General features: G+C 42.6%; 9 protein-coding genes and 1 long non-coding RNA gene across 15 annotated transcripts in view; 6 read left to right on the top strand and 4 right to left on the bottom strand.

Annotated features, from left to right (window-relative positions):
• nos1apa (nitric oxide synthase 1 (neuronal) adaptor protein a) overlaps positions 1-28,840 on the bottom strand; it is a 48,088-nt gene extending 19,248 nt beyond the window's left edge. Inside the window, exons 1-7 of one of the 2 annotated variants that reach the window (XM_088426405.1) lie at positions 28,289-28,840; positions 28,057-28,128; positions 8,607-8,699; positions 6,783-6,841; positions 4,289-4,397; positions 2,958-3,084; positions 1,737-1,942 (exon numbers count right to left, since the gene is read on the bottom strand). In XM_088426405.1, coding sequence (XP_088282531.1) covers positions 1,737-1,942; positions 2,958-3,084; positions 4,289-4,397; positions 6,783-6,841; positions 8,607-8,699; positions 28,057-28,128; positions 28,289-28,393 — 771 coding nt within the window. In that variant the 5' untranslated portion in view covers positions 28,394-28,840. The remainder of the gene's footprint in view (positions 1-1,736; positions 1,943-2,957; positions 3,085-4,288; positions 4,398-6,782; positions 6,842-8,606; positions 8,700-28,056; positions 28,129-28,288) is intronic. The other variant, XM_088426406.1, reaches the window with a different exon arrangement.
• Positions 28,841-31,984: 3,144 nt separating this feature from the next.
• On the top strand, positions 31,985-37,443 carry LOC148416738 (uncharacterized). Its single transcript, XM_088425827.1, has 4 exons — positions 31,985-32,265; positions 33,328-34,157; positions 35,475-35,721; positions 35,950-37,443. Exons 1-4 carry the CDS (start codon positions 32,073-32,075, stop codon positions 36,864-36,866), a joined length of 2,187 nt encoding a protein of 728 aa, XP_088281953.1. The 5' UTR covers positions 31,985-32,072; the 3' UTR covers positions 36,867-37,443.
• A 409-nt stretch (positions 37,444-37,852) lies between these two features.
• LOC148416737 (uncharacterized) lies at positions 37,853-41,412 on the top strand. The gene is made up of 2 exons (XM_088425989.1): positions 37,853-38,089; positions 38,799-41,412. The coding sequence occupies exons 1-2, from the start codon at positions 37,897-37,899 to the stop codon at positions 40,664-40,666; spliced, it is 2,061 nt and encodes a 686-aa protein (XP_088282115.1). The 5' UTR covers positions 37,853-37,896; the 3' UTR covers positions 40,667-41,412.
• Positions 41,413-42,015: 603 nt separating this feature from the next.
• LOC148416736 (uncharacterized) lies at positions 42,016-44,595 on the top strand. Its single transcript, XM_088425366.1, has 2 exons — positions 42,016-42,261; positions 43,091-44,595. The coding sequence occupies exons 1-2, from the start codon at positions 42,057-42,059 to the stop codon at positions 44,221-44,223; spliced, it is 1,338 nt and encodes a 445-aa protein (XP_088281492.1). The 5' UTR covers positions 42,016-42,056; the 3' UTR covers positions 44,224-44,595.
• Positions 44,596-48,901: 4,306 nt separating this feature from the next.
• Positions 48,902-82,515, top strand: palld (palladin, cytoskeletal associated protein). The gene is given in 21 exon segments (XM_088425370.1): positions 48,902-49,567; positions 63,095-63,270; positions 63,360-63,426; positions 63,503-63,620; positions 63,690-63,752; positions 64,200-64,341; positions 64,499-64,522; positions 65,453-65,572; positions 65,938-66,203; positions 66,205-66,335; positions 74,991-75,653; positions 76,001-76,145; positions 76,287-76,388; positions 77,846-78,070; positions 78,145-78,294; positions 79,404-79,492; positions 79,773-79,905; positions 80,465-80,672; positions 80,840-81,005; positions 81,547-81,680; positions 81,879-82,515. Coding segments are annotated over 21 exon segments (3,951 nt in total). The 5' UTR covers position 48,902; the 3' UTR covers positions 82,043-82,515.
• A 316-nt stretch (positions 82,516-82,831) lies between these two features.
• On the bottom strand, positions 82,832-86,910 carry LOC148416734 (uncharacterized). Its single transcript, XM_088425367.1, has 7 exons — positions 86,659-86,910; positions 86,395-86,546; positions 86,168-86,267; positions 85,669-85,753; positions 85,335-85,598; positions 85,110-85,248; positions 82,832-84,366 (listed from the first exon to the last, which is right to left on the bottom strand). The coding sequence occupies exons 1-7, from the start codon at positions 86,769-86,771 to the stop codon at positions 84,116-84,118; spliced, it is 1,104 nt and encodes a 367-aa protein (XP_088281493.1). The 5' UTR covers positions 86,772-86,910; the 3' UTR covers positions 82,832-84,115.
• A 1,991-nt stretch (positions 86,911-88,901) lies between these two features.
• Positions 88,902-121,267, bottom strand: sh3rf1 (SH3 domain containing ring finger 1). The gene is made up of 12 exons (XM_088425365.1): positions 120,981-121,267; positions 117,812-118,282; positions 100,992-101,267; positions 100,060-100,155; positions 98,380-98,679; positions 95,564-95,674; positions 92,892-93,019; positions 92,247-92,417; positions 91,137-91,417; positions 90,396-90,673; positions 90,004-90,332; positions 88,902-89,720 (listed from the first exon to the last, which is right to left on the bottom strand). The coding sequence occupies exons 2-12, from the start codon at positions 118,184-118,186 to the stop codon at positions 89,552-89,554; spliced, it is 2,514 nt and encodes an 837-aa protein (XP_088281491.1). The 5' UTR covers positions 118,187-118,282; positions 120,981-121,267; the 3' UTR covers positions 88,902-89,551.
• On the top strand, positions 89,445-91,725 carry LOC148416733 (uncharacterized). The gene is made up of 3 exons (XR_015866953.1): positions 89,445-89,716; positions 90,978-91,022; positions 91,109-91,725. It is a non-coding gene; the product is annotated as an uncharacterized LOC148416733 (long non-coding RNA).
• Positions 121,268-125,440: 4,173 nt separating the features above from the next.
• On the bottom strand, positions 125,441-129,384 carry LOC148416731 (large ribosomal subunit protein uL18-like). Its single transcript, XM_088425371.1, is given in 8 exon segments — positions 125,441-125,599; positions 125,849-125,937; positions 126,016-126,193; positions 127,582-127,784; positions 128,346-128,480; positions 128,551-128,666; positions 128,740-128,814; positions 129,229-129,384. Coding segments are annotated over 8 exon segments (1,014 nt in total). The 5' UTR covers positions 129,347-129,384; the 3' UTR covers positions 125,441-125,499.
• A 1,025-nt stretch (positions 129,385-130,409) lies between these two features.
• Positions 130,410-142,998, top strand: part of evi5b (ecotropic viral integration site 5b) — a 24,255-nt gene continuing 11,666 nt past the window's right edge. For 3 of the 5 annotated variants that reach the window (XM_088425362.1, XM_088425360.1, XM_088425359.1), the window contains exons 1-6: positions 130,410-130,617; positions 137,597-137,811; positions 140,222-140,411; positions 142,426-142,650; positions 142,733-142,807; positions 142,901-142,998. The exon at positions 142,901-142,998 is cut by the window's right edge and continues 28 nt beyond it. In XM_088425362.1, coding sequence (XP_088281488.1) covers positions 130,600-130,617; positions 137,597-137,811; positions 140,222-140,411; positions 142,426-142,650; positions 142,733-142,807; positions 142,901-142,998 — 821 coding nt within the window. In that variant the 5' untranslated portion in view covers positions 130,410-130,599. Of the gene's footprint in view, positions 130,618-132,622; positions 132,866-137,596; positions 137,812-138,457; positions 138,574-140,221; positions 140,412-142,425; positions 142,651-142,732; positions 142,808-142,900 lie in introns of those variants that run through there. The other 2 variants (XM_088425361.1, XM_088425363.1) reach the window with 2 other exon arrangements.

Here is a 142,998-nt window from a genome sequence, read left to right as displayed (position 1 = left end):
GCCACTACTGCAGCTTCTATTCTATGCACCTAATAGTGCGGTGCACCTTATATAAGAAAATACTTGTAAAATAGGCTGCTGATCGAAGGTGCGCCTTATAAAATACAGTAGCGATACTGAATTTGATGTTTTGGCGTCCACACAGCGAATTCCCCTGTGAACACTATTAATGATGTCAGACGAGTTTAAAATTCTATTTGAAGGCAGCCTGCGAGTGATAACATTCTGATGAGAGATTTCTTATCAAAAAAAAAAAATGCAAAGACGATTTCCACCGAGAAAATAGGTCAGTGCGGCAGACACTCGTCGCCGCACGAAATCAAAACGAGTCTTATGCAAAGTCGCCGAAGATTGCTCACGGCTGCAGTAAACATCTGACAAGGCCGGCGCAAAAAATGTAGACAATAGTAAATTGCGAGTGTATGTTGTTTTGCAGCAGCAGCTTTGTTGATGCCAGGTCGTCTTGAGCCCAAAGTGGGAGCGACGCCCATTGGCAAGCTTTTTGCTAATAATTTGACGACAGGGCGCCTCGGGGCCCTTTAACGGCAGCTGACAAGTCAACACATCTCGCACGCTTTCATTTCCGTGCGCTAAAGCCGCCGCTTCGACACTCAAAGCTCGGCCGGGTTGGAACGACGCCCGCGGGGACGCGAACTTCTCATCGGCTCCTACGTCGTCTAACCAGCGGTTCCCATTCTCCCCTTTCAGAAATACGTTTACGGAGCCCATCCGAGGAAATGAAGATAGGGGTCATTAAATAAGCATCCTTGTTGACATGATTTCACGCTTGAAACACTTCATAAAACTTCCCGTTATGAAGAGCTCCGTATTCATCTCCACGTCTGTTTTTTTCTTTTTTAGAAAGGCTGTCTGCCCAGCAGATCATTTTTTTCCTATTTTTTAAAATCTATAACCAAATGCTTAAATTGTCATCATTAACATAAACATGCTTCATGAACAGGAAAGCCATTCATCTGATGATGATGTCAAATTAGGGAAGTTCCATACCAGTTTTTTTCGAGTACTTTTGAGAGACAAATTTTCCACAAAAAAACTATTACAGATCGCTGTATATACACTTGGTATCAATACTACTTTTTTTCCAAAACTATGAACAAATTAATCGGAACCTGAAGCAATTTATTGTTTCATTGTGAAACAAGAGAAACAAATTTACACAGATTTTCATTGTCAATTAGACGAGCTTTAGACCAGTTATCAATAAAGCTGATTATCCGCACCAAATATTTGTCATTTTGACAAATCTCTGAATCCGCCTTTTAACATTTTGCAAATATGAAAAGTGAGCTGTTCAATAAAAATATAGACTTTTCAGAGCTGGAGTTTATACAATACAAACGCACAGCCACATTTTTTAATATACACACTGAATTTAGTTTTCTTATTTTTATGTCAATATTATTCTTTTACTGTAAATGAAAATCAGCTCTAAATATCAGTTATGGGTCTCCTTGACATCTAATAAATTGACATGGATCTATTGCTACTTGAGCTACAAATACAAATATATGTCCAAAGTTGAATAAATTTTCATCCAAAAATGCTGGTTAAGTGGTTGAAAAACATATATATTTATGTATCATTGAAAAACATTTGCAAGGCACTGTGTAAAAGCAATGAAAAAAAATTCCAATTCCCAACTTTATCACCAATATGATCATATTTACCGTATATGTAAACACCAGAGGAAAAAAAAGCAAATTTTTTTTTGTCACCTTGCTGTCGGCGCAGATGAGGTCGGCCGTCTTGGCGGTGGCGTCCAGGTCGGTCACGCCTCTGTTGACGTTGAGCTCCTCGCCCGGCGGCGGTTGGTTGCTCTCGTCGGCGTCGATGTCCGTCTCCTGGGCGACCGCCGCCGTCTTGGATTCTTCGCCCGAGCCCGCTAAAAGACACGTACACACAGACGGGTGAGCACGCACCCCTGCACGCACACATGGAGGGCATGGGCATGGCCACAGGCGCACATGGATGCACATGAAAAACTCCGTTAGAATGCAACATAATTACTAGAATGATTTCATTGTTATCTTATTACTTTTTTCAAACTGTACAAGCGCAACATCACTATTAATCACAAAACATTAACATTACTATCGATCATTAAACAATTCATGTACAGTGGTACTCCTACTTACGAAATTAATTTGTTCCGGAACTAACTTCATAACGCGTGTAAAGAATTAAAAAAAAAAAAACGCACTTAAACCCTTTAAGATATTCATATGAATTGTAGCAGTTGACAATATGAATGCAGTTCCCTTGTTTGCCTTGAGGTGGTGCTGGTGGCGAGTGCAGAGAGACACCTTTGCAAGACACTTAATTTGTACATTTTTCTTTAACAGTTCCAGTGAACAAAAGGCAGTTTAAAAGTTTTAAATCAAAACGACACACTTTGATGTTGACACCCTGATACGATTGCGGTTGCTACCGATCACTTTTGAACACACCAGGCTGAGTTAATTGTGTTTTCTGCGGGTCTGATATCATTTTGTCTCGTCGGAAAAAAAAAAATTGAGGCAGAAATCGGAAGTCGGAAATCTGAACTATTTATACTGGACCTTTTATTTTTCAATCTTACATATTGACAATATTCGTTTTCATGTTCTGTTCGTTTTATTCAAGTTCTTTCAGAGATCGCCCGTCATGCAACTGTCACTAATGAGATTAATTTTGCTGTGCTTTTTGATTCTTTTTGAACCAGTGACAACATTTCTTATCAACACGCTGCAAAACCTACGACTCAGAGCCAAACATATGTTACTCTACTGTGTGACCCAATTTCCTGTTATTTTCACAACCGCTTTGGACGAGAATTCTCGTCCGTGGCACCGAAAGTCAAGTTAAGAAGTCGGAATGAGGGCGTAAGCAACTTTCCACCGGTTAGGAACGTTAAAGAACCCGTACTTTTGAAATGTATAGATTATATTTGTGCTTACCAGAAATGGAGCCGTTGGCGTTCTTTTCAGCGTGTCCGTCTGCGTTGTGCTGCAGGTTCTTCAGACTGAGTTTGTGACACACCTCAAAGGCCTGACCCACCGTGCGCACGATGCGCATGGCCTGACTCTGTTGACGAAACGCTGAGTCACTGGCAAATCAAATCGGAATTTTCGTGCATGTGTATGTGGGTACCTGAATTTTTTTTAACGTGAAAAGTATTTATAGTTTACATACTTAAGAGAAATATTACTGCAGTACACATATATACATAAATCTTAAATTATTCAACCTTATACAGTCACTGTACTCTTCCCATCCCTTTGGCTATCGTCTCACGGAGAGCCGCGGTTATATTAGGAAGTCCAATTCGAATCAAGCCTCTAACTGACCAAACATGATAAAAATCCGAGTTTACACTTGAAATTCAAATTTATTACAAAAGAAATCTAGGTAGGAGATTGAAAACGCTCCGGTGCAGGGCTGGTCTTTCCTGGTCTCTCCTCGTGTCTACCTAACATTGTCAGTGATCATTGATCAATGAGGGCAGGAGTTGTAATCTATTCCTGCTTGAGAGTTGTATCTACTCCAGGCTAGGTAACATATCACTTTGGACTCTCACGTTGTTGGGATGTCATTAGCACTTTAGCAATGACATCACACAGGAAGCACTTTGCATGACCCCAAACTAAACTTAAGTAAACTTACATGCTCAAGATGATAAAATATATATATATTATTGCTCCTGTGGACTCGTAAATGATTCCTGGATGACTAGAAATGTAAAAAAATAACATAAATTAAACATCCTGGTGTCTCTCTCTGTCTTTGTGCTCATCAAGAACAGACCAGCACTAGCTCAAGGCAAAAAAGTGAACTGCATTCATATTGTCAGAACCTCTCGGTTTTAGTCATATTCCTGTGTTTGAACAAGGACCGACTCGGTCGTTGGTTCAGTCTACTCGCTTCTTTGATTGATAATAATGCCGTAACAACCTAAGCCAACACAACTCGCTGTTAGCTGTAACAGGCACTGGCCCCTAATAGCCAACTGACATCCGTCCTCTTGCTCGTTCCGTTATGGTAATTATTTTCACGCCTTTATTTTTTGGGGGAAAAAACACGCGTCTCATATTTGGGGCATTACGGTAGATTGTGTTTGATAATAGCTGTAATTTTAATACTATGATATATTTGCTCAAGGTTATCACATTGTGAGATTTGAATACTGGCCCATGCCTGTAGAGGAAAAATCTCAAGTATATACAATAAAAAATTGTCTAGTTTAGATAGAGTTCCAATCGTACAGTAAATTTGATAAGAAGTTTCTCACCTTCTTTTTGGACTTGAAAACGTTACAGCGGAACACATTGCTCTGGCCGTCTCGCGCAATGTAACTGAAGATTTTCAAATCCTGCGAGTCATGAGACACATAGAAGATTCTGAAAGACACGGAAAGGACCGCCATTAAAACACACAAGTAGCAAAACCACCACCAGTCATTTTGACTTTGCTGCGCCTATTCATTTGAAATTCTACATCGATTCTGAAAGTGAAGGAATCCAATTTTTTTTGCACTCATTTTGAGCTGTTCTTGAACTGTTTGAATTTCCGAACCTTGTCCAAAAGACAAATAATGAATCAGCTGCCTTAAAATGTGTTTTTTGTTTTTTTTCCAAACAAATATAGCTAGAAAGTATGCACTCAAAAAAAAGGGGTTTAATGTGAAAAAAGAACTAAAATCCAAGGATGAAGAGCAGACAGCGAGGAATTGGCAAAAATACAAAAACCTGGACAGTAAAACTTGGAAGGCAACAGTTGGGAAAAAGACAATAACCCGACAACAACTGAAAGCAAACAGGGAACTAAATATACTCAACACTAATGAGTTTTTTTTTTCCAAATCAAATATTTCAGTTACCATTTATAGGACGCACTCATACTAGTCATGCTATTGGAAACTTATAGAGAATAAACAAACCTTGAAGCAGAATACTTAATTATCTCTGCTGTCATTTCTCATAATAATCCTCATGACTGAAAGCGCAAACAAAACAAAGTTGTTCAAGGATAAAGGCCCGCAACGTGAATATTATTTGAAAATGAATGTGAATGCATGTTTTTTTTTCATCACCGAGCAGGTCAAGCCAGCCAGCCGTCATTACTTTTCCGTCAAAAGGACTCGGCGGAGTTATTTAAAGCTGACATTAAAATCTCAGACACTTCAATAATGCGAAATATTTCAGCACGACTGAATGCCCTTGCCACTTTTATTACATACAAAGTAAAAACAACGGAGAACTTTGTCGTTGTGTTTGGAAACTGACGAGCCATCACACAAATCGGATTGAGTAGCAGAGTTATCGTGTTATCGTAGAGAAGAAGTGTTTGTGCTTTTTTTTTTAGACCTTCCTTGAGCTAAACACTTACAAACTTTTGAAAGAAATGTAAATATCTTATTTTGCGGACTATGAGCCGGACCGGAGTATAAGATGAACAAAACTGTTAACAGAAAATCCAATTTTGTCACGTATAAGACGCATCGAGCTATAGGCTGCAGGCTGTCACATCAGATATTTAAGCAGAAAGATGGTACATGGACAATTTTTTCCATTTTTGTTTTTATTTAAAACTTTCCTTTCAACACAGACTGAACATGCCTGCATGTTTACAAATGAGAAACATCAGACACACTCAGACTGTTAGAATACTGCACCAACACAAAAGTAACATCCCTGTTTGCATTTACTCGTGCAGAGTGCCCACCAGTGACGAGTAAAATAGCAGTTTAAACTCAAAACTACTGTCATTTCTCAAAGAAAGGACGCGCCATTATTAGGGGGTCAAATTCTGGTATTTTCTATCTTTCCGTTACCCTGGATAGCACTGTATAGTTTGCAAAAAATATGCAAAACAGAATTAATATCATCTTTTGTAAACACTTTATATTTTCTTGTGTTCATAAACGTATATTCGTTGCGTGTTGAATGTGTTTCAGATTTCCCACATTGTGAGAAGTCAGTGAACGCCTCGACAGTGTAATGTTGAATGCCCTGCAAACAATTGTTTTTCCTCGCGATTAGAGTATTACAGTAAGACTCCGTAAGCGTCTTCTTCTGTCTCCCTTTGTTTGCCGGAAAATTGCTCTTTGGCGGCTAGTAAACAAAACAGCATTTGACTATCAGCCACAGGGTTCAAAACATGAGAAAAAAGTAGTGTCTTATAATTCGAAATTTACGGTAAACACCTTGGATTAAACGCCCCTGGACTCTTAAAGAAAAATATTGATAAAAATATGTGGTCGGGATGGAAGGAGTTAATATGGTTTGCCCCACTTAATGTTTCCTCAAGCAGCAGGCACCAATTAGGGTGAATTTTTGGAGCGATCAAGTGGCGGGGAGCAGTAGAACATAAGCATTGATCAATGCCGCAAATAAAAGTTTCAGTGAGACTTTCAGCGGAGCAATAAATGTACCTCTGCGCCCGATACACAATTACAGGCCCCGGCTCATAATAACGTGAGCCAAATGTTTATGTCTTGCTTCACAGCTGCTGTGTAAATAAGAAAGCTTCTCGCTGGGACTACAAAATAAAAAAAAAAAAAAGATCAAAGACGACCACAAACATAACAAACTGATTTCAAAACAGTGCCGGCCACCCGGCCGGCTTGAATTATGAGTGGATACCAGCCCACTTTCCGTTTGACACTTTCCATCTCAGGGATTTTCATGGACGTCGCCTGAACTTAATCCCGGGCGTGGAATCGCTCGGAAAGGTCAAATAGTCCGAAAAAGGTTCAAACGGAAAAGATCGTTTTGCCAGCTTACCTGTAAATGGGATCCTGCATCACCATCATTTTATTTTCATCCCACATCCATTCCTTCTTCTGTAATAAAAATAGAGAAAGCGTCGGAAAGGCAACATCGCAATTCACGCGCATACAAACATCTCAAACAGACGCAAATTATTATAATTATTACGGTAAAATTTGCATATCCTTCGTCATTTGTGATGATATTTTCCGGTTGGCGGGCAAGAAAAAAAATGATCGCTCTTCTGCAGTTTCAGAACAAAATATGCTCAGAGATACAAATGTAGTTAGAATTAACTCATCGGATGCCAAAGACGTATTTTTACATTTTTGTTTTGTTCTGTTTAGTTTTTCTAAATCCTTAGATTCAATCCCAGGTATTTATTTACTTTTTTGAAGTGTTTTGCTAAAAAATGTCTGGTACTAACTGAATTAAGAACAAAAGTAATGAAAATTTCAACAGGGTGTTATAAAATTTCAATCGTTAGCATAATGCGGTAAAAAAATTGAAGTATTTACATGATCATTGAGTTATTTGATTTTATCGGCCCCCAAAAATGAAAACTGGCGGTTTTATAAGGCGCAGCGTCAGCTTCGGGGGAAATTCGCGGCTTTCGGGAATTTGGAGACGCCGATTCAACATGCATGCATGACGCTGGGTCCAGTGACATTCAGCGCCGCGTTGCTATTAAAACGAAATCCTCCCAAATATTGACATAGCGCGGGTGTGTGAGCCGCGCGGCGCGGCGCACTCATCTTTTCTCTTTTGTCAGCCTGCCCCCGCAGGACTTTAATGTCACAATAAAATGTCAAGCGCGGAATTATTTCTATTGATTCCTATCTACTTGAAGCTTTGTTGACTCCATATTTCCACGGACGCTATCTTTAGTCCGTCATTGTACTCGGACTTGGAGATGAGTTTGGGGCTGCCGCCTGACATTTTAGAGGGCGGGCGGACACGGGTCGCATTTCGGGCGCATAATTACTCTGATACTGAGATTTGGAAAACAATCGAGTACTTTGACCCGGCTCAGGTTATATTCAACGGATCTTCTGGATCAGTGAGGCGAAAATTAGATACAAGAGTGGTTCTCAATGTTTTTATCAATGAAAACCAGTGCAAAACACTTGATGTGCTCCAATCGTTCCAATCAGCTGTATACAAGTAAAATTGGTATCGATGTTTAATACACGTAAATCCGAACCATAGTCGCCAATCCCCCGAATATAAGACGCAGCTGTCTATAAGACTTAATTTTAGGAGGTCAAATACTGCTATTTTCTATGTTACCGTCTATAAGACGCACCAACATTTTGCGACAATGTAAAAACGAAATCAAAACAAAACAATTAATTTGCTCTTAATTTGAAAAGAAAAATATCGTGTTCTGTCCGAAACTTGAACTCATTCAATCCCAAAGACATATTTACGTGTCTTTAAAGAGTCTCGACATTCAATCCCAGGCACTAATTTACAGATTTTTCTTTTTTAAATATTAGCGTAAAAGAGGGTTTAAAAATAACTGGAGTTTCTTCATTCAACGCCAGCCATTTTCAAACCGATGATATAAGTAGCAAAGTGCTTTGAATTGAATGTCTGAGTCTCTTGTAAAATCCGTTAAAATACCTCTTTGGGATTGAATGGGTTAAGAAGCAATACATTTGATTTGCTGACACCCCTAAGTGCCTCCGCGTATCCCCAAACAGAATTGATTATTAATGCATATAGAAAAATTGAACAAACAGCGAAGGCGGAGAAGAGTTGAGACTGAACACACGGCAGCTGTGTAAAAGGAATCCACGCCGCGTTTACAAAAAGATAATGAAAAATGTCACTCACTTTTTTCTTCTTTCGTAAGGAGACCTTCACACCGTCCACAGACACCATGATGCTGACCTTTTTCTTTTTGATGTTTTTCACCTTGAACTCATACTGCAAAGAGAACATACACCCGGATTGATTCTCACGGCATCTTCAACAAAGAAGGCAATCTTCGCATCAATTTGGGCATATTATTGTAAATGACAACATTCTTACAAAGAAAGTGACCCCCCCCCCACCCCTTCAGTTCGTCGATTTCTATGTACGCCCTAATATAGCCGCAGTAACCATAAACAATCCTTTTTTTGTATTTTTTGCGTATTTTATTTCCTTTCTCCTATTATTTAACATTACATTATCCTTATTAACATTATTGTATATTCATTAAATAACTAATAGACTGGTTATCTGCACCAAGACTCCGGTGAAAGAGTACGCAAGTCATCACGTTGAACTTCACATTTATTTTGGCTCATGTGTGTTGTAGCATGTAGTATCTGTTGAATAATAAATCAACAACAATGTTAAAGTCGGTCAACTAACATATAAACACTTAATCTATGAATTTACTGTATTTTTAGCCGACATTAGCGGGTTAGCAACAACTAACAACAACTACTAACTATAAAGTGCAACCTCTACACAAACGAACACATATACAGAATAAACTTACTAAACATAGGGCAGTAGCGTGCGTTATCAACATAAATGATAATAAAGTATAAATATGAGCTTATGTTGTCATTCACTACGTCACCGTAACGAGCCGAATGACGCACTGAGAACGTAAAACAGGAAATGGAAATGCAATGTGACCCAACAAACTAAAAGCATGCATTTCAAAATCAGATAAAAAAACGTCACGAACTCTAACGCTTGAAGAATTCTTAACATAGTTATTATCTAATATTACTTAGTTATTTGATGAATACAGTAATGTATAATGTACTTTTCTGCTTTTTTCAATTTTTTTCCATTTTTGCACATTTTTTAAATTATTTTTTATTTTGAAATATTTTTAATTTTTCCTGGAAAAACCCACGAAGTACCGAGACCGCGATATCTGAGATTGCGAAGTAGGAGGGATCGCTGTACATCTGACAGGGCCACATTTCAAGTGTAGCCACACCGCCCTTCCTCACTACAAAATGTAATACCAACAGCGGCCAGAGGCGGCGCCAAAAACAAAGAAAGAGGTGCAATGACATGGGGGGGCTGTTTTTAGCACTTTTGAAACTACTTATTGAAACACATTTTAACATCAGGGCGGATATAATCCTGCCAGTCAATATTGTTTCCTCCCCATTGGCAGTTCCACACTTGAATAGGTCGCATAAATGTCGCGAAAAAGTTGAAATCATCCATCACGAACTCCCTTTTTTACACCGTAGAAGCCAAGCATCGGAAAAGGGCTGTGTAGAGCTTTTCTACGCAAGGTAAACAGTTGGAGCGAGCGGCCCGTCTGCACAGCTCACTGTCAGCCGTTTCCACTCCAAAGAGCAAAAATCACGGCACGCTGAACGCAGGGGGGCGGAACCGCACACGCTAACAAAGAAAAATGGAAGCGAAAAAGGAATTTCACTCAAGAGCGGGGCGGCAAGAAAAGGGATCGCTGACAAGGGAGCCCGAATCTGCCGTCCGACTGTCATCGCGCATTTTTAGCCTTGCCGTGAAAAATCAGAGCGGATATATCGACAGTGGCACCGCTAATGCAGTTTTTGGGAGCCTTTGGTTGACTGTGTGTATAAAAGGCTTCAAAGACTTCGAGTCCCCTCAGATGTGTGCGGCCAGATTTATAGCGGAGTTTGAAAAGGAAAAATAAAAACAAGATGGAAAGGAATATTTATGGGACATACGTAACCGCACTGTTGCAAGGCAAAATTCCGCCAATGGCGAGCGCGTATAAGCAACTAACCAATAAGAAGAGAGCTCTTTTCTATGTACGTTTATCATCCCCAATTAAAGCCTCCTCTAATTTTACTTTTTCTTTTTTTTTTTTGACTTGGCTTATTAGTCCGGTAAAAATGATGGCTCACTTATAAACCTTTTTGAATGAAAGAACTGCCAAACTTTCACTTTTGCTATTTGCTTATATTTGAAACAAAATGCATTACTATGGTTCAACTATAAATCTTTTTTTTTTTTTTTTTTTTTGGCAGGGCAGTTTTGTGGGGCATTGTCAGTAATTTTCCCATTTTATGGAGCAATGTTTTTTTTTGTTTTTGTTTGGGCAGGATTATCCTAGGGCCCCGAAGCAACGAGTTTTATTTGACAATAATAAGACATTATTAACAATTATTATTATTATTATTGATAAGATTATTATTATTATTACCGTTAGGAATGTGTAACGCATCAATGGCCTTTTATTCTGTATCATTTTGAATTTCCAACGGCATTTGAATGCACCATACAGCTGGTCCCAAATATATATATATATATATATATATATATATATATATATATATATATATATATATATACAGTCTCTGCAAACAAGCCATTTTACTTCCTGGTTAGGAATAGCGGTGCCATAAAACTCATACTTAATAAGAAATTAAATCGGCAATGTGCCAAATGTATCTTATATGCACATACCCTACAGAAAGTATTGAAATCTCATGTTACGGCCCCTTTAATGAAACCGAGAGCATGTGTTTACATGAGCCACAAAGTCTAAAATTGACATTGTACACAGCGATGCGAAAGCTTAGTTCCAGCCTTGCTGTACAAGACTCTATTGCAAAGAAATACAAGCATGAAACCGCTTATGAGATAAAAGAAAGGAAAATTCTGGAATCATCAGTATTTTTTTTTTTCCTGGCAAAGACAAAGTCATTATCATCCATTAGAGTTGTGCTCAATGACACTGGCAATGATTTAGCCTGTTGTGTAATGGACTATCATAATTTTTCAGCATTATGCTTTGCAAGCTCCCGGTGGGCAGTTGTTAAATGTGAAGATCAAAACAACTCTAATATACCTGTATAACCAAATGTAATTCAATTTATGCTCATGTGGACCACTTTAAAGTGAAATGTACGGTGGCCCTGAAGTGCAAATCACACAAATAAAAAAATTAAACAATTAAAAAAAAACGTACATGATCGCCAAACAAAAAAAACACCCTACAAGAGTAAAGAAGCAAACAAAAATAATGACGCAAACAAGAAATACGACACACGCGAGAAAAAAGAAGCAAACAAGTAAAAGACCACACGTAAGAAAAAAGAAGCAAACAAGAAAAACAACACACGCAAGAAAAAAGAAGCAAACAAGAAAAACGACACATGCAAGAAAAAAGAAGCAAACAAGTAAAAGAACACACGTAAGAAAAAAGCAAATAACAGAAAGGACACACACTAGAAAAAAGAAGCAAACAAGTAAAAGAACACATATAAGAAAAGAAGCAAACAAGTAAAAGAACACGCATAAGAAAAAAGAAGCAAACAAGAGAGAGGACACACACAAGAAAAAAGAAGCAAACAAGTAAAAGAACACACACAAGAAAAAAGAAGCAAACAAGTAAAAGAACACACAAGAAAAAAGAAGCAAACAAGAGAAAGGATACACGCAAGAAAAGAGAAGTAAACAAATGAACAAACAAACGAAGGGAAAAAAAATTAACAGACAAAAAAAATGTGCCGCTGTGGGACGCCGTGTTCCTAAGGCAAAAACTTGAAGATGTCTGCTGCCCCGTCAACAATACTTCTACAGTAGAGCGTGTGTGTCCTTTTCCTTGTTTGCGTCGTTTTTCTCATTTGCGTCTATTTTTCTTGCCTGCGTTCTTTTTCTTCTTTGCTTCTTTTTTCCTGTGTGCTTCTACCTTGTAAGGTTTTTTTTTTTTTGCAATTACCTTTTTTGTTTGCGTGATTTGCACTTTGGGTCACCATAGAAACTAGATATACTGTATAAAGCAAATCATGTCGAAAATACGGTACTTATTCTTTTTTTTTTCTCCCATTAGCAAAAGCCCATTCTCTCACTTTATTTCTTACATTTCTGAGCATGATCATTATCTGGGAATGGCATTCCGAGTAGCTCTCCATTACCCCTAAGAGGATAGTCTGTCAAACTAATGCAGAGTTTAGCAGTATGGATGATGTATGAAGTGAGGTAATACTTTAACCTCTTACCAATAGCTCATTATGAAAAGTAAGTCTCTTGTTGCTCCTTCAGACTGTAGATGAGATCAGACAAAAGGTAATTGACAAAAAGAAATCGCTTGTTCATATGCACTTCATTCATTCTGGGTCACTTCAGTTTGGATGGAGAATATTAGAAATGTTGGTGAGCGCATCCATCTGGTGAATTTCTTTTTTTGAAATGTAAGAACCTTGTGAAGGAGACCAAGTAATAGATTAACTTGGATGTAGTTTGGAAGTGGGTCAGAGTAATTTGAGTATTGAGCTTTGAAAAGAAAAAAATGCTTTAGCCAGCTAAAGTGACTGTTGTGGCTTTCACCTTATATCATTTTATGAAAAAAAAAAAAACGGGAAATTTCTGTAAAATTTTCCTAGTTTCTACAGAGAAAATAGTCTACTCCTAGCCTGCTATACTGTTGAAATTACCAAAATTTTCAGACTATAAACCGGAACTTTTTTCTCATGCTGTGAGCCTTGCGGCCCCAATCCAGTGTTTTTTTTGTTTGTTTGTTTATTTTTTTATTTTTGCTCACCAACAGGAGACAATCTACTGACAAAGCAAAAGTGTTCATCTGTTCAGGGTGTCAAATTATGGAAATGAATTGAAAAGATGGGAATCGATGGTGGTTCTTATAAAGGGTTTTAAAAATGTAGTATTAAAAACATAAATATATATGTCCACTAAAATAATCAATCAATAAAACAAAGGGAGACAGAAGAAGACGCTATGGAAATATCGATATTGATTTTTAACTCTGAAGTATTCTATCAGTATTATGTTGAAAATATCCATCCATCCATCCTGTCTAAATACATTGCTGTAAGCAGGCAATAAAAATAAAAAGTCAAGTTAAAATGGGAAAAAAAATGCCTGTCTACAATCTTTTTGCATAATTATCTGAAATGACGACCTGTCCGCGACAATGTAATTGCTCATATACCAGTGCGGTATCTCATCCGAAAAATACGGTTGCCAAAAAAAATGTCATTATTGACTGAAAATGTTTTATTGTCTTCTGTGTTCAAAATTATTCCTTAACCAAGCAAGCATATGGAAACACCAAAACATTCCCAATAGCCGTAGCTCTACTTGTATTCCACGCTGTTTGTTTTAGTTCCAAGTTCAGCTATTTAAGCGCTGGCGAGGGTCTCGCTGGTGGTACCGTTGCCTCAAACTGTCAAATTTCTCCGATCGTTTCTCCCTGTATTTCTAAATAGAAAACAATATGACGTAACTTTGCACAAAAAGCCTTTCCAATTGAGAATTGCAATGTGTCAAGTGCTGACGAGAAATTTCACAACACGGCGCCTTGAGACCAGTCCAGCACAGTTCATTGATTCACAAGTGACTACTTGGATTAGCTGATTGGTCTGTTGCGCAACGTGAAAAGAAGGTCTTGCCCGCTGGCACAAACATGTTTATTTAGGAGCAAGTCAAGAGCTCGCTCGGTGGAGAAAAACCAAGACGGCATACACTGTATAGTATAGTTGTGATATTTAGGTATGAAATAAGTACTTCAGTACTTTGGAGGGAAAAAAAAGGCATGTTGTCTGAATAAATGCGTTTTCTAATTGTGAAGCTCAAAGTATTCAAGACAGGCAAAGGGGTGGATGAGCCAAAAAAAGGTTAAATTAATGTAGCGCAAATCAGTGAAATTAACGTAGCTTGTTAACACAACGTTAGCCTTGCTAACGACGGCCTAGCTTCGTTAATCATGACTACCATCCCATTTGTGGCTCGTTTAGTACGATAGTGATAACTATGCCTATGTTTTAAATCTTTTCGATTCTATTTAACCTCTGGGAGGATTTTTCACTAAACTGGCCTTATTATCAGCAGCTTGGGCTGACTTTGAAAGGGTCATAACATCGTCAAATAGAAATATATTTTTACTTTCTTCCCCTCAAAATGTTTAGTGGCATCAGCCCTATCCACACATATGTATATTTACATATACGTCTTCCAAGGCAGTTTCATTTCGAATCATTTTAATTTTCTGAGAAAGATAAACATTATCAGCTATTCAATGCTGCAGATTTCACAGACAGGAATATGAAATAAAAGCTTTGCTTCAACATTCAGTTCATGGATCCAAGCCTTTTGTCAACCACAAATCCCACAACGCACAGCAAGAACTTTGCATTAGTGGAGTCAGGCTAAACCCCTCAATGAAGTCATTGAAAGGCTTGCAAATGTCATAAATTGTCCGCTAGCGCCCCTCTGTGGTTTTGGGGTCTCAACACAATTTTTTTCACTGCACCCTGTTTGTGAGTTGCCATTGAAAGAATTCACGCAAGGATCGGGGGAAATTCAATATGTCCAATGTTAATTTTGAATGGCAGTAAATGAACCTGACATGGGCTAAATTTGACAATTTTGGCTAAAATTGTCTTTCATTGCCAACCCAGCAAAAATGGATCCTTGACGTCTTTAGCCGTCATTGGCAGTGAATGAGTTGTTAAATATTAGCTCTAAACCATTACCCAGTTACTAAAATGAGTGATTAATTTGATCATAAATGACTTTTTGATTCTTTTTGACAGCTCAAAAATAAATCAATCGAAATAGAAATTCCTGTAGCAGTTCGACGCAGGTCCCCCGACACATTTTCGGGAGTCGGTTGTTAACAAAATTTACTTGGTTATGCAATTTCACACTTGATGGGTGGGCAGGCTCTCTGGAGACCCAACTACCACCATGCAGAAATTATAATTTAATAGTCTCCTTTTAAGCTTTGCGAGTTCAGATATGACAAACGTCACTGTTCAAATTCTTTATCAGAGGGACAAAAAAAAAAAAACCATTCAAGTTTCCCCATTGTGCTAGCATATATCAAAGCTTCCTGATTTTACTGGAGCTTTTATAAATATTTCAGCATCGCGTTACAATGTGAAACACTTACGGCCTTCCATCAAATTCTGAAGGCATAAAAGCAATAGGAGGTCTTCATGAATTGACTGCAACTGTATTAACCGAGACACTTAGGAGTAAGCGTTGCAATAAATATGACTTAAGGAACAATAAAAACAATAGCGAGAGATTAAAAGTAAAGATGTTGAAAGTAAATGTGTGTCACTTCCTCAGCCAATTGCGGAGAGAGAAATGAAGAGAGGTTACCCAAAGTCAATACTTCAACGATCTGACTTACAGTAGCTACGAAAATGAATGTTTCCAATATTAAAGGCGGCGAAATCTCATATGCTTGCATCTGCCGCAGCGTCCCTATCACTTAGAACGCAATTCCGGTAACCGAGGATTGTTAGAATACTGCACAAACACAACAGTAAAATGCCTCTTTGCACAGCTACCAGAAGTTAAAAATCGAGCGGAGATTGCCCCTTGGTGGCAACTAAAAAAATGGATTGGATCATAATTATATTCTTTTAAACTCTTGATTGGTCTTGGCATTGATCTAAACATTATTTTAATGTAATCAAGATGTTTTTTTCACCCATTTTGCAGATATGCTTTCCACAAATCATCTGTATTCTTAATTTCTGATTGTCTATCAATCTGATTGTTTTGTTGAGATTCTCATTAGCTCCATCTAGTGGATGCCTAATGCAAGCCCAACCACGACTGTAGCTTCTATTCTATGCACCTTATAATACTGTGCATCCTATATATGAAAACAGCTTAAAAATAGGCCATTCATTGAAGCTGCGCTTTATAGAGTAATCCGGAGCGCATCGTAGTGCAGAAAATACAGTAAAAGGTAAAGTTGTTTATATTCATGCGATTCGATTTGTAATCTTGAACAAATAACGAATGCGTAAAGCCGAAGAAGAAGGTAGAAGCTTGAGTAGTGGATGTGCATAATGCGGGGTCACACGGGCCAGCCGTTTTGTCCGACCGGTCTGAAATGGGCAGTGGCCGGAAGCTAATCCCTCATTGGGACAAATTATCTTGAGTCCCTGCTGAGATGGCGGATTAGCAGCTCATAGGGGCGCAGCCACCAGAACGTACCGCAGTCTTACTTCTGTGACAGTCCTGGACCACGGGACGTACTGTATGGATTTTGAAGAAACACTTTTGGCCACAGGCAAACCAAATATCACTTTTGTCAGTCAGCAAGCTTACGATTTTAACTGGATTTCACGATATAGTTGATTTAAAGCTTATTTTCCACAAATTGATTAATTTTGACATCTGTAAAGTGAAACATGAAGAATTAGTAGAACGCTGTCGTGTATGACGTCAACGCGCTCTTGAGTCACAGGTCAAATCAGCGGCAGATGTATTGTTCTTCCATTTCCCCCCCATGAAGTTCCCCTTCCTGAAATAACACAAACACTGGCGCACACACACACACACGCACACACACACACAGAACGGAAAGTGCCCTTGGTTTTAAAATAAGGAAGAAGCTCGCATGCTAATGTTGACGGCATACAAATTCTGTATAAAACACAAACATCAGCTACACTATGTCTCTTCACCCAAAACAGAATATTCCATAGTATACAAATAAAGCACCAAGTTGGAAGGATGGCTTATCTACATGTCCTATAAGCAAAGTATTTAAATGTGCCACAAATAGCCACATTTTTAGATTACTGTAAATTTCTGACTATAAAACCGCAACTTATTAAGCACCAAAGTAAAAAAAAAAAAAAAAAAAAAAAAAAAAATTCTTTGTTGTCATGTATAGGCTGCACCGGACTATAAGCCGCAGGTTGTAACATCAGATATTTATGCACAAAGGTGTTTTTTACATTTTTGTTTTCATGCAAAACTTTTTTTTTTCCATCAAAATGCCCGACTACAACATCATTGAACATACCTGCATGGTTAGACCTGAACAACAGATTTTAGTCAAAACACAGACACACTCAGACGGTTAGAATACTGCATCAACACAACAGTAAAATGCATAAACCAAAGCCTACCAGAAATAATTGGTGGAGATTGCTCCCAGGCGGCTGGTTTAAAAAAAAAAAAAAACTGCAGAAAGAAATCAGCAATATAACAGCTCACTCCACAAAGTTTTGCAATGTATAGCGAGTACAGCCAAGTGTGGCCTGGGTCTGAAGGCGCCCCTGGGGTGTTTTTCAAATGCAGAGCGAGAGAGTGGTCCTGATGCAATTTCATCTTGCAGCTGTGCAAGGCCACTTTGCATGACGAGCCTTAGCAGGACGAGCCAGAGCAAGCAGAAAAATCTTCCACTTTGACCTTGTTCTGTTTGAACAGCAACAGTATTTTGTCGGCCAAACGTCACAAACTACAACTCTCGCTGTGCCTTCGCGACACAAACCGGTATCCAATTTAAATTCAAATGCGAATTGACAAGATGTACACTGGGGATGAAATGAGCCGTTGCGGCGTAATTTCAGTACTTCGATTGAAATAAATTGATCAAGGCATCTTTTTTTGTGCCTCGGGTACCCGTTTATTTAGCGCGGAAGTCAAGCTCGCAACGAGTATTAATCCTCACGCCACCGACTTCAAAGTAAACCTTAGACCTTCCCAAATAACACATGATTAAGTGTGACGTATATATAACATACATGTATACAATCAGAAAACATCATAAATAAAAAATATAGAAAGGATTTATTTTCCTTTGATAGGCGCTAGTTATGCTCATATTCCCGAGTAAAGGTAGCCTAGTAGTGACGCATTGCACAGATGCACTAACGGCAACAGAAAATAAGTGCAATTACCTAAAAACACCTGCAGACGGAGACAAAACAACACAAATACAGCCAAGCCCCTGGGGTCATGACAGTTGTTTTTGTCGCAAAACCGGGAAAATACCATCAAGAGGGGATGAAAAAACTCAGTATTCCACGCCGCAACATGAAAATAACGTAATGACGCGTAGCACGGAGGCATTGACGGCAACAGATAATAAGTGCACTTACCTAAAAACGCCTGCAGATGGAGACAAAACAACACAAATACAGCCAAGCCCCTGGGGTCATGACAGTTGTTTTTGTCGCAAAACCGGGAAAATACCATCAAGAGGGGATAAAAAAACTCAGTATTCCACGTCGCAGCATGAAAATAATGTAAGCCAGAGACGCTGTAACCAGGGGCTCCACTGTACTGTTTTTTTTAAACTCCTACCAAGAACACACACACACACACACACACACACACACACACACACACACACAGCTACACAGCTGTAGTAGCAATCCCGGTTTAATGGAAGTGTCCACGAAGAGGAAAAGGCTCTACTCAAAGCATAACGGAAGGCAACGTAATTCCATCCCGGCAAAACACGCAAACACACACAGAGGACTGTATCGCTATCGCCCTATCGTGCAATTTCTTGAACTCTCTTTCATCCGCCCTGATCTAAAAGCCCGGGGAATAATTGGAGCGCTACTAGCAGTGCTATTGTGATAGTCGCCCGGGGAAGTGCATTTATTATGTATCTAAAAAGAATCTGACAGCCAGTGTGATTGCTGTGCGACTGAGAGAGAGAGTCACAGTTAGAATATGTAAATATAATGATGATGTCAGTCGTTTTACATTGTGCTATAGATGCTGCAAAACAAATTTACAGTACAGGAAGTCACATGATGGCCTCTTATTAACATCATCAGGAGGTACGCTACCTCGCATGATTTCCTTAATCCCGACCATCTCGAGCTGTTAATTACACTCATCCGAGGCAACTTCAAGCTACGTGAAAAAAAAATAAATCAGAGCAGGGATTCTCAAATGGCGCCATGCGTAGCCCTTGGGGTACATGAAGGCATTTCAGAGGCTACATGAGATTTTGAAAGGGTCTCTCGTGATATGAGCAAATATAATTTCATGCATTTTAATGCAGTGACCGGAACAGCGTAGTTGTTTCTTTCCAAAACAAGAGCAAATTAATTGGAACATGGAGAAAATTACTGTCTTCTTCCCAAAAATGTACCTTTATTTTGTTGTGTTTTAAACAGATCATGTCATTAGTGACACAAAACAGATGATGTTACACGATGGGTCTGAATAAAACATGCAAATAGCACTACAAATGTCGTTTTGAAGTGACAATATGTAAGATTCAGACTGTTTTTCATTAAAAATGAATAAATGGGATCATACATTTCAAAAACTTGAAAATAAATGTGTTCTTAACAGTATGTTTTAAATATAACCATAGGTCTAGTTATCAATAAATTAAATTACATGGGGGGGTGGCACTCCTCCGGCGGTCGCCATGTCTGTTATAGCTACGGACAGCCGGAGGAGGGCGTGTATTGCTGCCTTTACCGTAATGAACCAAAAGCTCCCATGGGCGCATGTAAAAAATTACAAATACTCTCTTGAAAAACCTTTTTCAATGGATTGAAAATAACAGTACATATATATTTTTTTTTACTTCTGCCTAATATGGCACAATGTGTCCTTTTTTTGCACTGAGCCTCTAGTGCAACCTGTTGAGCCTGGAAGGGGGCTCCTCCGACCTGCAGTCCGTTCTGAAGCTGTCTTATTTTCCCCAGAGGGGCTTTTTGATTTTTTTCCTTCCCTTTCAGAGAGCTTTTTTCAGGGGATGCTGTTGCGTATTTATGATGTTCTGTATGACTTCTTTTTCATCTGTGAAGTCCTGTGAGACTGTTTTGATTCAGGGCTATACAAAGAAGCTTGACCTGACTTTTCAAATTGAGAGCAAATAAATTGTAACATGAAGCACCATATTGCTAAATTGTGTTATAATGTCCTTTGGAAAACAGATGCCTTTGTCAAACATAAAGACACACCTCTACAAATTTAGTGCCAAAGTTGAATAAGTCCAACATGGATGACACAGGACTCTGTTGCAAGTCTTTTTGTTTTCACCTAAAAAAATGCCTAAAAATCACCTAAAAATATGGATACCTTGGGGGGCATTTTTGGAAAAATGTTGAGGATCACTAAGTTTGAAGATATCATTTATTTTTTTAACATATTTATGTTAAAAGTGACAGTGCGGTCCTCCATTTGTTCAGGAGCAAGACCTTAATCCCAAACCGTCCAATAGTCAAGCAAAGTCCTTGCAAAGTAAGCCAGTCACTGTCCAGGAAGTGGAGGCATTCTTTTTGAAAGCGCCTGCCAGATAAGAAACCTCTGTCACAGTTGGGCATTTTCCGCCATTTTTGAGCTCCAAGGTGACTTTAGCCGCCAGTCGATCCCGAGCGGGGCTTAACGTGGAAAGTGCGGAAATGCAAATCGGCACCGTCCAATAAGGCTCGGCCGAAGCTGCGCTCCGACGCTTCGTTTCATGAAAAACAAGATGGGAACATTACGTACAATACACAAGGCCCATTGTGAGATGCATTGACTGCGGGAATGAGATGGCTCCGCCGAAAGGAGTTAGGGGGTGCAGATTGTTGCAAAGGCGAGATAACGCGCACAGGACCGCGGCTGATTGATGGGGGTAGCTCCAAGGCCAAACTATGCAGGTCTGGATAGCTGCAAACTTGAAAATTTGAATTTTCTTTGTTTTTTTTACTTAGACGTGAAATACATAAAAAAAAATTAAAAATTGTCTTGATGGGAAATCTGGGAGGATGGCAAATTTTTCAGACCATCGCATTAGGTGAAAAACGCTTGTTTTAACGTTTTATATTTGAAATAGTCAAACTATGACAAAAAATAATCCTGTGGAAAAAATATTGGCATGGTGTGAAACTCAAGGCCGGGGGGTCAGATCCGGCCCGCGAAATGCTGATTTGACTTCAAGTTTCTGGCTAAAATGTTAAATTTGCAAGCTCATTCATTTGTGCTTTGTTTTGACTTGATTGTTTTTTTTGGCGCCCCTTCTGGCCACTGTTGATATCACATTTTGTAGTGAGGAAGGACGGCGCGGCTTCACTTGCGAGCGCTCACCGCCTGTGACCAAAAAAATCCCAAACCAGTCTGCGCTGATAAAAAGGTCGGGGACCCCTGCTAAACACAATAACATAGAAAATAGCAGAATTCGACCCCCAAATTAAGGGTGCGCCTTATAATTGGGGAAATACGGTAGATTTCAAAATAGACAGCTTTATTGTCCATATTTACAAGACGTTTTATGCTTTTTGTAGAGTCATTTTAATGCTCTTACCGCCGGTAAAGGGATCAACACAAGCCCTGGTGTGGGCGAGAAATTCTCCGAGGTGACAGCTCAGCAATAGTAAGCAAGCTAAATACAGAGGAGGACGCATGCATGCGACTGGGAAAACAATTGAATTTGGGCTTCCTGAGGTCGCGATGCGTAGACGGGAAGGGAAAAGGATACGAACGGGGCGGGGGAAAAAAAGATCCAAAGTAGGTAGAAGAACAAGAAGCAATCCCAGATGAAAAGGAAGAGGGGGAAGGGCCAAGGAAGCAGACGGCCGAGAGGAGGGGTGCAAAGACGGATTAGGGTGACACGACGGGGGGATAAAAACTAAATGATGAGAACGAGGCCGTTGCGGAGGACGTGAGTCACAAGTAAGCTGCCGACAAATCTCATTCGTTCCAATTATTTGTCATTTTCAACATCAAAGATATGAAAATTAGCTCAATTGTGAAATTGAGATTTTGCTAAATCACCACAGGTCCCCAACCGCCAGTCCACGTTCCGGTACTGTTCCGTGGATCAACTGGTACCGGGCCGCACGGACCGCTACCGAAATACTGATGTTTTGGAACTGATTTGCTTTATCCTTTAATAGTTCATTCATTTGTGCTTTGTTTGGCTTGATCTTGTTTTTTGGCGCCACCTCTGGCCGCTGTTGATATTACATTTCGTAGTGAGGAAAGACAGTGACACGTTGTTCTGTCTCTCTGTAAAATGTGGCCCACCAGTGTCTGTAAATTGTACTTTCTTTTTTAAGAATGTTGTCATTTATGATATAAGTTTGCATGTTGATCCAACAACTTGTGACTGTGGTTAGCATTTTCGTTTGTGCCAGGTATTTCCCTTGGGTTTTGCATGAAGTACTCATTTGCATCTAATTAACGTTTTGTACTGAAATTAATAGCATTTGTAATTCGATGATATGATTTAATCATCATTTGCATACATTTGGTTATAAAATGTTGTTTAGCTAGTTGGTTTTGAAGGAAAAACAATATGCAACCATGGGCTTTAGCGTGATTAAGAAATTAAAAAAGGCCTTTTGATTTTTCGACTATATGTGGCCTTCGGACGCCTCTGGTATATAACAATGAAATGTTCCAAATAGCAAATGTCAGTGCTTTATTGAAGCAGGAAATTGGAGAAGAAAAAAGAATCCTTTGGGATGTTGCAGAAAAAGAAGCAAAAAGGAAGAGATGTGAAGATGACGCGAGGTAAAGCTAGCCGTGCACTTATTTGTGCTGACAGCTGGCTTTGGCGCTCGGCTACTTGAAGGTTGCCAAACTCGGATGATCTCTGCGCTCGGAGGGTTATCCTTGAATTGTTTTTGTGGGATTAAACTCGATTTCCATTGACGAAAGTAACTTTAAGGGGGAGGAATCAAACGATGTCCACGTCTCCATAAATCGGCGCAGGCCGACAAGGCATCCCATTGTTTCTCAGGGGGGAGGCCGGCGAATCCGTCAAAGTTTAATTCAGCCGCTGATGAAAAGCGGGAGAATTGGACAGCTTTAATGGATTGTTTGCGGCAAAAGGTACAGCAAAGGGCACCAAATGAAAGGGTGAGTAAAGACGAGGCAATGAAGCCCCCCCCCCGAAATGAAAAGTGATTTGCAGTAGGAGTCGTAAGGCCACTTCATTTGATGAATTTGGAATTCCAAAAATCAAACATATGAAAAATTTGCTTCATGGTGAAATTGAAATGGGAGCGTTAATTAGATGCAAATGAGTTCATATCAATGCAAAACCTTTGCATATGCTAACAAGCTATACGCATACAAGGCAGCACATGCTAACAATAGCTAGCATGTTTTCCACAGTCTCAAGTTGTTGGATCAACAAACAAACTAATTTGGGGCACATTATCATAAATGACAACATTCTTACAAAGCACTCGCTGGCCAAAGACAGAACAACGTGCATCGCCATCCTTCCTCACTACAAAATGTAATATCAACAGTGACCAGAGGTGGCGCCAAAAAACAAAGATCAAGCCAAACAAAGCACAAATGAATGAAGTTATAGGAGAAACTAAATCAGTTCCAAAACATCATTATGTCAGGTGCGGCCCATGCGACCCGGTACCAGATGATCCATGGACCGGTACCGAGCCGCAGTTGGGGACCTCTGCTTTACAAGACATGTTTACAATACGCTAGATTAAAACCACTTAACAGTGGCATTTAAAGGGACAGTCCACTTATTTAGCTTATTTTATGCACCAAAATGTTCAGATTTTGTGTTTAAATAACTCTTTTCGTAACAGCAATTTGTAGACACTCCTTTAGTCTTGCACTTGGAAATATTTGGCAAAAAATACAAATAAACACCTGGGATTGTATGTCTGGACACTGAAAAATGTAAAACGACATCATTGAAATTAAATGAGTCAATTTGACGACTATACTGAATCCATATTCAAGAACTTTAAAAAAATATATACATATAATTTATCCCCAACAGCAACCAACGAACACATCAAGCGAACAATGAAGCTAGTTAAGCATTAACTGCTTTTTAACAACACGTATACATAATTTACGGCCTTCCTCATCAGCACTTCCCTCACAGTCAGTTTACGTTCAAGAGCCGAGCGAAAACATAAAAGGACCATCTCCATAAACAATCACCATTTTCAATCAGGGACTGAGGAGAAGCGGTAATTAACGGCAGGGTGGCAGGTTAATGAGCCATGCGTGTCATTGTTGGCTCACTTTCTCACCTTTCAACTTTGACCTTTGGGCCTTGAATAATGAAGTACTACAGAATGTTGTATAATGAGGACCGAATGGGGGAAAAAAAAAAAGAAAAAACTTGTTTCGCACCTAGGAATATTGCAGAGCTCTAATATACATATATAAGCACTAATCATCTGCTGGAAATTTCAGCTCCCTAGTGTTTTTGTTGCTACGGCTTGGGCTTTGCTATCAGCGAGCGGCTGACAGGTGACTCATGCATGCGGGGAACAATGACAGCACACAGGCAAAGGTTGCCAGGTTACCACTGGGGTTTTGACTGACGCCGCACAAATATGGCTCTGATAAAAATCTTGCGGAGGTCAAACAATCTCGCCCAAGAATTTCGATGTTAAGCACATTTTAATGGGAGTGGAGCAATTTTGCGGAAATTACACAGCGGAGGACAGACGGGCATAAAGGTTCTGTGGGGAGAAATCCAATCAGGTGGCTCGGCGGCACAAGTGTTGTTGCTTGACTTGAGCGAGGGCTCCCGTGGGGATCGGCGGCATTGCTGTTGTGCAACACATCCCGCACCTGTTTTACATGAAGGGATGCAAGCCCGCCGCTCTCCAAACTATGGCTCGAGGGCCATTTGCGGCCCGCCGAACATTTTTAAAGGGGCCAGCGGCATATGCTAAAAACGACAGCGAAATGGGATACTTCCAATGCTATTGGCGACAAAGGAAAAACCATAGCAAAACAGAATCAATCTCACCTTAATATACTTCATATTTTCTTGTGTTCATATCCGTAAGTTAGAAAGCTAAGTGTGTTTCAGATTTCCCACAATGTCAGCGCTTCAAAACTTAACGTGCATGCAACAAATATATAATTTAACAGATATGAACAAAGGAAAATATGAAGGTTGTTGTTTCGGTCGTTTCATTTCTATGTTTTTATTTGACATTTCCAGTGATCTAGGCATCATTTACAAGTACAAGGGAGCAATAAGATTTATTTTGAGCATATAAGGTGACTTAAGTTTAGTTTAAGGTCATTCCACTGGAAGTGTAATTAGCGCAATGAGCTACATTTAGAATAGCAAATCCATATTTCCAGGAATGTAACGAAGAGTAATGTAAAAGTAATGCAATATTAGTGTAATGCCTTACATTTCAAATACAGTAATATAATAATGTAATTAATTATTTTGGAATGACAGTAATAAATAATAAATAATGCATTTCAGTTTTGAAGTAACTGACCCAAAACCGGTCACTGAAAATACCAGAAATTGACCCCAAAATTAAGTGTTTTATATGCAGGCGTGTCTTTAAATTTGGAGAATTACTGCAGGGAATTTAGAGGACGCAACGCTAGTGATAAACAAGTAAACACTGTCATTATGAAAGTAATCAATAGATGGACGGATGGTTAAAATAATTGTTGCGGCTCCAATGTCAGCAATGATTTATGATATCGAGGTAATAGCTTGCATTTCCTGACGGCTCGTTTCCAAACTTTCCAAACTTTTCACTGCAACTGTATATAGTAAAGGCAATAGACAAGAGTTCTTTTTTTTGTCAGTGTATCTTCCTTCCAAAGTGAGATTCCTGCGGTTTCCCTCCATTGTGCTGCAAGAGCATTTTCAATGTGGATGAGCCAAAGCAAAGCTCCTGGCTTTTCCTGGCGACAACAGCTGCCGCGGCAGCACACTGGGAGGTCCGCTTCAGAGGTGCCGGGCACCATCCGTGAAAAAAAAAGGTGAAAAGAACACTTTCGGCCTTTTCTGCCCTATTGAGCGTGATTGCACGTGTTACGGAATGCGCTTGGGCAGACGACAGCATGACCGCGCACACATCTGGACAATGACGAGGCCCCAAGCTACAACCGCAAGACGCACCCTTAATTTTGGGGTCAAATACTTGAATTTCTATTAAAGTGACAATATGTACGAACTAGACCATTTTGTCAGAGGTCTAGTTATCATGAAATGATACTACCCTGGGGGAGGGGTCGCCATATCTGTTATAGCTATGGACAGCCAAGGAGGAACGTGTTTTGCTGCGATTACCGTAATGCCCCATAAAGCTCCCACGGGTGTATGCGAAAAAATACAAATACTCCCTTTAAGGCGCATTTTGGCAACAATGTCAATACTAAAGCAAAACAGAATAAAGCTCAGCTTTTTGCAAACTCTTCGTATTTTCTTGGGTTCGTATCCGCAAGTTATGGATTTGTTGCTCCGTAAATTAAGCATGTTTCAGATTTCCCACAGTGAGCGGTCAGTGAACGCCTCGCCAGTGTAACATTGAGTGCGTTCCAAGCAGTTGTTTGCAGCTTGAGTTCATTTTACCATCACATACCCAAAGTTTTGCACCATCTGTGTTTCACAAGTTTATATATATATATATATATATATATATATATATATATATATATATATATATATATATATATATCAACAAACCTATAGCATGTCTTAGAATAAAGAGTCCAAACAATATGTGAGCATGAGTTTCAGTGTTTGTTTTATGTTTTGCTCCAATCACAGCAAAATCTCATCAGGATGAGTGTCAAACATCCCCGCGCAGCACAGGCGAGCAATCCAATTATACGATGCAAAGTCAAATGTTGCCAAGTTGGCAGGCATGCACTCATTAAGTGTAGTTTTGGAAAAAGCCGTAAATCTTGCGTTTGCGCAGCTGGGGGTTAGCGCAGATCGCACTTCAGTGCGCCGCTTCAAAGCAACGCTCTAAACAGTGATGAAGTGCATGAGAAAGCACATCCAGCAGCCACCGTGGGGTCCACTAGACCAATCATTCTGCACATTTGCACTTACAAGTACAGCACCGATGACAACGCCCACGGCTTCCTGGTTACTTTATCAACCTTGTTATTTAAAAGTCATTGAATAGAGCAAACTCATCAGTGAGTTCACAAAATGCCTCAGCTGTGAACTGAGAAGTAAACACACACACACACACACATATATACATATATATATATATATATATATATATATATATATATATATATATATATATATATATATATAAAGAGTGTACCGGTTAGAGAACACAGAAACGTATTAAAGTTGCATATACGCATAAATTTAACGAAACACGCCACTTCGGGTATTTATGTCAAAATCTACTTGAGTTGGTGAGCAGTAAAGGGAAAACAACTGCATGAAGCATATTCAAGTTAAACTGGTGCTGCGTTCACTGACTGCTCACAATGTGGGAAATCTGAAATACAACTAACAACAAATATAAAATTTATAGATATAAACACGGGAAAACATGAAGAATTTAGGAAAATGATATTTAATCTTTTTTGCTATCATTTTTACACTGTCGCAAAACTCTTGTTGCGGCTTATACATATCTATACATAGCTTATAACAGAAAATTCCAAATTTGACCCTAAAATGAAAGATGTATCCTATACGCAGGTGCGTCCTATATTTGGGGACTTACGGTATTCAATCAGTCATGGATAGCACAGTACTCTGAAAATACTTTACAGAGTGTTACTCGGCTACTTCATTGCACAAGTTTAAAAAAGGCTCCAGATCCAGATGGTGTGGTGCCAGAATGCCAAGAGGGAAGAAGCTTACCCTTATTCTTCTCATGGCAGCCACGATCTCCACACGACTGCTCGGTCGTGTCACATCCAGACTGCCGATGTACTGGTTGTCAAAAAAAAAATCAAACGGAACAGATTACTCATCGTATCCCCATTTTGAGACGTATCCAACACTTTATACTTGTACTTGTATTTGTAATCGCCACGGCAAAGAAAATAGCACAACTAAAGTGACTTTTTTAGGGGGGGGGGGGGTGACGTACCTTCGCCTCAAAGTTGATCCCATGTTGGAAGGCTTCCTCGTTGTGGAGCGGGATCCGCAAATCGTGGCCGTCATCGACCAGGTTGTATTTGCTTTTCACGGGCATTTTCAAACTCCGCAGTCGTTGGGGTGGAAGGTGCCAAACGGAACCAAGGGATCACGAACAGGAACTTGAAATCCGCTCAGTGCATGCTCCTCCTCGCCGCGATCGCGGACGCGGTCGCCCGTCCCGGCATTGCAGCGGCGACGCGCCGATCTCGACGGTGAGCGATAATCCGCACAAAAAAGAAGAAGAAAAAACAACACCCGACTAAAAGAGCCGGATCGTCCTGAAAAAGGCGGGCTTCGGATGTGTTGGGCCGAGTTTTACTTGGAGTGTGCAAGTACGCCGAGTAGCGAGTGGTGCCTCCAGTCTGACTGGGGCTGCTGGCCTCCCCCACCCGCGGTGGCGGTGGCGGTGGGAGGCGTCCGGCCATTCCAGCGGTTTTCCATTCGAGCAATCCCACCGCGGATCTGCGGAGGAGGGGCCCCGCCTTGTGATACCTGCCCCCTTCCGACTAACCGGATTTGTCTCTCTTGCAACGGAAGGCGTGGCCTCTGGAGATCCGAGGCCAACCTTGCTTCATCTGTGGCCAAAGGTGATCCCAAATATGTCCCCCATCTTGTTATTTTAAACTTTCCGCAGTTACGCCTACTCATGTATATGGTTATATATTACGTTGGGCGCAATGGTTATTCAGATTATTTTCAAAATGTGAGTTATTTAAGAGGCTATACTGCATTTCTAACCCGGAAGTTGGACACCTGGCACGCTTGAGTGGCTGCCACGCCCCTATCGAGACCTCACGGAAGCCCAAAAGTGTCAAAACTAATAAAAACAATAATAATATGGGTATAAACACTTATTTAGATTTAGCACTAATAGTGCAAGATAAATAAGCTATATATGAACAGAACAAGAGCCAGTAACTTGTGTGTGCCGTCATCCATAGCTCTTCATAAATGCATTAAAATAAAATCCATAATAGTAACAAAGAAAACATCTGTAAAAACACAACAGAGCACATAACTGTGATATTTCCACATAATAATAAATATCCCTTGGACGTCTCATTTAATGAAGCATTGATTTATTTAACATTAATTTATTGAATTTGGGCATTTTCAGTCCTCCAAGGTGTCTGTAACATGCTTTTCTTGACTTGTGTGACAAAAATATGAGAAGATGTTTGAAATATGGCGATGGATAAGGTTTACCTAAATGTGCTGACTGCACAGGAATAATGATATTTGACGAACAAATGCGCGCATACAGTATCGGGTTGCTAGCACTTGACACATGGTCGCCAAACTTGCACTTGGGGTCAAAGGTTACATACTGCCTGAGCACCTGTCTGACTTCTCGCACCCTACTTAACCTCGTACCAGATGACCCCTGTTTTTTTTTACATTCCCAGCAAATTTATCGTAACACCAATTAAAACAGTAACAGGGACAACAGCGCTAATAATGGACACCATTAAGTTTCGTAAGCCTCATGACTTTATAATAAAGAACACTTTGGGACATGACAGTATTGTAGACATTGTCCAATCAGGAGAAAGTCAAAAACTATATAAAAGTTTTTGTGCGTAAGAATACAGAAATGTTCTCATTTCCCACCGCTAGATAAGCAGATAAAGAAGCCGGAAGATTCCGTGAAAGAGAATCTAAGCGACCTGACCATGTGAAGCCTTCAGCATGCCATTAACTGCGGTGCTTAAACAATTTCTGAAGCTGTGGTGTGAAAATGAATTACTGCTGCTCCACTTTCTTTTCCTTCATGCCCGGGACCACCTTGAGGGGAGTTGTGCGTCTTGACTCCCAGCGTGACACAGATGGGCTCGGCCTTATTCAAGCACATAACTGCATTATCAAACCATTACAGCTCACATATGCCGAAACCAGCAGAGAGGATCTGCGCTACTATTTTTTTTTTTTTAAATCTTCATAAAAAGGCTGCCGCATGCTTCCGAAATCCAAATAAGCTCTGCCACTTAAGCATTGAGTTATGTTCATTTGGAAATTGGAATAGAAATATTTGACATTTGTATTCAGACATTTTGGCACTCTTTAACCCCTTTTTCACTCGCCTGGCCTTGTCAAAAAACTGACAATATTTCTAATTTTATCACACATCAAAAATATCAAAAAGCCAGGCAATAGCCTTTCCTAAATCTAACTTACTTTTGGCAGACTCTATTACATTTTTTATGCTGTGTATGCAATTTTCCCTTGTTTATCGTTAGGGTTGCAAAAATGCCTGCTACGAGTTCAATATGTAAAGCAAAAAATAAGAAAATCGTTATTTCACCTTTTTTTTCTTTTATTCAACGTATTTTTTGTACAAAAAAAAAAAAAAATATATATATATATATATATATATATATATATATATATATATATATATATATATATATATATATATATATATATATATATATATATATATATATATATATATATATATATATTCCTTCTGTTTTTCCTTTATTTACATCTTGCCACATTCTCCCAAACAGTGTTTTTTAAAAACCCATTCAAACCGCTCCATTATTAAATTGTTCAGTTGGTACACCAAAGCAGCGAGGTTCACGTTCAGACATACCGATGCAAACCTGCAAAGCAAGACTGTGGATTTACTGTATTTTGGGGCCCATTTTGTTCCGTATGAAAACTATCCCCTATTTGATAACAGGGTCGTTATCAAAAGCGATGTGACGTAAATTCCATTCGGGTCGTCGCAACCCCAATGAAGAATAATAGCCTGGCCTTGGAAACAATCACAGACAAGAACTCTAATGTTTTAAGTTGGAGCAGCCTGAAATTCATTGAACATTGCATGACATACATTGATAGACCAAATAAAATGTGTTATACATTTTATTGAACCTTAGTTTTAGATCGTTTGTATGTCTGATTATATTTTGTCAGACTCCCCACTGATAATAAATGGTTGATTCGAGCTAATTCTACCTTCAAACTGCATGCATTAAAATAGTGTTGAGTTTCACTGAACAATGCAAAAACATGATACTGTACACGCCAATACTAGTACTACTTATTTATCAAGGTGCGTTAGCACACTCTAGCGGATGGAAATTGAACTTTTAGCTTTTAGCAAATCCTAAACACCAGGAAATACTATAGCGCAGTACTGTGAAAATGATTAAACAATCAAATATTTAATACGATGCGAACTTCATTTGCTTCTTAGCCAGGTTCCAAAGAACCATTCACGGTTTCTTAACAGTTTTCGCTGTTCACAGTATCACAGTCAAGTGTGTGAACCAAGTCCTAAATATAGAAAACAACAAATAAATAAAAAATACATACACACTTGAATAATAATTCGTCCTTGTTTTTTTATTTATGTTCAATATAATTCATTTGTAAATGTCCAAATATGAAAAAAGTTTGTTCATAATATTAGTTATAATACCATTGTTAATAATTAATTATTAATAATGAAATATTATATTAATAATAAGAGCAGTTTTGGATTTATTAATATCCATAAGTCTCTTGATTATTACATACGCAAACCTATAATGTGTTTTATCCTCAACGGCTTACCGTAGAAGCGTCAGGGATGGCGAATGGATATGCGCATGCGCTGTATGTATTTCCTTTTGGGCGGAACTATTTACGTAGGCGTTTTGGGTTACCACAAACCAGGAATATACACATTCCCCCCCGGAAAAAGAAAAAAAGCAACATTTCACTGCCCATACGAGTGTGCCAAAATGTGTAAAGTAAAAATGTTGAGAGGGCTGGTAGAGCAGCGACTGAACGTGGCCGTCGAAGAGATCTTCGGACTGTTCGAAAGAACCATCGCGGAGTACGAGGAGGAACTTTGTCGAACAAAAGCGGAAAACGAGCGACAGCGTCAACTTCTCGACAATGTTTTCAACCATCAAATCGGACTGCGCGCAGCGGGTATGTTTACTAAAGCGCCCCACGTCGTCATATTTGGCTCGCGTTGTTTACTTCAAATTCGACAAGCTGCACTGAAGCCAGCTCAGTATTTCCACTTGCGCTTTTATCACCTGCATTACGACAAACTCTACACTATTGTCCCAAATTTTCAGCTGTCAAAATTTGGTATTCGCTTGCTGTCATCTGAAAACGACATCACAGTTGCTCAGAGGTAAGAACAGAAAATAAATGACTGAAGTCACTATTTTTAATGTTGCGTATCAATATTTTGACCTGCCACAATAACACTATCAATCTAAAGTTGAAGATAACACTGTGAGTATTATCCTCAGAAACCTTTAAGTGAGACTAAAGAGTGAATAATTCGATCAGATAATTAACTTTTTTTTAATCTCTTGACAGCATTACTTTCTGTATAATTATTTTTTAAACCATGAAATGACTGCAATGGAATATCTAGATACAATTGAATCCGTTCCAGAGTGTCCTGAGTCATTCTTATAATGTATTACATTTTACATGTAAATTGCCTAATTTGTTACAAACTTGGAAGAAAAAAAAATGCTACCTTAAATTGTACAATATTTTATCTTTCGAGTGATGCGATATTCATGAGATGTCAGGCAAACTGTTAAAATATCAACTAAATCAGTTCCAAAACTGCCAAATGATTTCACGGATCCCCTGCAGTCAGGGGGTCCATGCACCCCACTTTGAGAACCACTGCTGCAAAGCACAGCCAATAGGAGAGCAGGATAATGACTGTAGAGGATTGTGACCGATGGGGAAGCAGGATACTGTTGCAGTGGTATGAAGCGTTTGCTGCGTATGGGAGTTTCAAGTTGTCAACCAGGATCTCTTGGAGCATATGAGTTGTTGCTCGTATATTGAATATGTTTCCTCATTAATCGGTGAAAATTTTGCCACATTTTAAAATAAAGTGAATATTTCTTGTACAGAAGCGTTCATGTCTAGAGGTTCCATTGTAATGTTCTTTATTCATTAACCATAAAAATAAAGGAATAAATGTGTACACTGCTGTGCTTTGCTTGTGTGTTGCAGACGTACAGAACGTGTTGGTGAAGAGTCAAGATGAGGACGCCGTTCCTCCTGAGAAGGCGCCAGCAGAGCCCCTGCGCATTAAGAAGGAAGAGGAGGACGTGTGGAAGGAAGAGGACGTCCCCACGCTTACGCTGTCCGCCGTTCACGTGAAGACCGAGGACGAAGGAGCTCAGTCCTCGCCGCCGCGTCAAAGCGGGGCCAATGGAGGCGCCAACCAAGCCGACATAGAACGCTGCATGGCGCCGCTATCCGATACGGAGGACGTGACGTCCCGCTCGTCCGACACAGACGCCCCCAAAGAACCTTCGGACTCCAAGGGGAAAAAAAAACTCTTGATATGCCACGAATGCGGCAAAACGTTTGTCAACAGAAGCGTTTTGAGGAATCACATGGTCACGCACACCGGAGAGAAACCTTTTACATGCTCAGTTTGCGAGAAGAAATTCTCCTTGAAGCATCACGTGAACAGACACATGCGCATACACACGGGCGAGCATCCTTACTCCTGCTCGGTGTGCGGGAAAGGATTCCGGGATAAGTTCGGCTTGAGAAGTCACATGAGCAAACACACGGGCCAGAAACCGTACTCGTGTCCCATTTGCTCAAAAGGTTTGTCTTGTAACTCGTCGCTGCGGATTCACATGAGGTTGCACACCGAGGAGAAACCCTTCACCTGTCCCGTTTGCGGGAAAGGCTTCTCCGGCAGTTCCTCTTTCAGCGTCCACCTGAGACAACACACCGGGGAGAAACCATTTGTCTGCCCCATCTGTAACAAATGTTTCTCCCGTCAGGAAACGCTCACCGTACACATTAAACGACACAATGACGGACAACAATAACAACGGAACGATGATAATTGTTTTATTTAATACTTTAAAGTGTAAAGATATTACTTGGACCAAACTCATCTCATAAAATTACCTTATACTGTAAATAAAAAATATAAAGTTATTTGGTCTTTTCATTTGGATGAGACTCGCTATACCGCCCAGGCTAAATTTTGGCCTTTCCCAAAAAACAAAGATCGTCTTTTCGGCTGAGATGAATCACTTCAACATTCTTTGTTGGTGCTTTTGTTATTTAGGCAGGCGCTTTGGGGCTCATCTTGTGGCATTTAAGAGTGCTAGGGAAAAAGCACAAATACCACAATGTGGTAAGCAGAAAATAATAATACTACAAGCTGGTTGACCATTATAATGTTTGACTTTGTGCCAAAAGATTCCTGGATACAAATCAACTTGTTTTATTATGTCTATCTGAAACTTGAAATGGTCTATTAATATTCCTTATAATATAACTTGTAACAAAAGATGCATCCATTGTTGATTTATAATTTTTAAAAAACCTGTATGAACTTTTACTTTGTTTTTATTGTTTTCTTCATTTATTGTGCCTAAATTACTATACAATATTTCACCAATAATTACAAATATACAATCAACTACATTGTCAGTGATTATACCAACCACACTACTGGAAATTGTCCAGTTGTGGCACTGAAAACTCCCATTTCCTACACATTCATGTCCAGCACTTATTAAATTTCGTGTTACAATGTCATGAAAGAACAATTCTGTATTCCTAAGTCATTCAAACGCGAGATGATGTAAATATCAGTTGTCAGTATGATCAAAGGTGAGAATAGTCCACAGGTTGGAGTACTGTTACTCTAGAATAATTCGAATCATTTAACAGCAAAAACTAGTCACAGTACAGCAAATATTCCGTGAAATAAATACGTTTCTAACTAACTATTGATGAACTCTTTTTAAATGTGTGTAAAATCATAGGAACACGATACTTCAGATATTTCCCAGCCGTATTGTTCTTAAAAAACGATGATAAATTAAAAATATATATTAAAAACTTTCGATCAATGCAAATGCATTCAAAAGAAATGGTCTCACGTTCACTTAAACGCACAGTATAAATGTATGTTTTCCAGTTAATAAACTACAAATTAATATCAGCCATTTAAAAACATGACTTCAATGTTTTTGAGTTATATCGCAAATATATCCAATCTCGATGTTCTAAATAAAAATTTGCCTTGGGTAATGTACTGTAGTTTTTTATGGCGGCGCTTGCGTGTGACGTCATATTTCCGCGCCTTGGTAGCCACTGTTAGCGAGACTGTCAGACGTTAGCAACGCATTTTTAACAACACACAGCTAACTCGGGCTTGTGATTTGTTTACGAAAATGTGTAAAGTCGGAATCCTGAGAACGTTGGTGGAGCAACGACTTAACGTGGCAGTCGAAGAGATTTTCATACTGATCGAGAGGACCGTAGCGGAGTACGAGGAGGAACTTTGTCGAACCAAAGAGGAGAACGAACGACAAGGCGAACTCTTGGACGCTCTTCTCAAGCCTCGCGTTCGACTGCATCGGGCAGGTTTGCTTTTATTTATTTATTAATTCCTACAGCTCTCCGTTACATTTCGAACATTCTAATTTCATATAGAGTTGTTTAGAGTGAGAAAAAGCACTCAAAACACCTCAAAACTTGAATTCACGCGATATTACCCTTTTGAAACACAAATTCTAAAGTATCATCAACATTCTCTGAAGCAGTTTTGTAATATTTATCCAAATTTGTTTGTTTTCTTCTTGTCTGATGCAGACATTCAGCAGGTGCTGGGGAATAGCCAAGAAGATGTTTCTGTTGCTGAGCGTGGCCACGTTAAAGACGAAGAAGACCAGAACGCATGGAACGGTCAGGATGGAGAGCAGCGTGAAGGGATGGAGGAAGACCGTGCTGATGCTCACCACTTGGCAAGTCTTGGCTTCTACGTGAAAGAGGAAGAGGACCAAGATCGGTCCTCGCACCTCCCTCATAGCAAGGAGAACCTGGAAGCAGCTGGGAATGGAAACTTCACACCACCCTCAGATACAATATCGCCGTTATGCAACGACAGCGGTCAGCTGCAAGACCGCGCCGACTCCAAAGTTGTAAAAAAGCGTTTCGTTTGCCCCGAGTGCAGGAGAACGTTCACCTACAAGAAGACGCTGAAAACGCACATGATCATCCACACGGGCGAGAAGCATTTTGGGTGTTCCTTCTGCGCCAAGCGCTTCCTGCGCAAGTGCGACTTGAAGATCCACATGGCCACGCACACCGACGAGAAACCGTTCAAATGCATCACCTGCGCCAAAGGATTCACCTTGAAGAAGTACTTGATGATCCACATGAAAAGGCACACCCACGAGAAACTGGACGGGCAACGCGTGACCCCTGAATGCGCCGCGAAGCGCCCCGGTAAAACCTTGGCGGCTTTGAACCGACGCGTGATGACGCACGGCGCCGGCGGGGAGAAGACCTTCGCCTGCCACTTGTGCCACAAAAGATTTGCCCGGAAGAAGAACGTGTCCATACACATGAGGACGCATACGGGCGAGAAACCGTACGGCTGCCCGGCGTGCCGTCAGGGCTTCGCTTACAAGTATCAGCTGGGCAAACACAGTTGCGCCTTCGGCGGGGCCGTTGTCACGGCGACGCATTCGGATGCCGCGGATGGGCGTTTTCATGAGCTCAGGTGAAGAGCCGCTGCCTGCCGGAATTCTACCACTTCCCAATACCGTAATGCCCCAAATATAGGACTCACTTTTTTTTCCCAACAATGAAGTTCAAAAGTATGGGTGCGTCCGATAAACACTACTGTAGCTTCTATCCTATGCACCTTAATATTGCAGCGCCGGACCAATAAAATCATGGTATAACTTGAAAACATCAGGTTTATTATACTTTTTTTTATACTGTCCAAAATAGCACAACATCACTGTTAATCATCAAACGTTAACATTACTTTTAATCACCAAATATTTCAAGTTTTTCCACTTGTTGAAAAAAAAAAAATCAACACATTTTTATACTTTACAAAGTCGTTTCACGGTCCCAATTAAACCCATTTGCAGAACATTAGCCGCCCGTGAGCCGTATGTTTGACATCCGTGGGCGAAGCAAGGAATCAATTTTGGAGAGGCTTTCAATGATTTACTGCGAGAATGGCGGCGCGAGGAACCAGTCGTCACCGGTTTCAGGATCAATCATATTATTTTTTGTACTTCTGATTATTATGTGTACCGTTTGTTTTTATTAAAAAAAGCCTTGTATCTATTTATTTGGTCAGTTTCTCATTTGTGTGACACACCTTTTGTTTCTGTTATGCTTCTTTGCTTCCAGTGGTGGGTCACGATTTTTCACACACGATTTTTTTTCCGATTATGTCATTGTGTCTCTGATGACACAATTTAGCCATTAGTTGCATCCCGTTCCAATCAATTTCCTCTTAACTTGAAAAGGAAACGGGCACTGTTGCTGCCATGCCCTAAAACGCATTAAATTTGATTTGCTGATACGGGCAGGAATGCTAAAATTCAACAACAACGCCGTAAATTTGAAAAAGAAACATTTTCAGCGCGATTCGTAGGATCTGACCAAATCCAAAGGAAGGCAGCAATGCGCCGATGTAAATTTAAACTGACCCGCCTCATCACCACCGAAGAAGAAAAATCCGGAAGTTACCTCCGCAATCAAGCACAGCTAACGGGATTTGGAGGCGGTGAAAAAATGTGTAAAGTCAGAATACTGCGCGAGCTGGTGAAGCAGCGACTGGACGTTGCCGTCGAGGAGATATTCGAGCTGTTCGACCGAACCATCGCGGAGTACGAAGAGGAACTTTGTCGAACCAAAGCGGAGAACGTGCGACAACGCGAAATGCTGGACACTGTTCTCAAACCGCAAGTCGGACTTCACGCAACAGGTTTGCCTCAATATTTCATCTTGTCGCCTTTTAAACCAATCAATCGCGGTAGCCTGCAAAGATTCCTTTTATCCGCGATTATTTCCAGTCCGCCATTGCTAGCCAGCCCCCGTTTTGACGAGCTTTTTCACCTCCCGAAGGTATGTGTTGGTTTCCCCACACAAACATGCGAAATCTCACCATGCCCCTTTTTCGCTACCGTAGCCTATCTGCGTAAAATGTCAAAGTTTGATCGAAAAGAAATAAGCATTATCATACAAGTCTTTAAAGTTATAAAATTGTCATTTTGCTGTGACAATTGTCGAGAGAGTTATGAACGTTTAAAAGCCGCGAATGTATGGCCGACTCTTAACGCAATTTCAATGGAGATCGATATTTGTAGTCAGTTTTCTTAGGTCATCCGAAATTTTAAGTGATCACTATCATTGGAGTGTTTGGTCAACAGCTAAAGACAGCATAAGACAACAAACACTTGATTCTGATCAAACTAAGCAGCATTTTTCCCCCAGTCTCAAGGGGCGACTGTTTTGCCACTTGCCATCAACTGAAAAGGAATGAAAAGGTGGACATTTGTTTTGTGTCTCTATTTTTAATGCAGCTACCCTATTAAGTCGCACGATAAGACTATTTCAGGAGCCCAGGTGGGATGTGACCATAGTGAGAAAAGATATGACTTGAATCATTTGCCTTGTCTCTTTGTGTGGTGCAGACATCCAGCGGGTGTTGATAAAGGGTCCAGAAGATGCACGAGAGGAGGATCCGTCAGCGCCCCCTCACATTAAGGAAGAATGGAGCGGTCGTGACGGGGTGCAACTTCCAAGGCCGGAGGAGACTAATGTCTCCGCCTTCGCCGGCGTGGCCGTGAAAAGCGAAGAAGACTACGACGCGGCAGTTCCGAGCGAGTCCAGCAGAAGAGTCGAAGCTCCGCCGTCAGACGCAGATGACGTGATGTCGCGTTCGTCCGACACGGACCGCAGCGAGCGCGCCAAAGGAACTCCAGGGGAGAACCCCCAAGGTGACGCCGCGAATCCCGCAGACGAAAAACGATTTAAGTGCTCAGAATGCGGCAAAAGGTTTGCGCACAAAGGGAGCTTAAAAATCCACATGATCACGCACACGGGAGAGAAACACTTTGCTTGCTCGTTTTGCTCCAAAACCTTCTACTTGAAGCACCACATGAACCGGCACATGCGCATCCACACGGGCGAGCATCCCTACTCCTGCTCGATGTGTGCCAAAGGCTTCCGAGACAAGTACAAACTCATCAACCACATGAGGACGCACGCCTCAGAGAAACCGCTCGCCTGCTCGCTTTGCGCCAAGCGATTCTCCAGTCGGGATTGCCTGGCCTTGCACGAGAGCACGCACGTCGAGGAGGACGCCAAAGCCTCGGGGAGCTCCGGTCAAGTCCGGTCGCAAGCGGCCGGCAGCCTCGCCCCGCTTTCGGATGCGGACAGCGACGACGACTACGCGGCATCTCGATCTTCCGATACGGATCACAGCGACGGCGCCAAAGGTGCGGAAAATAAGCCAGACGACGACAGCGGTAGCTTCCTCTGCTCCGAGTGCGACAAAACCTTCTACCACAAGGGCCACCTGAACAGGCACATGATGACGCACACCGGAGAGAAACCTTTCAGCTGTTCCTTCTGCGTCAAACGCTTCACCCGCAGGTCGGATATGAAGGTGCACATGCAGGTCAAGCACGCAGGCGACAAACCTTTCAAATGCGTCGTCTGCGCCAAAACCTTCCCCATCAAGAGGTATTTGATCACGCACATGAGGAAGCACAACGCCGGTTTCCCCTTCAGCTGCCCGACGTGTGAGAAGGGCCTCTCCGCAAAAGAAGACTTGGAACGGCACGTCGCCGAATGCGGCGGGTTACGAGTGGAGGACGCCGCGTGGCGCCCCCCCTCGGAAACGGAGCACCAGAAGAATCCCGAAAGCGAGGCGGCGCCGCAATCGGGCTTCATCTGCTCCGAATGCGGCAAGTCTTTCGTCCAGAAGGCCACACTGAACCGGCACATGCGCATCCACACCGGGGAGAAACCTTTCGGCTGCGCCGTGTGCGACAAGCGCTTCTCCCGCAACGGCGACCTGACCATCCACATGCGCACGCACTCGACGGAGAAACCCTTCAGCTGCACGCTGTGCAGCGAGTCCTTCTCCCTCAAGCACTACCTGAGCGTGCACATGAAGCGGCACTTTGCCGACAAACCCTTCGGCTGCTCCGTGTGCGTCAAGCGCTTCAACACCAAGGCGCACCTCAAGACGCACATGAAGCGCCACACGGGGGAGAAACCCTTCAGCTGCGAGGTGTGCGGCCGCTGCTTCTTCTGCAAGCGCGACGTGCGGACGCACATGAGGACGCACACCGGGGAGAAACCCTTCACCTGCCCCGTGTGCCACAAGGGCTTCTCCACCAAGACCTACGTATCCATGCACATGAGGACGCACACCGGGGAGAGACTCTTCAGCTGTGACGCCTGTCACAAAAGGTTCACCTTTAAGACTCAAGTCTACAGTCACGTGTGTACCGGATACAAAAGCGCAAACGATGACACCGCGGGGCTTTGAGCGGCGTGGTTGTAAATATCATTCGAGTTCTCTATTGTTTCAGGTATATTCGTTAAATATGCGATTAGCGCGCCGAACTACTGATAATTCTAGTTGACTTAGCTTTGGGTGAAAGGTGGAGTACACAGGAAGTTAACAACTGACAAAATGGTAAAAATTTAGCAAAGTGGTCAAACGAGCAAAAAAGAAGACAGTGAAAATCATGTAAAAAAAAAAAAAAATACTAAAAGCTAACAAAAGATGAGAATGATTCTTTTTTTGCTCTAGTTTTGACATTGTTGCCAAATTGTTGGTGCATCTTCTACACACTTAATAGAGGAAATACCAGAATCTGACCCCAAAATGAAGGGTGCGTCCTATACACAGGTGCGTCCTATATTTGGGGAAATACGGTACCTAAAATGTAAATTTTTAATAATTAGACTAAAAACTTTGACATTTTGACATTTTGATTGGAAATCCTACCAGTCTTACTATGTGTGTGCAGCGCCCAGTCCAGGGTTGTCGTCCGCCTTTTCCCAACCGGGACAATCAAGAATGGAAGGATTTCACATTACGCCTTCATCGGAATCACGTCTTCTGGTTTCCATTTCCACTCATAAAAAATGTCTAGCTTAAGCATACCTTCACAGCTAAATTTTATTATTTCTCACACACTATATTTGCGTGAATGTCAGGAGTGTTAGAATGTTACTCATCTTTTATGATGCTTACAGCCCGAAGCTAATTAAAGTATTTGTGCTTAATGGTGGCATGTTCATTATTATTATTTTTTTTTGCATATATGTGTGTGTGTGTGTGTGTGTGTGGGGGGGGGGGGGGGGGGGGTCTTTATATTTTCTCAGTTTTCTTTGCAATGTTTTCTCATACTAACCTGAATTACGATAGAATAGACGTAGACAAAACTGTTTTACAGGTTTACAAATGCCGTGTAATGGGCTAAAAGGGCAAAATTGTGCAAAAAAGTATTAACAATTAAAAAATATTATTTTTTAAAGTTATTTAAAAAAAATAATCAATTTTCACAGCGTGACCGTATTATTATCTGACACTTTATTTTAAACTGACTAGAACGGGATTTGACAAGAATTGGGTTGTATTTATGCACAAGAGTTTTAACAAGACAAAAAGATAGCAGCCAGAAGTGAAATCTCCAGTGGCAAATAGGCAGCTTTCTTAAAAAGACTACATAAAAAAACTACTCAAGCTTCAATAAAAAGGGTTAAATAACTAAAAATTCTACATTTAATCGTACATAAAGAAGATTTAAAAACAAGTGCGGAGCGTCCCGGTGGTGGCAGCAACGCAAGCTATAGCGTAAATCCACCAGCGAAGAAGAAAAGGCGGAAGTCGTCAACATAAAGCAGTTTTGGCTAGTTAGGGTCTTTGCATGCGTGAAAAAATGTGCAAAGTGAGGCTGTTGCGAGAGCTGGTGAAACAGCGGCTGAATGTAGCCGTCGAGGAGATCTTCCAATTGTTTGAAAGAACTATAGCGGACTACGAGGAGGAACTCTGTCGTAGCAAAGAGGAGAACGAGAGGCAACGGCAACTCCTGGACGCTGTTCTCAAACCACAAGTTGGATTACCCGCGTCCGGTTTGTTTTTCTTGTTCATATTGACCACCTGATTGATTGACAATTTTGTCTCCCGTGTCTGCATTACGGTAATTGTATTATTGCCTCCGCATTACCTATTTAACACATTTTTATATTCACAGGGATTGCAAGGCCATTAAAAAAATTGTACAAATTCATTATTTTCCTAAGACACATTTATCCATTCTCAGCAGTAAAGCGGTATTTTGTCCGGAGTTAAATTGGTGTCTGAATTAACGCCATTAAAATGTATTTTGCCGCTTGCTGTCGCCTGAAAATGATGTCAATTGGTCAGACCAATCAAGGCTCATCATGCGACTGTCACATGACGTAAGTCAGAAAACAGCCTGAGCACGGAGAACCTTGAGCATGTTTGATGTCATTTTGGCTGGAAAATCAAATGGGCTGGAGCAAATAAAAAATATTTTAACTGCTGAAAATGGCGAAAAAACATTGAACATTTGACTTACAATGTTGTTGTTTTTTTTTTTAGTCTATGCAACAAACTTAAGTATTTGTGAGGACAGGAAACCACCGTAAATTATGTTTATTTATAAACTTTTTCATCCACATATACAGCAAATTTGCCGAATGAGCGGACAATTTTGGATAAAAATGAAAAATAAAACTAAAATATATAATAAAACTATATAAAAAAATATTTAATAATAAATGCAGGCCATACATTACCCTCGGGAGCAATTGTTTTGAAATTGTTACTTTTATATTTGTTTCAATTTACAATTCACTTTCTATGTCCAAGGAAGTAGCATTGGAATTTCACAAAGTAAAAGACACAATGTAGACTCGTGCGCCTTGTGTCCTTCAGACATCCAGCAGGTGTTGGTGGAGAGCGAAGAGGAGGGTCCTTCGGAGCACCAGGGGGCGCCAGAAGACCAGCCCCATGTTAAAGAGGAAGACCGGGAAGAAGAGTGGGGCCAGGACGGCGGCGGCGCCGCCTCGGAGATAGAAGCGAAAGCCGGCGGGCCGTCGGACGCGGACGAGGCCGCCACTTCCGACACGGAACACAGCGACGGCGCCAAAGACCCGAGAGGCGACAGCCAGCCTTTGGTCTGCACGGAATGCGGCAAAACCTTTGTGCAGCGGGGGAATCTGAACCGGCACATGAGAACGCACAGCGGGGAGAAACCCTTCGCATGCTCATTTTGCAGCAAGAGCTTTACCAGGAAGTCGGACTTGAACCTGCACGTTCAGGCCAAGCACACGGGCGAGAAACCCTTCAACTGCCACGTCTGCCACAAAAAATTCCCCGTCAAGAAATATTTGACCATCCACATGCGCACGCACTCGCCGGAGAAAGAGTTCTCCGTCCAAGCGGACGTCGCGGCGCCGCCGAGCTCCCCCTCCTTCATCTGCGCCGAATGCGGCAAAAGCTTCAGCCTGAAGGGGACGCTCAAGCGCCACATGCGCACGCACACCGGAGAGAAACCCTTCGGCTGCAGCGTGTGCGCCAAACGCTTCTCCACCAAGTCGGACATGAAGACGCACGTGGAGACGCACTCGGGGCGGAAGCCGTTCGGCTGCGGCGTCTGCGGCGAGTCCTTCTCGCTCAAGCAGTACCTGAAGATCCACGTGAAGCGCCACTTTGCCGACAAGCCCTTCGGCTGCGCCGTGTGCGCCAAGCGCTTCTTCACCAAGGCGCACCTCAAGACGCACACCAGGACGCACACGGGGGAGAAACCCTTCGGCTGCGAGGTGTGCGGCCGCTGCTTCTTCTGCAAGCGCGACGTGCGGACGCACATGAGGACGCACACCGGGGAGAAACCCTTCACCTGCCCCGTGTGCCACAAGGGCTTCTCCACCAAGGCCTACGTTTCCATGCACATGAGGACGCACACGGGCGAGAGGCTCTACAGCTGCGACCTCTGTCACAAGAGCTTCACCTTCAAGACGCAGGTCAACAGCCACGTCTGCGGCGGCAAGAAAAAAGACCGGGACTGACTCCAGCCGCGCCGAATGCATCGGTGACGGACGTGCTCGTCGCCGGTGGACGGCAAGTTGAAAATGACGTACCGGTGATGCTCTTTTTTTTTTTTAACCGTGCAAAACAATTCAAAATAATTATTATTATTGATTTTTATAAAGGCTTTCTGATGAACTAACCAGCATTAAACAAAAACTCACCTATTCGCATCCATTCTTTTTCACTTTTTCTGCTTTGCTGTAATCGCCACAAGACGCCACCAAAATTTGGTTGGAGGTCGACCCCGCCCCTAAGCTGAGCACGGGGTAAAAACAGCTCTAATTTCCATTGCTTTGTTATATAAAAAAAATGTTCTAAAAAAATAAACAGGACAATACCAAACCAGCAAATACATTTTTTTCTTGACTCGTGTTATCACATAGTATTGCTCACATTTTGGTGAATTTCATATATTAAAAATGGTTGTTTTTTTGTTTTTTTTAACAATTGAGAATATTTCAAAATGTCTAAAAAGGTTTGATATTATGGATGGACTCAAAAAAAAAACACCTGGTAGCACCTGTTTGTGCTTTTTCTGTAATCGCCACAAGATGTCATAAAAGCGCTGTTTAAAGGGAAAGTCGACTCCAAATGGTTGCATGTCAAAACACAGCATTCCAGTTTCTATTGCATTTGTGGACTATGAATGATATTAAGTCCGATACCAGCAAGATTAGTCAGTGATATCAGTACTTGGTATCGGTGACTCCTCAAGAGTTGAGTGGTATCGATCCGAAACTTGGTGTCAGTCTGAAAAAAAGGGGCCATTTTACAAAGTTTTTGACAGACCGACATCAGCACTGAATCCTTGACGATTCACCAATACCAGGTATCGATACCACTAGTTATTTTGCTACCCAAAACTTAGATTTTATGTTAAAGACTTCTTTTTAGCATTTCCTTAAAAACATATTCATCTAATTTTTCAGATACAGTACCTGGTATCAGCCTTGTACACATACCTGGTATCGGTACTCGCCAACCCATATTTATTATGATTATTATTTATTGGATTTTTCCGTGTCATTTCTCACAGGAAAACGTGTTTAAAAGTGAAAGGAGCCTGGACTTGACGTTGACTGCGTAAGAGCGCTGCATGCCACTTTCCAAAGTGCGCCCCCACGCCCATTTACAGATGAAACACGACATTGCGGAAGCGCCGTCACTTAACCGATGGGCTCGTCACTTTCATCGCGCGTTCTCGCTTGTCCGCCCGGGTTTTGTTTGTGTGACACGTTACAATCGTATGTCAGATGCAGAACCTTAACGCTCTGAAACCTGAGACGGGGTGGGGGGGGGGGGGCTAAATTTAGCCCCCCTGCCGCCACCACACGCACATTCACACACACTCCGCCGGGGACGGCAGAGGCGAGTCGGAGGCCGAAGGCGAGAGGTGCTCCCGCTTCACGCTTCTTCCCCTTTGGGCCAAACGGGAAGGACCAAACGCACGTTTGGACCACAACCTGACTCCAAGGTCAGTCAACACTTTGTTTCATCACCAATTGTTGATACTAACTCATGTTTGCAGGTTTGATATGGGGCGGTTCAAAATTGATACAGGTATCCTACCACATCGATATCGGACCGATGCGATAAATCTGTTTCTAGGTACTCACAAACAGCTCTTGGAACAGTTTGATAGTTACCACCTAGATGTGACAAAAGTCCGATAGGTTGGTTGGTATCGGTTTTGGTGACCGCACAAGAGTTGAGTGCTCGCACTGGTATCTGAGGAAAGCGAAAGAGGTATGGCAGGGAAGTTCAATATCTTTTTCTCAGGTCGATACCGGTGAGATGACTCAACTCTGGAGGAGTCGCCGATATCAAGTACGGATACTAGTGACTACTCATATTGGAATCTGGAAAAAAAAGTGGGGAAGAATATCCTCAAGTGATATCGGTATATGTTGGTATTGGTAATGGAATTGGCTTCTCAAAAAATGTACTTCTTCGGAATGATTTTATATTGTTTAAGTGGAAGTTTTATGTCTTAAAAGTACCAGCGGTATCATATGCTTGGTATTGGTATCGGTGACGTCTTAAGAACTTTCAAATTATTTTTCATTGTTTTGTGGGAAATTGTATGTATTCAAAGTACTGTGATATCAATTTTATGTATTCAAAGTGGAATGGGTTGCTTGGTATTGGTATCGGTGCCTAATCGAAAAAGTTGTATCAAACACACCTACTGTATGTTTTTGCGTATAATATCAAAAGAAAATGTCTCTTCACTCATTCGCCGCCTGATGAATGTATCCGTAAATTTAGGAGGTTCACTCCTGAACGCAGTATGTACATGTATGGTATAAACAGAGTGTGTGTTGTGGTAGGCACTCAAAGCGAGTGTGTGTGTGTGTGTGTGTGAGGTGAATTTCCACGGAAAGTTTCCAATTTGGAATCTTTCCAAAAAGTCTGAGTCAACTTGCAGTACGAAATGACCTGTTTTCTGGGCTTGTTTTCTTGTGGCGCACAATGCAAAGGTGGGCCGTCGAAAATAATTTAGCGCAGGCCCGGCGGGCTCCATGCGGTGTCTTGTGAAAGTTTCCACATTCATTTTTAACGACGCCTCGCACAAAACATCACCCGCACTTTCTTTTCCACGAGAAAAAGAACGTTTGTTACCAATATTTATCGATACCGAACAACCGATACCACTAATACCTTTGAACCCTCCCCTAAAATAAGGAAAAATCATTTTAAAGAACGTATTATATGAGCAGAAAGTACTCAACTCTTCAAGAGTCGCGATATGATACCAAGCAACCGATCCCACCTGTACTTTTGATACATAAAATTTTCTCAGATACATTAAAAAAATAATTTGAAAGAATGTACTACAAAAGAAAAATATACACCTCCAGAGTACTCACTGATACCAAGCAACCGATAGCACAAATACATTTGCTACATAAAATTTGCCACTAAAACTATGAAAAATAAAATGTAAAGAATGTACTACAAAGAAGAAAATACTCAACTCTTGAGTAGTCACCCATACTGATACCACGCAACTGATACCACTAGAACCTTTGATACATGAACTTTCCCCCAAAGCAATGAAAAATCATTTTAAAGAATGTTCTATTTAAGAAAGTACTGAACTCTTGAGTACTCACCAATACCGATACCAAGCAATCGATACCGTTAATATTTTTGATACGTAAAATCAATCAATCAAAACGCTGAGAAATCCTTTTTAAGAACATACCATAAAAGAAATCCCCAACCCTTTAGTAGTTACCGATACTATACCAAGCAATCGATACCACTAATACCTTTGATCGATAAAATTTCCCCCAAAACGCAGATTTAAGTAGTCAACCCTTCAGGAGTCACCGATACCAAAACAAAGTTTCCTCTTTGCTCCTGCGACATTAAAGCAGCGGCCCACCCTGAGCCCCCGACTTGGCTGGCCCCCCGCTCCGGTTCGGTCCGGGCCGGGCGTCGGGGCGCCTGCGGCGCGGGTTTATAAATAACAGCAGCTGCTCCTGCGGACGGCGCTCGGGTGCCGAGCGATACCTACACGCTTTGCTAAGGCCCAAAAAAGCTCCAAAAAATATATATATAGGCCGTGTTTTAAGTAACATCTTAGTGTATAAATAAGACGTTAACAGTGATGACGTGTTTTCATGCGGGTCGGGGTCAGCGAGGTCGTCCCGAAGCACTCACAACCTCAAGTTTGATATTTTTTTTACACTAGTCGCCGATACTAGTAGCCTCTACTACATTTGATCAGGGATTGTCAACAACGCTTTTTTGAGGCCCGATACCAGTATGAGAACTTGATACTTGATATCGGTATCAGTGACTCCTCAAGAGTTGAATTCTGGTACCGGTATGAATCTGAAAGTTGATATTTGTCTGGAAAAAATTAGGTATCGAACATTCTTACAAAGAATAGGGATGTTCAATACCAGTGTTCTTGAGACCGATACCAAATGCAAGTAGTCAGAGGTATCAGTACCTGATATCGGTACTGGTGACTCCTTAACCGTTAAGTACCCGCACTGGTATCAATCTGAAACCTGGTATTGGTCTGGATAAAGAGGTATCGAAGATTTCTGCTAAAAAAGCCAGGGATGTTCAATACCACTTTTTTTCACACTGTTACCAGTATGATTATTCAGTGCATGATATCAGTATAGATCTGAAACTTGCTATTGGTCTGAAAATAGAGGTTTTAGGACAGTTACGAGTACTGAACTCTTGAGTATTCATGGATTCCACTAATACTTTTGTTTTGGGGTTGTTCAAAACCACTTTTTTCACATCAACACCAGTATAATTAGTCAGTTGTATAAGTACGTGATATTGGTATCGGTGACTCCCCGGTCTCGAGCCGGAACGTGATACCAGTCCGAAAAGAGGTACGCTTCCCACTAAACGGGCCTAGTAATGATAATATACAGTACTAACTAAAAATAGAGAGATTCGATACCTATTTTCGACAGGCCGATAACGGTTACGAGTACAGAACTCTTGAGTAGTCACCGACACCACCAATACTTTTGTTTAGGGACGTTCAAAACCACATCGGTATCAGTATGATTAGTCAGTGGTATCGGTCCATGATATCGGTACGCCTCCTCTCGATCTGGAACTTGAAAAAGAGGTACGGAAGATGGTACGGAACCTAATGGCCTGGGTGTTTTTCAGAATGCAGGACGGGAGTCGGAACCAGCCGCTCCCCCCGGTCCCCGCGCCGCCAAAGGACTCGGCGGAGGGCGCCGCCCCGGAGGGGGACGGCGATCCCCGGGACGAGCCGGACGCGGACGAGGGAGACCCGGCCGACCTGGCGGCCTTCCTGAGCGCCGAGGAGATGGACCGCAGCCTGGACCTGGCCCGGGAGGCCTTCGAGGCCCGGGGCTCCCCGGAGCCGGCGCGGACCGGCGCCCGAGCGCTCCGGGAGGGCCGGGCCCAAGCCCCGCCCCTCAAGCCGGCCCCGCCCGTCTACAAGCAGGAGAAGCCGCGGCTGCTCCACGAAGGCCTGGAGCTCAACGAGCGGGCCTCGTCCGCCTCCGAGTTCTGCAGCCGGGCCGCCACCTTCATCGAGGAGCTCTCGTCCATCTTCAAGCCGGGGCGCGCGGGGGAGGGCGACTCGTCCTCCCCGGACAGCGGGTACCTGTCGCCCGGGAACCATCGGCCGGGCCCCGCCGCGGAGGCGGCGCCGACCCCCGCGTCCGCCCCGGTTCCGGCCCCGCCCCCTTCTGGGCCCCCGTCGCCGCCGTGCTTCTCGCAGAAGCTGAAGAGTCAGGAGGTGGCCGAGGGGAGCCCCATTCGTCTGGAATGCAGGGTCAGCGGGAACCCGCCGCCGCTCGTCAGGTAAGCGCGGCGCGCCGCGGTGCTGCCGAGGCTCGCCATTTGGCGAGCCGTTCCGTGCGAGCCTTAAATGCGGGTTCGCTATTTGCCAAGCGATTCGATGCGAGCGTGAAATGTGGGGTGCCAAGCCATTTTATGCAAGCTTGAAATGTTAAATGTGGGTTCACTATTTGGCAAGCGATGCAATGCAAACGTGAAATGTGGGTTCACTATTTGGCAACTAATTACATGTGAATTTTAAATGTGGGGTCACTATTTGGCAAGCGATTCCATGCAAGTGTGAAATGTGGGTTCACTATTTGGCAAGCGATTCCATGCAAGTGTGAAATGTGGGTTCACTATTTGGCAAGCGATTCCATGCAAGCGTGAAATGTGGGTTCACTACTTGGTAAGCAATTCAATGTCGATTTTTGGCAACTTGTAAAGCAGTGTATTGCAGTGCATGTTTCACTATTTGGCAAGCAGTTGAATATGGGATCACTATTTGGCAAAAAGCCAAGTAGAATATTTAAACTCGGTGTCACTATTTAGCAAGAGGCAAAGTAGTGTTCTGGTTTCTTTTTTGACTAGAAGCAATGTGGTGAAGTTTAGCGGCCTCCAATATTTGGCAAGTAGCGGAAAGCGAGTTCACTATTTGGCAAAAGGCAAAGTAGTGTGTTTCAGTGCATGCTTCACAATTCGGCAAGCGCTTGAATGTAGACTCGCTATTTGGCAAGGAGCAAAGAAGTACAATCCAACACAGGCTCACGATAGGAAACAAACAATGTGACCCAGCTAAATAGTGGCTCACTATTTGGCAAGAGGCAAGGCGCCAAGCCAATCCGGGCCTCGCGATATTGGATTCGACAGCTTTCGCTAACGTTACGGTCAAGGTCTCCTTAATGGGACTTTAGCGGCAGTTGAGCGACATCCCAATGTGTCGGTGAGTGTTGGCAGACGCTCTTGCGTTGGGGCGGGTATCGGTGACACGCTCCAGACCCGACGGCGTGCCGTCCGGAGATAAGGCCCCAACGTCTGCGCTCCCGCCGGACTTTAACCCGCCGGCGGGAGCGGGTCCGCTTGATGCGAGAAAAAAGACGCGTCTCAGTTGTGTATTGAAGTTATTCCGTTTAAAACCGCGCATATCACACAAGCCACGCCCCCTTGGCTTGGTTATTTACGGAGCACTAAAAATACACTGCGCTCTTGTTTCCAGACACGTCAGCCGCTAGAAACACACACACACACACTCGCACACACTTTGACTTGTCCCCGTTAAAGTTGCGCAATCTTTTTGCACGTTGTTGGCCCTTCGAGCGCAGCGGTGGGCAACCCGCGGCTCGCGGGCCCGACCGGGACGCGGATTCCATTCGAAAGTTGGAAAAGGCTCCGATCATTATAGAAAAGAAAAGCGCCACGTCGTGTCCGTCGGCTTGTTGTCCATCCGGAAAAGGAAGCGCTCGCCACCTAAAATTGTATACGCTACGTCCGACGTCCATCTATTTCTGGGAGGGCGGCTCTCATGATCCAAAGCATTCCACATCAGACGTCCAATCGCTATCTATGGAAATCAAACTGTCATCGTTGCATCGGCAAACGTTTATGACCTGTGGAAGATGTCTTTTTCTTTCTTTCTTTCTTTCTTTCTTTCTTTCTTTGATATTGGGTTTCTTTTTTCGGTTTTCTTTCCATTTCCTCCATCTTTCTTTCCTGATTTCTTTTCTATTTTCTGTATCTTTCTTGCATTTGTTTTGGTTTCTTTCTTTCTTTTTTTTTCTTTGATATTTTATTTTTATCTCTTTCCTCTATCGTTCCTTCTATTTTCTGTCTTTCTTGCATTCGTTTTGGTTCTTTTTTTTTCTATTATGTCTATTTTTAAACGTTTCTAGCATTCTTTTGGGGTTTATTTATCTATGAAGGAAGCGCTCCTGTGTTACTCCATCAGTTGAGCTGCGCGTCCATATAATCACCGCTAGAGGGCAGCAAACCACTGTCAGCTAATCTTGAAGCGTGTGCGCAGCATTTTTTGACGCTTTTAGTTCTTATTTCTTATACATAAGGACGCAGTAATATATGTCATCATTATATAGTGCATGTATATAGTGTTGAGTGAGACCTTCCATCAGTTAGTATTAATGACCTAGTGTACGATTTTTTTTGACAGCAAGGGTGACGTCTTTTCTTGGAAGGGGGAAACCACCTCCTTACACCATTATACTCAAAAGAAGATGAAATAGTCCCCAGAGCGCAGGGTAGCAAAAGTCCAATCAGTTATTAGTCAGCGCCAAAATGAAGTCAGCTAGTGTGAAACACACACACACACACGCACACACACACGCACGCACTTATGTAAGAATGGACACAAAGCCTCCGTTGATGAGGCCCATGATTTTTCTGCATTGTGACAGCAATGCTTTTGCGAAATGCTTTGCTATTGTGTAAGGATCATTTGCGTTCATTAGAGAAATGTGTGTCTCCATGTAGATGTTTTTTTTTCTTTAATTGTGCAATGCAAGTTTTTTTTTTTAATTTTCTATTCTTCTTTCGTTTGTCGTTTCTGGTTTGTGATCATAAAAGTGCTAACATAACAGAACAGGCCATTCGAATCTCAGTACTCGTCCATTAACATGTAATTCGTCGATTAATCGACAAAACTATTGGTGAATTGAACTATTGTTAAAATATTTATTAGTTGCGATCACTAAATGTTAAAAAATGTTTAAAAATGTTCTTGAGCTTCCCTTCCTGCTTCTCCCTCGCACAGTTGAAATAACATCAACTTTATGCAAGTATTATGCCAAGAATAAAATATATTATTTTTTAGAACGTTTGTATTTTCACCCAACACTTATTCTTTAGCTATGAATCAATTTTTGTTTTTTTATTCAATGCTAACTCATATAAAATGGATAACTATTAAGAGTCACATTTAATTAACATTTAATTATGAATTCCCATTCAAGCGAGGATGACCTTTTGAAACATCTGCCTGCGCGAAATGCCACTGCTCTTCATTGGCTTTAATGAGGTCACAAACAATATTTATTCACTGGGAGTCTAGAGATGACTCGCCTTTTTTTTTTCCATTTGCGCTTAGCGTACGAGCAGATGGCCTCAAGCATGATGTCATAGCAGGTGACCGGCGGCTGACTCATGACGCGGGCCCTTTGTAATGCGCTCTCTTTTAACGACCCAGGCTTCACTGGAACTGCTCCTCGGCAAGATGCGAGGAATCAAAGAAAGACATGACATCACAGCTAAGCTAAGCTAAGCTATATATATATATATATATATATACATATAAATAACATAGTTTTTTTTTTTTTTTTCCACTGGAACAAACACAAAATATGTATTTTAATTTTTTACCCCCGAATCGTTTCAAAGTAATTGAAATCATTGCATTAGGGCGTTCTGTAGATTAATAACTCATAACATCAGTGATTATACAAGTAAAGTTTCCCTTTAATAAAGCCACATAACCATCGTGATCATGTTTTGGTTCGACGCCTTAATAACAAGAGTTCTTTTCAGAGGATAAAGAATACATGCCCATAAAAGTCATTTTGTTTATCTGGGTATAAAAGATTTAACGGTAGAGTTTAGCACTTTTGCTAGCTTACAACCGGTCTACTCGCTTGCAAACATTACTTCACTCAAATACCTTCCCTTAGCGTGCTAGCAAAAGGACGGCTAACCCGTAACCGCAGTTGGTGCAAAACGATTTGGCGGGAGGATGCGAGCCTGTCACTTTTGACGTATTGTTTGCGTCTCACCGCCGCGATAACTGATGTGCGTTAAGATAGCGGGCGTCAAAAAACAGCTGGGATGCTGGCCCCTTGCTATTTCTCGCCGACATGTCAACAGCGACATCGTGGTCGGCGCGCCGTCCCCCCCTGGAGATGGGGTGTGAGGTTTCAGACAACAAGGTGAGACCTCTGCCCCCCGTGAGCTTCCACTGTCCTAGAATAGCCACTAATCCGTGGATTGGTTCTCGCCTATGTCGGGTTTGGACTCGAGCTGGGGGGCTTGCTAGTTCTGCCTCACTTCTGCCATCAAGGCGTTGTTTTGGTGTTGTTTCTTCAGATTGATTCTGGAATTGATTCACATTTTTGGAAGGAATTTAACACCCGGCTCTTAACGCGACGCCATGGAGTTCAATTCAGTCCGACGGGAAGCGAAAACAGCGGGGACGGTAGCGCCACAACCGATAAGTAGTTCAACACGTAACAATTTTACGTAAAAACAAAAAAATAAATGATGGCCAAACTAAAATATCACCAATAATGTTGATGCCTTTGTGAGATAGATAGATAGATAGATAGATAGATAGATAGATAGATAGATAGATAGATAGATAGATAGATAGATAGATAGATAGATAGATAGATAGATAGATAGATAGATAGATAGATAGATAGATAGATAGATAGATAGTTGGCCTTCTCAATCAATAGCTAGCAAGATACCTTTCTATAGATGGATAGAAACTGTTGATTGCTAGCTAGCGTTCTAGAGCGATAGCTAGCTTTCTAGATTGATGTATAGATAGATCTAAGTAGCTACGAAGCGAACTAACTAGTTAAGCTAGCAAGCTAGCTTCATAGCTGTTTCATCAGTTAGCTAACTAAGCCAACTAACTAGCTAGCTTCAAAGTATCTATCTATCTATCTATCTATCTATCTATCTATCTATCTATCTATCTATCTGTCTGTCTGTCTGTCTGTCTGTCTGTCTAGCTAGCTAGTGATGGAGAGGCTAGCTAGCTACAGTTTCTATCTATCTATCTATCTATCTATCTATCTATCTATCTATCTATCTATCTATCTATCTATCTATCTATCTATCTATCTATCTATCTATCTATCTATCTATCTATCTATCTATCTATCTATCTATCTATCTATCTATCAAGCTAGCTAGTGATGGAGAAGGCTAGCTAGCTACAGTTTCTATCTATCTATCTATCTATCTATCTATCTATCTATCTATCTATCTATCTATCTATCTATCTATCTATCTATCTATCTATCTATCTATCTATCTATCTATCTATCTATCTATCTATCTATCGAGCTAGCTAGTGATGGAGAGGCTAGCTAGCTAGTTTCTATCTATCTATCTATCTATCTATCTATCTATCTATCTATCTATCTATCTATCTATCTATCTATCTATCTATCTATCTATCTATCTATCTATCTATCTATCTATCTATCTATCTATCTATCTATCTATCTATCCATCCATCCATTCATCCATCCATCCATCCATCCATGTGTGCAGCCCAGGCCACCATATAGCCCCGCCCCTGCCTGCATTGCATTTCTTTTCCCAACATTGCGCAGCCCAATAATAAAACTGAAATGTCTTTCCTTTCATGTTAATTACTATTGCAGTGATTGAATTTTCTTGAAAAGCGTGCATCCCCGGTTGGGGCGTGGTGGGCGACACCAAAGCCGCGTTGAAACGCCACTTTTTCCGTGCGAGCGCTAATCGCCGCGCCAAAAACTTCATGAAAAGCACGTGCGAGTCTATAAAGCGGGCAGAATGCAAGCCACATGACGCTTGACAGCCCAGCTGACGTCTCGGCTTTTGTTCTGTTGAGTCATCAGAACCGGGCCGGGCCGGGCCGGGCTTGGCTCCACATCTGTTGGCCCTCACCTGTTGTGCGACTTGACGTCCCTTCAGCTTACAGGAAGGGGCCCTTTGATGGCTTCTTTCATTCTTTTGCCTTTGAAGTGGAGCAGCTCACTCACTCTTTTGTGTCTCACAATCTTTAATACAGCAGTAAAAAAAAAAAAAAACATGCCGGGTCTCTACATGTTTTATGAGCAGATGGGACTGATGTGCACTTATGTCAACGCTCCACGCTGACAATCCAAAGTCGCAAATAAAAACCTCCGTCGCGCCACTGAATGACCGCTAAGGTTAGCGAAAAGTGCGCGCTAATGCTAAATACAGATTTCGAAGCATTTTGCCCCAGATGAGCAAATGATGTCCTCACATGCAAACACCATACGGTATTTTTTTACAAGTGTAGAGCTGTCAATGTGGTGTCAACAATTTCATCTGGAAAACCCATTCAAACGTACTTGCAAATGCATTCAAACGTGCTGCAGGCTACACGCTAAAAACATAGCATTTACTGTATAGTATAGTTTTACTGTGATGTCCATTGGCATTTCTTCCCATAACATGCTAAAATGTAGCCAATGACAAAGTATGAGATCCTATGATCACGCATGTACTCTTGAATTGTGATTTCCCAGGACGTTAGCATGAAGACGGCAGCTGCAGGGTTAGGGTTAGTCCAAAAAGACGGGACAAATTGATTCCGTTTGCCGTCGCGGAGCGGCCAGTTGGAGCGTGCCTCCCGCTTTGCCGCCAATTGCTGATTGGCTCCAGAAACATTTGTAAGATGGCTAGCAAAATAGTAAAAGATCAACCGGATGGCAAACAAGTCGATTGTGTTCGCTCCCACATCGGCGCAAATGCCCCTTTCTGGGTGGCGCCCGCCTAGCAAAACAGCAAAAGCTGGAGTTGTCTTTGTAGGCTCGACAGGAAGACTTGAGTTTGTGTGTGTATCGAAAGAATACAATGACCTTTACAGTAAGGTGTTTATTTTTAGCTGCTCAAGCACACATGAAGTGTGGAGCCCCCCCCCCCAGTAACAAGTTCCACAAATAATCCCACTCTGGGGGGTCTCCCCCGAGCGAAATACAAATCCCCGCACTTGTGTGTGAATGGAAGTCATCCTCTGCAGCGAGCGACACGCCAACCAGCAAAACACTTTTCCAAGCGCTGACTGGGGAGAATGGCCTTTCGCGTCATTTCTCCATGGTCTTGCACGAGCGAAATGTGCGTGTGCGGAAGCGGCAAGGCCGCAGCCATCTGTCTGACGCTTGCCAGGTGCCGCCTCTCCAAAGTGGTCTTTTTAGACCGGGCCTGATCCCCAGAGCTATTTCCGTGCCGTCCTTACCAAGACTAACTTCTTCTGGCCCGCGGGATTTCACACACACACACACACACACACACACACACACACACACACACACACACACACACACACACACACACACACACACGCACACACACACGCACGCGCACACACACACATATATATAATGCGGCTCATATATGGTGTATTGTGTAGTATCTGAAGGATAACAAAGCAACAACATTCTTAGCGTCAATGAACTACCTATAGCCTCTTACCAAACGTTAGTGTATGAACATGCTGTAATTTTAGCCTACATTAGCGAGTTAGCAATTACCAGCAACCACTACTAATTGTAAAATGCAACATCAACACAAACGATTTCCTCAACAGTATAAACACTCCTATCTTACTAAACGTGGGCAGTAGCATGCATTATCAACATAGATGATAATAAACTATAAATACGCGCTTACATTGTCATTCACTGCGTCACCGTCACGAGCCGAATGACGCACGAAGAACGTAAAACCGGAAACGGAAATGCAGCGCAACCCGACAAATCAAAAGCATACATTTCAAAATTAAACAACGAAACGCCACAAACTCGAACGCTTGAAGAATTCACAACACACACACAGATTAGAAGACTAAATATTAGTTGTATATGTTAATTTTTAAATTGTTTTGTATGTATTTTATTTGGTGTATTTTGTGAGATTCTTCTTTTTTTAAGTTTATGACTTAACAATGTTCGTTTTTAGTTGCTGCAGCTTTCATTACATTTTTAGTTTCTTATTTGTGTCGTTTTATTTAAATTAAATCTTTATTTTTTTTTTTTACTCTAAATTTTTACCATGAAATGAATCTTCATTTTAGATGTTTGTTCAAATAATTGTTAGTTGAAATGTTGTTTCATAATTTACCGTAATTTTTGTAATTTTCCCATCTTTTCGCTCATACTTTTGGATGAGAAATAATTTTCCTTGTTTTTTTTTTATTTTTTTTATTTTATTATAGTTTCCCATCCCAGCTTTCATTTGATTACATAAGTGTAAGAAATAGTTTGCGGGGGAAAAACAATCCAAACAAAAATGAAAACTTGCAAAGTTAGCAAATTGAAAGTCTCACAAGATTTCCAACTGGGAATGGCTCCCTTTGATATTGGACATATTTCTTCTTCCGGCGACCCTTCTTCCATCAGCTGTGGAATTTGGCAAGTCGGGGGGAGGCGGTGTGTGTGTGTGTGTGTGTGTGTGTGTGTGTGTTGGGGGGGGGTTCTCCCACTCCCACCATCCTCACCCAGTCAGTCCGAGCGGGCGTGCGTCACTCTCGTCGTGTGTTTACGTGCTTGCCAGACTCCAAATTTTGTTTAAAGTAGAAAAGGAGCGAGAGGGCGGAGCTCAGGTATGGATCACATGACATTTGTGTGGATTTGATTGAACGTATTGATGGCGTATTGGGAAACTTTCAAATCATCCTCGCTATTCAAGCGCATGTTTTGCGAACTTGGAGTTTTTCAATCAAACAGGAAGGCCCGTTTACGCATTTAAATGAGATTTACTCGCTTTTATCTTGAATGTCAGCATAATTTGGGTGTGTCAAGATGTGTGTGTGTGTGTGTTGTGTGTTTGTAGATCAGCTGCTGCATATGTCTGTCACTATTTTAGTGGCGTGTACGTCTTATGCTCTCACACGTACATACACACATGGTTTGTTTTACACACCCCTACTCACACACACCATGATGTTTCAGACAGTTCCTAAGCCAACAGAACAAAACAGTTTGTAGAAAAGAAATCAAATATTATAAAACAAAATAAATAAATACAAAAAAAAAAGGCAAAGAATGTGGGTGACAAACATACGGCCCGCGGGCCGGTTCTGGCCTGCAAATGGGTTTAATCCGGCCCATCAGATGATTTTGTAACGTTTGAATTTTCTCAGTAAATGAAAAGCGTGAAATGTTTGATCAATTGGTACAATTCTCAAACAAACGGAAGCCGAGCGGGGCCGGTCCCCAAGAAAAAAAAAGTTGGTTTCATTCTGACATTATTCCCCCGAATTCCCAGAATTGTTGCTTTTTTCTCAAAATCCCCCATATGAGCAAAGTGTTTGAGGCCCTGCGAAAAAAAAAAAAAAACGCAGGCAAAATCCTGACGTGAACGCGAGAATCCTCACTTTAAAATCAGAATTCTAAAGTGGAAGTCACAATTCTGATTAACTGAAAATGATGAGATTATTCCCAGAATTTTCATTTTATTCTTAGAATTACCGAGTGCAGCAAATGTTTTGAGCCTTGAATTTGGATGTATTCATTCTGCCAAATTTCCAGCATTATCCGTTTAGTCCTTGAATTTCCCCGCGACCGATACATGCTCGCCGCCAGTTCCGATTTAGCGGGCGCAGCTCATCACGCCGCAGCTGTCGGTCGACTCGGGAATATTCCGAAGCTCCCGCCCGTCTGTCGTGAAACGTCTTCTTCTGTTTTACTGCGCCGCATTCCCGCTTTTATCATCTCTGGCTAGCCGCCGTTTGTCCCGCTTTGACTCCCAACTTTGTGATTGTCCTCGTGAGAATAATTACAGACAGTGCAGAAAAATCCGCGACGTTACTTTCAAGTTAATGAGCCTAGCATGCTAGCGGAAGATCAGAGACAAAACATAAATAAAAAATGCTGCATTCTTTGTTGCTGTTGGAGCCGCTTTTGTAAACAAAAGACAATTTTATATAATAAACAGACTAAATCTAATCTTCCTAAACCCTTCATATTTTCTTCTTTTCAAGTCATATATCTGCTGAGTGTCAGATTTCCCACATTGCGAGCGGTCAGTGAACGCCTCGCCAGTGTAACCTTGAATGTGCTCCAAGCAGTTGTTTTTCCTTTTTCTTGCGACGCAGCTTGAGTTCATTTTGCCATAAATACCCGAAGTTGTGCAGCATCCGTCTTCCGCCAGGTTTATGATCGTGTGGGCATTCCAAAAGATCGCAATTAAGTCAAACGGAATCTCTCTCCGTGTTCTTTAAGCCCTGCAGAGTGAGAGTTATTCTACGACTGGCCAAGATTTGGCCCCTGGGCCTTGTGTATGACACCTGCGCCCTCGAGGATTGACACCTGACAGCGTGCAGAATTAGTCAGGCGGCGGCAAGTGAGGAAAAAAATGTGGGACCGGCGATGACAGGTGGAGCAGAACCCGGCTGGGTGTGTTGCGCCGCCTTATCGCAACAGGAAGTGCTAAAACTTGGCCCGCGCTCTCATTTTAACACGTTAACACAATAGGGAGCAGACGTGATGTGAATTCGGGTGGAAAAACACCCAGGAGGGATAGAATCCACTTCAACAAGAAAATTACGCAGTGTTCTCTTCATGTGTGAAAAAGTTCTTGCGTGAAAAAGTTCAAACGTAGTCCTGTATTTTTCGGGCTATAAGGCACACTGAATTTTATGGAATTTTAATTCATCTGTTTTCTCATGTATAGGCCGAAAGAGCTGAACCCTTAATCGCAGGGTTCAAAGCGTGAGAAAAAAAGCTGTGGTTGTGGTCCAAAATTTACACCATACTGGTCGCCAAAAATCCAAATGAAACTTTAAGGTTCATACTCAAAATCAATGCTTCCGTAGCGTCTTCTTTTGTCTCGCTTTTTTTACCGGGAGATCGACCCCTGGTGGCTAGTATAAAGAAGTTTAGATACACCACACTGGAGCATCAACCGAAGGGCTCAAAGCGTGAGAAAAAAGCTGTGGCTTCTGATCCTATTTTTATAGTAGTAATTGCCAAAAATCCAAATTCAAACTCAAAATCGATGCTTTCAGAGCATCTTGTTTCACCGGGAGATAGCCCCCGTGGCTGGTAAAAAAAACTGCAGCTTCGCTGCACTGGACTATAAGCCACAGGGTTCAAAGCGTGAGAAAAAAGTGATGGCTTGCGGTCCATCGTTTACAGTATACCAGTGGCAATAAAATCCAAATAAAAGTCCCAAGTCCAAAAATAGCTGTTGAAACTCTAAATCAATACTTCCAGAGTGTCTTTACTGGGAGATTGCCCCCTGGTGGCAAATAAAAAAAACTTCAGATGCGCCACACTGGCCTATAAGCCACAGGGTTCAAAGCGTGAGAAAAAAAGTGGTGGCTTGTGGTCCGAAATTTCCGGTATAAAAGCTAAGCACGCTACAAGCTAACGGCGCGCACTTGGACAACTCTTAGACGGCAAAAAAAAAAAACAATCTGACGCAAGAGTCGACAGCTGAGCAACGCGGCCAACAATAACGTCCCGGATTAATCAGCTTTAATGGCACATAATTACTCAGCCAAAGTCGGTGATACGCACATGTTAGCGTTTATTTCCGTATGGCGTGCGGCATTCAAACATCTATCAAAAAAAAAAAAGTCTCATTTAAAGAGGAAGGAAGGGTGCGTGAAAGTAAAGGTGCAGATTGTTTTCTTGGCCCCGGTGTAGCCTTACCGCCCATTTCCTCTGCACACAAATGCCATTCCCAAAAGCCGCCATTGCAAATAAAGAGACGTTGAGTGAAGGCCGGCCCTTTCACCTGCGCGCTCGTTCCACGAAACATGTGTGCAAGCATTGACTGCTTTCAGTTGGTCCTCCTCAAATTGTGTGTGTGTGTGTGTGTGTGTGTGTGTGTGTAGGGGGGGGCTTTGTTTTTGCCATGTGAAGTGGAATTGCAATAAATGAAGGATTGGCATCATTTTGCTTTTTTCAGGCACTTTGATGCACTTGTTTATTTTTTTCAGTTTTAGACTAACTCTAACCTGTATTAACGCTGTAAAAAGTAGCTCGCGGTTGACCAAAGTTGCTCTCAATTGCTTTTCTTCTATCATCAATGTTAAAAAGGACACGGTTTTAAGTGTGTTTGTACTATTTTCATAGATTATAATCTTTTTTATAGTCTGCGTGACGAGTGGGAGGGAGGCACGGATGACTCAAGGGAAAAGGCTTCTGCCATGTAAAGTGTAATTGCAATAAATTAAGGACAGGCATCTTTTTTTTTCAGGCTGTTTGATGCTTTTGTTTATTTTTTTCAGTTTTAGACTAACTTTAACCTGTATTAACGCTGTAAAAAGTAGCTCACGGTTGACCAAAGTTGCTCTATATTGCTTTTCTTCTGTTATCGATATTAAAAAGGATACGGTTTTAAGTGTGTTTATACAATTTTCATAGATTAGACTTTTGACTTTTGCCGTCGCTGGCGGAAAATCCGTCCAAGAGCGGCTCTCCGCTTTCACCGCAAACCTTAAAAGCACCAGATGGCGGAGACCCGATCGGGACAGGAAGCGTGGGAGAAGGCTCGCAAGCTAACGCGCTCCGCATCATCCAAAAAATAAAAACCTGGGATGGAATGGGATGGGATGGAGGGGATGTCGTTTTGGATGTGTTTGTCTGTTGCTGCTCCAACGCGGTGAAGCTGGGCGAACCGCACGAGGTTCAAACAGAGTGCAGCTGCACCGTCTTTAGACTTAATTATAAACTACAATAGAGATGTCCAAAGAGAGCGAGAGCATGTGAGAGACCTCTCAAAAAGAAGGCAGATGAGGTATCTCATTTCTTACAGTCTGTGAGAACAATGAAGGCTCCGCGACCGAGGTGTTTTTTTTGTACAATTGCTCGGTTTTCGTGCAAGCCCTCCTAGAAACAATCCGGATTCGTGCATTCATTCACATTCATTCAAAGCGTTTCCGAAGTTGTCTTTTTTGGTCGAACAGTCAGCAATGAAATATTGACGTGGCATATTCTGACGGATGGCCTTTCAAAATAAAATCATCGAGTAAAACAATTCAAAAGCCCCTGGTTCTCTTTGTAAACAGTCGCACTCAACGAACAAGCACTTAAGAGTTAGAAATGCCTTTAATGCAATGGCCTTAATTAAAGGGCTTTATTTTGAAAGCCTGAATTTTGTGTATACTGCACATGGAATTGTGTAGAATCACATGAAGTGATATGAAATGATTTTGAATGAAATTAAATCATGTGGAATGATATGAAAAAAGGCGGAAGAAACAAAATGTTTTTTGAAGATATGGAATGATGTGGAATTATGGAAGTTCATATAGAATGATGTGAAAAGACATTGCAGGATTTGGGATGGTTCAGTGAAAACCAAAAAAATGAAGATGAAAAAGAATGTAATTAAATGATATGAAATGGTACTGAAATATATGGAATATGAAATATGTGGAATGATGTGGAATAATGGAAGTTCATATATAATGATGTGGAAAGATATTGAATGATGTGGGATGGTTCAGTGAAAAAGTAAAAAATGACTGTGAAAAACAATGATAACAACGGTATGGAATTATATTGAATGATATGGATTGATGTGGAATCCTGGAAGTATGTGTAGAATGACATGGAAAGATATCAAACGGTGAGGAATGGTTCAATGAAAAACTTGAAAATGACAGAGAAAAAGAATGATAATCAATGGTATGGAATGATAGTGAAAGAAATGGAATGATGTGAAACGTATTTCATGATTTAGAATAATGTGGATACTGGTGAAATGGTGGACTTTTCGGTACACATGATTATCAGAATGTTGGAAATCTGTTCCAGTAAAAGTGTGACGTTGAGCGTTGTGTTTGTCGCCCAGGTGGTTCTGCGAGGGTCGCGAGCTGCACAACTCCCCCGATATCCACATCTGGCGAGATGGTGAGCTTCACACGCTGGTGATCGCCGAGGCCTTTGAGGACGACACGGGCCGCTACACCTGCGTGGCGTCCAACAGCCTCGGGGCGGACAACACTTCGGCCGAGGTTTACATCGAAGGTCAACGCCGGAATGTTCGACATAAGAACAAAAAAAATTAAACGATGTGGACGGCCACGAATATAACTTGACCTTTGGTCTCATTTCAGGAGCGTCCTCATCAGACTCGGACGGAGAAGGCTCGCCGCCAAAGTCCAGATCGGCAAGCATGCCCGTGTACGTGCTTCGATCCGGCTCCCCGCCGATTTGCCGGCGTCGTCGTCCGAGCTGGGCTCTTCCGCTTCTTTTCCAGACTGCAGAAGAAAACCACTTCCATGTCCCTGACCATTCGCTCGTCGTCGCCCAAAACTCCGGAGGTTCTGCCTCGGCGCTCCGCGCTGGTCCAGTCGCTGTCGCAGCCGCCGCAGCGGGTGAGGATCCGGCGCCGGCGAAACGCTGCCGTCTTCGCGGATTCATTTTTTTGCGTCGTGGTCCTTCAGGCGCAGAGTCCCGTGTCGTCGCTGTATGCCGGCGATGCCTCAGGTCCGCCTACGTTCACGAAAGTAAGTCGCAATACACAGCACGCATTTTTACGTACGGGATATTAGGGCGAATTTTGTAAGATTCTCATTCATTCGACAGATTTTTGTCATGTTAATTTTTTGTTTGACGCTTGTCAGTTTTTGTCCAATTTTTGGCAGGTCCGATCCATTTGTTTGCCATATTTTTGTCCAGTGTTTGCCTGGCATTTGTCATTTGAGTGATTGTTTAGTTTAAGTCGTTAGTTTAATTAAGTTCCTACATAGCCCTAATTCATACTTTACACTTTATATGTTTTAATTCCAGAAAATGTTTTCATAAGCTTCTCCAAATGAGGAAAGAGTCGGGTGACTTGCCAACACTTTACTTCCTGTCGGTGGAGCGGGCAGGGGTCTCCATATTTTTGCCCATCCGACTTGTCAAAATGAATTTCCGTTCAAATTTGACACATCGCCATTGCTTTGGTTCAGCTGCTGCAGGACGCCCAGGCGTCGGAAGGTCAGGTGGTGGTTCTGGAGTGCAGGGTCCGCGGGGGCCCGCCTCTGCAGGTCAAGTGGTACCGCCAAGGCGAGGAGATCCCGGACTCCCCGGATTTTCGTATTCTCCAGAAAAGTATGTGGCTTTTAACCTTTGAATCCTGAAATCAATGCTACGCTAATAGTACCACATAGCATTCATTACTTAAAGTCCTTTTGTTTTTAACCACACGTGGCTAATAAAAAAAAACACCGATTCTTGTTTTTGTTTTTCTCTATGAAATTTCCACCAGAACCCCGATCTGCGGCAGAGTCAGGTACGTCCAATCACCGTCCGTCTGACATAACAATGTCCCCCGGTGTAGTCAGACGACGTAAACACTGAATCACAACAATTGCTCAGGTGTTAGCTCTTCAGACTGTGACTCAGGCGCACGGGCTCTCGTTTTGACTCACCGGTACATAGAAATGAGCGTCCTCTGCCTCGGCGTCTCATGTGTCTGTCATGTCTCATTTGCAAAGGAGTAGCGTGTCAGCATCGCGGTCGCTGTCTGCTTTCCACTTTTTACTGCTTTAGCCCCGGGGCGACGTCGCACATTCAGGTGGTGCAGCGGTCGCAAGGGAGGTTGCGTAACGCAAGCCCAGCCACCACTGAAGCTTCTATTCTATGTGCCTTGAAACAGTTTTGAAAACAGTTTTATAATAAGCCATTATTATACCTTTTAGTACGGTGCGCCTTATAGTGCAAAAAATGCGGTAGGTGACAGAGACCAAAACAACAGACACTATTGCCTATTAACAGAGTTTATCTGATTGTTTCGTTGCCATTCCCTTTAGCGCAGCTCCATCTAGTGGAGGCATAACGCAACCTTATGCCGTACCTTCCATCGTGTGCGCCTTATAATGTGGTGCACCTTATATGTGAAAACAGTTTGAAACTGGGCCAATCATCGAAAGTGTGCCTTGTAGTGCGGAAAATACGGTACCATCAAATACAGTACAAATGACCTATTTTGTACTTAATTATTGGCAAAAATACAATATGACATAGTTCGAGAAAATGTAAGGATATAGCAGAATGCACTGTTGCATTTTGTTGTGTGTTTTCAAACTTAACGAATTTGAATAATGGACAATCAGATGACCTAAGAATGATCCCTGTGGGACCCCGCCACATAAATCGTTCCCTTGGATCTAAAGCACATTTCTTCCAGTTGATTTATATGCGAATGTTTGTTTTTCCTCAGATGAGATCTGCACCCTGGTGATCGCCGAGGCCTTTCCGGAAGACGGGGGCCTGTTCTGCTGCACCGCCTCCAACCCGTACGGTTCAGCCAATAGCGCCGCCCAACTCACAGTAACAGCCGGTCAGTCTTTGTGCTTATCGTTGCCGTAGAAATTGCGTGAGTGTTTGGATGGGAGGAGGTCTGGGGGGCGTGGGCCCCTTCATTGGGTACAAGAGCAAAATCAGGGGCAAGATTATGATTGGGAATTGGGAATTGGGTTGGTTAAATGACCATCAAATCAGTGCACCTGATTCTGTGGTCACTTTGTGCTCAAGTGAGTGCATCACGCAGTGGAGGGAGGGTTGCGTAAACAGGAAGTGTCTGAACTCGAGTGTGTGGGGGGGGCTATTTTAGATGAGATGATACACAGACACCGAGGTAGATAAAATCCAGAACGAGAGGGGGCAATAAATGGAATATTTTCCCCGCTGTTTATTTCCCCCCAGGAGCCGAGGACTCCTCCTCCAGTAACGGCGTGTCTGGAGATAGCGCCGCACCGGAGGACGGGGCGTCCTTCCCCCCGCCGTCGCCGCCCCCGCCCACCGAGATCAGCCTGCTGCAAGTGCCACCCAAGATGCCCCCTCAGGAAGTGGAGCTGTGGCCCCCGGAGGCCGCGGAAACTCAGCGGGAGATGAGCTGCGTGCCTAACGGCCAGCCCGCCCCTCCGCCGTCGCCACCTGCGGAAGCCGCGCCCCCGCCTCCCACGCCGCCGCCCCCCCCCTCCGCCAAGATCCGACCGCAGCCCCACCCGGGCCCCGTCGGACTCGCCTCCCACCCCTGGAAAGATGTCTCCGTCCCCCGGGAGGGAGGGCCCGCCGCTTCCCACCAAGCCCAAACCCAAGCTGTGAGTACCTGCCCCCCCCCCGGGGCTCGGGGAAGGGAGGGGGGCCGCCAGAGAGGCGCCACCGGGAGACCTGATAGCGTTATGAAAGGGTTAAAAAAAGGGAAGCGGGGGAATCCCGGAAACAAAAGCATTCCGCTGCCATGACAACACTTCCGTGCGCCAGCATAGGCGGCCATGTCTTTGGCTCACAATCGTTTTTCGCCAATCCGGTTTGCGGATTTGGTTTTCTCCCTTGAAAGCATACGTTTATAATTGCAAACATTTTGACTTTACTTTGGTACAAAATCGACCAAAAACACAAACTGATTTTGGTTTGATCCGGATTGAATTCAAGAGTGGATATACGTACGCAGGATCAATGTGATTTTAGAATCCAAGCAATTTTCAAGACTTGATCCTGAATGTGTTCAAATTGCGCACAGCCTATATGATGACCTGATCTTGATTCTGACCCCAGTTTTACTCCTGATCCAGATTCCAGTCTTAATCATGCACCTGATCCTGACCTCACACAATTTTTCCGAAATAAACCGCGTTCGGATTTTTTTCATCTCCACACACAATCAATTTTGAATCCAGTCTCAATCTTCATCCTGATTCTGCTATTTTAATCTAGTCTTAATACTGGTCCTCACTTTGAGCTTCATCTTGAGTGCAATAATTCCTTTTTCTGAGCCTGATCTCAGTTTAAATGATGATCCTTATTCTGATTTGATGCTAATACTTGTTGCGATTCTGATTTTAATTTTATTCTTGATTCAGGACTTTATTTTTATCTCAGTCTCATTCCTGATCACGCCGTAATTTTGGTGTTGAAATTGATACTTGTTGTGATTCTTGATTCCTCGTTGAACCATCCCTGATTTTGCTCCTATTATTCAACTTGATGCGATTCTGATCTTAATTTACTTCTCAATTCAGGTCTTTATTCTTATCTCAGTCCCAATCCTGATCCTGATCTCACAAATTTTCCTACTGGTCGTTTTTCATATTGATTCCGATTCCGGTTTTGCTACGGCGGTTATCATCTTGATTTAACAATCGAATGAAATATGGTGCGGATTGCGTTTCCTTTTGCCAAAATTGGACAAGAATAGCAAGCCGTGCTCTTGAGTTTTGCGCGGAATTACCGCGTCTTTGGCCGCCAGGAATATCTGCGGCGTGACTCACGAATGTTTGTGGAAGTGGAAGTAATCAAGTCCTTAATGAAGTCTTAACAATGGCTCCCCGGCTGAGGTGCTGCTTGCGGTTTTGGACGCCAAATCAGCAGCATGTGCTCTTTGGCGAGCCAGCAAAAGTCAGAGTGGAAGGAAGACAACGCAGGCCCGAGAGGGGGGAAAAAAATGGAAAAAAAAAGAGTCAAGAAACCAGAGTCGAGAAAAATCATATCGTGTCCCGCCGTTCTCCCGTGTCGGGAGATGGGCAGTCCTTAAATGGACATGCCAGGACCGGGATTGGCCGAGACGTCGGGCCGACCCGGCGCGCCATTGGCCGCTCGGCCTAGAATGACCTGCCCGGAATGGAGAAAGTTTCCAAAAAAGGAAGAGAGCTGTCAGAGCTGACCTTCCTCGCCAGGCGCAGAAGGGGGGCGGGGCTAGCGCAGAGAAGCGGGTCACGGAGGACTTGAGCGGACTCGTATGTTTGCGAGTTGACAGCATGGAAAGTCCAGGGTCCGCTCGCAGATGGCAGAGGCTGCGCTTCCCCGGAAAGAAGGTTCCGGCGCGCTAAACGCCGCGTGCAGAGAAGTGTCTCTCCAGACCTCTACGACACATTGCGCATTCAAGCAATCAATCATGGGAACATTCTTCAGGGAAATGAAGATTTTTTTCAATGTTTCTGCAATGTTTCTACAGCCTGGTTCGAAAACCAATGTGATATCAGTCTTTATCCTGATTCTGATCATAATCTGGCTTTGATCCTAATCCCAATTTGGATGTCAAGATCTAAATCCTAACCTGACATTAATTTTATCGCAACCTGGATCTAGATCTAGTTTCTGATCCTTGTTCTAGTTTTAGCCTTGATTACTGGTTCAGATCATGATCTCAAAATTAATCCTGGGATAAATGTAATCTCATTCATTATCCTGATCCCAATCTGGGTTTGATCCAATTCCCAACTCTGATGTCAAGATCGTCTAGATCCTAATTTTACATTCATTTGTTCTCAATCTGGATCTCGATTCGGATTCCGATCCTGGTTCTGATTTGAGTCTGGATGCCAAATCTGATCCAAATCAGAATGCATGATAACTGTCCTAAATCTGATTTTAGCCTTGGTTTCAATTTGGATGTTTTAATCCCGATTCTCATGATGATCTCAATCTTGAGCTTTATTGTCATTAGTAAATCCAATTATTACATTTTGAGCACAATACGAATCCAGATTCTCATCCTTATTCAGATTGTACTCTTAATTCTGATTGCGGCACTGATTCTAATGTCAGTCTTGCTATGTGCTGTGATTCTGATCCACATTTTCCCTCTCTCAGTACTCCGAATTGCAATCTCAGTCTAATTCCTCTTTCTGTTCCGAATGCCAATGTTATGCCTGATGATTTGAATTTGAACCTTGAATCCTGACCCGGTCCTTTTTTTTTAGTTCTAAAACGCCGCTCCAGATCCAGATCTCAAAGCGTCATAACTGGCTGCAGCTGCTTGTATGAAGAACCAGAGTGTTTTACTGAACACTTTACTGTAATGAGTCAACAATAGCGGTGACTCATGTTGCTTTGACATATTGATCCCAGACCCCCCCCACCCCCCCCCCCCACCCCACACACACACAAAAGATACACAGACAGACAGACAGACACCCACTCCCATTTGTGTCCATCAACACTGATTCATCAAAACAAATGAAATGTGGGGGCGTCAAATAGAAAACGAGTCATTCCCAAAGGTATTGTTGTTCTTCTGTTTTTAAAACAAAGTAGACATATGACGTGGTACACTTTGATCGTGACTGTTTCTTGACCATAGATACATATTTTGATGTCCAGTATGTATGTTGTGGGATGCTTTGGATCACGGGATGTCCCTTTTCAAATATTTTGCAAGAGACAGTCGTATAGATATTGGACTTATGATGTGGAAGACGTCGGGTCATGATAATTCTCTTTAAGTTAATAGATGCCTGTTGGATGTATGTGTGTGATGTGGTATGCTTTGGATCACGACCACTTCCTTTCCGGAGGAAGTTATTAAATGGAACACTTTGGACAATAATATTTGTTTTCATTTCGAGCCAAATAGATAGCTAGTATGCTTTGGATTATGTCAACTTCCATATACAAATAGGTCCGGTTTTTATGTTTGATGTGGTATGCTTTGGATCCTAGGCATTTCTGTGCTTCCACGGCTGGACGTTGCTCTGTTTGCGGGACAAAAGTTAGTCGAGAGAGCGGAGACGCGCTTTTGCTGTGAAAGTTCTCTTATTGTGAAGGCTGAGGGCGGAGGAGGCCCCGTCTGGCAGACAGCCTGACTCACGCGGAGGGCGGGAGGTCGAGCGAGCGAGCGGGGGGAGGGAGAGAGAGAGCCCGTCTGTCAGCGCGCGGGCCGCCGAGCGCTCTCTATATAGGTCGCTCGCTACCTGGCGGGGCCGCAGACGTCCGCACGCTCCCGCAACGGAAGGGACGCCCGACGCTCGCAGGTAAAAAAAAGGCATCCGGATCGTTTGCTTTGGTCTGAAAGCTGCCAAGGGAGTCGCTTTCCACTTTGATGAACTTTGAAAAGTTTCCGCCGTTTGCGTCTTTTGGGTGAGATGAAGCTAGCGTCCTGGATTTGTTCGCTTTGCTTCTCGTAACAAAAGTCCGCCGAGCGTTTCTTCCTCCCGGAGAAGAACGCGTCGGGCGTTCCTCGTGTGATGGATGCAGGGAGGATGGATGAAGGTGCGGATGGATGGCGTCGGACGCCGAGTGAAACGTGAGACGCAAAAGGAAGAAAAAGGCTCTGTGTGCTGCCTTTGGAAGGAAAACAGTCTGCTTCTATTTTGCGTGTGTGTGTGTGTGTGTGTGTGTGTGTGTGTGTGTGTGTGTGTGTGTGTGTGTGTGTGCAATTAGAGGCCTCGGAGAGCCAGGGGGCGGGTTGGAGGAGAATTGGGGGGGGGGTGCTTCATGAGTGGGTCTCGGCAGAGAAAGGGCTTTTCCAAGTCAGCTGACAAGGCTGGCAAGCGAGGAGTGAGGAATAAAACTTTTGTTTTGTTTTTTTTTAAGTATGTGACATGTTTTGGAGGGCAAAGGTCAGGCAAGATTGTCTGGAAACATTCCAATCAGCCGAGTTGTTGCCAAAGCTGACGGTGAGGCTTTTAACTCCCACGTTCAACTAAGGTATGACTTCATTATGTAAGTGTTCACTGAGGGGAAAAAAATCAGTTTTGTCATTAAAAGAGGCAAGGAACCATATTTGGGAAGTCCTGCCTGGCTGCAGGATTAGGAAACTGTGCACCCAACTTAATTTTTTTTCCTGATGTGTTTATGGATTCTGTATTGTCATTCATTCAGCTCTTTACATTTTTAGGGCATTGAAATAATCAACATTTTTTTTTAGAGCTGTTTATTCATTATTTTTTATCCATCATATAGGTTTTATTAGGATTTAGTATTTTTTGTAGCTTTTTTTATTCATGTTTTTTTGGATTATTTTTTTTAATAATGTTGTATTTTCATTTTACATGTTATATTTTCTAACTAATATTTACAAAATCTTAATACAAGATTTGTATTTGATATATTATATAAAGTATATATTAAAGTATATAATATACAAAGTATTCTGCATACGCTATTTTATATATATATATATATATATATATATATATATATATATATATATATATATATATATATATATATATATATATATATATATATATATATATATATATATATATATATATATATATATATATATATATATATATATATATATATATATATATACAATATTTATTTATTATAGGGTTTTTTTATTCTTATATTTTCCTGTTTTTTGTTCTTGCGGGTTTTTTTTAAAATTTTATTTACATTTTATTTTATTATTGATTATTGATTTTATTTAAGATCCCCCTTTGAATGTCAATACTTAATTTCGGACATTTAGTTGATAAGCTTTATTTTCCACGAAGTCCGCCACAACTTTTTTTTTTTTGGATGATTGGCTCGCAGACATCACATGACTAGCCGCCAAGTAATCATCCGGCGTCAGGACGCACGCAAAAGTCTTTGGGAGCGATTGATGTGATGGACGTCAAGCAAGTCAGCGTTGGGAAACGGTGACGCGTTTCCTGTCGGAGGCCCGAATGAGCTGGTGCGGCATTTTCGCCGCGTCTGACTCAGATAGGAGAGTCACTAACATTTCCTACGGCCCCCGAACGCGTCGCGCCTCTGGCCTGACGGGCCTTGTTTGCAAACATCCAGCGCGACCTCATTAACGTCGTGCGCGCTTATCAACTTCCTGCCCTCCCCCTCCAACATTTCCTGTCATCAGCCGTCTTGTAAATGGCGGCAGCAGCAGCGAAATGCGCCGTCACAGCTGGAATGAGGAGCAGGCAGAGGGCAGCGCCTTGAAAAGCCACTTGCGGGCCAGGCCGCTGGCCCCGGGCCCCGCGGCGCAAACACAGCTGCGTTGCCGTGGCAACCGCGCAACACTTCTTTCTTTAGTTGGGGACGTGAGAACAGTGGCGCCCGCTCATAAAGCCTCCTTTTCAGCCATATTGAACATCCGCCAGTTTTTGATTTGAAAAAAAAAGCTACTCAATATGTCATGCTACTAGAATTTTTTATGGCTTTTTCAATATTGAAATATTCACAACTAGGGATGAGCAAGTACCGATACTCTTGAAACCATAGCTGGCCTCATTTCAAGTTATCGGTACTTGCGATTGCAGCCTTATTGTGAGAAATCACATATTGGAAGGATAGAAAATTGCAGTGATATTCGAAAGAATATTATATTAGTTGGTTAGCTAGCTAGTAAATTATTTAGTTAATTAGTTAGTTTTATAGCATGTCTGCTGGGTTTTGTGTAGACAATTGTAAGTAGGATCTGGCAAAAGAGTATCAAAGACACAAGCTAGGTAGCTAGCTAGCTAGTTACGCAAGTTACTAGCTAACTACCTACTGGGTTGTGTGCAAGTGGGATTTGAAAAAGTGCAATCAAGAATCTCAGTTAATTAGGTTGTGTCTGGACCATTGTAAGTGGGATCTAAAAAGGCGCCAACAAGGAAACAATTGCGTGACTAACGAACAATTAGCTAGCTAGCTAGCTAGTTACACAAGTCTCTAACTACCCACTTGTCGAACGTGTTCGCTGAGTTGTGTTCGGAGCTTTGCAAATTTTCTTCTTTTCTAACGTTTTTGTTGCGTTTTCTCTGGGTTATTGTAAAAGGGATTTGAAAAAAGTCATAGAAAAAATACTTTGTTTCAATATCGGCCTGGAAAAAAGTGGCTTCACACATCCCTGTTAGCCAGTTAGTTCGTTAGTAAGTTAGTTAGTTAGTTGTGTAACACATTTGCGGTGTTGTGTCTGGAGCATTGTAAAAGGAGTACGAGATGAGCGCGCAAAGAAAAAGTTTCCTGCGCGCTCAGCCGGCGCCGCTCCATTCACGCCAAAAAAGGAAATCGAGCTGCTTGCTGCAGACCGCCCGCCCGCCCGCCCGCTCGCTGCCAAACTATTCCAGTAAAAGCACTCTTTGGCTCTTTGGGAAATGGAAGAGCAAACGTATAGACATGCTGGACAGACGTGAACGTGTGTCCCTTTAAAGAAGGGTTGGAAGAAAAATCATTTTTAGGGTTCAGTGTTTTTTTTTTTTTTTTGTGGTTCCGATTGTGGAACATCTGGAAAAGATTGCGGCCAGCTGCTGAAGTCAGCCCTGAGGGACTCCTGATTAGCTCTCCCTCTGGGATCTGCCTTGTTCTCAACACGCACTTAGTTTACTTTCAGTTTTTCGACATTCAACTGACCTACATTCATGTTGACGCTTGGTCATTCTCTATTTTTGCTCACGATAGATAAAAACAAAACAGATTCACGAGAAACTAGCCCATATAGTTCATACAGTGCACATGAACATCCATGCAACATGAAATAGTTTGAGGATAATATGATAGAAATCAACAAAAACTGCAAATAATACACGAGCCATTACCGAAGAGAACAAGCTGTTAGCTTGATGCGAACTTTATGCTAAAGTGGCTACATGAAGACAGCCTAATTGAATGCTTATATAGGTCAACCCGATTTCATTTCGTAACGGGAACGGTGCGTTTTATTTTCGAATTAAGAGCAAATGGATTGGAACGTGCAGCAACTTGTTGCAAAATTGCATCATAGTGAGCATTTGCAAGTCTTTTCGTGCGCACATTGTCATTAGTGAGACGACAATTTCTGGCCGCTGATGTTTTAGGGCGTGTCTTCTGGAGTTCCTGAATCAAATACACTCGGGGAAACCATTACAAATGTATTTCCAAAGTACAATACTTCAAACGCGGCTGTCACTCTGTTTTATTATACTTTTTGTGCCGGTTTGAGGATACTTGGCCGAAAAATATTTTTCAGGCGGTAGATCATTGAAAAAAGCTATGCCTATTTGAATGCGGTGGAGCAACACATGTAGACAAGCAATTTGTATGTAATGCAACGTTATATGTCTTACGTCTGTATTGCAGTGCCCCCTGTTGGCCATGATGCACACACTAAGAAGCGGCACGATATCCAGTAAATTGCAGCAAAAAAAAAAAAAATGGACTATGCATTTAACTACAGAATTACAGTATGCTTTTACAAGGTAGAAGCGTGTGCTTAGTTTGACCATGTTGCTTTTTTTGGAGGAGGTTGGAGGCGGGGTTTGAATGTCTTCGTGTGTGTTGCGGGAAGGAAAGGCCGCGCAAGCGCTCATATCTTATCAGCCGGCCGCTGTCCACAAAAAAAAAGTGTTGACAATGCACGGAGGAGATAAAGAGGCTCAATGGCGCTTTCTTTTGTTTGCCGCTCGGGTGCCGCTGCTGATCTTTGCTTTCCGATTGTTCAAGTGTGTGTTTTGGGCCCGCGCGGCACGGTCCAGCCTGCCGTCTTTCCTCCTGGGGTGCGCTCATCAGCGTTCTTCGACGCCCACATTTAAGTCAATGCTCACATGACAACTACTTGAAAATGGTTTGATCTCTTTATTTATATTACCGACTGGGGATATTCATCAAGATTTCTGTAAATAGGCCAGAATTAGCATTTATTTATTGCGGGAAGTACATATTAATAAATATTTCTGTAAATATGCCAGAATGGATATTCATGGATTTATTTATTTGTTTTAGGGATTGTATTTTTTTTTTTATAAACACTGCTGTAAATATGCTAAAATGATCATTTATTTAAAGCTATCAGTTCTCAGGTGGCTCAAATAAGATGTAGTTTTCATGCCAGGCCAGTAGTTGGCAGGATTTTTTTGTGAGATGTGCGGATCTGCTCTTCTGTAGCTCATTATGGAAAATTATTTACAGTGAGATCATTTTGCAAACTCAAGCATTGGTTATAATACTAATGAGGGAGATGGTTGCATTTTTTGTTTGTTAGTAGGCATGTTTTTTTTTTTTTTTTCATTGTGTTGATTTACAGTGTGAAATTTCGTAAGGATTGACATGTTGCGTTTGTTGACATGCAGGAACGCGTTGCAGCTGAAGCAGCTTCAGGAGCAGATTCTATTGGAGCAGCAGGAAGCCGCCATCTGGCTGCAGCAGCAGGAAGTCCCGCCCCCGCCGCAGGAAGCGCTCCCGCCCACCTCGCCGTCTCCGCCCCTCCCTCCTCCGCCCTCCTTCCAAGAGCTGGAGAGCAGCGTCAGCATGCAGGCCAGCACCTTCAACTACGCGCGGCCCAAGCAGTTCATCGCCGCCCAGAATCCCGGCGCCGGTTTCGCCGCCCACTCCTCGGGTTCCTCGGGCTCCGGGCTGTCCTCCCCCCTGTCCCCCCCCAGCTCGCATAAAGCCTTCGGGAAGACGCCCGGCCCGCCGTTCTCCATGGGCCTCGAGTCACCCGTCTCGCCTTCCTTCCCGCCCCCGCCGCCGCCCTTCTTGGCCTCGGCTAACCCGCCTTCGCCCTCGGGCGGCGCCCAGGACTTCCCCCCTCCTCCACCTCCTCCCCCGCCGCCCCCTCCTCCCCCGCCGTTGTGCGCGTCGCCCGCCCTCTCGGACGCGTCCTCGCCGTTCTCCTCCGTGCCGCCGTCTCCGGCTTCCAGCTTCCTGTCCTCGGTGTTGCCGGCCACGCCCACCGCCATGTCGCCCGGCCCCGCCGTCAACGCGCTGGGCCTCCCCAAAGGAAACGGCACTGTGTGAGTTCCCAAATACACATTTGTGATGTCATCAGCGCTAGGAATTCATTCGAATCTTCTTTTTCGGCGTTCGCGCACTGTATCTTCCGCACTATACGGCGCACTGGATCAGAAGGTGCACCTTCAATAACTGGACTATTGTAAAACCGTTTTTTTCACGTATAAGGCGCACTGCATTATAAGGCGCATAGATTAGAAGCTACAGTAGTGGTTGTGTTATGCAGCCACTAGATGGAGCTGCGCTAAAGGGAGCAGCAACAAAACAATCAGATAAGCCATATATATATATATATATATATATATATATATATATTTTTTTTTTACGTGTGGTTGTGTGGTGTGCGCAGCAAAGCCTTCCCCAAGAAGTCTCCAGGGAGCCGCACGGCCCGCGTGGCCTCCGACTCGGACATTCAAGGCTCCAAGGACGCCGTCATCCAGGACCTGGAGAGGAAGCTGCGCTTTAAAGAGGAGCGCCTCAGCAACGGCCAGCAGGTGTGTATTTGTGTGTGTGTGTGTGTCCTCCCCCGCTGCTTGTTAACCCACGGCTACTAACCGTGTCCTAACTAGATGTGTGCGTGTGCGCGCGGCACTACTTACACACTAACCCGCGCTGACATGCATCCGTGCTTGCAGAGGCTAACCTACGAGGAGAAGATGGCCCGCAGGCTGCTGGGCGCCGACAACGCCGCCACCGTCTTAAAGGCGCAGGACGCCGAGGAGGAGCCCGCCACGCAGGTATTCTTACACACGTGTCCATCGTGGGAGGATTCCGTGGACCTTCCCGCGACTTACTTTCCTCTTTCTCTTCTTGTTCCGATATTTTTTGCACAATGCATAAGTGGAAACATTTGTTTAGCTGTTTCGGAGGGTCGGTTTGCATGATTGTCTTCTTGTAGGTGTCCCGATACTTTTGCACAGTACGCATTTTGTACTGCAAGTGTTTTTTGGGTTTTGACCTCCACGTTTGCTTTGGCTGTCCCAATACTTTTGCACAGCACGCTGCTTTCACATGTTTGAATTTGACCATTGATGAGGTGTTTGAACTTTGGACAAGTGTGTGTGTGAAGTGTAAACATTAAAAAGTGTCAGGGTGGTGCGCGTGTGGCGCCAGCTCCGCCCACTTTGTCTTGTTCATTCATGGGGAACATTGAGCCTCTATTTTTATCGATAAGGTGGGAAGGTGGGACGCAAGCCACGCCCCCTCGAGAAATAATGACCTGTGTTTGCAGTCATATTTTTAGCATGCTCTTTTTTTTTTTTTTTGGGGGGGGGGGGGGGTACCTCCTTCCTTCGTTCCTTCAGCCTTTTTCCTTCCTACTTTCCTTCCTCCTTTTCTTCCTTCTGTCTTTCATGCCTTCCTTTATTCTTTCCCTCCTTCCTCACTCCTTCCCTTCCACCTTTACTTCCTTCCTTCCTTTGCTCCCTCCCGACTTCCGTCCATTTCTTCTTTTGTTCCCTCCTTCCTTCACCCTCCCTTCCTTCTTTCTCCTTTTCCTCCTTCCTAGCTTCCTTTCCTCCCTCCCTCCCTCCTTTCCTTCGTTCTCTGTTTTCATTCCTTCCTTTCTTCCTTCCTTCCTTTCTTTCTTCCGCTTTTCCTTTCTTCCTTCCTCCCTTTCTACCCTCCTCCTTTCCTCTTTCCTTCCTTCCTTTCTTTATGTCTTCCTTCCTTCCGTCTCTCCCTCCTTCTTTGCTTCCTTCATCCTTTATCAATTCCTTTCTTCCTTCCTCCCTTCCTCCTTTCCTCTTTCCTTCCTTCCTTCCTTCCTTCCTTCCTTCCTTCCTTCCTTCCTTCCTTTCTTCCTTCCTCTTTTCCTTTCTTCCTTCCTCCCTTTCTACTCTCCTCCTTTCCTCTTTCCTTCCTTCCTTTCTTTCTTTCTGTCTTCCTTCCATCTCTCCCTCCTTCTTTGCTTCATCCTTTATCACTTCCTTTCTTCCTTCCTCCCTTCCTACCCTACTCCTTTCCTCGCTCCTTCCTTCCTTCCTTCCTTCCTTCCTTCCTTCCTTCCTTCCTTCCTTCCTTCCTTACAAGCAAAGCCATCGGCGAGCCGAGGCGTAGCTAACGCTTCCCGCTTCCTCGGCAGCGAGCACGCTCCCCGCTTTGCCGGACAGCGGCGCGGAAGGGCGCTCGCTGAGGTAGCTCGCGGCTACGTTAGCGCAACGCTAAGCGGGCCTTTTATTTGGGGCTGTTCCAGGAGTACAAGGTGTCGAGCTTCGAGCAGCGTCTTATCAGCGAGATCGAGTTCCGGCTGGAGCGCTCGCCGGTGGAGGAGTCGGACGAGGACGTGGAGCACCAGGAGGATTGGCGGGCCGGCCGCGGGACGCCGCCCGCCTTCCACGCCAAGCTCAAACACTACAAGGTGTTTGAGGGCATGCCCGTCACCTTCAGCTGCAAGGTCCACGGCGAGCCCAAGCCCAAGGTGAAAGACGGCGACCGGTGGACGCGAGACGGGCTTCCGCCGCGCCACCTTTGACCTTCTTTGCGGCGCGGCAGGTGTACTGGTTCAAAGACGGCAAGCAGATCTCCAAGCGCAGCGAGCACTACCGCATCGGGCGCGCCGCCGACGGCACTTGCACGCTGCACACGGCCGCCGCCTCCCTGGACGATGACGGCAACTACACCATCATGGCGGGAAACCCCGAGGTGGGGCCGCAAAAACACACTTTGCCATCTGCTCGTTGGGGAGTTTGCACGTGTGCCTCGCTGTTATTAGCCAGATTCCGATCCAGAAATAAGGCAACGTATTGACACGGATGCCTTGGGACGGCGGTGCGTGGCGGCGCGATGGCTGACTTGACTAATTGCCGGCGTCAACAATGCCACGTTGTCCTGAAATAAACTTCACTTGCTGATTATGCTAATTAAGAACGCTTAAAAGCCTTAATTACACTGACATTGTATTCCGTGGCGCCCGTTTCCAACGATTAGCGGCTAGCGGCCATGCCTGTCGCCAGCAATTAGCAGTGGCTCAATTGTAAAAGGCGCCAGATGCTAGCAGCGTCAGCAGCTAGCAGCGGCTCAATGTTAGTGAATAGCAGTGGCAAACTACCAGATGCTAATGATGTTTGCTGTTAGCGGTAACGCCTGTCACCGACAATTAGCAATAGCGCCAATGTTAGTGGCTAGCAGGGCTAAGAACACTAAATGCTATCAGCAGCTAGCAGTCGATGCTGTTTCCAGTGATTAGTAGTTGCTCCAATGTTAGTTTCTAGCAGTGCTAGTAGTATCTGCAAACAGCAGTACATGCTATCAGCGTTAGCAGCTAGCCGCTGCGCCTGTTTCCTTCAATTAGCAAGGGCTCGATGTTAGTGGATAGCTGTGGCAAACGCCACCAGATGCTCGCAATGTTAGCGGTTAGCAATTGTGCCTGTGGCTCCAGATTAGTGGCTAGTTGTGGCTAGTGGCTAGTTAGTGGTTAGTGCTAGTAGCAGCAAAGATGAATAGGGGCTAGCAGCTAGCAGTGGTACCTAGAAAAAAGCAGCGGCTCCAACGATAGCAGCTAGCAGCATTGAGCACCACCAGATGCTAGCCGCGTTAGCCTGTAGGCAGCATTTAGGAGAGGCCCTAATGTTCGCGGCCAGCATTAGCCAACGCCATCAGATGCTAGTAGCTAGTAGTGGCACCTGTCGCCAGAATTTAGCAGCGACATTAGCAGCTATCGGCTCTAGCAGCAGTGAGCAGCACAAGGTGCTAAAAGCATAGCAGCTAGCAGCAGCAACCAGCACCCCCGGTGACTGTTGCTTGTATTACAGGGCCGGGTGAGCTGCACGGGCAGAATGATGGTGCAGGCCGTCAACCAGCGAGGCCGTAGCCAGCGCTCGGCGCCGGGGCACATGCGCAGGTGAGACACGCACACACACACACACACACACACACACACACACACACACACACACACACACACACACATACATGTCAGGACCTGCAAGGGTTTGCGTCACACTTGTTTTGTGGACTAATGAGAGGCAACGTTTGTTTTGATCCCCTCCCTCTTGGCTAAATTGTTGCTGACAGAACGATGACGCTTGCAAACAAATGTGGTTGTAGTTCAAAGGTGAAAAATGTTGAGTCGGTACATCAAATGAAAGCAAAGGTAGAATGACGTCAAAACGCATGCGCAGGCCCAGGTCGCGATCCCGAGACAGCGGCGACGAGAACGACAACATCCAGGAGCGCCACTTCCGCCCGCACTTCCTGCAGGCGCCCGGCGACCTCATCGTGCAGGAGGGACGCCTTTGTCGCATGGATTGCAAGGTGACCCCCCCACTCATGACCTCAATACAATTGTATCGCCGAGGACCCCCAAAATCCTGCAAAATATAGCTTAAAACTACTTTTTTTTATGCTTTGCTACCATATAGGTCTAACTTGCTATTTTTTTAAATGTGTTTTTATCGTATTTATTTTTTAACAAAAGAAACAAATAAAAAAAATAAAACTTTCGTTATGAGTGGATTTTCATAATTTTATTCCAGGTCCACCTGGCTTTTTTTCTTCATATTTTTTCCCTTTTTTTAAGCCAGGCCAGACAAAATAAATATAATTTTATGTATTTATTAATTTAATATATTTTTTAAGTAACCAAAGTAAAAAACAACAACAACAACCAACAACACATTTTTGGGGGGATGGATTTTTATTGTGACCATAATTTTATTCCAGGTTTACCTGGCTAGTTTTCTTGGTGGTGTAAAGTCAGATCAGACGAAATATAAATTGTATTTATTGATAATTTAACAAAATAAACAAAAAACCCCACCCCCAAATAAAACTGACCAGAATTTTCCGTTTTCCAATTTTCCGTGAATGGCAGGTGAGCGGCCTGCCCACCCCGGACCTGCTGTGGCAGCTGAACGGCCAGACCATCCGGCCCGACTCGGCCCACAAGATGCTGGTGCGCGAGAACGGCGTGCACTCGCTGGTCATCGAGCCGGTGGGGGCCCGCGACGCCGGCATCTACACCTGCATCGCCAGCAACCGCGCCGGGCAAAACTCCTTCAACCTGGAGCTCATCGTCGCCGGTAAAATCTTAGCTTCGCCTTTGCCGAAAACCTTTTGCTTCCCTTCTTTCGACAACGTCGGTGTCGAAACCATTGTTGCACCATCTCGTGGTCAAAAGTGGAATTACAGCCAAAACTAACATGCAGAGCCCTAATGTATGTTTTTTTTTTTTTTTTGTCCCACGCAGCCAAAGAGCTGCACAAAGCTCCGTGCTTCACGGAAAAGCTCCAGAACACCAGCGTGGCCGAGGGGAACCCCGTGCGGCTCGAATGTCGCGTCAGCGGCGTCCCCTACCCGCAGATCTTCTGGAAACGCGAGAACGAGTCGCTCACGCACAACACCGACAGAATCAGGTGGGCACCACACACACACACACACACACACACACACACACACACACACACACACACACACACACACACACACACACACACACACGCATACATACATATATATATATATATATATATATATATATACCATTATATATATGGTATATATATATACCATATATATATATATATATATATATATATATATATATATATATATATATATATATATATATATATATATATATATATACTGTATTAAGAATTCTCCAAGCGTTAGAGTTCGTGACGTATTTTATCTTATTTTGAAATGCATGCTTTTAATTTGTCGGGTGGCGTTGCATTTCCGTTTCCTGTTTTACGTTCTCTGTACGTTATTCGGCTGTTACGGTGACGTAGTGAACGACAACTAAGCTCATATTTATAGTTTATTATCATTTATTCATTTAATGAAAATACAATAATGTTAATAAGGATAATGTAATGTTAAATAATAGGAGAAAGAAAGTAAAATACTCAAAAAATACACACAAAAAAAGGGTTGTTTTTTTTTTTGTCCCAGCATGCACCAGGACAACTGCGGCTACCTGTGCATGATCATCCAGCCGGCCTGCAAGGAGGACGCGGGCTGGTACACGGTGTCGGCCAAGAACGAGGCGGGCATCGTCTCCAGCACCGCGCGCCTCGACGTGCACGGTGAGAAACCAAAGATATCATACGTATTACAAATACACTTTTTCTTCTTATTTCATAGGAATTCTTTGCGAGATGCAAAAAGTAATTTAGGGTAAATTTATAACGAGGTAAAGTTTTCATTTCCAAGCGGTTAAATGCTCATTTGCGGCGCGGCTGTGTTTTTGTGTGGTGGGCGCGGCCGGCGATGGGCGTGGCCAGGCCAGCGGCAGCAAGCGGCGAGCGCGCGCAAGGCCAAGGCGGTGCGGCCGTGCGGCAGCCGCTACGCCGCCCTGACGGAGCGCGGCCTGGACGTCAAGGCGGCCTTCTTCCCCGACTGCAGCCCCCTCCCCCCCGGCGCCCTGGTGGAAAGCGACGACCTGTAGGGGGCGCCCCTTCTCTTTCTTTCCATTTTCCCCCCCTTTTTTTTCTTCAAAAGCGACTGGCAAGTGCAAGAAGGCGAGCGAGCGAGCGGGTGGGCGAGCGAGGATCCCTCTGAGAAGGTTTTGGTTTTGGAAAGACCAACTGTTTGGATTCTACGCATTTATTTTTGTATTTAAAAAACAAAAAAACAATTTCCATAGCCGACATTTTAAATTATATCATCCATCGATTACACGGCAACACGTTTTTTGTTTTTTTTTTTCGTTTTTGTTGTTTTGCATGAGATCTTGGGACACTCGTGTGCGCACAGTGCCAAAACAGCAACTTTCCAGTCATAAGCGCATTATGATTATTCATAACTATTCTCATCAAGCATGTGTGTGTGCGTGTGTTTTCCATGGCTGTATATGGATTGATCTCTGCTCAGCGTATTATTTTAGTTGACGAATGTTGCAAATAAACATTCTCACAACAAGATGGCTGGACCTTTTTTGTATTTTAGTAAAAACATTAAGATTTCAAATACTTGTTTATATGTAGTTTATTTCAATGTTTTGGGTATATTCTATTTTTTTATTGTTTGTCATGCCTTAGTATGCATGGATAAAATATTCAAGGTTTTTAAAAAAAAAGTAAACTTTTAATTGGTTAAAAAAAGCCTTATTATACATGGACAGTGTTTTCTTAAAAACAAAACGTTTTTTAATGCTTTTCCATAAATGAAAATGTGCCTTTTTGATGTCTTATTATACATAGTAATTTCTCATCTTTAATTAGAAACAAAACAAAGCTTTATAATACTTTGTACTTTATTCTGAATGGACTTTCCAAAAAAATAAATAAAATAAAACAAACATTACTTTTTAATGCCTTACTATACATGGTGTTTAGACGAGGATTTTTTTTCTTTCAATAAAAAAGCCATACTATTCATGGTGATTTAAAAAAAAAAGTCTCATAATTCATTGTCTTCCCCCACATCCTGAAAAAAAAAGTGACTAACTGTATACAATGTCGTAAAGAAAAAACAACTAATTCCTGACATGTTGCACTTCAACTTTCCTATGCAGGATAAATGCACAAAAAAAGAAATGTCGCCATCTTGTGGCTATTGTTGGTCAACAAACGTGAAGGAAGAATCTTAAAATCAAGACAGAGATGCTTTTTTCCGACACTGGATGGCGTCATTTAAGCCACATCGCTTTGGGTTTGAATGAAAGTTTCCAAATTAGGGTTAGGGTTTCAAAGAAGGGTTTAATTATCTTTAAGGTCTCCAAGGAGTTTTTAAAATAGGGTTAGGGTTTCAATTTAGTGTTTTAAATAACGAACAGGCCTTCTAAGTATTGCTTTCAAATTAAGATTTGGGGTTGAAATTAGTCGTAGTAAAGTAAACCCTACTTTAAAACCCTAACGCTGATTACAACCCTACTTTGAAACCCTAACTCTAGTTCAAAAGACTACCGTGAAACCATAAGCACAATTTAGAACCCCAAATTTGAAGCCTTGACCCTCGTTTAAAACCCAAATTTGAAACCCTGATTCTAGCTCAAAACACTCATTTGAAACCCTAAAATTAAGGTGAGGGTGAGAAATTGGGGTTAGGGTTAGGATCAGTAAAAAACGGGTTAGGGTTGGAATTAGAGTTTGGGTTAGGTTTAGAGGTTAAGGTTTCAAAGTAGTGTTGGTTTCAAATCAATGATTTTAATCAAGTTTAGGGTTTAAAAGTATTGGTTTCTAATTAAGATTAGGGTTTCAAAGTAGGTTTTTAAATAATGCTTACGTTTTCAAAGTAGTGTTTTAATCTAGTGTTAGGGTTTCAAATTAATGTTTTAAACAAAAGTTAGAGTTTCAAAGTATTGGTTTCTAATAATGATTTGGGTTTCAAAGTACGGTTTTAAAATATGTTCGAGGTTTCAAAAGTAGGATTTTAAACGGGTTTTAGTTTCAAAGTAGGGTTGTAATTAGGGTTAGGGTTTCAAACTCGAATTAGTTTTTAGGATAGGTTTGGGCTATAAATAGGGCTTTTGAAGTGGGGTTAGGGTTGTCTCTGGAGGACAGAAAGGAGGACCCAAAAGTCACCCGGCGCTGCCCTGGAAGCTGGCGGCCAGAACGCACTTGTTCCTCTCGGTCTGCGTGGGGCTGCAGGCGGTCTGCGCCGCGGGGGGCGTGGACGGAGCGGCTCTCAAGAGGCTCTTGTAGTGGCGGGCCTCGCGGCGGTAACGATCACGCTCCTCCTCCAGGCTCTCCACGACGGCCGCCAGACGGCGCGCGGGCCCGCCGCCGCTGTCGCCGCCCCCAAAATCCAAGGTCAGCGCTTGGTCTCGCTCTGAAACGGCACAAAGCAGATAACTTGATTTCCAAGGTATTCGAGGGGAGAAGCGGAGCGAGGATTGGCCTTTTTTCCCCCCATTTGACCTCAGCAACCTAAGGATCAGGTTTTCAAACTGGGGATAGGGTTTGAAAATTGGGTTAGGGTTTCAATAGAGGGTTTCAAACGATGGTTCAGTTCCAAAGTAGGGTTTCAAAGAATCTTTCAGTTTCAAAACAGGGCTTAAAACAATGTTTCAGTTTTAAACTTGGGTTTCAAATGATGGTTCAGATTCAAAGTAGGGTTTCAAAGAATCTTTAAGTCTCAAAGTTGGGTTTCAAATGATGGTTCAGATTCAAAGTAGGGTTTCAAAGAATCTTTAAGTCTCAAAGTTGGGTTTGAAATGATCGTTCAGTTTCAAAGAAGGGTTTCAAAGAATGTTTCAAAGTAGGGCTTAAAACAATGTTTCAGTTTTAAAGTAGGGTTTCAAATGATGGTTCAGTATCAAAGTATGGTTTCAAGCATTGTTTCAGTTACCAGTGACTCTGGTAGGGCTTAAAACGATGTTTCAGTTTCAAAGTTGGGTTTCAAATGATGTTTTAGTTTCAGAGTAGGGTTTCAAAGAATGTTTCAGTGTCAGAGTAGGATATCAAACAATGTTTCAATTTAAAAGTTGTGTTTTAAACAACATTTGAGTTTCAAAGTAGGGTTAGGCTTTTAAAATAGGTTTGAAAGCAGGCTTGGAGTAGGTAAAGATTGACCGTTGGCCATCATGTCGTCCACTTTGTCCTGCAGGGCATTCTTGTCGGCCTCCAGGAAGGCCAGCGCTTGCTCCAGTTTGCGGTTGCGTCCTCTGGCCTCGTCCAGCAACTGCCGCAGACGACTTTGCTGGCAGGCTTCCTAAACGGCAACAAACGATCAGACGCCGGGCTTTTACGCTTGACGGATTTGAATTCGGAACCTGACCGCCGCGAAGCCTCACCTACCGCTTTCATTTTGCCCAAGTTGTCCTCCAAGTCCCGGATGACTTCCTGCTGGCCCAGGACCAGCTCCTTGGAGGCGGACAGCTTCCTGTAAGCCATGTTGAGAACGCGCTCCTTGAGCGCCAGCGCCTGGCTCAGCGCCTCGTCCTTGCGGCTCGGCTCCCCGCGCGCCTCCTGGTGGCGGGAGGCCACCCGACCCGTCTCCTCTAGCCGCGTCCGCTCCTGCGTCCGTTCCAGGGTCCGCTTGGCCTCCTGCGCCTCCGACAACTGTTGACGAGCGGCGAACGGAAACGACGTCAGCGACGGCGCCCGCCGGGCCCGCCCGGCGCCCGCTTACCTGTCGGCCGAGGGCCTTGGCGCGCCCCTCCGACGAGTCCAGCTCCGACTTGAGGGCGACCAGTTCTTCTTGAAGTTCCAGCAGCCTGCGCAGAGAAACGTCGTTGTTTGCGGCTTCAGCGGTTGGCGGTTTTTGTTTTAAAAGACCGTCATTTCACAGAAGCTCGATAACACTCCCACGCTCTGCCCAAAAGCAAAGTCTGAAGCCGTCCAACGGCCTGTTAATACTCGGTCTTGTTCGGCCGTAAATGGAATGCGAATTTGCTTCAAACTAAAACAGCGGCTTCTACCCCGATGACACTCCCACGCTCAGTCCTAAAGCGGAGTCTAAAGGCCTGTTAATACTCGGTCAGTTATTCCACAGTCATTCCAATCGCTCCCTCTCGTCGCCCCAGCGATTACAACAGACAGTACGGATTAGTGCAAATATATAAATATATATTTGTAAAAAGCAACAAGAAAACAGGGATAAGCTCACTTTTGTTGGCAAAATCACAAACCTTTGAGACAAAAGCTCATCATGAACATGAGGAGGATGAGGCTGCGCATCATTGGTCTGTGTAGACTGGTGGACCAAAATATTGCTCGTCTTTCTCCCACCTGAAATGACACGGTGGTTTTTGCAGGATAAAGAATATGTGCCCGTGAGGATTACTATGTTTTTTGTCTAAATGTGTTGCTACACCGTTTGTGTTCAACTATCAATAGCTGCGGTTTTGCTTCTTACCGGTACTGATAAAATGGTCGCCGGAGGCCAGCTGATGGCCGAGCACCGTCATGTAGGGCAGCTCGGACGAGACGGACGACTTGCGAGAACCCTCGGCCTTGGCCCCGGACAGCTTGGCGTCGCGGAGGCTGATGGTGGTGTGCACCAGATCGCTGCGAGCCAAATTCAAAGTCAACATATCAAAAGTCTGCACACCCCTGTTCAAACATCTTTTTGAGAGGGGAAGTAAAAAGTAAGAGCATTTGCTTGCATACGTTTACACACCTGAGGAGTTTAGCGACCAGCGGCACCGAATCCACTCCAAAATGGAGTCGGTAGCCCATCTGGTCCAGACGTTTCCTGAGGTGGCTCCTGGTCATGTTAATACTGCTATCCATGGTTCTGATGAAATCCCCCACCCCCTCAAAACCCAGACAGACACACACACACTAACAGCACTGCACAGCTTGAAACCACTTCCTGGTTTTGATATAGTCTTGTAAACAGTGAACCACGAAGCCACTCACTTTACACAGCATCACACTTCTTTATGACTGACATCAAAGCTTTGCAAAATTCAAACATTGCATCAAAACGTTGCAAAATTCCTTCTCTTGACTCTTAACTGATCCCAAAGATTGACATAATGAACTAAGTACTAAAACGTAGTCTTTAGGTACTAAAAGTAATTTAGTTACTAAAGTACAAAAGTAATCATGTTCAGAAATTGAATATTAAATTTAAATGACTTTAAGTAAGTTCTAATTAATAATTTTAATCAAGTTGTCAAGTAATCATGTACTTTAGTATCTAACTACTAAAATGCTCTTTAAGCCAAGCACTTGAATAAAAAACCCTTTAAAAAAATTATACAAACTTTTTGCTGTGCACAGATTGGCCACCGGGGGGCAGTAAAATACAAGCATATTGGAGAATGTCACTGCTGTGCACATTTAGCTACATTTGTTCTTTGCAGAAGATCAAGAATATTTATCAGTTTGCATCGTTGTATTTTGTCAGGTCTTGTTTATGCTGTTGTGCACCTCCTCCCTTACAAATAAAAATATATCTGCCTTCACAAAACACGCCCGCAAACAAGCTGAAACTGAACAAAGCAAGCACTCACTGTATTGTGATACGTAAACGCGGCAGCCTGCGATGGGCACAAGCTGTCGCCATGGTAACCACTCCTCTCCAGGGCGTGTGCGTTCGTGTGGATGCCTGCCATTTCCTGTCAGCCTTCTTGCAGCTGGGCAGAATCACATCGTAAACAGGACAAAAGACGGCGTGTGCAAACACAATCATGGAAATCATTAGCTTTTATTGTTAAACAGCCTTTTAAAAAAATGGGCTATTCCCTCAAATTCTTCAGAATTTCACAATAGGACACAAAGGTTGATTTCAGACAGTAGAAGTAAAGGCCCCAGTAAACCACCAACAATAAGTAAATTAAAATGGATCAAGTATTTTAACAGGAGACCTGTGTCTCGTGTTCTTAAAAACAAAACAAAAAACAGTCAACTCCATTCTGGATGGGAATGCGTGCAGTTTAAACAACGATGCAAACAAACGACGAGATGTTTTTTTTCTTTTTTATGAAAGACACAATATTACAAAAAACCCTTTAATTTTACCAAAACATTTTCAATATAGGTGCCCCCCCCAAGGTTTAATATGTGCATAAGGTCATAATTCCATGAGAAAAATTTAAGCTAAATGTTTAAAAAAGGTGCAAAAAGTTGAAATGCAAATAGTCATCATTTGATGAGGAAATGCAGTTTCATCAAGAAAGAAATTTGTTGTTATACTCCAAACAATTAAAACAAATTACACCACTTGTACATCAGTTACAATGCATCCCCCCCCCAAAAAAAAATCATGAACACAGTGGTCACATTTGTTAACACTAAATCACAGGAGAGATGGGCGACCTTTTTTTTTTTTTCCAATCGGGGTCCTATTTCATTGTTCCAATAAATAAATGGGAAATTATGATGGAAAACATGATATTAAAAAGAGAAATTTGTGTTTAAGGGATCCCTGAAAATAGCTTCCATACCACTAATCTTAAAAGAATAAAACATTGAACAAAGAATCAAAAGTCAACACTATTTTCCGAGGGATAGTTTCCCTTATGCATCTTTTTTTTTATAGGAAAAACAAAAAAGAAAAAAAATGCAGAGTTTGACTGTATTTTGGAAAAACAAAAAATAGTGGATAAGGATAAAGGACAACAAAAATGTCGCTAATGCTAACGGCTAACTGCTCAGTGTTGCTTATTCTACAAAAAAAAAAAAATAATAATAATAAATCTCTCGGACTGCAAAGACATTCTTACAGTAATTCAATCAAGCAATTATCGCTCTGGAAATTAAAAAAAACAAACAAACAAAAAAACCATATAAAAAAAAAAAATTATATTATATATATATATATATATATATATATATATATATATATATATATATATATATATATATATATATATATATATATATATATATATATATATATATATATATGTGTGTATTAGGAATAGTTCCAGCATGTTGACAATAAGCTCTACTTTATCTGTTGTGTGGAGCCATACCGAGGAGTGCGAACTTACTGCAACTGTCGAGGAGCAGTGCCATTTTTTTTTTTTTTTTTAAATAATGAGAAACAACACATAGAAAAAAAATCTGCAAAATTAAGTGACTCTGACTAGGCAGAGCGACGTGAGGTGCGTTTGATTAGCAGCACAGCTGGTCCGGCCCGAACGAGCGGACGGTAGAAAAGCCAACCTCGGACGAATGTACAAGTTTTGTTTTTGAAGCCTCCGGGGGGGAGTCGCGTCAAATTCAATCGTGACGATAATCCAATGGATTGGAACCACTGAAATAAATGAAGTGTTCCAGCATGTGTACAGCCACGCCCTTTTCCAAATCAAGTGAGGGCACGTGCCAGTTTAACCCTTAGAACTACCTGAAAAAAAAGGCCAGTCTTTGTTGCAATAAGTTAAAAAAAAAAAAAAAGTAACAAATCTACATGAAGGAGAATTGTTTGTCCAGAACTAAATCCTCTTTGTGTCCTTATGTACATTAAAGTGATGAACAGTACAAGGCACACATTTAAGGGTATAAATTAAAAAGAAGGAAAGGAAGGAAGAAAGAAAAAGTAGTACGTAGCGCGCGCAGACTTAGATGCTGTCGACGAAGCTCCCGGGGAAGAGGCCCGTCCTGCCGTTGCGCTGCAGCGTGCCTTTGAACCAGCCGTCGTCGCGTTTGCGGTGCACAAACACCACGTCGCCCTCCTTCAGCTCCAGCTCCGCCTCGCTCTGCGGCGGGTACGACACCACCACCCGGTACCTGAAGCCCCGCCGCAAAACAAAGGACACTTAAGGCCGTTTGACACAAGAATATATACACAGTGAGAAAAAAGATAAAATTGATTTTTGGGGCCAAACTCTTATGCAAATGAAGTTGTAACGCAATGTATAGCATAGTTGTATTTATGGAAAAATAAGTATGTGTATTTTTCAGTTACACAAAAACGTGTTAAAAAAAACATCTGAATATTTCAAGACAGATTTTTTGTCAGAAAAGATCATATACGGTCGAGTGCGTGGGGTGCTTTGTACGTGGCGGGTACCTCTCACAGATGATGGGCCGCGCGTCATGCTGCAGCGACGACAGCGAAGAGCACGGCTGGCGAGGAGGCGGCGCAATAGGAGCTCCTCCGTCCGCGCAGACGTTCCTCCGATGGGAGGTGGGCTCCGACGACGAAGAGGATGCGGGAGACGGAGAGGCGGCGCCGGGGTCGGGATCCTGCCCGGGGGAAAGGGAGGCCTCGGGACCCGAGGCGCCTTGGGCGGAGTCTCCGGCGGCGGCTTGCTCCGCCTCCAGCGTGGGCGAGGAAGGCGGCGACTGACGAGACCTCTTCTTATTGGACAGCAGCTTCAGAAGACTTTTCTTTTCCCGCTAAAATGAAGGAAAGGCGGTCGGTGGACATGCGCCTCGCGATTGGCTGGCAAGCAGTCCCACCTTGTTGTCCTTGTCCAGACGGCACGCGAGAGCCGAACCGTTGGCGGCCGCGACGGGCACGGGCCTCAAGGCGTCGGCCTCCAGGGAGGCGGCGCTGACGTTGGGCGGGGTGAGGGAGGCGGCGGCGCAGCCCAGCGCCGCCGCGGCCCGGGCGCAGCCCTGTGCCTGGCCGGGGGAGGGCTGGGGGCACGCGCTGAGGTGCGGGAGGTAGGTTCCGGGCGGTGCCGACTGGGTGGGTGGGACGGCGGCGGCGGGCCGCTCCTGACCGTGGCATGCGGCTGAAAAGGGAATTCAACACTTTAATAAGTTCTTCCTGATAGAGAAAAACATTCCAACAAGTGGAACAATTTGGGGTTGGACCTGACTAATTGCCAATATCGAGATTAGATTTACCGTAATTCCTCAAATAAAAGATGCGCCTGCGTATAGGATGCACTCTTCCTTTTGGGGAGAAATTATGGTATTTTCTATGTATTTGGCAACAATGTAAAAACTACAGCAAAACAGGATTAATTTTATCTTCAACAACTCTTCAAATGTTCTTACATTTACATAGATCCGTAAGTTATATATTTGTTCCAGGTTTTCCCACATTGCGACTGGTCGTGAATGTGCTGGAAGCATTTGGTAAGGTTTGCACAGACCCGTGAAAATAAGTTGTCTTGATTGACACCCGCAAGCAAAATCTGAATTTCTGATATTTTCGTTCACAGATGAGAACCAAAGTCAGGTTGGACCCACCTGTCCTGATGGCATTGCGGGCCTGATTCACCGTCATCTGCGAGTTGACGTGTAGAGGCACTTTGGGCTGCTGGCCGGTGGCCGTCTGAGCCGCCGAGACGGCCGCCGCGGGCTGAACGGCGGCGGCGAGAGAGTTTGCGGCGGGTGAATGCTTGGCAGCGTCCAGCCCCGCCACGATGCCGCCGTGGTGTCCGGACGAGGGACTGACGATGGTGATTCCTCTGCCTGCCTGCGTGCACAGGCTCATGGGCACCTTGGCTTGGCTGCTGCCTGACGCCGTTCTGAAAAAACACAAGTAGATGAATAACGTTAGAATAAATGTACATAGGTTGTCACATATTTACTCTTATAGAATTGTATTTATCCAGCAGTGTAGCCTATTTTTAAATCGTGAAAAAGTTGTCTGTGGAAGCAGCAAGGAGAAGAAGAAAAGAGACCTGATGATGTTTGGATGGCTGCAAAGTTCTTTGAAAAGAAAATAGTATCCACTGCATGAACTGATAACTAATAGTATAACACACAAACACACATAGGGAGGCGACGTTTTGTATTAGGGCAACTTTCATGAATAAAAGAGGGCTCAACAGGATGTGTGGTCAGAGCGGGAGGAGACTAACTACATATCTGTCCATACTCCTCGCGAGCAAAAAGAATCTAATATTAGTCTCTTGACTTTCTTCCTTGTATGTTATTCATTAAATGTTCTAGGTTGACTGAATCTGACATATACAACCTAGGACGTTGAGGAAAAACATGCCTTATAGATTCCAAATTGAATCCATGGGAATAAAACGTAGTGAGAGATTGCTTACAAATGCCAAATCACAACCTGATCTGAGGAACTAAAACCTTTGGACATGTTAAATGGCTTTTGCATGGACTTCAATTGCTTTCAAATGTGCATCTGAATCCAATTCTGGATAGAAATAGACAAGAAAGCCAAAAAAGTCCAAATTTTTGCACGCAAATAAAAGCGAAAAAGTTTGGCAAAATATGGTTTTAATCTTGAGGAGCCACAAGATGGCGCAGAATCAACACTTTTAATGATTGCCCAGTTTGAGCAGAGGTCAAAATTTCGTTGCCTTGCGCAGGTGTAGAGCTGCAACCGACCTGCTGACCGGACTCATGTAGTTCCCCGGGAAGACTCCAATCTTGCCGGTGTGCATGGAGGTGCCCTTGAACCAGCCGTCCTGACAGCGCTCAAGCACCAGGAACATTTCACCCTTCCTCAGTTCCAGCTCGTCTTCCTTGCAGGGGGCGTAGGGGAACATGGCCACGTAGCTGCGCCCGCAAAACAAACACATCAAATCAAGAAGTTAGCTTTTCCGCGCAACGCGGACCCTACGGGAGCAAGATGGAATTTGCGGGTCAGCTCTCAATTGGGCCGGTGAAAAGTCACAGCTGGGATGTTGTGCGCATGAAATCCCAGAGAGACATGGGACGTGTGTGCAAAAAGAGGATGCAGATGGCGGCGGGAGAGCGGGCTGGAGAGGGGTGAGGTCTAATTCTAAACAGATACTGTATGAGTGTGCTCCCTTGCAGGAGGTTTAAAGTCAAGGCTGACTCACAGAACCTCAAATGGGAGCCAGGAGGGAACCTGCTGGTATTAAGCAAGTCGTAGTGATAATTTCAGTCGGGGTTTTTTTAAAAATGCAACACAATGGAGTAGTTGTTAGAATAATTGTCTATAGGTTATTCCATATTTGTCTGTTTTTTTTGCAATATGTATATTGGACATTCGGGGCACCAACTCACACAGTGGGTCTTTGTCTGCCGCCCTGGTCGCCCAAGCTAGGGACGGGTCTTTGGCCCGCCGCTGACGAGTACCCGGCGCCTCCGGCGGACGCCTGCGGCGGAGGAGGCGGCGGTGGCGGGAGAGCGTCCTGTAGGAATGAAAGGAAAGAAAAGGAGGGTGGTTATTGTTGTGACTGCGTGACATATCCGCCATGGTTCTGTCGATACTGGCCGGTAATTAAAAACTAGTAATTTACGAGCGACTCTGTGTTATACGGGTAAACAGGTTTGCTTGTATTGCAAAGAAGCAATTATTTGACTGACTTGATATGCAGCTTAAGGTACTGGTGCAAAGCTAAGCTTTAGGCATTGTGAAATTTTGCCCAAAGGCCTAGATGTTTTTGATGTGCAATATCAAAGGAAAAGCGTCACAGCACCAAAAACCTACTAGGCTTCTAAAATATTGCATAACGTCGACTCTCAATATGTCATCGTTTCAAAATACTTGCAAAAAGGGAAGTCGAGAGGTACACCCTGCACATGTCAAATTTGGCCCATGTCGGGCTCATTTACTGCCATTAAAAAATTGGAAATATTGTAAATTTTGAACATAATGAAAACCTTATGTTTTGTCATGTATTTCCCACGATTTTTGCATTAATCCTTTCAACGGCAACTCACTAACAGGGTGCAATAGAAAATCTCTTGTTGAGACCCCAAAATCACCAAAGGGCACTAGCAGACAGCTTATGACATTTGCAAGCCTTTCAATGACTTAATTGAGTGGCTTAGCCCGACTCCCATAATGTAAAGTTCTTGCTATGCATTGTGGGACTTGTTGTTGACAAAAGCTTTTGATCCAAGAACTAACTGTTGCAGGAAAACTTTCCTTTTGCTGCCCGGATGTGTTTTATTTCATGCAATGCATAACATTATATATGCTTATTCCCGTCTGCGAAATTTGCAGCATTGAATAGCTGTTAACGTGATAATAAGGCCAGGTTAGTGAATAATCACTGGACACCCAGGGGTTAAAAGCTACAATGGAGTCGACTTTAAAAAATGACAAATGAAATGAATTTGATTTATTCTTCAGTCCTTGGCCCAACACGGCTACGTTTTTGAGAGTGCCTTCGATGAGTAAGTCCCCGACGGTGGGTAATTATTTATTATTTTCTGTGGGATTTAACTGCCTGGGTTGCTTTCAGCATGCGACATAAGCAGAGTGTGAAGAATATCAATCTGGACAATCGGCGGGAAAAAAAACCTTTGTTTGAAAGTGACAAAGCAAGTCCAGCTGACCGCCACCATTTTGTACTTTTTTTGCATGTTTGTTTGTTGCTAGGAGACGGCGCAGCTGTGCAAGCGGCAGAGCTGCCATCCCAGAAGTTAACGCGGACCATATGAAATGACAAATCGCAACCGGGATCAAGTCGGATTCATCTTGGCGCTCGTAACGATGGCAAAATCCCCTTTTTACCCTTTTCAGCGCTATAATTGTATCCACATGCGCGTGGCTGTCTACTTGACGCAGCTCAACGCTGAGGTCACCAACAACCTGTTAAGAAGTCAACGAGGCGAGCGATAGAAAGTCCGCGACGCGGAGTCGCGGGCCCCCCGGCCCCCCCGAGCGTTACGCGCACGAGGGTCCGAGCGCTTTACGGTCGACTGGCGACGCTGGAGCTGAGATAATTAGGCCGCCTGCGGGCTAGAGGAATCGTCTGTACAAAAACATCACGTAGGGTTCCCAAGTGAAGCGGAGAGCTCCACCTTTTGTGTGCGCATTCCTGCCCATTCACTAACTCGGCATGCCAGCGTGTACGCACGCACGCACGCACAGGAAGTTTGTGTGCGCTTTTGTGTAGGCTGAGACCTAAGGTTTATTTGCCACTTTCTTCTCGGCTTAAACCTGTAGATGGGCCGGTGGAAGAATCTAAAAGAGGGATTAGTAACTGGTAGTCAAAAAGTGGAGTTTTTAAGTTGTCGTAACAGTGTTGATCACTAGAAGGCAGACAATGCTCGCCGGTGTTTCAAACTCCAGGACTGCAGTTGTTTATCAGAGAAGAAGCGAGTGTGTATAAGGAACAACAACAACAAAAAAATCAGGTGAAATTCAGGTCAGGAAATGACAAATGGATCCTAATAAATGGCAATTTTAACTTGTTAGTGGTATTAGTCATTTTTTTACGTCCATTTTCCCCCCCAAAAAACAATGTGTATGGGTATGTATGAAGCCAGAACACGGAGCAGTTGTCCCATGTCTTCCTATTCAGAGAATATTTGTCTGTTTACTGAAGCGGCTTGGACTGGCTGTTGGGGTTGCGCAACATTCTTGTGAGGGTGTGAATGAGATCGTTTATGTTGTCACTACAATGAGGGAGAATTTACCTCTGACTTACTTGGACTAATTCAACCGGGTCGCGAGCAGGTGCTCAAACCATTACTGATGGACTTATGAAACTTTTTGAAGATGTGTTTTTTTTGTTGTTGTTTTTTTCTAAATCCCACTTTATCACTTCATCACGCTCAAATACAACTAGTCTCATGAAAAAGAAATGCAACCCACAGCACTCCAGAGATTTTTTTTTTTCTTAAATCTACAAGCACTTCAAAAGCGTGGCACTGACTTTTAAATAGTTGTGAAACAATTGACCATAGTCCTTCCCCATGCCTTGACGGAGGTCTGCACCTACCAGCGGAATGGGATTGTAGCTGGTCTCTGAAGGGAAGGTAAAGACCGTCGCCGTGGTAACGGGACTGCTCGGGGGCGGTGTCACGATCAGTCCGGTTGTGCAAATGTGTACCTTTCAAACAGAGTAGAAATGGCTCACATCAAACATGATAAATTCCACGCAGGCATGACAAATTCAAATGATTTGGATTCAGCATATAAAAAAAGAATTCAAGAAAATTGAGGTGGGCAAGAATTTGTACGCGAGGGTCACATTTTTCTTTTTTAAATATCAATATACCTATATTTTTTTTGTACCTTAACCAATTCCAGCTTTTGATAATGTATGATTATTAGACGGTACAGGCTCCAAATGCCGCCCCCAGGATATACTTTGACCTCTTCAGATCCAGCATAGAGTGTAATGAGAGAAGACACAGTTTCACCGGGGTGTCACATTGTGTGATCTCGCCTCTCGCCGAGGTGGCGACCGCAACTCTTCCGATTGGTCGGCCGCAATCAGGTGACATGCGCGACGCCCGATTGGCCCACTGTACGCGTGGTAACAAGGCCCCAGTGTCTCCCTGCGGCCTTTCCTCACGCATGACCGCACAGGGTCGGGACGCCTCCTAAGGTGAACCTTTCGAAAATGTCTCCGCAAGTCATTTTCCTGCCAGACCCGACGTGATTTTTGCTTTATGGCGTCGAGCGCGGCACCTTGAAGAAAATGATTTGATGGCAAGGCAGGCGTGTCGGCTTGCAAAATAGTCCCCCCGGGCGACGGTAGCCGACCTTTGTTGTCTTTTGTCTGCCTGCTGGAAAGATCAGTAAGGTGGTGGTGGGAGGAGGGTGGTGTGTGTGTGTGTGTAAACACATATTTCCCAAAGGCCAAAAATATGTTTTTATGTGTGTTTTGCCTGTTGCTTCACACACAGCAGTTGCTGACTGCCAACTATATTTTCATAACCATAATATTCTTAAGTCATTGTTTTGACTTTTGTTCAAGGTGACCTGTTGCTTGCAGAAATGTAGGGCTCAAGTCACATGACTTGATTTGAATGATACCGTCATTGTGAATTTTAAGACTAAGGAATTGCTTGAATAAAACTGACAAAATAATTGACTTTTGATTTAGTTGGCTGTTAGCAGCAGGTGCCTGTTGAAGCTAACAGCAGCTCGTGTTGGCTGAGGTTGTTATGGCATTCATTTAAAAAAAAAAAAAAAGAAGCAAGCAGACTGAACCACTGTCCAATTCTATCCTTGTTCACACAGAGGAATGTGACTAAAACAGAGAAGATTATGTAAAAGTTAGGCCGTCTACATCTGATTCAACTGTGAGTGCACCGGTTAGAGAACAGGAAAAGGTATTCCATTTGACTTGTTTATTAATTGCTGTCGTTTGGCATACACACACAGTCATAAATTTGGTGAATGGGTCTTTGTCTCTGGCTGGCAACCAGGTTGAGGGTCTCTCCCGCCTACTGTTCCAAATCTGCTGGGGTAGACGCCAGCAAGCCTTCAACCCTAGGAAATGGATAGCTGGATGTTTTATGAATGGCATAGGTTAATTGCACTGTTGCCATTAAGACTTGTTCTCTCTCTCACTATATGCCACAGAGACAAATAGATTAACGATTTCCCACTATCGTTTATTTGTTAAATGCAAGTGGTTAATATTCCATTTGGATGTTCATCAAGGACGATCTGCAAGAAATAGCTGGTTTCAAACCAAATGTATGACTTGCTGTTCGATTTCTGGCATGGATCCTTTAGGATCACGCGGCCCGTTATGATGGACACGTGTACTGAATTGTGACAACTGATGACACCTAATTTTGTTTAATCCTTATCTTACTGAGTTTTGGGGATTGTGTTTCTCTGGGTGTAACTCACAGAGCGATTAGCGCATTCCTGCGCTCCTCTCTATTATTTTAGCGTTCTTTAAACACCTTAAGTGAGGCCGGCCGCCCATTTGGGTCTATTGGCAGCGCAGGCGGCCTCAAACAAATTGGCACGTCTGCGAGCGTGTCTAACCACGTCCAAAACCTCCGGCAGCTGCCGACCATAAAGCAGCTGCTGTCATGTCTGGAGCGCTCCACAGGGACCCGGAGGCCTGAAGACGTTTTTCACAGGCGAGTGGAGTCATGCAGCCACGCGTTGCTTGAATCCTCTCATGGAGCATTCGGCGCATTATGTCATAGCTCTGTCTTATGTTTTTGCATGGATTCTTCACGAAATACTGAGACAAATGACATGAAAACATTGTTGGGGGATGTGGCGGGGGCAGATAAAATGGCCTGTTGATTTTTTTTTGTTTGTTTTCCTTAGTGACCAGGCCTAAGAAATGTATTTGTTTGCTGCTTTGGCCAGGACGTTTGTCAAGATTTTCTAGTTTTTCAAATAATTCCTGTAATTCTCCAAATAGAAGACACACAGCAATACACACTCCTCTACCGGCTGCCCGTAGCTATAACAGACATGGCGACCTTCGGAGGAGTGCCACCCCCCCATGTAATATCATTTCATGATAACCAGACCTACAATTAGCTTTGAAGCATACTGTTGGTCATTAAGAATACATTTTTTTGCTAGTTTTTGATATTTATAATAACTTAATGTATTTGTTTTTAATGAAAATCGATTTAAATCTTACACAGTGTCACTTGAAAGATGATGTCATTGTTTTTAGTGGTATCGGAACTTGGTATTGGTGACTACCTACTGTATAAGTTGCACTAATATCGGCCTGGAAAAAGATTCCTATCGAACATCGCCGATTGAAATCAAAGTAGTAGTTTAAACAGGTGTGTTTATTCCAGAGTCCTCTCGGGACGTTACCTGTGAAGGCGCGCTGCAGGACAGCCCCCCGCTGATCTCACCGATGCGGGCGGCGGCGGTGGGGTTGCTGGAGCTGATGAGCACCGGGCCGCTGATCTCCATGGAGTGGCGTTGTGGGGGCGGAGCCAGCATGGGCTTGTGGGACATAGTGAGGGAGGTGAAGGAATGTCGTTTCTTGCTATTCTTTTTGTCCCGATGGCCACCGTTGCTCTGGGGCCCCGAGGAGGCCCCCTCGCCCGACTCGCCGTTGGGGTCGGAGGGCTTGTCCGACTCGATGAGCTGCCGGGCCGCAGAGTTGAACTAGGGCGGAGAAGAAAATGGAAAGGGTGGGTTAAGCACACACATAAATTTCTTGGAGGAATACAGATAGGGTTAGCTGAACAAAGTCTCTGAACAATGAACCAATTGTCAAAATAGTTGTCATATAATTTGATAAGTGATTAGTTGTCGATTAATCGATGCACTGCCAGCATAACATTATGTCTACATTTTCCCCTCTGCGAAATCTGCAGCATTGAATAGATGTTAATGTTTTTTTTTCCTGACAAAATGTATAAACATTTAAAAAGCTGGCTTCAGCTGGCTTTACCATGACCCCTGAATGTTAATCGGTCAATTGTTGAAGCTGTTTGGTGTGGAAGAATCCCATCAAGCGGCTTTCCCAAAGCCCACGGGGGGATATTTTATTAACGAGTCAGCTATGAAACTGTCGACTTTGTGACCCGTTTCAGGTGCTGTGATGTGCAGAGGCACTATAATCAGCGGCTCTTCCCAGCGCTGGTTGCCCCCGAGCGGGTCCATCCACGCTACATAAAAGCTAAGAATTTGACTATGGCCGCTTCGACGTCTACACTGCGCAGTAAATCAAGATAAGCAGAGTGATAGCAAAATGTCAACTGCAGTACTTGAAATTCATGTCAGGTTAGGATGAGCTTGAACAGCCACTCCGAGTAAAACAAGAGGACCATTTGAAATTGACCTTTTAGATCCATGTATACAAATGGTTGTCTGGACTATGTTTGAACTTATACAACCAAGTAAATGAATCGTGAAGGCCAGGTTCTGAAAATTTGTTCCTACAGCAAGCTCTTCAGATTTTTGTTTATTGACCCGCGAGCTAGCCGGGGGGGACACAGTGCTATATAAAATATCCAACAGACAGCAAAAACGGCACAAGTGACTATCAGATGTCGACTTCGTGGTAGGCGCTGATAGAATCAGTGACGGTGGGAAATTGCAGGGTCTACTTCACTTTTCCAAATTTTGTGTCATTGTGATACACTCATTCAATCCCAAAGACACATTTCGAAACCTTTGCAAGGTCGACATTCAAACCCATGTCTGTTCTTCATCTTTTTTTTAAATACTAAGATGAAGTAATTTATGAAAATAGCTTTCACTGAATGAGATAAAAAGAAGTGGGACATGCCAAAAAGCTGGCTTTAATCATGTGAAATGCCTAAGAACTCAATTAAAGCCACAAAAGCCGCAAAGAACAGAGTAGAATGAAGACTTTTTAAATCATTTGCGTGCTGCTATTTTTGGAGCTTGCCACCTTAAACTGTCAAAAAAAAAAAAAAGTCTAAAAATAAGTTGTTTGAAGAGGAAGCCACCTACGCGGTGACCTGAATCTCACCGCACTCGTTGCATGCTAATTTTACCGTAGCCTGTTTTTCTTACCTCCACGTATGAGATGGGGAAAATTCCAATTTTATCTCCCAGCATTCCCTCCGCCCAGTTCTCGTCCACCCGACGGATGACCGTGAGAATGTCATCCTGAAATTGAAAAGAATGTTTGTTGTATTTTGTCCTATCAGATTATGGCCTCTATGTGTTGCCATGTCAATCTAATCTGCCCAGAGCCTTCAGAATAAGCAGCGCTGGCACATGTAATATGAGCAATGAGACTGTCTTTAACCAATCAAATTTCAAATTTTACAACCACACAAGGGTAAGATTGCGGTGTCCAGATTCTGATACTGATATTGAATATCAGCCCGATATAAAAAAAAATGCATCATATTTCTCACACTGTTGCTGATCAATATTCTTTGTTTGAATAGTACTTGATCAGGTCACCACAAAGATATCATTCTAAATAACCAAATAAAAGCATGTATCATTCCTGCTGAGATCAGATCAGATCAATATCTGTATTGGACAGTATCCTAGGCTGCAGTATTGTATCGGAAGTGGAAAAATGTACACAGGACAAACTACCCTAGATGATATCAACTTTTTTTTCCTCCTCTGCTTGGTTGGTCAGGCACATTTTGTTTTGTTTGATCCAGCACAGTTTCATACTTTTATATTGTATTTTCGTTTCATACTGATGGCTTCCATTGGAGCGATGCCGGAGTAGAATTAAGTCGGCTAAGTCCCTAGGTAGCAAATGCAAAGGCCGCTACTTCAAGAATGCCACAAGACGCCACTAAATGCTGATCTAAATTGCTGTCTCCACATAATGCACCTCGTCTGGCTATATATACAATATTCTTGTCGGGCCTCACCTAATTACAGCCGTTCATCAAAACAGCAGACAAAATGTAATTATCATGCATTTCTTTAGGGTGCTTTCAGCGAGTAGAAAGACACACACGCTCTTCTGGTACCTTGGCAAAGGGCAGGCAGTCTTTGTCAGCCTCCTTGTCCTTGAGCTCAAAGTCGTAGAGGGCCTTGCACTGGGGCGGCGGCTGCGGCAGCGGCTTGAGGACTTGCACGAAGTTGGTAGGGAAGAAGCCGTGCACGCCGCCCAGCTCGCCATGGAACCAGTTCTCGTCCACCTGCCGCCGCAAGATGATGATGTCGCCTTTGCTGAACTTGAGGTCGCCCTGCTCCTTGCCGTCGTAGTTATAGAGCGCTTTGGCGCACGGCAGCTGGGGGATGCCCTGAAATCACAAGGTAGTACGAGGATAAATACATGGTAGAACAGAATTTCAATTTGTGGATTCAAATGACATGGCGTGAAGTTGTTCCAGCTATTTTCCGCCTTTGGTACTAACAAAGTTTTGTTGAAATCAGCTTATTTTTTTCAAGATTTCATGCTTTTTTTTACGTGAAAATGGCTGTTGCAATGAAGATCATACATGATGGCTGCACCATCATGCCCCATACACACACACACACACACACACACACAAAATCTCTTGGAGCCCCTGTAGCAAAACCTTGGTGTAAAAGACCTCAACTCACTTTAACATGCTAAGCAGTTCTTTGCTTCAAAGATGTGACAAAATGGGGGCCAAAAAAATACTTTATTTGGTACGGCCTAAGTCATGAGTGAGTTTTTCCAACAAATACAGTAAGAAAAAAAAGTATCAACAACAACAACCAAAATCTCTGAGACGTAAGCAAGTGAGAACAAGGTTTAAAAGTTCAACTTTGAAAAACCAGACGCAAACCCAAGAACATGACAAGACAAACGCAGGCAAAAGACGAAAATACTAAAACAGAATATTTTCCGCTGATCTTGGCTTTGTATGCAGAGTATGAAAAATTCATTGCCGAAACACATTTTTGGAATGTAGCACAGAGCTTTTCAGACTAAAGCGAAGGTCCAAGGAACCATATTGAAAAACAAAAGAGCGAGAAGTGACGCCCCAAAGTCTGTCCAGGACTTAAACATTTGAGTCCGTCTAAGACTTTGAGGAGCCCTCCCTCCCTCCCCCTAAGGAGTTTTTGTATCTTGGCCCCCAAAGCTTTGAAAGGTCCATTCAGGGGATGACAATTCAAGAAAAAAGGGCCAAGCCAGTAGGGGGGTGGCAGGCCGGAGAAGCGTCAATGTTCTCCATTCAGCATCGGGGGTGTCTATAAGGGACGCTTCGGCTGCGAGCGAGCCCCCCCCAACAACAACAAGCATTTATCCGGCTGATTGCTGGACATCCTCGCCAGTGATGTGAATCTCAAACACTTTGTAAGTGAATCGTCGTGGAGCCAAGGGGTAAACAGAGCTTGAGAGGAGGCTGGCCGGAGCCTAATGAAGCGTCGGGAGGCGCCGGGGGAGAATGAAAGTACAGAACGGCCGAGCGGTGATGGTGAGCTGCTCTGACGTCGCCCCGCTGCACACAATCACACACACCGAAGCACAGAACCAATGAGGCCCCGCCGATTGCCCGGCCGAGGCCGCGAACAGGAGAAGAGTAGTGGAACTGGGCCTCTTTTCAAGGGGGTGGGGTGGGGTCTCGGGACTGTGATGGAAATGCAAATGATGAAGTGGGAGCAAACGACACAAAGCCGATGGGATCTGAGGACAAGGTAAATAAGAAATAACCATGAGAGCTCTAAGAGGGTCAAAGATTTAACGACTCTGTGGTTACATAATGGCTCCTGCACCGCAATTGTGTCCGCTCTATTGGCTACAATGGCCACATGAGACGCCATTTCCCACTCCCGTTTCGACTATTTTTTTTTCTTCTTTTGGAGGGGAGGCATGTCTCTGACCAAACCTGTGGAGTTCTGTGGAGTTCGGAAGATGGAAAAACCCATCATGCAAAAAGGGAAGGCGCAACTCAATATTTTCTTCCATTTTCAGTTCTTGAAGGTGTCATGTAGGTGTCAGAATCATTTTTGCCAATGTAGCACAGGTTGCAAAGAACACAGACTTCTTTCAATGTGTAAAATTTCAATGTTTTTCCTTTTCTACTCCCCTTCCCAGGTGATGTCATGTGTTCCAGTCGCAGTACAGGGACACTAGCTGTTGACACGTTTCAGATGGTTGGCCCACTGTCTCTCAGGGACAGGATGTAAAACCGCAGCACTTTTAAGGCTGCTTGGAGGTCCAAGTGCCAAAGTCTGATTCAATGCTATTTTTGACTTTCTACTTCCAAGTATATTTCAAGTGATTTTTTTCTTTTTGTCATTTGTATTGTATGAACAACATTCAGCCTTCTAAACCTCTTACCTAGATTTCTTTTGTAATAAATAGGAATTTGAAGTGTAAATTCTGCTTATTATCATGTTTGGTCAGCTGTAGGCTTCACTCTAATTCGACTTCTGGGCGACACTAATACGAGGCCAAACCCGGCTCTCCGTGATCCCGACTAGAGCCAAGGGGTGGAATTGGGAAGGGATAATAGTGCAGTTACTATAATTTAGGTAAATATGTGTACTGCAGTAGTTCGACGTCGGAGGAGTGCATGTGCATTTGCGGGTAACTCGTCTGTTTGACAAGCGGAGAACGTTCACAGCACGTCTCTCTGCAATATAGCTATTTTTTTTCATGAGGTCTTTTTTTTCCATGAAAAAAAAAATCTGAGATGCACTGAGGTGAGGCGCAAAGTAGCGAGGGATCACTGTATCTAAGTGATGCAAATAGAATTGTAAAATCAACGCAGTGGGACTCTGAATCCAATGTATCCCTCGTGAACCACTATGTTACAGAACAGATAGCAATAGCGCACAAGGGAACATGATTGACGTTGACACGCGTCGAAACAGACAGCGCGCATCACGGCGTGACATTATTGTTGCGCTTGTCGACGCAGGAAACGTTAGGCCTGGACTTCAAGTGCAACGGCATCCAGAAATAACCGCAATTTCCACAGAGTCAGCTGAAGACAGCGGGTTTTAAAAATACACTTTTGCTTTCCAGTCACCCGCGTGGAACGGGTGCAGACAGATATGCAATAATCAAAGGCTGGGCTTGTTCTGACGGAGACACTTTTTGAGCAGAGTCCGCACTCATCAGCTGCTGTGTACAATCAACCCTCTATCGCGGATAACGCAATTACAAGACTGTGCTGGAGGGATTTAGCAGCTCCCTAAGTAAATAGATGACCACCAAGCGATGTGTTGTACAGCCCACGCATCCGCCATATTTTTATTGCAACGTTTGCCCCGTCAGCAGTCAAAGTCAGGCCAAAGTAGACAGAAACATTTTCCCTCCCACACCCCCTGCCTCGCCTTTCAACGCCAGACATGTCTCGACTCCCACGTGGATACCTCCCAAAGCTCTGCAGGTGGCGCCCGTCGAGGATAAGACGAGCGCGAGCCCCGTCGTATCTGGCGAAGGCGAGGGCCAGGTGGTCATTTGTCAGGACATTTGTTGTTCATTAGCAGGTCATTTGCCGCCCAACAATCCCAGCCGCCCACCGCCGATGCCAGACAGGGAGGGAGGGAGATTCCGAGGGGCAAGGGGCCATCTTGACTCCATTAGCGCCGCATGAAATTGATTCCTAATGGCGTTTTTTTCTTTTTTTTTTTAATGACCATTGTACAGCGGGGTTTCTTTCAGCGCCTTGCCATTCTGCCTTGGCGTCCTGAGGGCTTCTTTGTGTAAAACGCAGGAACCGGGCCACGGAAGGAAGCACGCAGGCAAACAAAGGGAGGCGGTATCAGGTTTATTAAAATAGAAAGAAAATCCTGGGAAGAACATTTTGAGGTGTGATGACACAACCACGCCGGGTGCCAAAAAGCCAATGTAAAAATGGTAATGATACTAAAAATAGAGCATGTGACAACGCAACCAGATGAAAAGTCCTTGTCGCAGCAGGAGCTGACGGCACAATGTCTTTTGCCTTGCTGTGTACCTTTAGTTTCCATGGAAACAACTTTTGGGTCGGGAAGGGTATCTTTATGATTGCCAAGAGTCAAGACAGCCAGCAACGTCTTCCACCTGACATTGATCTTCAGTGAAGCCCTATGTAGTACACCGTTGTGTCATAACAAGCAGAGCAGCCCCGAGCTCCACTTGAATATCAGCGTAATAATTCGGAATGAGAAGTAGAGGCAAAGAAGGTCACCTATTAAGCAGTAATAACATTCAATCCCAAAGACGTGTTTATACGGCTTCACGCAGTCCAGACATTCAATCCTACGTACTTATGCACTAACGGCTTTTTTTTTCTCAAGTATTAAGGTAAAGAAGGATCCGAAAATAGCTGACATTGAATGAGTTAATATTCATTCTAACCCACAAAATGGGAGAAAAATGACTACAAACATTTTTTTTTTTTACATTTCTTGGAACTCGGACTAGGCAATAAAATGAATGAATGAGATTAATTTGTTATGGCTAAAAATTGATGATGAAAAAAATTTGCTAAATTATGAGAGTTTTGCAAAATGCTGGATTGGTGCTTTACAAGACGCGTTTATAATACTAACGCATTTATTGTGACATTTAAGGGGATCTTATTTAAACATTTTCAGCTGTAAAAAGTATATATTGCCCATATTTTGATACCTAAATGAGTTTTCACTTGTCAAAGTACCACAATTTCTTGTCTTCTATTATATAAATAATCAACACCTAACTCCCAAGAGACATTTGGCACTCTACGGTTGTTTCATTGTCTGAGAAAACACTGTTTTTCTGCAGCAGAAGCAAATAAGCCAAAAGCATAAAAAGCCGAGCTCAGCTTTGGTGCTGTGGGAATAATTCATCTACTTGGGGGGGGGCTTGTAATATCCCATTCAAGCTTGGCCGAGTACTTTGCCGTTCAACAACTCCCCCGCGCTTGTTTGTTGCCGCTCGCAATGCAACAAATGAGGCCAGTCGTCTAACTGCAGGCACGAAAGCGCCCGCTCGAAAAGACGCAGTCTGGAGGCCAGATGGATCGCACAACGAGAAGGGGAAGTTTTCGACAAGCGCCAGAATGGAAGCTCTTGCCCCGTCTCATGTTCGAGAGATAGGAAACGAGACGTGCGCAGTATTTCACTCTGCCAGTTGCAAAAGGCATGACCGTGCTAACCGCCCACTAACCTCTTGGGTTTTACTGCCAGGTCCTGACCTGAAGCTGAAGTTCAGGGAGGCTCCTGAGAACCTGGGAGCGGGTCGCTGATCAAAGCCATCCGTTCCTGGAGTCGACTACCTGGCCCCATAAGGTTGCCATGTGGAAAAGTAAGAATTACACAGAGATTTTGTCTCTATCAAGAGATAGGCCAAAGCCTTGTGTTCTATAAAAACATTCTTGTGGAGAGACATGGCCGCCCTCCCATGCCCCCCGAGTATACCTAGTAAGTTATAGATTAGCCTACAAAAGGAAAGTGTTTTAGCAGGGAGCTAAAATAGCTTCTCATGGGGGATCTTTTTTTTTTTTTTTCTTAATAACACAAAACGCAGACTGCCGCAGCATTTTGTCAAGCTCGAGTGGGAATATTTACCTGGGCCAGCCCCTAATGCGGGGGGGGGCAAAGGCTGTTCTGGGTGGCCCCCTGGATCAGCTACTCTGCTTGTCTGACTTCAGGTCGAAAGAACACAAGTCTTTTAGTGCGTGCCAGTTCATACAGCGGGCTTGAGCGAGCGCCTTGGCGGGGGCCCGCCGGTGTCTAGAGTACACACAGAAACGGATGAAGCTGGCGAGCTACAATGCTGCCGGCAAAGATGAGACTGCATGGCGTGCCATCCTAAAGCCGCCTCAGAATTTCGTTGTGGACACTGAGCAAGAAATATTCACGCTCAGCAGTTTTTCAATGTGCAATTAATCAAATGATGAGTACCGTATCTGTGAGTACAAGTCGAGTTTTTTTCATTTCATTTTCAACCCCCATATTAGGGGGTGTCGACTTTTAACTGTATAAGTCAAAACAGACCGATTTGTTCCACATATCTGTCATTTACAAGGCTTAAAATGATTATATTTACCTGTAATTTAATATAGTATGCATCGATTTTTGAGCCTTGCCTTATTGCTTTCTTTGTTGTCAAAACGAGACTGCCTGGATCATTTTTCCAGCGGACTTTGACGCATGAAGGAAAGGGAAAAACAGCTTAACTTGTCTCCTTCAGCCCTTGGATGTGTGCATTTCACATATCAAATGGTCTCGTTTCCTTTGAAACAATCTCTTGATTGGCAATCTTAAAAGCAAGCCTATCATATCCGATTATGGTATACGTTACACGCTTGTATACTCTTATCAAACAGAACCGACCTGTTGGACTTGGGTGAAAATGGGCAAGATGAGCCAGTACATTGTTGAGAGCTCTGATCTTACAAAGGGGCCATTATTTCAGGCTGCAATCAGATCAGATTTAATTTGGTGGATTAGTACCGAGAGAGGAGTTGCAAATAAGAAGTGAACTTGTATCCAAGCTACAGAGGCCTTTGGTCCACAAATGTCACAGTATCGGGCAGTCAATACCAGCTGAATACTAAGCGTTTCCTCACTTGCTGCGACACTGCGTGGCTGAAAGCGAGCACTGTCGACTCTTTTGTTCCTCCAACACATTCAGCGAGAGCCACCTGCCTCGCTCGGACCAACTTCCATTACCGTGGCGGAAGTCAAGGAAGTGGACTCAATAGGTTGGCTATTTTGCTTTCCGGGTATGGTCTGTTGCTGACAAACCTACCTGTAACTTTCAAATGGCCCGGTGTTTCTCTGAGTGAAGAACTTTGATAGCGTCGGCTAGTGTTTGTACACTCCGAACAAAGAAAGGATATTGACAGAGATTTGGCAAGGGTCCGAGGTACAAACACCGCTGCCAGAAAGCACTGTCCATTTTTTTCAATTCTGTCAACAAAGCATAAGTGTGTTTGTTCATTCCGGTCTCGACTGAGCCCACAAGTAACATGGAGCTGCTAGCTTGCCTTCAAGTTCGTGGATAAAGAGAGCAAGGTGTTGTAGGATTCCGGTTCTCCTTCTATGGTTACTATATTTCAATGAATGGCCTATTTTTAAACTTTCTTCATATATAAGGCACATACAAGCGAACAGTAGTGGCTGGGTTGCATTATACATCCACTAGATAGAGCTGCGCTGTAGGGAATGTCAACAAAACAATCAAATAAGTGAGTTGCACCTTATAATGCAGAAAATATGATAAACAACGGAACTTCTAAGGTTTGATGACCAATGGTTTGACTAACCGTTGAACGAGAAGAATTGGCAAGTGTAATTTGATGAAGTGATGCATTCACAAGTGAAAATTCAAGTGATGATTTCACTTTGTCTTCATGGGGGCTGGTTTGCCTTGTCTTGTCCTGTTGAGACTGGGTTGCTTCAGAACAAGTAGCCGCTTGCAATGCCTTGAGCAGTGGCTCTTATTTTAATGAGGTATGACCACCCCCACAAAATAGGCTAATTACAGACTAAAGCTCATTCCTACATAAACCTACCCCCCCCTCCCCAAAACAGTGGCTTGTATGTGAATGTAACCAACCGTATATTGATAAGAAGGTTCTTCGAGTATTTGCAGGCGTTGATGAAGATAGCAAATGCGCGTTCACAATCGCAATTGTTCGAAAGACTCATGTTCAAAATTTCATTGTGACATGTTCAAAATTTCCTTCTGACATGAAAAACAATGAAGAATGTTTTGAGAACAATTAGGACAGGTTCAGCACGTCTAAAGAACAACTGCAAACTTGATCGAAACCTAGCGAAATCGAGAGCCGCCAACTTGCTAACATTCAACCCCTTGGAGGGGCTTTAACAAATTTGGCAATAATTGCTTTCAATCTAATCCATTTACTACCTAAAATTGGCCATTTCTGTCTCTTGACTAGATACTAGACACATTATCAGATTTCTTTGGTCCAGTATAAAAGCGACTGATTTTTATTGTGCTGAATCTAAATAAGACATTTCCAAATATTTACTTCAGAAAATAAACCCCTTTGCCGATTCCTGCTTTTTTAAGACTTAACTACCAATCAAACCATTAAATATTGTTTTCTGCAGTGTCTATTTGACAACATGTCCTTTTTTTTTCCTTTAATCAAGGCATGGAAATTAAACCCTCGTTTTTAAATATCTAATGCATCAATTAATCGACCAATTAATCGATTATGTAAATAATGGTTAGTTGCAGCCCTATTTACTGCCTTTATGTTTGCATCTACTTTGTAGTTCCAGAGCAGGCTCATGCCTCCAATTTCTCAAGCAAAGAAACAAGGACAGGGTGTCCTAAAATGAGACACATTGTACAAGCCGATGGCCCTGGCGGCAGACTGACAGAAAAATCTACGGTTACTGGGGTTACTGGATCCACTCTGGTCCAGTAAATTGAAGTCCTTAAGCCTTAGTACCAATAAGAAGCCATTGAGAGGATGGATGCAGACTACATGGAAGACACACCCGTGTTTCTGCACATCCTGGCCTGTGACTCATTAAAACAAACATTATGGGCCATTTGCTAGGCCCACTACTGGATCTAAGTTTGTGTCAGACAAATGGGCTCAAAGTGCACTTTCAGATAATCAGATGTGTTGAGGAAGGAACGCAAAGAACAGGACTGTAAACCTCTCGTCGCGGCGGGGTGTTTGCACACAAGGGGCGATAATGGCTGAGAGCCCTACCATCTTGACTGTGACTCGTGTCGACGCTTTCACCCTCCTCGAATTCTCCAAAATTAATCACATCGAATCAGCGGTAACGTATAACGTACAACGTCATGTAAATTCTTAAATGTTTTCCCCCAATTGACCTGCTGTAATAAATGTATTTTTTACAATTAAGATTTGTCTAAACACCCTGTTTGAAATTTTGTTATATATGCTCCAATTTTGAAGCAATTTATGTGAGGACAAGGTACAAAAACTGCAAGGTTTTTTTTAAATCAAGAAAACAATATATTTTAAGGTTTTTGGTTACAATTTGATTACAAATTTAAAATTAATATTTAATTGAACACTTGATCGAAATCTCAAATGTCTTTTAATGTCATTAAAAGGTATTTTTTCCCTATTCTTCTGATAGTACTTTCCACAAATCATCTTTATTCTTCATTTCATTTCTTCTTTTAAAGATGGCAGAATTTCAATATAATGGACTTTATATTTCTGTCTTATATCAGCGTCTCAAATTTGGTCAATAATTGGATAAATGCTTGTTCCACTATGTGACACTAACTCGCAAAGTTTGCTGAAGACTAAGATGGCTGACCTTCTTCCTGTAACCTTTTGCTCATAGCTTCTTGAGACTTTTGTGTTGCTTTACACATGATGGACAGGCCTACCGACTTTCATGTCGCTTTTAGGAACCGCCCTTGGGGACTGAATTTTCAAAGTCTCACTTTTTACGGGAGGTCCAAAAGGGCACATCACTCAAGATGAGCCCGCGGCAGCCAGCATCACCGTATCGAAAAAGCATCCAGAGCCAGTAATAGCCATGGGGGGTCGCAGGTCAAACAACTCTGGACGAAACTTTGGACAAATCATTATTTGGCCCGGGGGACGGGAACAAAACACTTAACATGCCAGCGGCCAAACAGCCCGTGCTTGATCACTGCCATTCCACCAATCACAACAAAAGGTGATAGAGGTCAAAGTGTTTCTAATCAACAAGCAGGTTCTAAAGGAGCTCTTTGGGAATAGGGCACCCGCACTATGAAAAGATAGAGTGTCCAGCAGCTGGCAAAATAGTCAGAGGCCAAAATTCCACGGAGGACGCGGCATCGGTTTACAATATGGTTTGTTTCCTTCAGCGGGGACAAAGGCCAAATTATTCACAATTGGAAACCCCTTATAGTTGCTTGTGGTCAATCACTGACTAACTGCCTATCTTAGGACCAACATATATATATATATATATATATATATATATATATATATATATATATATATATATATATATATATATATATATATATATATACACACACACTTTTTTAAATAAAGGAGAATGCCATATGTGCCAGTTGAAAATACCAATATAGAGGTTGAAAAAAGGGGACTTGGTATTTGCTGTGTTTTAAATATTATTCACTAAACCGCTAATTTAAAAAAAAATCATTAATCCTACGAAAAAAAAAAAAAAACGACACAGCTTTCTTGGTAAATGACAACATGTCTAAGTATTTCCTCCCTTCCACTGGACATCACTCATGCCTCAAACAATTTTGCGGAGGCCTACAGGTGCAATAGGAATGTGGTGAGTGGGCTAATGACTGCTTCCATTACCATAGTCATGCTGACAAGACTTCCAAGAGATGAGACTGAGGGAAACCAGGGCGGGGGGGGAGGGTTGACTGCAGTGGGGGTGGAGGAGTGTCATAGGCCATTGGTAAATATGTTTGGTGTGTGGACCACCCAGATTCTTAAACCACCGGTTGCGACAACGCTAAGAACATCTTTGTTAAAAGTAAGTAAGTACCGCTAGGCACAGTTGTGCAAAAAAATGCCGGTCAAAAGGTTTGCAGTTAAGCTGAAGACTCTTGCGAGACGACAAAAAAAAAAAGAGAAGTCTGGTGTAGATGCATGTCGCCGCACGCTGGCTTGTCCACACGAGAGCGTAGCTTATCGTGAGTCAATGACAGACCCCTAGCATCTTTACAAATGGAGTTTACTCATCAGGCATAGAGCGACGTCGCTTTTTTTCCTCAAACACAATGCATGCACAATAGAAATAATCACCTGCTTGTAGTTGCACCGAAGACGGATGTGCTGGACAAGATTAGACAGGTTTATAGGGGTGGGGGGAGCAAGGGAAGCGATGACCCGTAACTACTCAAGGAATTCCCCAGAGTGGCGCACGCTAACGCACAACATCCTTCTCTGTGTGAGAAAAATTGCTTTAGATGAGAGCGGACAAAACAAGTCAAGTCCTTCCTGCGTTTGTTTGGGCTGGCCGGTCTTGAAAGGGACAGAAAAAAGACAAAAGGGAACCACAAAGTCCACACCGGGGGAGTAGTGTTACCCTCCGCCAGGGAGAAATCACATGATTTGCTCTTTTGAACCTCTCCTTGGGAATTACGTAAACCCTGACATGGCGAGGATGGTAATTACCCGCAGAATAAGCAGCCTCTCGCCCGCTCGCTCACTCGTCGCGTGTTTTCCAAAACACGGCGGGGATTTATGACGATGACGAATGAGCTCAGCTATGATGGACAGCCGACTTGGCCACCTTCAGAGCTTCGTGTTCAGAGGTTATCTGCAACATCTGTGCGTTTATTTATAGTATTTTGTATGTTATTTCCAAATGCTAAACAATTCAATCGCACGACTATGTTTGAATACAGGGTAGCACCGAGCCAACAACCCAATTTGGCTCCCATAAAAAGGATAAGTCATCAACGGTACTGCGCAGTACGCGATGAGGAAAGTTCACTTCAGGTTATCGTGGCAGTTTGTAATTGTAAACCTTGATCTGGCTTGTGTTTCCAAAATGAGTTGCATAGGCGGACCTGCGATACCTACATGAGCTCCATAGCTAATGTTACATCATACCAAATCAGCGCTTTATTCCATTGTTATTCATCTGAATGGGAAATTGTCCGTTGAACGCAGAATTTAAATTTTTTGCAGGCTAGCAATTCTCTTAAAAGTGTTGTGCTCCTTTATAGCACCTTAAGGTTCAAACCTTGGATGTTTTTTTTAGACAATAACCAGTAAAAATACAGATGATTGTGTGTTTGTATAAACTAAAAATGTGTCAAAATGCAGCTTGTTTGAAGAGTTGACTTCAACCTGAGTATAACCCAGAAAAAAAATTTACATTCAGATGGAGCGTTTTGGAGAAACTGAGCCAAACAGGAAGGGCAACTAAATTTGGGGTATATGATGTACACTTACACGGCTCAAACTTGCATTCTTCACATTGTGTTAGCTCTGTTGCTACATTTAGCATCTGAGCATTTGACCATCGAGCTTGACTAATCTGTGCGTGTAACCAATCAAGTGTGTAACATTGGGAAGTGTCAGCAATTCGGGGGCTCCCGGAGAAACAAGAGTGATCAGGGAGTTCCAAAAGCCTTTGGGGAAAACATCTCGGCGATGGAAAGCGTTTGCCAGTTTTGCGGCGCAGTGTGACGGCGTAATGACGGGCTTGTGTCACCCAGGCGGAGGTCAGCCAGCCGGCCACGAACAGAGGCTTCGACAACAATCTGACGTCATCAAAGCGGGCCGGCGTGACTCATCGACCTCAGATGAGAGAGGCGTGCTGGAATTTTAATGAGAACCTCTGCATAAGGAAAACACAAACATTCTTTTTTTTTTGCCTGGAGTATAAATCAACGACTGAATGACAAAAAATAACAGGGAAACAAAATCCACCGTCCAAAGTCCCATTTTGTTTGATGTGCGTATGAGAAGCCTTTAACAAGAAAAACAAACTGTTTGTTGAAGGCTTTCATTACACCAGACAGAAGACCGATGACGTCCGCGGGCAAAAATATTTTGTTGTTTCCCATCAACGAACAAAGATGGGCAGTAACAATAAAGCAACAAATTAAGAGGCTTCACGTGTTCACATCAAGAACGCAGCGGAATAGTAACAACAAGCCTCTGCTGCGGGGTCGAGTCAACTTCATTTTTTTCTTTTTAATGATGACGGAAACACAAGAAGGTCATCCATCAATTTGACACAGTAGAACATCTCGGCCATCTGCGGCCAATGCAGTCAACGTCTGCAGCCAGAACACCCACAAACACCATCAGCCTCCGATTGGGGATTTATGGACGACACATTGCCACTGTGTCGGAGAGAAACTAATCGACATCTGTAAAATTTCTGGTTTATAAGGGTGATCTTTGTTTTCGGAGTTCGTTTCATACAAGACAACCAGACAATACAGCAATCAGATTCAATCGAAATCGCTTGATATTTTGATTGAAGATAGAGCTTTAATTAGCTTGATTAATTAGCTGGAGGGAATGAGGAAATTAAATAAAGCCAAACAGCAAACTATTGTTTCCGCTGTGCAAGTAAAACTCACCGGTCGAACATAATGAACGTTGAGACATCTACACAAATAAACCAGGTTAAAAGTAGTGAGTCTTAAACCTGGATTTTTTTTTTTTTTTTTAACTCCAAGAGAGCGCCTGATAGATTTTAGCAATGCCAGACCTGCTGTCCATTCTCAATTCATGTTGGCAAAAAAATATATATAAATATAACTACTCAGATTTTGTTTTTTTCTGGTGAGGAGCAGTTTTGAGGATCATTGACTTAATTTGAGTAGGAATTCTAAAATTTTCTAAAGTTCTAAAGTTTTTCCCTGGGATTTGAATCATTTTTTCAATTAAACATTAATATGTCATTATTAAGAATTATTATTATCATTTCCCTTACAGTTATTAATGTTTAATGCGGTGTTTCTCAAAGCGGAAAAAAGGGATCTTTCAAAAAAGGGGTTCCCAACTCCAAAATATTGAGAAGCCCCGGTTTAATGGACAGATGGCCTTTTATGCCATACGAGTATGAAATGCCCAACTGCATTTGAATGCGCCATATGTCCGGTCCTCATGTCATTAGCTACCTGAGACTAAGCGTTAAGCGAGTCCATATGTTTACATGAGGCGCAAAGTCCAAAATTTACACAGCAAACAGTGATGGGAAACCGCTTATTTCGAGCCTTGGGTTAGTTGAGGCAAATGAGGGCAAGGGGAAGTCAAAACATCCATGTTCGCGAACGCCGTGGGATGTGAGTCATCAAACTGAAGGGTTCCAGCGGACCACCCGCTCGCCCACTCCCCCGACACTTAAGTCGAAGCAAATGCCAGAAAAGAGTGTCAAACAACTGGCGCAGCCCCGGAGATGGTGTGAAGAGGAGCGGGGGACGCAGAGCTGACTTTGCACTAAACATTTGTCCCTTTTGGTCACGACGCCACCACTTAACACCCATCGGCTTCTGTTACCAGTCCCTCCACCACTGCCGGCGAAGCAAGTAAGATCAGAAGGGGGCCCGGGACAAAAACCTGTTGTGCATCTGTCAGCCGGCTCTCAGCCCTCCCGGCCATACAAAAATCAGAGGTGGGGCAGGACATCTGAAAAGATCTGCTTGCAGACGGACATTTTTGGTCGTCAACAAAAAAAAAGTGAAGCAGAGGGTGTGGAGCGGGGTCATTCAAGCGCTCAAGTGCCCCGTGCGGCGCCGGCCAATGCGGCGGAGGGTTACGGGGGATCATAGTGGCCAATCCGCATGGGCTTTGATCCAGGGTCTTTCATGTTTGTCAAGACCTTACACCTGAACGACCACTCGGCCGGACTTTTGTCCGCCGTTAGCGGAATGTCTCGCGACGTCCGAGCAAACACACAAGAAACAATTTTCACAAGAGAAGACGTGTAGATATGCAAAACCAGAAACAACAAACATCTGCAAAAGGGTTCAGTCAAGTGGAGCACTGATGAAGGGTAAATGGGAAGAAAAGTATTTTTGAGTATATGTGAGTATAATTGTGTTTTGTTTTGTTTTTTTGGTATGCAGCAGCGCAACAATGCAGCAACAGTAATCTTTGTCCATTCTCAGCGCAGTCAATTTGAAATACCATATTTTCTGCACTATAAGGTGCACCGGATTATAAGGCGCACCTTCAACGAATGGGTTATTTTAGGTGTTTTCATATATAAGGTGCGTACAATAGAAACTACAGTAGTGGCTGGGGTTGTGTTATGCAAGATGGAGCTGCGCTTAAGGGAATGTCAACAAAACAACCAGATAATTTATTCAAACTGTATTCATAGACAATCAGAAATTAAGAAGAATCTGAATGAAATAAGGGGCCAACTTATAAGCGCTGTCGAATTGTACTCGGATAAATACGGTAACTTGTAGAGTTTGTATAGACAGCTGGGCGTCGGCATTCATAATTCATCAAACAAACGGCAAAATCAGAGCTAGAGCACTAGAGTTTGTTTTAACCGGACCATAACGTGTCAAATGTCAACATGGCCTCAAAGCGCAAGAGAAGTCTGCTGAGACCAGGTTCTACGGAGCCGAGGGAAATTCCCCAAAGCCCAAACAAGCTTTGAAAGGAGCACGAATGAATAGAGCGATACTGTAGCTACCAAGGCGGGACGCCCAGTAGCAATTTACAGGAGGGCCTCTGATCTCGGGCCGGGGCGATCCATTATCAGCCTGTTGACATTCTGATGATTTTACACAAGGCCTTGACATCTTTTCATCAACTTTATCCTCCCTTTTTTTATTCAGGTCAAAGCTGCTCACAAAAAGGGGTCCTTCAAATATTTTGCCTTTTTCTCTTTTCTTTTGCTCTCATGGAATGGTAATGACATCAAATAAAATAAGTTTACAACCGGAGTTATGAGTGCCAAACATGGATTAAGATATTCACATATGATAACAGTGATTTACAAGGTAAACAATTTATAACACAAAAATGAAAAAGTAACTGTTCCCTGGCGCGAATTTAACTACTTATAATATTCAACAAATCAGCCTTTTACTTACGTATGTTATTTTAGTCAGCCAAAGTCGCGACTGTGGTTTTGATGTTACTTTGTTTCGAAAAAACTAATTTGAGATATTTGTCTAAAATCTCTTCTGTATTCATAAAACGTTACCCATTATTCGATATAATTTTCAATGGAATATCAAAATACCAAAAAATTCGACAGCTGAAGCCTTTGAGCGATCTTTGTCACTAAATCCTTTGTAACTAAGCAAAACAGCAAACTTTTAATCTGTGTCAAATTAAAACTGCCAGCAAGACTTCAGGTGTTCTAACACAAACACACATAGACCTGGTCAATCTTGTTCCCTTGCAAGCTCTTCTTAGTTTTGGTCTGATTTGTTTGAACGTGTAATTCCACTTAACTACCAATATGCTTATGAATAAAAATGATTTTCTTGATTTGGGGGAAGCAGGGGAAAGAAAAAAAATCTCATCTGGTTGAGTAATTCTGCACACAGACTCCAAGAATGTTTCCGTTTCGCCAAGTGTACTTTACAAGTGCAGATAGCACGAGTGCCCCTCGGGTCTTACCCTGAATCTCTCAAGTACGTTGACAAACGGCGCTGTTGAATGCACCTCAAGTGCAAGACTAACGGGAGAATAAAAAGTGCAAATGCGAGAAATCTCATTATGGGAAAACTATTGGTTGGTGCAGAAAGCACTAAAGCTTGTGTGTTAAATTATTAACTGATCTCAATCCATGTCCAATAGTCAACCGGCTGCTTTCCATTTCCTGATGATCACCATTAATCCGCGGCAAAGATTAGCGCCGCTAATGCAGCGTGCGGCTTTTAATCCACGCAGATTTGCGCTGTATTGTTTTAGCTTTGGGAAGCACGGTGGCCATGTGGTCTCTGCTTCTGCTTCCTTGATCTCCGGTTAGGATTCAACTCAACAAGTTTACGCGCAAAAATAAATTCACGAAAATTCACAGCTTGCAATTCCCAAGTTGGCCAAGAGGATGTTCCACTTACCGTGTTTTCCGCACTATAAAGCGCACCTAATAATCTTAAATTTTGTCAAAAAATGACAGTGCACCTTATAATCCTGTGCGCATAAACAGTGAGGTTGTTTTTTTTAGTTTTTTAAATTCTGACAATCAATTGATTAGTTAATCATTCAAATGATATAATGAATAACTTTATATCAAAGTAGGACTGAATTCAATACATTTTAAAAATAGACGATTTAAAACACGAGATAAGTCGTGAAGGGATAAGTGGTTTACGAGACATGTTTACAGTGAATACTAGCAATTTTGATTGTTTTGTTCAGAAAAAAAATCCCATTTTTTTTTTAAAAGATTTTGAAAAGCTTAACTCATCCAGGACCGAGCGAAAAAAATGAGCAAATGGACTCACCCGGACATGATTGCTCTTGGTCTGGGCCCGCTGGGGCTGTGCTCCGGGCGCGGCCTGTTCTCCTCGGGTTCCGGTGCCGTGTGCCCGACCCACGGCTCCGGCGGTCCCGTTGGCGGGCCCCGGCGCGACCCTGCGCGGCCTCTGCTTGATCCCGTCCAGGAGGCGCACCAGCAGGATGTTGCTGGGCAGTTCATCCACGCCGCACTCCACCAGCGTGCGGCACTCCGGGCAGCGCAGCTCGCCGCGGGAGCCCACGATGCCCTGCAGGCAGCGTCGGCAGAAGGTGTGCTGACAGGGAAGAACCTTGGCCGACGCATCCAGGCGCTCTAGGCACACGGGGCACTCCAGCAGGTCCAGCAGCACCGACTCGTCCATGGTGGCCTTGGCGTTTTCAGCAGGAAATCATGACTCTGGTCCACTGATGTCACGTCACCGCCATCCCGCTGTTAAGGCCATGGCCTGCGCATCGGCCTGCAAAAGAGGGTCAGCACACGCAGATTAATCAACGGGACCCAGAAGGAGGTCACGGGATGCGTGCATATATATACTGAAGTATATTGATGCAATAACAGCAGACCACAACTATGGCTAAATCATTCGGGAAAAGAAAAGGTTAGATTAGGGTTTTTTTTTTAAATACAAGCAATATATTAATTTGTGAATAATATGTTCTAAGCACCACAACTTCCGTATTTTCCACGCTATAAGGCGCGCCGAATTATAAGGCATGCCTTAAATGAATGGCTTAATTTAAAACTGCTTTCATATATGGGGCGTACGGCATTATAAGACGCATAGAATAGAAGCTACAGTAGCTGCTGAGGTTCCGTTATGCATCCACTAGATGGGACTGTGCTATAGGGAATGTCAACAATGGAATCAGATGGGTAAGTCAAACATTTCGATCAGAAATTGAGAATAAGATGATTTGTGGAAAGTACTATCTGAAGAATGAGGGAAAAATACCTCTTGATTACATTAGAAGACTGTTTAGGTCAATCCCAAGACCAATCAGGAGTTTAAAAGAATATAAACATGATTCAATTCAATATTAAACCTAATTTTTTGGATCAAATTACAACCAATTACCTTAAAATATATAGCTTTGCTGATTTAAAAACAGTTTCTAGGTTTATTTTATAAAATGGTGTTTCCTTTACAAAAAAATCACCCTTTTTTGCACCTTTTCACCATGTCACAATTGGAACGTAAATAGGTTTTCTCTGTGGATGGTCACGTGACATTTGCCAGTCTCCCTCATGCATGAGTTGGATCCCAAAAGAGTGGACAACAGCATATACAAATTCAGCCATAGCCTGATTAGAGTAACTCACAAGTGCTTAAAGTTCACATTTAATCTAATTTGCAGCAAAGCGGATAAAAGCACCTGCGACCTGTGATCCGGGCGTTCTCTAATGGTGGAATTGTGACACAACTGCACAGTGACAGGGGATAGGCACAATGAGATATGATTCCCAAGATGATATGTTCCGTAATTCCCCAAATATAAGATGCACCTGTGTCTAGGACGCACTTTGAATTTTTTTAAATTCTGGTATTTTTATGTCACTGTGTACTGGCAACAATGTAAAACCTATAGCAAAACAGAAGAAATCAAATCTTCTGTGTAAACTTCATATTTTCTTGTGCTCATACCCGTAAATTATACATTTGTTGCGTTAAGTGTGTTTCAGATTTCGTCAGTGTAACATTGAATGCGCTCAAAATGGTTGTTTTTCCTTTTACCTCGCCACGCAGCTCGAATTCTTTTGACCATGAATACCTGAAGTTGCGCAGAATCTGTGTTTCACTGAGTTTATGATTGTGTGTATATGCCAAAAGACCGATATTAAGAAACGAATCAAATTTGAGTCAAATTTCCGTGTTCTTTAACCGCTGCACTCTTAACTGAATCAACTGGACACATCATACATTTTTACATGATCCTTTCGGTTTGAGTAATTTTCCTGCGTGTGAACAAGTATGGACTCGGACGTTGGTTCAGTCTACTTCTTTTATTGAAAATAATGCTGTAAGAAGTGTTAGCAGCAACAGGCACTAGCTGCTAATAGCCAACTGACGTCCGCCCTCTTGCTCGTCTTGCTACGCTAATTATTGTCAGTAAGGATAAGGTTGATATAAAATGCATATCTGTGTGGCAAAACTCGGCTTATTTGGCTGACGGATCAATCTTCCTCAAATGGTGTCGAAAAAAGAAAAAAAATGTACCAGTCAAAACGCAGTTGTGTTGTGATAAAAAACATCGAAGATGGAGTTCATCAGAAGCACTGCATCTCCTTCCGCATTCATGAGCAACTTTCCCCAAAATTGCTTTCTTGAATATTGCCCATTAATTCAGCCACAGAGTGCAGCCATTTGACACGATTGGCTGAGTCACGCTAGTATGTAGAAAACTAACTACTGTACTGTAGTAAGGCCAATGCGATGTGACATCACCAGAGGATATTTCAGCTTGCATCTCATCTCATCTCCCCAACAAGTTCACCGCAATAGACGGAACAACAAAAAGTCGGAGGAAAGGTCCAACATTTGGTTAGCTAGCATCCATAATGCAGGAGGTACAGTTGATTTTTTCAACAAATCTAACGTACTACGTTTTTTAACGCTGTGACAGGAATAGTACTTTCTTCCTTTTCAAATTAAGAGCAAATTCATTGGATCATCCAGCAACTTATTGCCAAAATGTGCTATAGTAAGTCCTTTGTAAAACACACCGCCAAAATGTATATTTTTAGTAATTTTAATTTTTCGTCCACCAAAATTGAAAACTTGCGGCTTGTGCACTGACTACATGGCACTGTCTGCTTTGAGAGGATTGAAAGCTTTTAGATGCACCTTATAGCGTGAAAAGTAAGGTAGTAGCAAATGTCATTTTCAGTACAAGCCCGTGGGCCGCTTAAAACTCGACAGCGGGCCACAAATGATCCCGGGGCCACAGTTTGGGTAAGTTTGGGCATCACTACATGACGATATAACGTCATGCACGCAAGTCATATACAATAAAATAACGTTAGCCTCGTATACTTCAGTCCTCGGCTAGCGGTAACTTAGTGGCGTTGCCAAGTTTTACAGAGCACGCCGAAATGTTCAAAAAGCAAATTAGAATTATATATTTTTTTAAATACTCAAAATTTCACACTTTACTTACCTCTTGTGTCTTTTTATCAGCTAGTTGAGGCTAGCGTAACTAGTTAGCAAGCTTGCCCCCACTAACTACGACTAGTCCCCCCCCTCCCTCCGTAAAAAAAAAAGAAAGAAAATCGACTAACGAGTTCTATTATGTCTCCCGGTGGTTTTTATCTGTTGTCCGTTTCGTCCACGCTGAGGTTGAAGCAGCTTTGGAAGTTAAACGAAAAGAGGCAAGCAAAGGCAAGTCGGAGCCCGTTGACCGAGCGCCTTGCTAGCCGGTTGTAGTGTTCTGTTCTGTTCTGTTGGACCTGGAAACACACTGGAAGGGAGGGAGTTGTGTGGCGTTCGAAGACACTGGGAATTTGAAGATTTCTTCGGGCGACACAACGTCTCGGTGGCAGGAAATACGCCAAAGGGAAGCGTTTCTGACTAAAACTATCAAAAAGATTCAAATTTGATACAAAGTTTGGAAATTAGCGCGAAATCGTGTTTTGAATAGAGTGTATCCTGCGATCAGTTTAGTAAGCGTAAAGATTTTCGAGGCATACGTAAAGTGGGCGTCCAAGCTTTGTCGAAAGGGCGTGAGCTAAATCATGTCACCATGTGTCAACTTGTTTTAATGTTTTTAATTCCTTTTAATCGCCCTAAAATGCATATGTTGCTATTTATATTGTAGTAGTGAATGGGTGAACGACGTTTTGCACGATTAGACTGAAATGCAATTTATTTTTCTTCCGTTATGTTTATTTGCAAGTAATAGCAATCAATCTCTCTGGTTCATTTTAACCAGTGGCGTACTTCGTCACCCCAATTCAAAATGTTGTTGTAAACAGTGTTTTATGTTCATTTCACAGCAGCAATTATGTCACTGGGTCATTATGACGCAGAGGTGTGTTTAATTATCTTCTTTTTTTAATTATTGAAACCCGTTCAAAAAGTAAAAAAGGCAATATGTTGGTCATTTAAATCTGGAATAGTACTATTGACAGCCACGATCAATTTGACACAGGTCACATTTGCAAAGTAACAAATAAGCATTCACAAAAATGAATGCAAAGCCCTTTCAACCTGAATTTTGACCCTCAACATAATAGGAAGGTTAATCAGACTACTTTTTTTTTTTTTTTTATAAAAGGCCTAAAAATTGTCCTGATTCGTTTTCCTTGTTAGATGAGGACAGACACCATGTTTTTGTTGTTTTATGTAAGGTCGGGTATTCAGGAAAACAACACCCTATCGGTCCTCACTCACTCACGCTTTATGAAATTACAACCCATCTTATCTCGTTTGTAGATGTTTTTCTAAACTGTAAAGCCATCTCGCTGCTTTATGCATTTTCCCTATGTATATATATATATATATATATATATATATATATATATATATATATATATATATATATATATATATATATATATATATATATATATATATATATATATATATATATATATATATATATATATATATATATATATATATATACATATACATATATATATATATATACATATATATATATATATATATATGTGCTGTCCTGCTAAGTGGCAAAACTCCAATGGGGTCACACCTCTCGCAGCCCACTGTAAACATTTATTTTGATTCGGTTTAGGCGATATGGAGCCAGCAGGAGGGAGGCGACAGATTTATAAGGAGGTGGCGCTCCTGTGTCACATGTGATCTGAGAGTTGGCAGGAGCCTTCGCCATCCCTAGGCTCATATTCCCACACCGCATTCCCTGATCCTACCTCCGCTTAGACAATGGTCCCCAACTTAGTACATGCTCTTTTATTTTGTCTGCTTGAGCTCCACACTGACACTCACATGTGTGTGAATTCGGTTTTGCATTCCTTGATTTGCAGCTCAAGGTCCGAGTTACTTGTGTGTCCCCCCCACAACTAGATTCGGGTTTTGCTACACAACCCCCCCCCCAAAAAAAGTCCTCGATATTTAAATTATTTCAAATATTTAAGTTGTAATGTCATCGTTTGCAGGGGTGGCACAAGAGGTTGGCAAAGGGTGGCCAAAACCACCGCCATCCCAAGACGAAATATTTGAAATTATTTTTCTATATTCCCACACAGATTAATGTAGTAAATCAATTTAATTTAAATATGAAATTATTTTGTTTATAGTAAATATTATAACTGCAATACTTCTGCAACAATATAAGAAAAATTACAAAGCCTTTTTTCATAACGCTAGTTGACAAGCGTGCATAAATGATGACTATCAAAGAACAATTTTAGGCTTTATTCCACCAGGAGCAAAAAAATATTTTTCTTCCTACAGTGCTATCAAGATAAGACTTTTTCTTTTAAATAAGATTTAATGAGCCAGCCCGAGGCACCAAAGGGCCGATTGCTAGCTAATGGTGGCTGCATGCATATATCTGCCCTCCTGGGGGGGGGGGGAGGAAATGCCTTATGGGAAATAAGTAACATTTATTTCAACCGCGAGCGCCGCCAAGTCGTTTCTTTGACTTCCTGGCTTCTTTCACCTTTGCAGTTGAAGAAAAACAAAGCGCTTTTCTTTCCTCGCACCATGCCAAGGGCAAAGTGTAAAAATCTGGCCGCTATTGAAACAGATAAGACTGGATGCCAAAGGCGGCCTAGAATAATGTCGCAGCAAACAACAAAGCGCCAAGGAGTTAATTTAGTGCGCATTGTGCGAAGGCCGGGCTCCGCGTTTGGGCTGAGTTATGACTTGCTGACTCGGCGAAAACGCAATTGTACTTCAGCGGCCAGGACCTGAAAAATGTTTGGCTCACAGATGACCTCCGGTGCCAGTGCGCACACTGCCTCCTTAAATCATTGTTTCTAATCATGGATTTGTAATGAAATGTCACGGCGCTTTTTATAGACTCACATACTTGAAAATAAAGACCTAGCAGCATTTATACTATTATAAGCTACGTGATTTTTTTCACAAAGAGAGGTTATGTTTGAATTCAATGGATTTAATGTGTGTGCGTGTGTGTTTGAAAGACATTTGGATTTTAAACCTGGGGGAAATTTTGACCCAATTCGGGCTTTTACAAGTTTCTGATGTGTGATATCAAAGGAAAAGCAAACAAAATATAAAATATTGCAAAGATTGCATGTCGACTTTCAATATGCTTCTAAATGCTTGCAAACAGAAGGTGAGATAGACACCCAATAGGTGTCAAATTTAGCCCATGTCAGGCTCTTTTACTGCCATTAAAAGTTGTAAATATTGTCACTTTTGGACATATAGAAAACCCAATGTTTTATCATGCATTTCCCCTGATCTTTGCATTAATACTTTCAAGGGCACCTCGCAAACAGGGTACAATAGAAATTTTCGTGTTGAGACCCCAAAACCACCGGGGAGCGCTAGCGGACATTTATGTCATTAGCAAGCTATTCAATGAGTTCATTGAGTGACCTAGCCACCCCGCCATAATGCAAAGGTCTTGCTATGCATTGTGGAACTTGTAGTTGACAAAAGGCTTCAATCCAAGAACTAAATGTTGCTGGAAAGCATTTATTTCGCTTGTTTTTTTTTCGTGCAATGCATACCATTTTCCCTCTCATCTGTAAAGTTTGCAGCATTGAAAATGGGCAGATTATATTGGCATGTCAACAAACAGAGGCTGACATTTGATTGGACCAAAGAAATGCAGACGAAATCAGGGGAAAAAAGATAAATACATGAATGATCATTATTTTGTGCAACAAAAAACGCAAAGTTTATCATTATGAAGACATCGCTCACAACTGTACTATTCAACAATTTGGATTTAATGCATCAACAGGTCGTCGTTGAAACTAACGCAATACTGCCCTCTGGCGATCAAAACGAGCGTTACGGCAGGAGAGCGTGTGCGATACTGTACTTGAAACGCCAGTCGCGGAAGCTATTTAATACGTCTGCGCTTCCGCCGTGTTGAATGTGTTAAATTTGCCGATTTGACATTGTCTTGCGCAATTTTAAGTTATGTGGGTTTTAAAATTAATCGGACGCATGCTACGAAGACATAGTGCCCTTAACCTAAATTACATTTTAAATCATTGCGAACTTGAAACGGTCTTAAGTGAATTGACCCCTTCGTTTTTTTCAGCAGCAAAAACTTCTACTCTAATTCATTGGTGACGCTTTTTTTTTTTTTTTTTAAATGAACTCAGAACACGTTTCACCTGCTGTCAACTAAAAATGACATCACGTGTTGAAGGCTCAGGGAATGAAAAATCAGTTGGGCCTGCAGGTGCACCATGATTGGTCATTACCCGAGCCTTGACAAACATTCACGTTTTATTGTTAAAAAAAAAAAAAAAATCACAAAAAGTGGACTGTCACATTGAAGGTATTCTTTTAACTTGCAAACCTTGAGAGGGTATTTTACTGAAAACGTTTTAATGCAGCCACTTTTTCAAATTAACACGATTATTGTAACGTGTCTCAGCTTCTGTGGGAATTTTTTTAACCCTATTAAAGTATGACAGATGACGTGAGCATTTTCCATAGATTTATTAGAACAAAATTGTGTCTTGGGAGCAAAGCGGAGCGAAGCCTCACTCCGCTTCCTCCTTGGCTTGAGCCCGAAGGAAGCTGGCCTTCTTCTGGGCCACCCGGTCTTTCCTCTGAGCCAGAGACATCTTGGCGCGGTTCCACCTTTCCACAATGAGACAATTAGCACAATGCCGACTATGTTGAGCCCATTAGCATTAGCACAAAAACAACAGCGCAGTCAACCACTTGTGATTGTTTTTATGCTCAGAAAACAGAAAAAGCTGTGATCTTGACTAAATGCCCCCCCCACACACATTATTTATATATATATATATATATATATATATATATATATATATATATATATATATATATAAATAAAAATTTTAAAAGGTTAGCGAATGAGCTCACCTCTTCTTCTTGACCTCCCTGGGAGGTTTCTTTTCATGGACCGGGTTCTCACGAATGGCGGCGTGGGCTTTTTTGTACATTTCCTCAATCTGAAAGACAGGCCTCAGAGATTATTTCAAATGGCTCCGAAGCGGCGGCAACAAAGCGTAGCGCAGCGCAGCACTGGCCGAATCGGGCGTGACGCCGTTCTTGATGAAGCGCGAGAACTGCTTCTTGTAGGCCTCTTCGTCGTCCTCCATCAGCAAGCTCATGTACTCGGACACGTTGATGCCCAGGATGTGCTTGCGGTGGACCTCGGCGTTGAACTCTTTGCTCTCTGTGTCGTAGCCCGGGAAGCGCTTGGTGCTGACCGGACAAATATTAGCAACTTGAGCACAAACAAAATGGCGCTCTTTGTATTTGTTTACAGCTCAGCGAAGCGATCACGAAATACTATTAATTGCTGAATTTAGCATAAGAGTGAGCTGACACAATGGAAATGATGTTTGTTTTTGTCCTCCCTCGTTTATGTAATCAATTAATTCATCCTGCAGAAGCAGCGGGTGAGAAGACCAATCCCATAACGTTTTGAACAGAAGACTACAAAATGTAAAAAACAGGGGCCAAAGGCGGCGCCAAAAGACAATGTTCAAGCAAACAAAGCACAAATGAGGAAACTGTTCGACTAAATCACTTCCAAAATATTTTTTCGGTTGCAGCCCATCCACGGACTAGTACGGGACCGCTAGTTGGGGACCACTGCTGTAGTGTACATTTGTTTTTGTTCTACTACCCTACTTAGTCCTCGTGCGCTCAATAGTGTTTGATACAAACGCAATATTGCTTGTATTTGGCCTGGATGGGATTTTTCTTTTTTCTTTAAGACAATACTCACAGCTCGTTGATGTTCATTTCAAGATATATTATGAACATCAACGAGCTGTGAGTATTGTCTTAAAGAAAAAAGAAAAATCCCATCCAGGCAAATACAAGCAATATTGCGTTTGTATCAAACACTATTGAGCGCACGAGGACTAAGTAGCGGTAGTAGAACAAAAACAAATGTCCACTACAGCAGTGGTCCCACAAATAGCGGTCCCGTACTAGGTCCGTGGATGGGCTGCAACCGAAAAAATATTTGTTTCAATAATTCATTAGCCAGTCCCACAATTATGTTCACCACGCTTGAAATTCTGCATTTCTGCTGTTAAAAAGCTAAGCCTGGTGAGCTTCCGTTTTCCTACCATTTATTTCACGTTGTATCTACTCCAGACACATGTCAAATATTCAAACTGTGGCAGCAGAGAAAAAGGGCTAAAAAAAATAAAAGGTCCTACAAGCAATTCGACTTTGTTTTCTCATTTGCTGTCCTCGAGTAAAACACGCAGCAAACATCATTACCGTATTCTCCGAAATATTAGGCACACCGGATTATAAAGCACGGGTTTAGGGACTATATAAGGCACGCCGAATTATAAAGCGCACCAGTGTATAAGGCGCATCTTCAAATCTTGAGATTATAGTGAGGAAAATACAGTACTTAAAACGTAGTAGGGGTGCCCAAAGCCAGTCCGCGAGAGCTTTCGATGTTTCTGTCCTCCAATGCACCTGATTCAAACGATCAGCTCGACAGAAGCCTGATAACTAGCTCATCATTTGAATCAGGGGTGCGGGAGGACAGAACTGTCAAAAACATGACGAATGATGTAAGCCTAACGTTGCTAGCGCTCGTTTCAAATAAATGAAACGCTGACCTGTGGGGGATGCTGAGGCCTCCGTCCACGGCGCCCTTGAGGGCCCCGAACACCTTGTTGCCGGTGGTGGTGCGAGCCAGGCCGGCGTCCAGGTAGCAGGTGAAGGCGCCCGGCTGCCCGTCGATGCTCTCCACGTTAAATTCCTTGCCGTCCACGTCCAACTGGCCCTCGTACACCTTGTCCAAGCCAAACTTGTTCAGGAGCTGCAGAAAAAGGTCAACGTTGCCTCAGATTAGATCCTCCGATGCGGTTTCCCCCAACCAGGGATACAAAAAGCACGTTGTAGCTCAGATGACTGATGAAAATAAAACGTGCACACTAAGGCTCTAAATATTTTCATCTTGCAAAGTATTTTTAAAATCCTGTAATCAAAAATCTTGCAATGACGCTGTATGCTCTTTTAGTAAGCATTTTTTTCTGCGCCTTCCTTTTAAATCCCTTTAAATGTTTTTAAACAATTTTAAATATGCTCTTGTATACAAAATGTAATGTAAATTTAGTTTCATTGAGTATGAAACGCACTATAAATAAATGACATAGGCTGTCCGACTTCCATGGAGCAAAAAGCACAAAAAGGTTTGAAATAATAAATTAAAAAGGCTTCTTGCAGACCCAAAGAAAATTGTGATGAGCCCCAAATGTTTATTTTTTTAAAGATTTGAAGGTCGACCAGCCTTTTCTGGACTAAATGGGGGGTTCAAACAAGTTTATTTAGTCAGTTAACAACAAAATTGCATCAGCCCGACCCAAGTGTGGGTACTTACCCTGCGGGCCAGCAGCAGACCGGTGCAATAGGCCGCCGCGTAGTTTGTCAAACCCACGGCGATGCCGTACTTGGGCAGCTCGTGCGAATACGCCGCACACACAATCATGTCCCCTTCAATTTTGGCATAGGCGATCTGCGACAGAGCACGTCACGCATCATCAGCACCACCGTCACCGCGGCAACAGATGGGCATTAAAACTCACCTGGCAGATGATATCCCGGTTGGTGAAGCGGACGATCATGCGGTACTTAGGTGTGTTGTACTTGTTCTTATCTTGCACAACGAGGCGCTTACGGGCAAAGTAGTCAGTTTTTCCCTCTGTGAAAAAGCACAAGCATGAGATTTTTCCATTGCATGAACAAGTATCAAACAAGTGAGCGCAAGAACTTACCTCTCCTCCTCCGGAACTTGACCTGGTACCTCTTGAAGTACGCCTTATTTTTTACCACTTTAACGAAACCCTGCAGTGAAGAAAACAATACAAGTCAATTAATCAAGTCAAGGGAAAAAATCATGTCAAAAGTCTTGACGGTGTGTCAATGTCGCTCGCTAGTTAGCACGTAGCACCATTAGAAGTGAACGAAGTGCGTTAGCAACATGCTAACCAAGATCGCAGTTGTAATGACACGTCAGGTGTTTATTGTCAAAGACGGTATGCGGTGTAGAAATGGAAACGCTTCAATTAATTACAGGGAATTGACTTTTTATGCGACAGGAAGTGGTAAGTTTGTCCACACGGTCATTAGGCCACGTTGAGGCAGAGCCGGCGAGCAAACACTTGGGCAACAATCTACGTTCATCGTTCACGCAGGTGCGTGTTTTGACACAATAATCGTAGTTGACAGCAAGATGGACGTCTTAGTTACGCATGTCGACGCATATCGGGAGCATTACAAACCATTTTGCAGTCTTTCTGGCCTCCTTAGGAAGGAGCCCGGAGCCAAAGACTGGGAATTGACTCCGCTGCACGGGAGAAAAGGAAGTTTACCAGTACGCATGTGCAGTAAATATAACGTCACAGGATGCGAGGAAGACGCCAAAGTATTTCATTACACTGCCATCTCTAGAGCCGGAGCAGAACTGCAGTGGAGTTTTTGACAAACTGACCGCAACCACAAAGAAGGTGAAAGCGGGTTTGCTGTTTTTTTTTTTTTTTTTTTTTTTTTTTATCCCGCACCTTATCTAACACTTCTATACTTTATCTTTCGACTCGATATGAGACTAAGAACTGCATTGCATTTTTTGTTCTTATCTTCTGTGTTTACTCGTTTGTTTGTTTTGTTTTTTTAACGGACAGCGTGCAGTGACATTTATCACAAATGGCTACAAAAATAAAATGAAACTAACACAAATGCATATATATTTTTTTCATTAATAACCCAAATTATTTTATGGACCCCATGCAGTCCATCCATAGACGCTTGGGGAGGTGCTGCAGGTAACTACAACAAACATGGCCGCCTCCAGAGAACCGCCACTAGACTCCTGATTATATTTAAAATATACTGTTGCTCATCGAGAACACATCCATTTGCAAGCTTTTGAACTGTACAATCATTTAATTTATTCCTTTTTAATGAAAAACAGTCTAAATCTTACACACTGTCCCTTTAGTACATTGAGGGATTAAAAAAAATGCTTTTGTGAATGATAAATTTGGGCCAGGATCCACTTATTATCTTTTTTCCAGATTTTGCTACATTTTTGTCATCCAATCAAATTTCAGCCTCTGTTTGTTGCCATGTCAATTTAATTGCATATGTGTGTAGACCCCTGCAGTAAGGCCATGAACCCCCGGGGGTCCGCAGACCCCACTTTGATAACCACTGAGGTAAAAAAAAATTGGGGGGTTGATTTCCAATTTTGAGGTTGCTCAAAACGTCACTTAAATAGTGCAACTTTTTTTTTTTTTAATGTTGCATACACAGGCAGGAGTGGCGTACCGGCCGGCAACAATAGCCATGCGTCAGCGTTGCCGGTGTGAAACCAGAAAAGTCAGTTTCACGTCTGTTTGCGTGGTATGCGAACGCAAGCAGTCGCATTAGTCACATTTTCACCCTGGCAGGCAGGGAGGCTTGCTTTTACACCCTGTCACTGGATACATTTTCATTCACTGATTGACAGACTGAGACTCAATACTGAACCCTAATTATGGATTATTGCTTTTTCTTTGTACTTTTCTGCAATCGAGACAAAATGTTTTACCTCACGGAGTAATCTGATGCAAGTTTCGCAGTGATTTGTCTTCTAAATGCCCGCTGAACTTCAGGTAAGGCGGTCTTGGAAGATGCTTATCAGATAAAGGAGACAACACTAGAATATGTAGAATATGTACATAATGTGCATTATATTTGCTATTCATCGGCTTTTGGGATTTGGGCCTTTTGTTTGCCCCGACATGGGAGATTATGAATGACATTGTGTTTAAAACTTGGGTAAAGTGAGACGTTTTTGGTGCCTTTTGTTACAGACCTGTCTAATAGAAGGGTGTAAAATTATACCGAGGAGGGAGTCCACAAAGTGTCTTTGGAAATTACGTAACACAATGGTTACAAAAGCAAATGAGCAGAGGGATCTGTGGCAGTTAATAGAAAATGATAAATAAACATTACATGAATGAAAACGACCGTGTTCTAATAAAAATGGCAAATACGTTCATATTACAAATGTAGTAAAACAAAAGTCACATGTTATTTATCAAACGGGAAAGTGAAATTACATTTTTATTTTTCAATGAAGCACTGTGGCGTGTTATGATGGACATCTGTTCATTGTGGACACCGGAATGAGAAATAAGACAATAAATGAATCACATGCTTGATTTCTAATCAAAACATGTTTTTGTAATTACTTAGGTGAAAAAATGTTAAAAGCCATAACTACTTTTCATAATCTCATACAGCACTGTCCTGTTACTAGTGTGGTCATGAAACAAATTCAACGTGTACCTCAAATCATTTGTATTCCAGATCTGTTTTCAAATCACTGCATCGGTAATCTGGCGAATGAATGAACAAATTGATAAACTTTGTGGACAGTATTTATATGAAAGAAGATTATTTTATCAAATAGCTTTTGTAGTTTAGTTTGGCGGTGGTTGTTAAGGGGCTCTATAAATAAAGTTGACTGTTGTGTTCATGTACCAGTTTGGCTTGCTTCATGCTCAGAATTTAGAACACAAAAACACAATTAGTCACACAGTGTCAAATAGAGATAATTAACACCCAATATTACGCACAATATGATTTAAAAAAAACTATAAAATATGTTTTAACCCCTGTGTGTACAGCGATTTGTCACTAACCTGGCCTTATTATCACGCAACTTGGGCTGACTTTGAATGGGTCATCATCAAGTATAAATATATTTTTACATTCAACCCCTCAAAATCTTCAGTGACATCAGCCTCATCCATACATTATGTATATTTGCATATATATTTTCCGAGGCTTTTTCGTTTAGAAGAATTTTCATTTTGTGAGGGTGATAAAAACCTTACCAGCTATTCAATGCTGCAGCTTTCACATACGGGAATATGCAGGTACTATGTTATGCATTGCATGAAATAAAACGCTTCCTTGCAGCAAAATAAAAACTTTTCTGCAACATTTTAGTTCATGGATCGAAGCTTTTTGTCAACTACAAGTCCCACAATGCATTGCAAAAACTTTGCATAATGGGAGTCCAGGCTAAGCCACTCAATGAAGTCATTGAAAGGCTTGCAAATGTCATAAATTGTCCACTAGTGCTCCATGATGATTTTGGGGTCTTATCACAAAAATTTCATTGTACACTGTTTGGCACTTGCCGTTGAAATGATTCATGCAAAAAGCGGGGGAAATGCATGATAAAACATTGGGTTTTCAATATGTCAAAAATTGACAATGTTTCCACTTTTTAATGTCAGCAAATGAGCCTGACATGCGCTAAATTTGCCATATTCAGGTTGTGCCTCTCAACCTCCCGTTTGCAAGCAATTAGAAGGGATGGCAGGACATTATATTGATCGTCGAAATGTTTTGACAATCCATGCAATATTTTAGCCACTTGGTGTTTTAGCATGCTTTTCTTTTGATATCACATGAAAAACATCTAAAAGCCCGAGTTGAGTCAAAATTTCTCTCGGGGGGGGGGGGGGGGGGGGGTCAAGTCGTCCATCCATTTATTTAGTGAATGAATTTGCAGTTACGCACTCCGGACACGCGATGTCGCTAGCGTCAAGAGGAAGTGTTAGTAGACGACGCATGCGCAGTGGCATGTAAACACCGCCTGTAGTGTGTAGGCCGCCTGCCTGGAGACATTGCTGTCCACGTATTAGACGGCCGCAATGGCACCCAGCCCACGCAAGGAGACTCCCGACAGTAAGCTTCGGCAACGCTAGAAAAAGTGACGGAGGGGAAGAAAAAACAACTTTTTCTCGCTTAATTTCTACTCGGGAATGCGGCGGACGATAGCTTGATGCACGGGAAGACAGCCAAGCGAGGAAGTTTGGCGCGGCGTGTTAAAATCGCTTCAAGGTAAAAGATGTGCTCTTTTTTTGTCTCCCACTTGGCTCTGTCTAATTACTGAAATCCTTCTCCAAACACCGGTTATTAATAATTAATTAGAAATAAGCGTGCGTAATGTATAGGCGTTAGCTGTTAGCCCGCTAGGCGCATCGCTAGCTTTGAAACTTGTTAAGTGATTGTTCTCACTAGACATGACCTTAAATTGGAAACTACTGCGATAATCCCTAATTTGTGCACTGGGATTGCAAAATAAAGATGAGTTGGCGAACTCTTGTGGATGCTGGATGATGATGAGTACCTATCTCCTTTCAACACTCAACACCAGGCAGCCATAAAAGGAGCAGATGAGTCTTGTATTGTTGTTTCCAAGTGGTTCGCTTGCCCGCTGAACAAATGAAAGACGGGGAAGAAGACAGAGTGATATATGTCACAGTTGAGTAGGATCGAGAATTGGACTGCTTCTCCATTAGATGTCAGATCATTAAATGATCTTAATGGATCAGATCTCAAGTCCTGAGTTTTCTCCCCTTGCCGTGGAGTCAAAGGAAAGAAAACACATTGGATGCTTTGGGATTACAGCCTTGAGTTTGCTCCACTGATTCGATTTAACAGCCTCACTAGTAATATCACAGATTTGTTTTGACATCGTTCACTGAGTCCGCGTAGGAGACTCAGATGATTTGGTTCACTTGCGGGATTTAGTGGGATTACTAGGAACACCACAGAAATGTTAAAACAGTTGATCCAAGTGATACTATTCTAAGAAAGAACAATTGTCTACAACAGTTTGTATGGGAAAATATGACCTATTTATTTGCAACATTTGGCTTATGTAAATTCAATCAGGTTGTGTAAGTGTGTTAAAGTTGGAGATTTTTGATGTAGACCAATATAATACAATCATCATTTTTTAGGGTTGATATCCGACTGCGATCGGACGTCAGTATCATATCAGGACACCCCTACACTTTCATATTTTCAATTTTAAACTCTAAAGCAAAATGAAAAATGAATCGGAGGCAACGGTGAATTGAAAAATTTTCTTCAGTGACTCAGCGTAACCTGAGTCCATAAATTGAAGTGATTTTTACCAGCGTTGGTCTGCAAGTGGCAACATGAGCTACTTGCTGCCAGAGCAGGTTCAATAAGTCCATCACAACTTCTTCCTGTAGTTCCTCGTTATAGTTTAGTGCAATGATGAGGCAGCAGCAAAGGGGGAAATAAAAGTGTTAAGTGGTCAGCAAGACTGCGGTGACTTCAGCACGCTTGCTGAATTACAATGAGTCAAGTGGTCATGTTTCAGCTTGGGCTTTTTGTGAGAAGCTTCTCAGTGGTGAAATTTTTCAGCCAAATAATCCTAAAAAAACGTGCAAATCACATGTGAATGGGGAAAAAAAGACAAAATAGAGGGCTGTGAGATTGGTGTTCGATATTGTTTTTCATTTGGACCTACATTTGTGGTGGTAATTTAGTCATGAATTCCAGAAGATAGGTGATCTCTTTTATTGAAAATTGCACCACTAATGTGGAATACAAATCAGTATAAAACAAAAAAAGGCATACAACATTTTGCAAAGGAGTCACTATGACACAAATTAGAAATATGTTGCTTCATCCAATTAATTTGCTTTCAATTTGAAAACATTTCTTTAAACAAGAACGAAAACAAGATGTGACAAAGTAATATGTTTATTTCAAACAAGAAAGTGACTTGTATCGAGCCGTTTTCGTGCTTTTTCTTGAATGGTCCACTAGATGGTGCCAGCGCCTGTAAGGGGGAAGGACCGAAGTGTAGCCTGGGTTAATAGTGGAAGTTACCAATAGTTGTTTTTTTTTGTATGTTTATTGCTGGTTAATTTTTCTCAGATGCAAATGATCTGTAAGCATTTTATTTGAAAGTTTGAAATGATATGATGGCATTTTACTTTTTTTTTCTTGAACGTCCCACTAGGTGGCGCCAGTGCTTGTATGGGGGGGGGGAGCCAAGTGTAGCCTAGCTTATTAGTGGAAGTTAGCAATAGTTTTCTGTATGCTTGTTGCTGTTTCGTTTTTTCTCAGAGGCAAATTATTTAAGCTTTAAACTTTTTATTTGAAAGTTTGAAATAATATGAAGGCATTTTACGTGTTGGCTTGGCAATTACTGGCGTTTTTCTCTTTGAGGCCAGTTACATCAATGAGTTTTAAATCTATTTACAGCGATAGTAGTATAAGTGAGGCAAATACATATTGTTTTTTTGTTGATTTGCGTGGAGTGCAGGAAGAGGAACAAGCTGCAGTGTCAAATATCTTCTGGCTTGTGAATCATTTGAATGAGTGGTTTCTTTTCTCTTACGGTCTTATTAGCTATGCATGCCACGTCTCTAAGGCCCCCTCGCCTCACCGTTTTCTTTTCTTCTTCATTTTTTTTTTTTTTTTTTTTAAACACCCCAAGCTTTCCGGCACACAAAAGCTGGGCCGTCTGGATTTATGGGGAAGCCTGGCAAATGGAATGTCTGACCTACCGCTAAGGCCACCTGGCTCTGGAAGTGGGCGGGGCCTAAAGAAGGCTTTTGAGATCAGTGTTTACAAAACTAGGGCATGTGGACCTCCCGGTGGGCTGTGAGCTGTAAATTGATGCTTTGCAAAATCTTTCGCAGTACCATATTTTGCAAACACCGAAAAAACCTTCGATGTTCTCCAAAGCTGACAGTGTGTCTCATAATCTGGTGCGCCTTACATAGTGCATAAACCGCGAGTTTTCATTTTTGGGGGAAAGAAAAATAAATTCACTTAATCGCCATCTAGATTCTTCCATTTTTACCTCTGCATTTCAGTTATAAATTTATTTTTTTACAATTAAAATATTTATAACACCTGCTATACATTCTCCAATTTTAGAATCAAGTTACGTTGGGACAAGGCGCAAAAAAATCTGAGTTTTTGTAAAAGAAAGCACAATTTAAAAAAATAAATGCAGGAACTGTATTTAAATTAACAAAATTGATAAAACTGTTCAATTATTTTGGGAGTGAACGGCGTTGTGAGAACACTTATATTCCATTAATAAAGTTTGACTTATCTGATTGTTTTGTTGACATTCCCTTTTGCGCAGCTCCATCTAGTGGATGCATAATACAACTCCAGCCACTACTGTAACTTCTATTCTATGTGCCTTATATAGTGGTGGACCTTTAATATGAAAACCTTAAAAATAGGCCATTCAGTGAAGGTGCGCCCTATAGTCCGGAAAATACTGTAAATTATGTTGCATTATTTAAAGATGAAATTAAATGCATGCCTTTGTATAGAGCTTCTCATTTAGCCTTATTTGCTCATGCTAAAATCATTATAAAAAGCCCATTGACACTCAAATAAACTTCCTGGGGTGATAGTCATTCAAACAGCTCTTACGCTTGAAAACAATTAAAAATCAAAAAATAAATAGGAGAGAAAAATTTGGAGTTCTAGGGCTCACTTTTGCGCGCGTCCAGGTGAACGCAGCGGCACACTTCCTGTGACGAGGAGGAGACGCTATCTTAGCTGCGGCACTTTGACCCGCCGGTGTGATCGGCATATGACCAAATGAGTTCTGTTAAAAACGGTCGAAGGTTCAGAGCAAACTTTGCCGTTGCTGAAGACACTGGATGTGCTCTCACGAAACGCCAGATCAGAAGCCGGGGAATGACGTGTTGTAGCAGGTAGGGAAACTCGGGACGTAGGCGGAGGGAGGCTCCCTTGTCACCTTTGCTTGCTTTTATGGCGGATGTCGTTTTATACTAAACAATATTTGGTCTTTTTACCAGCCACGATTCCACAGTGGAAACAATAGTGGCATGAAATATTTAAAAAAAAAAAAAAAAAAATGGCAAGAACAGGATGCGCCTCCTTTCGATTTTGTTCTTGAATTCAACTTAAGGGCAGATTTTTATTTATTTTTTTAAATAAAATGGAATGTCAGCTGTGTTTTAGCTTGCTTCTTACATTTACTCACAGTATTTTAGGGTTGCAACTAATTGTTATTTTAATAATCTACTAAGAAGATTATGTTGTTGAAATATTGGATTTAAAAATACATGGTTTAATTGCAATCCCTTTTAAATAAATACTATATTTATTTTTTCAAATTAGCATCGGTTGCGGTTTAGTTGTTAAAAGCAAAGCTTTGAAAATGTTTTATTATGATTCAAAACAATTCAAATCAGTCTATTCTCATACAAGACTAAACAAAATGTGAGAACTTTCTAGTTGAGAGGGTGAAATTCTGAGCAATTGAACAGTTTTAGGTCTATGATTAATAGTTTACCCTATAACAACTGATTCATTCAGATATTGTTCAGCTGTTGATCTCTTTTCTTCAGCCTTTAGTTGCATTTTTTCATGTTTCATAAGAAAAAATATGGATTTGCATCATTTATATATATATATATATATATATATATATATATATATATATATATATATATATATATATATATATATATATGTTTATATAAATGCATGTGTCATTTCAATTTTACTTATTTATTTATTTTATATATATAGACACCAACTTTTTTTAAACAAACACAAATGAAATTCTAATTTTTTTCCCCGCTAAGCGAGAACCCTTTTCCTTTGTTTTGTGATTTAAAATCTACAATGAAATAGCTTATGCGAGTAGTTGCTGTTATTACAATCGAGATAGGGTCGCATCGTTAATATTAATGAAACGAGCACCTTCCTGAAAGTCAAATGACACGAGTGTGTATTTCTCCGGGACAGGTGGCGACAGACAAGGCTTCCGGTAGGCTGAGTTCCACTCTCTCATGGGTGAAGAAGTCTATGTCGCACACGGTCAGTCAGATGGCGAGCCAGGTGGCCCCGCCCACGTCCCTGCCGACCTCCGCATCCTCGCCGTCGTTGTCTTCGCCGTCCTCGCCGCCTCAGCTCAGCCCCGATGACGTGGAGCTGCTCGCCAAGCTGGAGGAGCAGAACAGGTGAGGAACAAAAAAAAAAATGTCCTGTTGTAGGTTAAGAAAAGAGAGACATTTTCAGTCTTTTTATACCAGTAATGCAAAGGCTATGCAATTTTCCATATTCACAAAAAAAAAAAAACACAGCAAAAGAAAAAACTTGTTTGATCTGATCCTGCGACGCTTCTGTCATTGTAAGGTAGAGGTCACCGACCTTTTGGAAACTGAAAGCTACTTCTTGGTTACTTATTAACGCAAACAGCTACCATCTAATGTCTATTGATGAGCCTCATAAGGGTGGTTTGTTTGTGTTGAATAATTTAACAACTGAATAATACGAGATTGTGACCAATCGGAGAGAATTTCACAATTTCTAGAGTGATTACTGATCATCCATCCTACAAATGTTGCTTCCACCCTTTTTTTGCCCCCAACATAATCAGATTATTCAAGTTATTTGATTAGTGACTGTACTTCAGCCATAGACTGTCAATACTATCGCACTTTAATGGACTCCGTGTAAAACCCAACAAATCAATTTTTTTCAATTGCTCTGAAGCGGCAGGTTCTCTGTGTGGATTTGACCAATCAGACGAGTTCAAACATTAGACTTTTATTTGCGCGTTCGGACAATCCACTCCACGATCCCCCTCCCTCCCAGTCCTGAGGCCTTTGGACCCTGCAAAAGCAGAAATAAGTCATCCAACGGTGTAGGTTAGCAGCACACAAGAAACTCGCTCTGGACCTCGAGGAATAGAATGAGGAAAACATCATGAACTGGTCCTGGTATGCTGCTTTTCTTCGTGACGCTTTTTGTGGACTTAAAGGAGGTCCAATTGGAATTTTTGACTTCAGACAGATGTCTCGTGCTGGTGAATTATTAGCCCAACTGCTCGTGTGTTTGTGTGTAAGCGGCTCCACGGAACCTTTAGAGCTTTTTGATGATAATAATAAATTAATAATGCCATGAAATATTTTCAATCGGCGTTGAACATTTTATCGCTAATGTTGATTGCGCTATTAAGTTAAAGGCTGTATGTAACTATCCTTTCCACCGCGCCAATTGCTGAATTATTGTTTTTCTTTCGGCAGTGGCTGTGTACCTCTGGATTCTTTTGTTGTTTTGTTTTACTTAAAAAAAAAGTTCTTCTTCTCACCCAATCTCCCATTAGCTGAAGATGATACGACCAGGGCATTTTTGAATCATGTTATGGTGTTTAGGAGACCCTTAGTTACATTCGCATAAAACAGGAAAGTTAACATATTATGTTTTCCGTATTATAAAGCGCGCTAGATTATAAGGCGCAGTTTCAGCGAATGTTTGGAATTGAGGTTGGTATTTGGAGCAATAATCTGAGTTGGCTGGACTACATTTCAGTTTGAAGAAATTCAGACGTGAAGAAAGTCTGATAACTTTGTTACATACTGTAAAAAACATTGCAACAAAATGGCTTCAGATCTATTTATAGTTGGCAGTCAGATTTGAATGAATGAAAAGTTTTCGATGTGGCATTCCTAAATGCTGCTGACGTAAAGTACCAAGTCACGCACGGCTGCGTTTGCATGCGTTCCTTTTGTTGAACGTGTAGCCTGAGCGGAGTGGGACGCTCCCCGGCCGCCATCCGCCCACACCACCCAGATACTGCTGAAACTCGAGCCCGCGGCGTGACGTCAATGCCGTCATGGAGAGGGAACGGGAACCTTTGTTTACTCTTCTAGTAGGCTACCACGAATGAACATTTTCAAATAAGTTAACTACTCAAAAAAATATCGTTACGTTTCTGTAATTATTGTCAAACCTCATATTCAAAAGAAAAAAATCTCTAAAGAAAAAATATGATTCAATATGATTACTAAAATTATTTGATCAAATATATTGAAAAGAGTGAAGAATCTTCTGCATTTTTTGAACTTGTCATCGTCAGTAATATTTAAAATATTATAAATATATAAAATTAATATTATAAATAATATAAATAGAACAATATCATACGTAGTAACATAAATAATATAAAAATATGTATATAAAATATTATTAAATTATATTTCAAGCTATAATGCCAGTAGATTAAAGTATTACAGATATTAAAAATTATGATAATGTATTCAAACAATAAAGATGTGAATATTTAAATTCAGCAAATCATTATTTAAAACACAATTCAGATTTTATATACTTTTCATTGTAAAATACTGTTCTTTTAGTTGATAAAAAAAAAATATATAAAAATATATATATATATATATATATATATATATACTGTATATATACTGTATATATATATATATATATATATATATATATATATATATATACACACACACATTATTTTAAAATGTTTGAAAATAATAAAAATTCCCACATTAGGACCGACAAGCGCCTCGGGTTCACCTGAACAGAGCTCAATCGTAACGCAATTGGATTGTCCCGCAGGCTCCTGGAGACGGACAGCAAATCGCTTCGCTCCATGAACGGCTCGCGGCGCAACAGCGGCTCCTCGCTGGTGTCCAGCTCCTCGGCCTCGTCCAACCTTTCGCACCTGGAGGAGGACTCGTGGATCCTGTGGGGGCGCATCGTCAACGAGTGGGAGGAGGTGCGAAAGAAGAAGGAGAAGCAGCTTAAGGTAAGCGGACATGGTGCCTTTCTTTACGCTTCGGAGACTTTTCTTAGAACAGTGCTATTAAACTTTTTTGGGGATATAGATATTCCACGGCACATTTTTTTCTCTTTGCTAAATACCGTATTTTCCACACCTAAAAGCCTTCAATTTTCATAAAAGCTGACAGTGCGCCTTATAATCCGGTGCACTTTAGACAGTGTATAACCGCGAGTTTTCACTTTTGGGGCACAAAAATATAAAATAAAATAACTTAATCATAAATATAAATAATAAAAAATAACTTAATCACCATGTATATTCTTCAAATTTTACCCCTGCATTTCAGTTATAAATGTATTTTTTTTACAATTACAATTTTTATAACACCCCGTTTGAAATTCTGATATGCGATACATCAGGGGTGTCAATCATTTTTATCCTGGGTTATTTTTACCCCAGCCACTACTGTAGTTCTATCCAATGCTAACTCTTCGAAATCTGAAGTACCCCCCGAAGTTCCTTCACGTACCCCCATTTGAGAACTATTGTTTAGACAAACGTAGTGCTTTGCTTTCATCTTGTGGCTTCCATACGCAATTCTTGACCACATTCTAAACCACAAATTCTTCTGTTCTGCAAAGCACTGCGGATTATTCTTTTTGGTGAATGCCGTTTGCTTTTACTCGGATCTCCTGAAAGAAGCGTCCGACTTGCGCGTTCACGCCAAACTATTTCCCCTCGCTATCTTTGGACGAGATGCCTTTGCCGCATGTCCTTCGACATACAGTACTATTATTGGTAAGGCTAATTTTGGCTCACCTTTCCCGTTTTCAACCTCACTTAGGCCAGGAGGAAGTGATACGCTAATGTCGATACCTGACACTCACAGCGGCCACCAAGCCAATGCTGGAGAGGAAAAGTGTATGGGGCACACTTTTTTTTTTTGTACAATGGAATCGCTCTAATAATACGTCATTATTAATACGTTTAGCCATTTCCAGCAGTAAAATGCCAACATTATGTCTGTAATTACAATTCAGTAGTTATGTGTAATTACAACTCAGTAGTTATGTCCGTGATAGCTCAATTATCTTTCTTGTACAGTTATTATCTTTAAAAGCGCATTTTTCCACTTCACCTTTGGGTTAACCTTTTTGTCATGTGACACAAGCTGAGCTGTGATTGGTCATCTCATGTGACATCACCTCCAGTCGACAGCTCATGAAAAAAATGTGTGCTTGCTAGTCTTAACTGCGCATGAAAAATGATTTCGTCCTAAAATTAATTGTTGACAAAATTTGCAACTTTTTACTTATGAAAATGTCAAAGTCAGTGCACTATCCTTTTAACAGCTTCGGTGAAAATATTAAAATGTTTGCATGTTTTGAATTGGAGTTGATTATTTTGTGCCGCTTGGTCTCCCATATGGTAAAACGGCCCAGCTGCGCAATGACTGCTTCCTGCCGGTGACCTCCGGGAATGAAATTTTTTAACAAGATGACCAGGGCACCTGATGGCCGCTCACGTGTACAGAGCAGCCGTTTGGTCTCAACTCGCGCAAGTCTCGGTCAAAGTCGACCTCTGGCCCAAATGCTCCCCGGCGCGGCCAGATGTACGCACACGCTCTCACACACGTGCGCACATCATAGCAGGAAAGAGCAGTGTGCCCCGTCAGCACAGGAAGTTTCCTAATCACATTGTGTCAGCAGTAATGCATGGAAACCAACCCACACATGTTATAATAACATCATTGTGGACCGTTAAATTTGGTCCTTATCGCATCATCAAATTGGAGGGCTGCAACAAAGCAGCCTCTGCTTTGCAAGGAAATGTTGTGTAAAATTGTCAAAAAATAGATGTAATAATGCGTCATACTTTTTGTCACATCGTAAACAGTGAAAATAATTGAAATAATGATACTGTGTGATATCTTGGCTATGGTTATTTTTTTTCCCAATCTCTTAAAACGGTTTGCAGCAGGTCTTAAAGGGGATGTCGCATGCCACACCATGTTGATGATGTGGCAATATGTTTCCAGGATTTGGTCCGAAAGGGGATCCCGCACCATTTCCGGGCCATCGTATGGCAGCTGCTGTGCAACGCCCAGAACATGGCCATCAAGGACCAGTACTCGGACCTCCTAAAGATGACGTCGCCCTGCGAGAAGTTGATCCGTCGTGACATCGCCCGCACTTACCCCGAGCACGACTTCTTCAAGGAGAAAGACAGCCTGGGCCAGGAGGTTCTTTTCAACGTCATGAAGGTAAACGATCGTGAGCCTCTTTCACGCAAATGTCGGCACATTGACGGTTATAAATTTCAGGCTTAACTTGTTTACTCCTCAGGCTTACTCCCTGGTGGACCGCGAGGTGGGTTATTGTCAAGGCAGCGCCTTCATCGTCGGGCTGCTGCTCATGCAGGTAATCGTCTTCTTCTGTCCCTGTAGGTGTTCGCCGAATCCAAAATCCACAATGGGGAGTTTTTTATTTATACTATTTATTTTTGTCCTCCAGATGCCCGAGGAGGAGGCCTTCTGCGTTTTTGTCAAGCTGATGCAGGACTACAGGCTCCGCGAGCTTTTCAAGCCCAGCATGGCCGAGCTGGGCCTCTG

Source organism: Hippichthys cyanospilos, chromosome 10 (genome assembly GCF_059441005.1).
Source record: "Hippichthys cyanospilos isolate Australia breed blue-spotted pipefish chromosome 10, RoL_Hcya_1.0, whole genome shotgun sequence".
NCBI lineage: Eukaryota > Metazoa > Chordata > Actinopteri > Syngnathiformes > Syngnathidae > Hippichthys > Hippichthys cyanospilos.
Note: the sequence above shows the minus strand (reverse complement) of the source record. Positions and strands in the feature narration are given on the sequence as shown.

Excerpts from the sequence above, each read along its gene's own strand:
- LOC148416738 (XM_088425827.1), top strand. The coding sequence starts at position 32,073 with ATGTGTAAAGTAAAAATGTTGAGAGGGCTGGTAGAGCAGCGACTGAAC. Across the intron at positions 32,266-33,327 it reads AATCGGACTGCGCGCAGCGG|ACGTACAGAACGTGTTGGTG; the intron begins GTATGTTTACTA and ends TGTGTGTTGCAG. Across the intron at positions 35,722-35,949 it reads CGTTCGACTGCATCGGGCAG|ACATTCAGCAGGTGCTGGGG; the intron begins GTTTGCTTTTAT and ends TGTCTGATGCAG.
- LOC148416737 (XM_088425989.1), top strand. The coding sequence starts at position 37,897 with ATGTGTAAAGTCAGAATACTGCGCGAGCTGGTGAAGCAGCGACTGGAC. Across the intron at positions 38,090-38,798 it reads AGTCGGACTTCACGCAACAG|ACATCCAGCGGGTGTTGATA; the intron begins GTTTGCCTCAAT and ends TGTGTGGTGCAG.
- LOC148416736 (XM_088425366.1), top strand. The coding sequence starts at position 42,057 with ATGCGTGAAAAAATGTGCAAAGTGAGGCTGTTGCGAGAGCTGGTGAAA. Across the intron at positions 42,262-43,090 it reads AGTTGGATTACCCGCGTCCG|ACATCCAGCAGGTGTTGGTG; the intron begins GTTTGTTTTTCT and ends TGTGTCCTTCAG.
- LOC148416734 (XM_088425367.1), bottom strand. The coding sequence starts at position 86,771 with ATGGATAGCAGTATTAACATGACCAGGAGCCACCTCAGGAAACGTCTG. Across the intron at positions 85,754-86,167 it reads GATGAGCTTTTGTCTCAAAG|GCTGCTGGAACTTCAAGAAG; the intron begins GTTTGTGATTTT and ends TTCTCTGCGCAG. Across the intron at positions 85,599-85,668 it reads CCAAGGCCCTCGGCCGACAG|TTGTCGGAGGCGCAGGAGGC; the intron begins GTAAGCGGGCGC and ends GCTCGTCAACAG.
- sh3rf1 (XM_088425365.1), bottom strand. The coding sequence starts at position 118,186 with ATGGACGAGTCGGTGCTGCTGGACCTGCTGGAGTGCCCCGTGTGCCTA. Across the intron at positions 93,020-95,563 it reads GCTACAATCCCATTCCGCTG|GACGCTCTCCCGCCACCGCC; the intron begins GTAGGTGCAGAC and ends TCATTCCTACAG. Across the intron at positions 92,418-92,891 it reads GGCAGACAAAGACCCACTGT|CTACGTGGCCATGTTCCCCT; the intron begins GTGAGTTGGTGC and ends TTGCGGGCGCAG.